We start from the raw sequence: 137278 nt of genomic DNA on the forward strand, positions 1-137278 counted from the left end.
TTTTCTTCCCAAAATAAAGAGATCCTGGAAAGAAAAAGGGAAAAGGAGAGGTGGATCAGGGATGGGTAACGGGATGAGGGAACTGGGAAGGTGTGAGTCAATCCAGGGAAAATCCTGCTCTCTCCGTGGGGTGGTGGTGACACCATCCATCCGTTCCCACTCTTCTCTGGGAATGGGCGAGGTTTGCGAAGGGGGAGCAGCAGATCAGGGAAAAGCAGAGCTGGGTTTTTTTGGGGTTTTTTTGCCATCCTGGAGCACTCCCAATCTCCCAAATCCTCACCCTGGGCAGCTCCCAGTCCTTAAAAACCCAGCCTGGGGTGCTCCCGGAGCTCCCAAGCCAGGGCTTCACCCCAAATCCCAGGAATTTCACGGGATCCAGCCTCACCTTCGGAGGAGGAACGAGCAGATTCCAGCAGCTCCCAGGGCAGGACATTCCCAGGATTTTGGGAATCACCCTTTGAAATTAAAAAAAAAAAAATGCAGCTTTTGCTTATTTTTATTTTTATCCCCCCTTTTTTTAATTTTTAATTTTAATTTTAATCTTAATTTTTTTTTCTTTTGGTGTGTGCTTAATTTATTCAAATAGTGGCAGTATAATTTATTTTCATAAATATATGAGAAAAGTTACTAAATGGTTAAAAAAAATAATAATAAAAAAACCAAACGGACTTTGCAGGCCAATCTTTCAGATTTAATGAAAAAAAATTAATAATAATAATATTAATAATGATGGGTTTTGATATGAACCACAAATGCACTTTTGGGTGTGTTTGGTTATTTTTTGGGGTGGGGAGCTGTGGGGTTTGTGTGTAAATATTGTATTTATAGGCATGTTTGGCCTCTTGTGGGGGATTTTAGGAACTGCTGGCGTGGAATTCCTGGATTTTGGGGGTTTTGGGGATTTTTGGGGTGTTTTTTTTCCTACAGGGTCAGCCAGGAAGAGCTGACTTGGTGTTTGTAAAACTCATTTTTAGCGTCGATTTTTGGGGGTTTTTTTGGGGTTGTTTGGGATTTTATTTTTTTGCTGTGGGGGGGGAAGGGAAGAGAGAAAGGGTTTGAAATAAAAACCTTGGAAATTGTTGGATGTTCTTTGTGGTGAATTCTGAGTCCTTGAGCCCCTCCAGGTCCCTTTTGCCCCTTTTTTGGGGCGTCCTGTGACCCCAAAACTCATCGGGGAGCTCTGGGTGCCCCCATGGCTGCTCCCAATACCCAGAAATAAATTTGGGGCATTTCTGGGTGCCCCCCTGGTGCTCCTGGTACCCCAAAATCCATCAGGGAGCTCTGGGTGCCCCCAGTACCCCTATGGATATCAGGGTGCTCTGGTTCCTGCATCCCTGTGGGGTGGGCTGAGACCCCAAGGGCTGGAGAAGCCCAAATCCCCCTGTGCCCCCCAAATCCCCCTCCTGCCCCCCCAAATCCCCTCCCCAGCCCCTTCCCCGTTTCCGTCTCCCCAAATCCCCCTCGGGCCGTGCAGATCAAAGGCAGCGGAGTGACACAATTGGGAATGGGGTGGATTTGGGGTCTCAGGGATGAGGCTGAGGCCGATTTGGGGTCCCTTTGGAGGTTTAGGGTCACCGGAGTGGGGAATGACGTGGATTTGGGATCCCCAGGATTGGGATGGGGGCAGGGTTGGGGTCCCCGGGATTGGGAATGGGGCAGAATTGGGATCCCCAGGATTGGGAATAGGGCAGATTTGGGGTCCCCAGGATTGGGAATGAGGCGGATTTGGGGTCCCCGGGATTGGGAATAGGGCAGATTTGGGGTCCCCGGGATGGGAATGGGGCGGATTTGGGGTCCCCGGGATGGGAATGGGGCGGATTTGGGGTCCCCACAGCCCGAGGAGGCTTTGGGGTGGTGCCTTCCCGGGAACGCTCCGGGAATTCGGGACCCCGGGCTGCGCCCACGGCCTGAGGAGCCCGTGGGGACCCGGGCACCCCCTGGCTGCCCCCGGGCCGCCCCGAAAAAGCCGCTTTTGTCCGGCCGCCCCCGAGCGGGGCTGGCAGGGCCCAGCGGGGCCGCGGGTTATTTTTACCTCCTCATTAGCATCAGAAAGCGGCGCGGCCCCGGACAAAGGGCGCTTTCTTCCCGCTCCGCCTGCCCGCGACCCCCGCCCCGATGCCGCGGGTGCTGCTCCCCCCGGGACCCCCGAGAGCAGCCCCGGCGCCCGCGGGGTCAGCGAGGGGGGCGGCTGCTGGTGGTGCCCACCCTGAGGAAAAAATTGGAAAAAATCCCGTTGGGTAGCGGGGTATTGCTCCCTGCCCTTAAATCCCAACCCGAAATCCCACCCCAAAATCCCACCCCAAAATTCCGTGCCTAAATCCCATGCACAAATCCCATCCGCAAATCCCACCCTTGGCCAGCTCTGCCCCAGCCACGGGGCCGGGACTGGCCCGGGGGGGCTTTGGGGTGTCCGAACCCCCAGTTTGGGTCTGGGGAATGGGCGCGCTGCCCCTCCTCGGCCCCATGTGCTGCGGGGAGTGTGGGAACGAGGGAAACTGAGGCACGGGTTGGGATCAATCCAAAGGAAACTGAGGCACGGGGTGGGGAGGGAACGAGGGAAACTGAGGCACGGCACGGGACCAGTCCAAGGGAAACTGAGGCACGGCACGGGACCAGGCCGATGCAGCCGGGGCCGTGCCCGGGGATGGGAGGGCGCGGTGCCTGCTGTCCCCGCTGTCCCCGCTGTCCCGCTGCCCCCGCTGTCCCGCTGTCCCCGCTGTCCCCGCTGTCCCCGCTGCCCCCGCTGTCCCCGCTCTCCCCGCTGTCCGGGCCGGGCGCTGGCAGTGCCCCAGGGTCAGCGCTGGGCTGGGCTGGCACCAGCTCCGAGCTAACATTTACCCAGCCCCGAGGGCTTGGCTGCCACCCCGGGAAAGGACAGGCCAGGGGCCACCAACCCAGCCTGGGGGGGACAGACAGTGACTCGGCCACCGCCACAGTGCCAGCCCTGCGCTGGGCACGGCCAGGGAGAGCCACAGCGCCTGGGACATGGGGAGAGGGAGGGAGGGATTGGGGATGGATGGATGATGGATGGATGGATGGATGGATGGATGGATGGATGGATGGATGGATGGATGGATGGATGGATGGATGGATGGATGGATGGATGGATGGATGGATGGATGGATGGATGGATGGATGGATGGATGGATGGATGGATGGATGGATGGATGGATGATGGATGGATGGATGATGGATGGATGGATGGATGGATGGATGGATGGATGGATGTGATGGATGGATGGATGGATGGATGGAGGGATGGATGAAGGGATGGATGGAGGGAGGGATGGAGGGATGGATGGATGGATGGATGATGGATGGATGGATGATGGATGATGGATGGATGGATGGAGGGATAGATGGATGGATGGATGGAGGAGGAGGGAAGCCGCGGGCTGGGGCTGGCAGGGTCCCGGGGGGGCGGCTGGAGGGGCGGGAGGGGAGGGCGGCGGGGGGTCCGGGTGGGGCCGGGGGCCCCCTCCCGCCGCCGCTCACATGACGCCGCTCCCGGGATGCGCCGGGCGGCGCCGGGCGTGGGCGGCGGCGGCGGCGGCGAGAGGCGGCGGCAGCGGGACCGCACCGGGGCGCGCCGGCTCCGCCACCGGCTCCGCCACCGGCACCGACAGCAGCACCGGCAGCGGCACCGGCCCATGGCCCGCGGCCGGACCGCCGCGCCCGCCCCCTGAGCGGCCCCATGGAGCAGGTAGGATCGGGACCGGGATAAGGAGCGGGAGCGGGAGCGGGACCGGGAGCGGGAGCGGGAGCGGGAGCGGGAGCGGGAGCGGAGCCGCCGCGGCGGGGACCGGGCGGGTCCAGCACCCACGGGCGCGGCGCCGTTCCGGGGGCCCGGCACCCCCGAGGACCCCACCTGCCGCCGCTGCGCTCCCCACCTGCTGCTCCCTGCCCCACCCACCTTCTCCCGGCCCCCGGCCCCCCCCGCCCTCTCCCCGCTGAGCCCCGCCGCAGCATCGCCCACCGGGACCCTCGGTAGCACCGGCCTGAGACCCCCGCGCCCCCGTGCGCCTCCCCCAGCCCAGGTGTGCCGCGGGACCCTGTCCCTGTCCCTGCTCTGCCACCGCCCCCTGCCACAGCCCGGGGCGGGTCCCGCCCGCGGTGTGGGGAGGGGGTTTCTGCTCGGGGAACGGGCTGGAGCCGCCGTGGGTGTGCAAAAACCCCGGGGGGGTCCTTTGCTCTGCCTCCCCATCCCGTTATTCACCGGCCAACGCCTCCGGCCCCCGTCCCGCTCCGGCCGGGCTGTGCTGCCCCTCCTCGCCGCCCACCCGGGCCTGGGGGTCTCTCGGGCCCCCCGTGCCGTGGCTCTGCCTGGACAGGAGGCTCTCTGGGGTAGGGTCACCGCCTTCCGAGCATGCCCCCCTAATTTTGGGGTTCAGCTCCCTCCCCACAGCCCCCGGGGCTCTGCCTCGTGTTCTCCCCGCCTCCCCCATGGCTCCGGCTCAGCCCAGATCCCAGCGCAGATTTGATGCCTCGTGGGTGCCCCGCGCCCCCCGACCCCCGGAAGGGCCGGAGGGGCTGGGGCAGCGCCGGGGACCCGCGCGGAGCCGCGGCAGCGGGCACGGCACGTCCCCGGCACGCAGCGAGCCCTGGCCGCACGTTGGGGGCCGCGTGCTGCAAAATCCACCCCCCCTCCCCGAGCCGCGGCGGGGGGGGGAGCCCCGGGGGTGCCACAGCGCGGCCGTGTCACCCGCCCGCCATCAGCACCCCCACCCCACAGCCCGGGCCCCCCATGGCCCCCGCCCCCGGCAAAGCCACCGCGGGGACATCGCGGGGACATCGCGGGGCGCAGCATCCCCCCGGGGGCGCCCGGGTCCCCGCTGCCGGCTGCGTTCTCCCCGCTGGAAAAATCCCCTCTTCCCACATCCAGCTGCAATGCAGAGGAGCTCCCGAGCCGCCCGCACGCCTTCCCCGCCGCCCTGATTGGCGGCGACGCCTCTGGAAGGGGCCGTGGTAATTTTAGGCCGCGAGCGGCAGCAGGTTGGCATGTGCCCGCCGGCCCCGGGCGCGGCCGGGAGGCTCCGGAGCGGCACCCGCGGCCCACGGCAGCCGGGGATGCTGCGCAGCGCTCGGGGAGCCCCAAATCGCGGCAGGATCGCGGCCCCTCCCCGATGTGCGATGAGCACGTAAGTCCTGGCGGCCCCCCCGCCGCCCCGCCCGGCCTGGCGCTGCCTCGCTGCCGGGATCCCCGGCTTGCGCCGACCGCCCCGAGCCCCCCGGGCCTCGCCGTTGTTTATCCCGACGGCCCCGCTGGCGGGCAGGGGAGGAGGGGCGGGGGCCGCAACCCTTTCGTCTGGCCGCCCGCTCAAAATGGCTTCGGCTGCTGCCGCGGCCAGGGAACGGGAGCTGCCGGCTGGAAGCGCCTGCCTGGAGCCGGGAGGGCGCTGGGGGGGCACCCGGAGAGACCCCACCCCAGAGGGGCACCCCCGGCCCCCCGTGGGCAGCGCGGGTCACTCTGCGCGCCCCGCCCCAATCCGCTGCCCCCCCAGCTCCTCCCCGCGCCCCGCTTTTGCTTTTCTTCATTTTAATTCCCGGGATTAGGTTAAAACGCATCTTCCATCCAGGCTGGATTCCCCTCTCGCTGCCTTTGTCTGCGGCGCGGAAGCGGCTCCGCAGGGAGCGGCGGGCGGGGGGCTGCTGCTCCCCTCCTGCTCCCCCAGACCCGCTCCTGCTCCCCTAGATCCGCTCCTGCTCCCCCAGATCCGCTCCTGCTCCCCTGGACCCGCTTCTGCTCCCCTAAATCCGCTCCTGCTCCCCCAAATCCGCTCCTGCTCCCCTAAATCCGCTCCTGCTCCCCCAAATCCGCTCCTGCTCCCCCAGATCCGCTCCCGTGGCCGCCGGGATTTGGGGTGGGGGGTCGAGCAGCGATGGATCTGCCCCCCAAGGGGGTGGGCAGCGAGCGGGGGCGGCCGCCCGGCAGCCGGAGGGAGGCAGGACGGTGATGTTCGGGTGGATGGTCACGGAATGGGGCGTGGGGAGCCCTGGCGGGTGTGAGCCGCTGTCCCACCCCGCCCGTGGGGACACAGGGGCGCGGTGTCCCCGGGGGGCTGCGGGTGCGGCTCGGGAGACAAAGAATGGGAATTCCTTGGAGCGGGGAGGGAGCAACTGGGGCATGGTGGCACCCGCGCCTTGGGGACACCTGTGGGGAAGGTGCCCAGGGGCGGGGACGGGTCTGGGGGCTCTCCTGGAGCCCCCCGGCTGTGCACCCCAGGATGGGGCTCAGCCCCCGCCGTGTCCTTGTCCCTGACCCCGTGTCAGGGTCAGTCCCTGCCCCTGCAGGGTGAGGGGCCAGCTCAGGTTGTGTCACCTCCTGGGTGGCACTGGGGACACCAAGAGGGGACTCGGAGCGCAGGGATCCACAGCTGGGTCCTGCCTGGGATTGTCACAGGCCGGACGTGGCCGTGTGCCCCCTCGAGGGGGACACGGCAGGAGGGACCCCAGGAGTGGCGCTGCCCCAGGGGACGGGAGCGGGTGGTGCAGCTGGAGCAGGTCTCTGCCGCTCCCACGGCCTGTCCTCTGCGGAGGGACAGACGGACGGACGTTGGTCAGGCTGGCCCGCGGTGCCAAACCCAGCCCGAGGGGACATTTCCTGGAAAGTCCCTCTGGAGAGCGGCCAGCGGGATGGAGCCGGCCGGGATGGGCACAGCTGCGTGGCCGGGCAGGCAGAGGGAGCCGCTGGCACATCCCGCCCGGCACACCCCAGGGAGCAGACAGCGGGCAGGGAGGTGTCCCATGCAGGGTCTGGTGACACTGGGACCCCTGTGGGTCCTGGGCGTGCCGCAGCTGGGGGCTGGGGGGGTCTGGCTGTGCCTTGTGGGGAGCAAACTCCCGTCACTCCCATCCCGCTGTTTGTCCCCTCCTGGCTCCCAAGGCCAGGCAGGGGACAGCAGCGGCGGCAGTGACCCCGTGGGTCCCCTCAGTGCTGGCACCCCCATTTCCAGAGGGAAAAACCTCCCCATCCCACCCCTGGGTGCTGTGGGTGGGAAAAACCCCTCCATCCCACCCCTGGGTGCTGTGGGTGGCACCAGGGTGCCACCACCCCCGTCCCTCCCCGTTTCCTGGATGTCCCTGGTGGTCCCACCCCTGTGTTTCCCTGGGTGTCCCTTCCCTGCTCCTGTCCCCGGTGTCCCCTGCCAATCCCGGCTGGAGTGACAGAAGCGGGAGCTGCCACCCCTGAGCGGGTCCGGCCCCCGTGGCCCCGCTCCAGCCCCGAATTCCGGCGGCTCGGGCGTTTATTTGTTCTGGGGGCGCCGCGCCTGCCCCGCAGCCCGCAGGAAGTTGTTGTTGACACAGGAGTTTCTTAATGGTGTCACGGAAAACTCGCGCTTGGCAGCCGCGGTGTCGCGGGCTGGCATTCCCAGGAATGCTGCATGGCACGGGCTGGCATTCCCAGGATCGCAGGGTGGCACGGGCTGGCATTCCCAGGAATGCTGCGTGGCACGGGCTGGCATTCCCGGGAATGCTGCATGGCACGGGCTGGCATTCCCAGGAATGCTGCGTGGCACGGGCTGGCATCCCCGAGGGCAAACCTGGGATGCAGGCAGGGCAACGCCCGCTCACTCGGGACACGGGCGTGGCTTGGGGCTGGCAGTGACGCGGGGACATCGACGCGGGGACATTGCGCGGAGGTGCCGGAGCCCTTGGCACCGTGCCAGCCGCAGGATCGGGGTGATGCATCCCCCTGGAATTCTGGGGTGCTCTGGGGGGTTATTCCAGCCCCCACCTTTGTCCCACACGTGGAGCTGTGTCCCTTTCGGGGACAGAGAGGGGACAATGACACCTGCCGGCAGCGGAGGAGCCATCTCGGGGTGCTGTGGGGGGGTGATCCCGCTGTGCCCTGCCCTGAGCCCCTCCCTGGGCTCATCTGGCCCTGGCCGGGCCCTGCTGGCTCCAGCCCTGTCCCTGTGGTGGCTCTGTCCCCTGCTGCCGTGTCCCTGTGTCCCCAGGGGTTGTGGCCACCATTCCTCCCGGTTTTCTTCTCCTCCTCCCACTTTCCTGTCACACGTGGCTCTGTTTCCCTCCCGAAATTGCCCCTCACACCACCCCAGGGCTGGTGCTGGGTCCTGGCTGTGCCAGCTGGTGCCACAGGTGACTCAGGGCTCGTGTCATGGCATTGATGTCACCTCCTGCCACTGCGGAGCCTTTCAGGTGCCGTTTGCACCCCAAAATTCGGCTGTGGGATTTGTTTCCTCAGCAGTTTCTCCAGCTGGTTTTGGGATGCTCTGCTGTGTCCAGGCCAGGCCCTGCTGGCTGTCCCCTTCCCAGCTGTCCCCATGCTGGCTGTCCCCATCCCTCGGTCTGCCAGGGCAGGCTCTGTCTGTCCGTCTGTCCAGCTGTTTCCCGCCCTCGCTGTTTCCTTTCCCTGCAGCTCTGTGTCAGCCTTTGTCCGTCTGTCGGCCCCGACCCGGCTGTTTCCGTCCCCAGGTCTGCCTGTGCCAGTCCCTGTCACTCCTGTCCCTCTGTCCTGGCGTTTCCTGTCCGTGTGTCCGGCAGTGCCCGGCCTTGGCCTCGCCTGGCTGCTGCTTGTCCGGCTTTCCCTGCCCTGCCTCTCCTGGCGTCCCGTGCCAGCTCCCCTGTGCCCGTCCTGCTCAGCTCACGGTCCCTGTCCCTCTGTCCTGGCTGCTCCTGGCCTGGGTGACACATCGCTGTCCCCACCCCCATCCCTGGGTGTCCCCTGCCCATTTCCGGGTGTCCCACTCCTGTCCCGGCCCCCGTGGGCCCTGTCCTGGTCCCTGGGTGTCCCTGTTCCTGGGGGGTCCCTTGCCCATCCCGGTCCCATCCCAGTGCCAGTGCCCGTTCTGCTGTCCCGGTGCCGGTTCCCTTGTCCCGGTGCCGGTTCCCGTTCCCACCCCGGTGCCGGTTCCAGCTGTCCCGGTGCCGGTTCCCTTGTCCCGGGGCCGGTTCCCTTGTCCCACCCCGGTGCCGGTTCCAGCTGTCCCGGTGCCGGTTCCCTTGTCCCGGTGCCGGTTCCCGTTCCCACCCCAGTGCCGGTTCCAGCTGTCCCGGTGCCGGTTCCCTTGTTTCCCTTGTCCCGGTGCCGGTTCCCGTTCCCACCGCGCCGTCCCGGTGCCGTGCCGGTCCCTCCCGCCGGGCGGGCCGTACCGTACCGAGCCGCCCCGCGCCCCGCCCGCCGCCGCGGGCGCCCGGAAGAGGCGGAGCCGCGACCGGGGCCGGGGCCGCCGCCGGCCCAGCCCGAGCCGAGCCGAGCCGAGCCGGACCGCGCCGTGCGGGGCCGCGCCGGGCCGAACGCAGCGGGAGCGCGCCGCGCGGGGCCGCAGCGGGCGGGCAGCGCCGTGCGGGGCCGGGCCGAGCCGAGCCGTGCGGAGCCGGGCCGGGCCGAGCCGAGCCCGCCCGCCGCGCCCCGATGAATGGGATCGCCTTCTGCCTGGTCGGGATCCCGCCGTCCGCCCCCGCGGTGAGCGACACCGGCGGCACCGGGGACGCGGCAGTGGGGACTGGGAGCGGCGCCGGGGGGTACTGGGCGGACTGGGAGGGTGTTGGCTCTGCGGAGCGCGGTCTGGGAGGAACTGGGGGATACTGGGCGGACTGGGGAGGGAGTAGGCTCGGGGAAATGGGGTCTGGGAGGAAATGGAGGTACCGACCGAGCTGTAGGTCTGGGGGAATAGGGACTGGGGGAGCTGGGAGGTACTGGGAGAGTGTGGGATGGCGCCGAGGTCTGGCAGCGCGGCCGGGTGTTGGGTGATGCCCCTCGGGGACTGGACCGGGACCGAGCCGGGTCTCCGGGGCTGGGCTGTGGGTCAGGGCCAGCGGGACCGAGGGTGTCCGGCCACCCACGCCATGCCACAGGCGCTGGTGGCCGCGGTGGCCTGTCCCCTGCCACAGCGGCGTCGTGGCAGGGCGGAGGGGCTGCGGCGCCGGGATCCGGCCCCGGGGCCGAGGGGGAGACCCGGGAAGGAGCTGCCCCTTCCCGGGACGGACCCACGGACACCCACGCACTTCCTCCGAAACTCCCGGCCGGGCTGGCTCCGTGCGGCTCCGGCGGATCCATCCCCGCCAGCGCTCGCCTTGGGCAGGCAGCAACCCCCAGCGTGCCAGGAGCTCCTGGAGGACAAATCCAACCCCCCCAGCCCCGAGCAGCCCCCCGAGATTTGCTGGCCCGCGGGTGGGCATCGGCATCGCCCGGCGCCGCTGCCCGCAGGGCGATTCCCGTCTCCCGGTGGTGCCAAGGAAGACCAGCCCAGCCCTGGCCAAATCCCCATTTCCTGCCCGTTTTATGCCAAATCCCGGCGAAACCTTGGCGTGGGGATGAGGACAGCGCTGGGGGACGTGGGGCGGGGGTCTGGTGGCCGTGGGGACCCCGCGCTGTCGGACTGGCACATCCTGGCCCCAGAGCTGGATTTGTACCCCAGTTCCTGGTTTTTTGATCTCGGCTTCTTCAGCCCCGGCCATGGGGGAATTAACCGGCCTGAAAGGGTTAATTGGGGTGTGCGGAGCGGCCCGGGGATGAGGAGCTGCTGAGCATTAATCATGGCTCCTCCTGGACCCGTCCCTGCTTACCCCGTACCGCTGAGCGCCGGCGCTCGGAATTTTGGGATGGGGGTGGGGGTGTGTGTGTGAGAGTCTTGGAATCGCCTCTTCTGCTGCGTTTTGGGGTGAAATGTGCCCTCCTGGGGGGCGGCACCTGGAGCAGGGCTGGAGTCGCTGATTTGTGGGGATTTGGGGCGCTGGGGGATTTGGGGCGCTGGGGGATTTGGGGTGACTTTGAAGGGGTTCATTACCCACCACGTGTGGGGATGAAGGCTCTTTGCCATCCTCCCGTGAGGATTCAGTGCTGCGCCAGCAGAAATCCTGCCTGGCAGCTGCCCCCAGGGCTGCGTGGCAGGGACGACGTCCCACTGTCCCCAAAGCCCCTTCATGGCTCCTGCCCCCGAACCCTTTTTGCTGTCTCTGCTTCACAAATTGAATTTCTTCACGCCTTTTCCCGCCCCCCCTCCTTTCTCTCTGAACCCTGAACTTGAAAGACAGGAAAAGCCTGTGCTCGGGGCTGCTGCCGCAATCCCGCCTCGCCAGCGCGAAACCTGGCACGGGCACCGGGCTGGGCCACGCGGTGCCACCCCGGGGTCCCGCCGGTCACCCCGGGCTTGTGGCAGCCCTGGCTGCCGGGCTCTGACCTCTGTGGTTTAACCTTGGCGTGTCCCGTGTCACCGCTGGCACCCGGCCCCGCGGGGGGAGCAGGGGTGATGGGCGACCCCAAACGCGACCTGGGGCTGGCAGCGCTGCCCGGTGCCATCAACCAGGGTCAGCTGCCAGGCCGGGTCTTATCTGGGGCTTGGGGACTGTGGGTTTGGGGAGTTTGGGTTCAGGGATTCTGGGTTTGGGGACTTTGGGTTCGGGGACTGTGGGCTTGGGGACTTTGGCATGGGGGGACAGCTCGTGGGGGATGCTGAGTGTGGGACCAGCTCCAAACTGGAATTTGGAGCCTCTTCCCAGTTCACGTGGAGCCACTCACTGGGAGAAAGCATGCGGGGATGAGGGGGGCTGTCCTGGGAAGCTGCCGAGCCCCGGGATGGCCTTTTATTCTCATTAAAAGGGAAAAAAGCAGGATTAGGTTTCAAGTCGGTGCTGTCCCATTAATAAACCAAGTTTGTCTTCGGCAAGGCAGCAAGACCTGATTTAAAAAGGAATGGAGATAGATGACCTATTTTAAGCTCTCAAGTTGGAAAATATCGACCTGGCTGCCTCCAGCCTGCCAGCGGCGGGGCCGGCTGTGCCAGCTGGGCCACAACGCGCTCCCAAAACCCTCCTGGATACCCCTAAACCTGCCTGGCTCTCCCAAACCCTCTTGGATCTCCCAGAACCCTCCTGGCCAACCCAAAACCCTCCTGGCTCTCCCAAAACCCACCTGGTTCTCCCAAAACCCTCCTAGCTATCTCAAAACCTGCCTGGTTCTCCCAAAACCCACCTGGCTCTCCCAAAACACTCCTGGCCAACCCAAAACCCTCCTGGCTCTCCCAAAACCCACCTGGCTTTCCCAAAACACTCCTGGCCAACCCAAAACCCTCCTGGCTCTCCCAAAACCCGCCCAGCTCAGGATGCCCCAGGTGGCTCCTTCAAAGGCGCCGCCGACCTCCTGCCTGGAGCTCCTGGAGCGGTCGCCTCCTTTCTCCCCAGGAGTTCATTAAGGCCTCGCTAATTGGCAGCCCGGCACACCTCGGCGTGGCGCAAGAGCGGCGGCGGCGCGGTCGGGCAGCTCGGTGCCACTGCGGCCACGCCGGGATCGGTCACATCAGGGTTTGGGGAGGGGTTTTTGGGGTGGTTTCAGGGGTGGGGCTGTTGGGGTGTGGGGTCGGCCCCAAGCCTTGGGGGATGAGGCTGGAGCTGGGCTGGCCTTGGGGAAAATGCAGTGAGTCGTCCCAAAATGACCAAAATGAGGCAGTGGTGACCAGGGGGATGGCCCTGGTGGCCGCAGGAATGGGACCTGGTGGCCATGGGGTGAAGCCTGGTGACAATGGAGATGGCCCTGGTGTCTGTGGGGTGGCTCTGGTGACCATGGGGATGGAGCCTGGTAGCCATGGGGATGGTCTTGGTGGCCATGGGGATGGCTCTGGTGACCTCAGGGACAGCCCTGGCGGCCGTGGGGATGGACCCTGCTCTTGCCCAGCAGAACCCCTTTTCCAAACGCAGCAGGAAGGATTTGGGATTCCAGGAGCCATCCCCGGCTAGGGAGCCGGTTCCTGCCACAGCCCGGAGCCACCGGCTCGTGTCCCCTTCAGTGACCAGCCAGGTCCCCATCGCCCCTCTGGTCACCCACCGCTGGTGGCACCCCCGACCTGTCCCCGCACACCCCGGGGTGCCCACGGTGACCGTGCCCCCCCCGCCATCCCCCGAGGGCAACAGAGGGTCCCTTGATGGGGCCGAGCGCGTGGGGCAGCCCCGGGGCGGGTGGGACGGAGCCCGGTGGCTCCGGGGGACAATCGGGCCATTGTCACACATCGTTGTGGCACAGAGTGGCTCTTTCTGTGCGCGCCAGGCGGGGGCCAGGCTGCGGTGCCAGCGCTTTCAGGGCCAAGCGTGGTCCCCAGCGGGGCTGGCGGTGACTGGTGTGGCAGCAGGGGCAGGACATCGATGTCCCCGGCCGGGGAGGGGACGCGGACTGGACGTTCGGCCGATGGACACGTGTGGGATGAGGAAAAATGTTGGGCTGCTCCTAATCGCAGGAGAACGCTGCTGGGGCGCTGCTGGAGCTCGGTGTCCCCAAAGCCGTGTCCCCAGAGCCATCTCCTGTCCACGCTGTGGGCCGGGGAAGCTCAGGACCCCTTTCGGCTCCTGATTTCCACCACCCAGCGAGGGCTGTGTGGTTGTGCTCACTCCCAGACCCTCAGGCGTCACCCCAAGGGTGTCCCTCACATCTCTGGGGGGCTCATGGGGGGTTCCCCCCCCAGGCCCCCCATCCCTGAAGGGGGCAGGGGCTGGAGGGAGCTGCAGCCTCCCCCTGACCTCCGTGGGTCGGGTTTTCCACGCAAGGTGCCTCTGGAGCCGCCGGAGGAAATGGCTCATTGTTAGCCCGGCTGAAAAAAACAGAGACCCAAAAACCGGCCCTAATGAGGCCAGCTTCTATTTGAGGGTTTGCATGGGAAAAACAGGAAACGGAATCCTGTTACTTTTCTAGGGCCCGCTGCCGATAACGCCGCTTGTAGCATGGGGCAGAGGAGGAGGAGGAGCTGGCGATGAAGGCAGCCCCAGCATGGCCTTGGTGGTCCCGCTTCCTCCTGGGCTGGGAGGTGCAAACTCCTCCTTGGAGCGGCTCTGGCTCCGTGGTCGCGTCTTTGTGCTGACTCTGGAGTGTCCCCAGCCTTGTCCCTGCCTCGGGGCTGCCGGCACTGGGTTGGGGACAGTCCAGGAGGGACAAGGAGATGGGATGGGGGCACGGACAGAGCACGGCGCTGGGGAGAGGCTGTCGCTGCCTAAAGTGTCCCCAAAGCTGGCCCTGGCTGTCCTGGGATGTGTCCTGTGCATGTCCCACAGCCCCGTGGCTCTGTCCCCTGTCCCCACCACCCGTGGGATTCAGGATGGGACAGAGCCACGTCCTGTGGTGGAGATGTGACAGGGATGATCCACGGGCACGGTGTCATTTCAACGCGGTGACATTGGCCGGTGACACCTGCAGGGCTGCTCGCGGGGACAATCCAACAACTGCAGCCCAGGAATGCCACCAGGGGTGCCAGCAGCCATGGGGACCAGCAGGGACAGAGCCGCGTGGCCAGAGAGCCACAATGGGCACCACGAGGGGCCGGGAAAGGGAATGAGGCTCTGGGGTTCCCAAATTTCTCTGGATGTGGCTGCAGGGACCCCCTGTCCGGGCGAGCTGGAGCTGCTGCTTCCAGATGTGTCAGGAATGAGATCCCTGCGGGTCCGGGGGTGGCATCCCGGGGCGACAGCGCCAGGAGGGAGCTGGGTTTGGTGACAGGACAGAGCCAGCTGGGGGGGAAGGAAGGAAGGAAGGAAGGAAGGAAGGAAGGAAGGAAGGAAGGAAGGAAGGAAGGAAGGAAGGAAGGAAGGAAGGAAGGAAGGAAGGAAGGAAGGAAGGAAGGAAGGAAGGAAGGAAGGAAGGAAGGAAGGAAGGAAGGAAGGAAGGATTCCTTCCCCACGTTAACACCCAGGAATGTCACAGGGGTGTTTGGTGGCTTCTCCTCGGCTCTGGTGTCACCTGGGCAGCGTCACCACGCCGCTCCCAGCTGCTCTGGGGATGACGGGGATGTGGATGTGGGTCCTTGACTGCTGTGGGGTGGGATTTGGGAGCAGGGCAGTGCTGCAGCGTGCCAGCACCCCCCTGAAATCCCCGCTGAGCTGCAAAGCTCCTCAGCCCCGGTTCGAGTTAAAGAGAATTAAAATGCTTTCTCCCGCCGATCCCTAATCCGGGAGGGACGCCCGGATGCTCCCGGCGTGGTCACCTGTCCCCAGCCCCGTTCTGCTGTCACTTCACCCCCTCCCCGGTCCAGGTCCCGCTGCCGGGGCATCCCCGCCCTGCCCGGCTCCTGCCTGCAGGGCAGCATCGATCTCGGCTCTTTTTGGGGTGCGGCCCCCCCAAACGCTGCCTGGAACCCGGGGAGGGCGTGTGGGACCCCCGACCCCCTTCCCCATCGCAGCTTTGCCATAAAAGGGCTGGAAATGGGTTATTGTCTCAGCAGGGCTTTCTCCTCCTCCCAAATCCTATTAAAACCTCATTTTTCTGACCCTAATCTCAGCTGGCCCTTCTGGGGGGTGGATTAGCGGCTGTGTCCCCCCCCGGCCCTGCTGGGTCCGTGCGGGAGGAGCGCGGCCGGAGGGGGGCGGCTGTGTCGCCGCGGTGGTGGCAGCGCTGCCTGGCGCTGGCGCTGTCGCTGTGTCCCTGTCCCTGCCCAAAGGGTGACGTTATCCCCGCCGCGTGCCAGGGCGATGGCGCCGCTGGCAGGGACAGCTGGTGACATGTCCCCAGCTGGGAGCAGCGGCTGCAGCCCGGCGATGTCACCGCGCTCGGGGCGGGCTGGGGTCGGTCCAGGAGCAGCAGGGGTGGGACAGGGGGGTGGCATCGGGGTCAGATGTGGGCATCCCTCAATGCAGGGAGCAGGGCCGTGTGTCCCCCCGGCAGCGTGTCCCCTGTCTATGTGTCCCCTGTCTGTGTGTCCCCTGTCTGTGTGTCCCCAGGGCCGTGTGTCCCCCTGTCCGTGTGTCCGCTGTCCGTGTCCCTGTGCATGCCGGGAGCTCCCTTTGCAGCGTATTTAGGACACTCCTGTGCAAACGGAACGTTCTGGAAGGCGTCCAGGCCGCTCGCATTCCTCGGGGTGGAATCTGCCCCCGCCAGCGCCGCCTGACCTTTCCCGCTTTGGGCTGCGGGAACAATCGCAGGGACCGTCCCCTGGCTGTCCCCCCGCCAGGGCTCGGGGACCCCTCCCCAGGCCCCTCCGGGCTGCGAGGCAGCTCAGCGCCACCACGAGGGGCTGAGGGCGGTGACAGGGTGGCACCCGTTGTCCCCAGCTGTCCCGGGAGCCCCGGGTGTCTGCAGCCCCCCGTTCCCGGCTGGATTTCCCCCCTGAGCCGGGAAGTGAAGCCCCCGGGGCTGTTCGCACCCTCAGCCCGGTCTGGCTGCTCCAGCCGGGCGGCTCTGCGAGCTGGGACACGCCAGAGCCTGTCCCGGGCTGGGGCGAGGCCACCGGGGTGGCCCCGGGCACAGGACCCTGGTGACAGCGGGCTGGCTCAGGGACAGACCTCGGGCACAGGACCGTGGTGACACCGGGCTGGCTCCGGGACAGACCCCGGGTGACACCGGGGTGGCCCCGGGGTGCTGCTAGCAGGGTTTGGCTCCCTCGTGTCCCCATCCCGGTTTGTCATGTCTGACGGTGCGCCGGGTGTGCAGAGGGGTCCCTGGGGACACTCTGGGTCCTTGGGGACACTTTGGGTCCTTTGGGACTTTGGGGACACGGCTGCCACCAGGCCATGCCACCCAGCCGGCCTCAGGGCAGGTGCTGGAGCTGTTTTGGGGCACATCTGCATCACCTGCAGGGGACACTGGGGACATTCCGGCCACCACAGCGTGTCCCCGTGTCCCTGCACTCCGTGTCCCCGTGTTCCGTGTCCCCGCGTTCCGTGTCCCCGTGTCCCTGCATTCCGTGTCCCCGTGTCCCCGCACTCCGTGTCCCCGCATTCCGTGTCCCCGTGTCCCCGCACTCTGTGTCCCCTCGCTGGTGCCCACCTGGGGGGTGTGTGCCATCCCCCTGGCCGGGCGGGGACAGCCGGGGGTGCCCGGCTGGGGCCGCGGGGCTGCAATGCCAGCAATGCGCGGCATTTCCCGGCGTGGCCTCCAGCACGGCAGGAATGCGGCCGGGACCCCCTCGAGCGGGGACAGGGATGGGCAGCCCAGGGGACGCTGCCGGGCTCCCCGAGGTGCCGCTCTTTTCCTAAATGCTCCCAAATTTTGGCTGCCGCGGGGTGGGGTGGTGTCGCTGTGCCTGGGGGGCAACAGGGGGCCCGCCACGCCAGGGTATCCCCCAAAACGAGAGGTGGGGCTGGGGATGCTCTTGGTTTAATTCCGGCTGGGAATTGTCCTTGGGGCTTTTTTAAAAATTTTAGAATTGGTTTTATTTTTTTAATTAAAAATTATTTTAATTTTTTTAATATGTATTTTAAATTTTTTTTTGTCTCCTTTTTGCCGCAGGCACTGAGAGGGCCGTGAGGCGCTGTGCGTGTCTCTGGGGGGATGTTTATATTTTTGGCCTGCACGGGGCTGTTTTGGTCTCCCAGGGGGATTTTGGTCCTCGGGGTGCAGGACACGTGTTCCCCCCACCCCCCAATGCCAGGGGGGACAGAGCTGGGGACACAGAGGGGACCTGGGATGCCCCGCAGCTCCCCCAGCTCTCCCCGCTGGGGACAGAGGGTGACAGCTCGCTCCGTGTCCCCGGCATCGCCCGGTGCCCTGCGGAAAGGAAGGAAGGAAGGGGCCGGGAGGAGGGAGAGGAGGAAGCGGGGAGGGTGGGATGCTGCCCGGGGTGATGGAGGAAGAAGGGGGCGGATTGAAAGAAAAAATAAAAAAGGGAAAAAAATTTGAAGGGACAAAAAAGGAAAGGGAAAAAATGAAAGGGGAAATATAGAAGGAAAATAAAAAGAAGAAGAAAAAAGGGAAAGTCCTGGCAAAGTGACACCGGGGCTGAGGGCGGGGGTCTGGCTGGGGGCGGTGGGCTGGGCACTGATCCCTGCCAGCAGCTGGAGCTGTGGCTGCCCGCAGCCGGGACTGTGGCTGCCCGCCCTCCCCGCGTCCATCCTTCCATCCCTCCCTCCCTCTTTCCATCCCTCCCTCCCTCGCTCGCTTCATCCGGGGGCCGGGGGTGGCTGTGCCTGCGTGGGGGCTCTGTCGCTCGGGGGGGCTGAGCGAGCGAGCGAGCGCCGATGCGAGCGTGAGGCGGCTCCTGCGGCCGCCAGCTCCGGGAGGCGCCGCGGCCGCCCCCATGGGGGTCCCGACCCCGGGCTGAGGCCCCCGAGCGCCGTTGGGATGGTGCAGGAGAGCGCGGCCGGGGCGGCGCGGGGGTCGCGGCGGGCGCTGCGGGGTCGCTGCCGGCCGCCCCCGGCCCCCAGCCCCAAGCGGCTGTGGAGCGTGGAGCGCTCCGGGAGGGGCTGGCGCCTGGAGCGGCCCGTGGGGGTGGATTGCAGCTCCCCCGAGCCCCGCTGCATCTGGCTGAGCAGCCTGCGCCGCCACGCCGCCGCCGCCGAGCCCCGGGCGGGCCCCGGGCCCGGGCTGAGAACCGAGCGGTGCCGCCGGGTGAGAGCCGGGGACGGGGGCAGGGTTTGGGAGGGTGGCGAGGGGTCTCGGGGGGGTGGGTGTCTGTCACAGCGCCCCGGTGGCGGTGTGTCCCCTTGGTCCCCTCCTGTGCCCGCTCAGGGCTGGGGCAGCTCCGGCTCCCGGGTCCTGCTCCTGCAGCGCCGTGTCCGGGCTGGGGACAGGTGCTGAGCCCGGGTGGGGACAGCGCCCCTTTGTTGGGCAGGAGGGGGGCGCTGGCAGGAGGGACATGGCCCCGCTGTGTCCCCACGGGGGGGGCTCGGTGTCGGGGGGACAGGGGCTTGGTGACACCTGTGCTGGGGGGTGGAGGGGCTCACAGGGATTGGGGTGACCCGGCTGGGGGTCTGGGTGTCACAGGATGATCAAGGGGGTGCCCCATCCCCGCAGCGCTCATGGGAGGCGGATTTGGGAACGCTGGGATGAGGACACAGCTGGGGGAACGCGGCAGGAGCCGCCAGGGCGAGGCTAAAATCGAACCAGAAATTTGGGAGGAGGGACAGGGCTCTGAGGACAAACGGCTGAGGTGACAAACTGTCTGGAGGAGCTGGAGCATCTCAGCCAGCACTGGGTGGCTGCCCAAGGCCACAACCGCAGGCTTCAAAACACAAAATCCTCCAAATCCAAGTGGTGGAGAGAGAAACTGAGGCACAGCAGCCGGGCAGGACGGTCACCTCACAGCAGGGGACACGTCCCCGAGCTGGAGCCGCCCGCACGGCCCTGATACGGGGACAGGTCCCCGTCCCCGCGGGCCGTTGGTGTCGGCAGCCCTCGCTGCGGCCGGGCCTGTCCGTGCCGGTTACCATCAGCGGGGCACATTCAGCTGTCAGCTTAAAAATAATCCGGCGAGCCGGGGCCGGCACAAAGGAGGGCGCAGATGGAGCCGGGCGCCGCCGGGATGGGGTCCCCGGGAGCGGGGGCGCCTGTTGCCAGCGGGGTTGGGGTCATCCCCTGGGATTCGGCGGGGCGGGGCGGGGCTGTGCTGCTGGCAGGGGGGTTTTGCGGGTTTCCCGTGGTGGTTCTGTGTGGTTTTGGGGGCAGCCGATTTTTGGAGGGGTCAGGGCGGTGGCAGAGGTGTGTGCTCAGCACAGGGGCCCCGTTCCCAGGGGGACGAGACCCCCGGGTCTGTGCAGGACGTGCTGCACAGGGGGCACAGCCCGGCCCTGCTGTCTGATCTCGCCACCGGCAGCGAAAAGGCCCACTCAGCACAGGCGCACACAAAGGCTTTTTGTGCCTTGTCCCTTTGTGTCCCTTGTCCCCGTCCCCTCCCATCCATCGCTTCCACCCAGACAGCCCCTGAATTTTAACGCCCTCATCCCAGCAGGGGCTGACTCCTGCAGCGGGGAAGGAGCCAGGATCCCTGTGGATCCCTGTGGATCCCTGTGGATCCCTGCCTGGATCCCTGCCTGGATCCCTGCCTCTCCCTCCTGCTCCCACATTCCCAATTCCCCCGGTTTTGGCGGAGCTGAGTGGTGCCAGGACATCAGCTCTGCTCCCCTCAGCCCTGGAGCTGCTCCCACCCCAGCCAGATGTGCTGCCAGATGTGCAGCCGCGGGGAGCAGCACTGGCCCTCACCGGGGCTGTGCTGAGCCCTCCCAGACCCATCCATCCCGAACTCCAGGCTCCTGGAACTCAGAACCCCGGAGTTCATCCCAGGCGTTGGCACTCCGGCTGCGGCTCCAAGCTCCTCGGTGCCAGGGGAGGTGCCCGTGGCTGCTGTGGCTGTGCCACGGCCACATTCCCTCTCCCAGCACTGGCACCGGGAGCTGTGGGATGGAGCCACATCCCCTTGGCACTGCTCTGGGCAGTGTGCCCTGCCAGGTCCCTGCCCCGTTTTTGGAAACCTCACTGGTCCCACCCCCTCCCAGGAGGCTCTTTCCGGCTTTGCCCGAGGTGGCATCGGGGACCTTTTATCCCCAAGTGCCACATCCCGTCCCCTCATCTCCCCTCCTGGGTCCCGTCCAGACCCCCAGGCACAGCTCATTTATTTTGATTTCCTTTCCATTCATCTCCTTCCCAAAGGCCCCACAGGAGGAGCCGGGGTGGGGGGGCTGGAATTCGCTGGTGGAGGGCTGGGATTAGGGATGGGGGGGATTAGGAATGGAGCAGCTTTTTGGGCAGAGCTCAGCCCCATCTCGGCGCTCAGGAGCACATGGGGGTGACACCTTGTCCTTGTCCCTGCAGCCGACGCCGGGCCGGAGAGATGGGGCGTCCCCGAACGCCAACGCGCCCCCGGAGGGGGGGTCCTTCCCCTGGGTGGGGCCCAGGACGGTGGCGCTGCGCAAGAGCCCCCAGGGCGGCTTCGGCTTCACCCTGCGCCACTTCATCGTGTACCCTCCGGAGTCGACCGTGCACTCGGCCAAGGTAGGGCTGGGATCCATCCTGGGAATGCTGCCGTGGGAATTGTTGGGTGCGGGATGAGGGCTGGGGGTAGGCGGGGGGGTGAGGAGTGCAGTGTCCATCGCCTGCTCTGTTGGGATTCCTGGTGAGCACCCCCCCTGTGGGCATCTCACCATGGGATGGAGGGGCCATGGGGCTGCTGGAGCTGCTGGAAGATGAGCTCTGGGCAAGCAGCATCTCTGGAGACATCCTGGAGACTTTTGGGATATGGGCTTGTTTGTGGGAATGGAGAGGATCCCTCAGCTCCCAACAACGTCTGCAGCATCGCTGGGAACAGCAGGAAGAGGCACCTCGGAGCCCCCGGGGCCACCCAGGGCTGGCAGATTTTTGGTTCCCACTTTCCTGACTGTTGGTGGGGATTTTCCAACTGGCTCTGCCCTGGGATCTGTGTTTTGGTCACCCCTGGGAGGACACGGCCCTGGCTTGGCACCTCTGAGCCCCAATCTGGGCAGTGCCTTTCCCCTCGAGGACGGAGAGATCCCATGGAGCCGCCCAGCAGCAGCTTCCAGCGTGGATGGAGAGCCCTCCACAGCCCGAGGCATGAACCAGCTCTGAACCCCTGGAATTCTGGAATTCGGAACCCCCTTCTCTTCCCATTTCCTGTGGATGACGAGAGAGGATAATCTGGGATCTGTGTGATCCCACACATCCCTTTCCCTGCTCCAGGCCGGGCAGATCCCTGGACCATCCCATCACCCCTGGAGCTCCACAGCTGCCCCACGGGCCCGGCTGCCCCACGGCCCGGGCGCTGGCAGACAGGGAAGTGCCGTGGGAAGTGAGTCACAGGGCGGGGAGAACCGACTCGCCGGAATCCCTGCTCGCCATCCTCCGGCACCTCCGGCTTTTCCCAGGCTCCTCACTCTGCCTCTCCAACCCCTTCCTGCCTTCCTGCGCCCGGAGCGCGGCCCCGTCCCCGCCAGCGTGACTCTGCCGGCGAGATTTTGTCATGGGAACGGCCTGAAGCTCCTCCAAACCCGCTCCCACCTCTCCTCTGCCTTCCAAAGATTGCTCCTGCCCCGCCGGGCACCGGGCTGAGCCCTGCCCGGGCGGCAGCACCCGGGGCCGCGTGGGACGGAGCCGGATCAGCGCCGGGAGCTGGAGATGCTCTTGGAAAGAGGCTGGGAATAGCTCCCGGCCGCAGCGCCGGCGGGGCAGGGCGCGGCGGGGCTGGCTCAGCAGCAGAGCAGCCGCGGGGGCCGGCACCCCGCCAGCTCCGGGGGCTGAGTTTCGGCGGCCTGACTCAGCGGGGAGGGGACCGGGAGCCGCGCTCACCGCGCTCGCCGCGCTCATCGCCCTGGCAGCGGGGCCGCCGGGATGGCCCCGGGGCCGGGAAGGGCTCTGGGGTGCCACAGGGCGAGGACGGGCAGGGAGGGGCTGGTCCGTGCCCGCAGGGGCTCTCGGTGGCCCCACGCTCTCGCTGTGGCCGTGGAATGTGGCTGTTCCTTGGGCACCTGCAGCGGTGCCGCATGCTGGCTGCTCCTTGTCGCCGGCAATGTCGCACACTGGGGCCCTCCTGGCACCCTGGGGGGACCTGGCACCTTGGGGACACCAGGGCTGTGTCCCCACCGGCTGGGGGCTGTGGCCAGGCCAGCCGGGCATGGAAAATGAGAATTGCCCTTCCAGGTGCCCAGACCCCTCCCTGGAGGGACGTGAGACCCACCCTGTGCCCCAGCCCAACCTGGCACCCCTGCCCGGGCAGCGCGGCTCTGCTGAGGCTCCCCACGGGGGGTTTGGGTTAAAAGGGCAGGGATTTGGCACAATTCCCACCCCACGGCACAGATCAGAGCCCCGGCAGCCCCCGCCGTGTGCCGGGAGGCTGCAGGGATGGGCAGGGATGAGGATTCATGCAGGGTGGGATGGATCCCTCCCCTGGAACCCCACGGCAGGGGTTGGGCTCTCCTGGCCGGGCTCGGCGGCCCGGTGTGAAGGGTCGGATGCCACCCTGGGGCTGGCAGGGCCCCTTCCCGCTCCCCTGCCCCAAACCCGGCCCCAGACCGGCAGCTGGGTGCGGGGGGCTGCGCGGGTCGGGCGGATCCGGTGTCAGGCGGTAATTTTAGCCGGGGGCGGCGGAGGGCAGAGGGACGGGGCTGCCACCCCCCTGTCCCCTCCCGGTCCCCTCGTCACGGCCCCGCCACCAAATCAATGCTTTTCTCTTTTTGTTTTTGGCAGGAGGAGGAGAATGGGAACCGAGCAGGTGAGCACTGGCATGGGGACCCGGGGACAGCGGCACGGGGCGGCACAGGGCGGCACAGGGTGGCACAGGGGAGAGGGGGTGATGCGGCTGTCACTGGTCGCAGTGGGTATGCTGTTGTCACCGCAGCCCTAAATACCAGCTGGCGGTGAAGCCACGCGGGGCTTTGGTGGCAGCTTGGTGGCCCTTGGCACCGGCGATGGCTCGGTGTCCCCAACCCCCGGGAGCTTTGCGGGATGTCACACCCGGCGGGCCTGCGGCGTGTCCAGCACCGGCCCCGGGCGAGCGCGGGGTGTTTGGGGACAGGGACACGGCACCGCTGTCCCCTCCCAGAGGCTCAGGGTGACGTGAGCGAATGTGAAGGTGTCAGAACGGATCGGCGCTGGCGCGGTGACGCGGCGCCGGGGCCGCGCTGCCCGGGCAGCCGGTGCGGGCAGAGCTGGCACCGGTCACCCCGCGGGGCTGGGCGGCCCCGACCCCCCTCCAGGGGGGATTTGGGATCCCCGGTGGGCACCGCGCCCGCCCGGCAGCGCCCGGTGGCTTCAGCTCTCCGGGGTGTTGGGGCTGGGGATCTGGGGGAGGACAGGAGGTGGCTCCCCGGCCGCGGGAGGGTGCTGGCTGTGGTGGCAGCTCCCTGACACGCTGTCCCCGCGGAGCAGGTCCCCCCCGGAGCCGCCTGGAGCCCATGGACACGATCTTCGTGAAGAACGTGCGGGAGGACGGGCCGGCGCACCAGGCGGGGCTGCGCACGGGTGAGCGGGGACGCGGAGCCGGGGGCGGCTCCGACTGCTCGCGGGATCCCGGGAATGCTCCGCCTCCTCAGCCGGGGAATTTCTTGCTTATTCTGCTCTTTTTCTGGTGTTCCTGCCCCTTTCTGCCCCTTCTCTCTGGTTCTGAGAGCGCTCTGCTCGCTCTGGTGCTGGGGTGCTCAGAGCAGCCTTGGGGTCCTCGGGGGTTCTCCTGGGTCTGGGGTCCCCCTTTGCTGCCTTTGCCACGCGGGGTCTGGCAGGGATCTGCTCAAACCTTGCCCTGGGTGACCGTGGGGACATCCAGGTGCCAGCACTCCCTCGTGGTGACACTGTCCCCTTCCCGGGCTCTGCAGGTGACCGGCTGGTCAAGGTGAACGGGGAGAGCATCATCGGGAAAACCTACTCCCAGGTGATCGCCCTGATCCAGAACAGGTGAGTGCCCTTCCTGGAGGGGAGGTGACAGCGTGGGGACACGTCACAGCAGGCTCTGTCCCTCTGGGTGTCACTGGGATGACAGGGGCCCTGAGGTGCTTGGGTGACCAGGGACAGGCAGCAAGGTGCTGTCACCATCGCCTGGGGACAGGGACATTCATCTCGTGGGGGATCCAGACAGGTGTGAGCTTGGGGACAGGTGACACTGACCCCTCTGTCCCCTGTCCCACAGTGACAAAGTGCTGGAGCTCTCCATCATGCCCAAGGACGAGGACATCCTTCAGCTGGTGAGTTTGCTGGGCAGGTGTCTTGGGGACACTTGGGGACAGGGCTCCACCAGCACGCCTGGAGGAGCGATGGGTGCAGAACTGGGGGTGCTGGGGCAGGAACAGGGGGATGGGCCCTGTGGTTTTGGGGGAGCACACCCAGACACAGCTGGAGGATCAATTGTCTCAGGTTTCAGGGTCTGGCTTATCCTTGGATCCCCCTAAGTGTCTCTGCCATGGGTGTGACAGTGGCCCTGGCAGGGTGGCCTGAATTTGGGGCTCCTCCTGATGCCTGTCCCATCCCAACTTGGATATTTGGTGTTTTTTTGAGTCACTCACTGCTTGTCCCCAGCCTGGGGGCCCCTTCCCGTAGGGCTGGGAGGTTTTACAGGGGGGTCCCCACCCTGCGCCTGCTCTGGGCTCTAGGAATCCCCTGGTGCAGGGTCAGGGGCACGTGAAAAGTGAGCTGGGCCAGCCGGGATGGCCGTGAGCCGGGATGGCCGTGAGCCGGGTATTTTAGGAAGGAGGGGAGGGGACAACAGAAGGGCTGCGGCTGCTGTCAGCGCTGCTCGGAGCTGGGGGAACCCCGTGGGAAAGCAGGATGGGTGTGGGGGGGCTGCATCCAGCCCAGCTGTGACCCCACGGGAGGCTTGCTCAGGAATTGGGGGATGCAGAGAGCGTCCCTACGGCGGCAATGTGGAGGATTGTGACGCTGTCCCCCCTCCCTGACCCGTGTCCCCCCCTCCCCAGGCCTATTCCCAGGACGCCTACCTGAAGGGCAACGAGCCGTACTCCGGGGGTGCTCAGAGCATCCCCGAGCCCCCTCCCATCTGCTACCCACGGAAAACGTACCCCTTCCAGGCCCGGGGTGCCGAGCCCGCCCCGGGCCAGCCGCCGGACCCCCGCGCCCCCCGCTCGGCCACCACCGGTCCCTCGTCCCCGCTGGGCGCCAGCGCCCCGGGCGGCAGCCCCGCGCACCGCTCCGAGGGAGCCGCAGCCCGGGGGTCCCCCTGCGCTCCACAGCACCCCACGGGCACCCCGGCTCCTTCTCCCGCCCCGCCTGCCCCGCCAGCGCCACATCCTCCGTGCCCGACCGCTACGGGCTGTCCCCCGCCACCGCCTCCTGCTACGGCGTCCCCAAGCACCTCCCGGAGCACCGGACTCACTGCGGCTTCAAGGAGGGCACCGGGCGGCCGCCCGGGACGTGTCGGGCGCTGCCCAGCGTGTGCCCGGCCGCCAGGAGTGCCAGCAGGCGCTGTCCGCTGGTACTGCAGCCAGGAGCCGCGGCGCAGCGCCTGGAGGAGCGGCGGCACGCCATGCCCCGCTACGCAGCGTGTCCCACGACCGCCTGGGCGGCTCCGGGCCCCGCGGCCCCGCGGGCTGGCCCCACAGCGCCTCGCACGACACCCTGCTGCAGCCCAGCCGCGAGGCCTGGGCCCCCCCGCGCCCGCTCCGACCACTACCTGGGCAGGTACGGCCGCTCCATGGAGGCGCTGGAGCCGGCGCGCTGCTGGCGTCGCACCTGGACCGCTCCGCGTGGCCCCGAGAGGCTCTGCCGGGCCGCTGTCGCTGCCACCGCCACGGCCGGGCAGCCCGTCCCGCCCGGCTCCTTCGCTGCTTCCTCCTCCTCCTCCTCCTCATCGCGGGACCCCGTGCAGAAGCACCCGTCGCAACCCAACCTGCCGGCGCGGATGACTTCGGGCTACATCGGCTACCGCAGCTACAGCCCGTCCTTCCAGCGCCGCACTGGGCTGCTGCACGCCCTGTCCTGCCGTGACCCCGCCTTCGGGGGGCTGCCCACCTTCAGCATCGCGCAGCGGGCCGTGGCCCCGCTCCGGGACAGCGTGGTCAGCCCCGCCAGTCCCCCGCGGCCGCCCCGGCCGTGCCACGCGCCCGGGAGCCGCGCGGCGGGCGGCAGCGGTCCGAGCAGCCGGAGGAGCGCCGCGAGGAGGTGGTGCTGCGGCAGAAGCCGCCCACGGGCCGCAAGGTGCCCGCGCCACTGCGGCAGATGAACTTTGTGTTCCCCGAGGGGGTGAAGGAGACGGACATTTGTGACCCCGCCGGGGCCGCGGGCAGAGGGGACAGGCCGGGGAGTGAGCGGCCGGGCCGGCGAGTGGCTCCCCTGGCGGCCCCCGAGGACTCGCTGGCATCCATCCCCTTCATTGGTGAGTGCGGGGGCTCGCTGGTCACCTCCGGGAAGGGATTTAGGAGGTTCCGTGCCAGGGGGACTCTGGTTTGGGGGTCAGGGGCCCAGAGCATCCATCCAGAGTGGAGATGGGAAGGGCCAGCAGCGCCCTAAATGCCTGGCACCCCAGTGTCCCATGCCCCACAGTGTCCTGCACCCCTCTGGATTTTCTGTCCCAGGCAGGCCTGGGTTTGGTGATGTGGTGCCAGAGTTTGGGTTTGAGCACCATGACCCCTCCCTCTTGTCCTGCACCCCCTGCCCAGCTGCTGGTGCCCCTTACTGTGTGAACTGGAGCCCTGCACATTCCTGTGCCACTCCGAGGTGGGGACAGGGCTGTCCCTGTTCCTGTCTCACCTGGGAGCTCCCTGCCCAGACCCAGCTGGGTTTGGGAAGCCACAGCTCTGCCCTGTCACTGGATGGAACGGGGAGAGAGGGGATGGAGTGGGGATGGGGGTCTCAGCATTGCTGTGGATGAGGGTCCGGGTGCCCCATCAGCTCCTGGGGGTGGCAGCGTGTCCCAGCCCAGCCCTGACACCGCGGGGGGGTCCCAGCAGGGCCTTCCCCTGCCCCACCCACCCTCCCCCAACACTGCCCACCCCCCTCACAGACGAACCCACCAGCCCCAGCATCGACCTGAAGGCCAAGCACGTCCCGGCCTCCTCGGTGGTGTCCAGCGCCATGAACTCGGCACCTGCCATGGCCACCAGCCCTGCGTCGCGCCACCTTCGCCTTTGCCCTGTCCCGGCACTACTCCCAGGACTGCAGTAAGTGCTGGGCAGGGGGAACGGCCCTGGGAGCCTCGGAGGGGAGCAGCCCCCGTCCCAGAGCCCTGCCCGGCGCCCCCGGGCTGAGCAGGGCGGGTTTGCCCCCTCCCCACCGCAGGCAGCATCAAGGCCGGCCGCCGCTCCTCCTACCTGCTGGCCATCACCACCGAGCGCTCCAAGTCCTGCGACGACGGTCTGAACACATTTCGGGACGAGGGGAAGATCCTAAGGTAGGGCTGGAGCCCCCTCCCTCTCCCGCCGCCCCCCGGCTCCCACCCCTCCCGCTGACGGGGGCTCTCTCCCTGCAGGAGGATGCCCAGCCGGGTCCCCAGCCTCCGCATGCTGAGGAGCTTCTTCACCGACGGGGTGAGTGCCGCGCTGGGGGCTGCCCTAAAACAACGGGGGGTTCCCTGGTGGAGCAGAGGGTGCCCATGGCCTCACCCCAACGCCTCCCTCCGGCCCCTCGCAGTCTCTGGACAGCCTGGGCACGTCGGAAGACGCCCGTTCCAAAAGACACTCAACCTCCGACCTCTCGGACGTGCCGTTCAGCGCCGTGAGGAAGGAGGGCTGGCTCCACTGCAAGCAGATCCTCACCAAAAAGGGGAAGGTAGGCGGGGTGTGCCCCCAGCCCGGAGCCCCGTGGCCCCGCGGGCCGCTCCCTGAGGCCGGCGCTCCATCCCTTCTCCCCGCAGAAGGTCGGGGGAGGCATCCGGCAGTGGAAGCGCGTCTTCGCCGTGCTGCGCACCCACTCGCTGTACCTGTGCAAGGACAGGCGGGAGGCGGTGACCTGCGCCCCGGCCCCAGGTGAGGAGGAGCCGCCGATCAGCATCCAAGCGTGCCTGGTGGACATCTCCTACAGCGAGACCAAGAGGAAGCACGTCTTCCGCCTGACGACCGCTGACTTCTGTGAATATCTCTTTCAGGCAGAGGATCGGGAAGACATGCTGGCCTGGATCAAAGTCATCAGGGAGAACAGCAAGGCTGAGGGCGAGGTGAGAGCCACATGGGGCTCCCGGCTGCCTCTGGCTCTCCCGGCACTAACCGCCTCGGCTCTCTCCAGCTCTTTGCCTTGTGCTGCTTCCCCAGGCCACGGCCAGGCCCGTGCCGTGCTCCCAGGGGTGCGTGGGGGCTCGTGGCTCCCAAGAAGAGCGTGGCCCCGTGGCCTCAGTGGGACAGGGTGCGCGGGACGCACGGCAGAGGGGCCGTGGCTCTGCAGGCAGGGCTGGTGCCACATCCGCCGTGTCGGTGTTTGGTTGCGCGGTGGCAGAGGAGCCTGCGTGGCTCTGCCGAGGTCTGGTGTGGCTCTGCCAGGGTGTGGCCTGGCTTTGGTGAGGTGCCATGTGGCTGTGCCAGGGTGCGACATGGCTGTGCCATGGTGTGACGTGGCTGTGCCATGGTGTGCCATGGCTGTGCCATGGTGTGACGTGCTGTGCCATGGTGTGACGTGGCTGTGCCATGGTGTGACGTGCTGTGCCACGGTGTGAAGTGGCTGTGCCACGGTGTGACATGGCTGTGCCATGGTGTGACGTGGCTGTGCCATGGTGTGACGTGGCTGTGCCAGGGTGTGACGTGCTGTGCCATAGTGTGACGTGGCTGTGCCACGGTGTGAAGTGGCTGTGCCACGGTGTGCCATGGCTGTGCCATGGTGTGGCGGCTGTGCCATGGTGTGACGTGGCTGTGCCATGGTGTGACGTGCTGTGCCACGGTGTGAAGTGGCTGTGCCACGGTGTGACATGGCTGTGCCATGGTGTGACGTGGCTGTGCCATGGTGTGACGTGGCTGTGCCAGGGTGTGACGTGCTGTGCCATAGTGTGACGTGGCTGTGCCACGGTGTGAAGTGGCTGTGCCACGGTGTGCCATGGCTGTGCCATGGTGTGACGTGCTGTGCCATGGTGTGACGTGGCTGTGCCATGGTGTGACGTGCTGTGCCATGGTGTGACGTGGCTCTGCCAGGGTGTGGTGCGTCCCTGCCGCAGTGTGATGTGGCTGGGCCATGGTTTGACATGTCCCTGCCGCAGTGTGATGTGGCTGAGCCATGGTTTGACATGTCCCTGCTGTGGTTTGATGTGGCTGTGCCATGGTGGGACCTGTCCCTGACACGGTGTGGCCTATCCATGCCATGGTTTGATGTGACTCTGTTTGTGGAGAGACACCCAAGCACAGTGCCCGTGTGGTGCTGCCGAGGCTGAGCCCTCCCTGGGCAGCCGTGGCTGTGCGAGGTTGCTCGGGTGTGAGATGGGCAGAGCTGCCCCAGGGCCGCTCTGGCTCCAGCGGTGGATCCGTGGGACGGCCGTGCCAGTGCTGGGCCAGCTGCAGTGTTGTGGTGTCACGGTGACTCAATGACTCGGTTTGGTGGCTGTGGTCGCACTGGGCTTGTGGCAGGCTCCGGCCCTGGAGGGCATGTTGAGCTCGGAGCGGTGTCTGGCTGTCTGTGGCACAGCCCTGTGCCCGAGGGCGCAGGGGGCTCGGCGGGGGCGGTGCTGCGCATCAGAACCGGATGGATGGTGCTGCTGGGTTGGATGGTGCTCCAAGGTTGGAACCGGCCAGTGCTGCTGGTTAGAACCAGACAGTGCTGCTGGGTCGGAACTGGATGGTGCTGCTGTGTCGGACCCAGATGGTTCTCCAAGGGTTGGACCTGGATGGTGCTGCAGGGTCAGAACTGGATGGTGCTGCTGTGTTGGACCCAGATGGTTCTCCAAGGGTCAGAACTGGATGGTGCTGCTGGGTTAGGACTGGATGGTGCTGCAGGGTCAGAACTGGATGGTGCTGCAGGGTCAGAACTGGATGGTGCTGCTGGGTCAGAACCGGTGCTCCAAGGTTGGAAGTGTGTAGTTGTCTGGGCAAACACGGCGCTGCATCCTGCGGGGATGGCTCGGTGCCCGTGGAGGCTGTGCAGTGCAGGCAGAGGTGTGCATGGTCGGCGCGGGCCAGCGGAGCTGTGCGTGCCGTGGAAGGACACACCTGTGTCCAGCTCGGACCCCGCTCCGTGGCCTGGAGCGATGGACAGCAGCAGGGCTGTCCCAGGGCAGCGGGGACCTGGTGCTGCCCTTGCCTGGTGCCACCTGGCCCTGCCCGGTGCCCGGCACAGCGTGGACTTGCCCAGGGGTGTCCGGTGGACGCGCTGCTCAAGCTCTCCCTTCCCCTCTTCTCTCTGCCTCCCCAGGACCCCGGTTTTGCCAGCCAAGCCCTTATCAGCAAGAAGTTAAACGACTACCGGAAAGTGAGGTACGGACCAGGGTGGTGGGCACCGAGACCCCCGGGCGCTGGTCACCCTCGTGTGACGGTGACGGAACAAAGCTGGCGGCTGCCTGGATGGGGCAGTGATGGAAGAGCCGCCCGTGCCCGGCGCGGCCTGGGGTCAGCCAGAGCGGCACCTAGCACTTGTAACAAGGGCTGGAGCAGCCCGGTGCTGCCCAGGCTCCCTGCAGGATGCCGGGAAGCCTGGGAGTGGTGCTGGCAATGCTCACTGGGAGGTTTTGTGCCTGGCCGTGCCCCACCTGAGCCCTCCTCGCTCTCCCTGCAGCCCTGCGGGCACCAAGCCCGACTCGTCACCCAAGGGCCCTCGTGGGCTGGGGATCCGAGCCGAGTTCCTGAAGCAGACGGGAACCAGCGCGCCCCGGTCCCCCCGGCAGGATGCAGCTGTCACGAAAGGTATGTGGGACACCCCAAAACGACAAACCCGGGGTGCCCTGTGCCCCCCAGGGTTGCTGTGGTGCTTATCCCCATAGGGCTGCTCTTCCCATTTACCCCAAGTGATCCTGTGGGTTTTTCCCCCCATCCCAGATGAAAGCAGCTCCCAAAAAGCCCCGTGGGGCATCAACATCATGAAGAAGAACAAGAAATCTGCCCCGCGTGCCTTCGGCGTCAGGCTGGAGGATTGTCAGCCTGCCCCAGACAACAAGGTAGGGCCGTGCCACCACCGCCAGCCCTCGGGGATTCTGCACAGGCCTGGCACGCCCTGAGCCCATCGCTGTCCCTGCAGAACGTGCCCCTGATCGTGGAAGCGTGCTGCAGGGTGGTGGAGGACCGGGGGCTGGAGTACATGGGCATCTACCGCGTGCCCGGCAACAACGCGGTGGTGTCCAGCCTGCAGGAGCAGCTCAACAAGGGAGCCACCGAGATCAACCTGCAGGACGAGGTGAGGGCAGGGCAGATGACTGTCCCCATGCCTGGCCCCATCCCGCTCCCCATCCCCATCATGCCTCTGGAATGCTCTCCTGGTCTGTGTCATCATCCCTGTCCTTGTTATCATCCATGTTCCTGTCATCATCTCTGTCCCCATCATCATCTCTGTCCCCATCAACATCCTCGTCCCCACTATCCCTGTCCTCATCATGCCTGCCCCCATCATCATCCCTGTCCTTGTTATCATCCATGTTCCTGTCATCACCCCTGTCCCCATCAACATCCTTGTCCCCGTCATCATCCTGTCCCATCATCCCTGTCTCTGGCATCATCCTTATCCCCATCATTATCATTCTTTCTGTCATCATCCCTGTGCCCATTATCCCTGTCCTGTCAGTGTCATCCCTGTCCCCATCATCATCCCTGTCCCCATTGTCCCTGTCCCCATCATTCCTGTCCCGTTATCCCTGTCCCCACCATCCCTGTCCCCATTGTCCCTGTCCCCATCATTCCTATCCCACCATCCCTGTCCCCACCATCCCTGTCCCCATCATCCCTGTCCCCATCATTCCTGTCCCCATTGTCCCTGTCCCCACCATCCCTGTCCCCATCATTCCTGTCCCCCATTGTCCCTGTCCCCATTGTCCCTGTCCCCACCATCCCTGTCCCCATTGTCCCTGTCCCACCATCCCTATCCCACCATTCCTGTCCCCACCATCCCTGTCCCCATCATTCCTGTCCCCATTGTCCCTGTCCCCACCATCCCTGTCCCCATTGTCCCTGTCCCCATCATTCCTATCCCACCATTCCTGTCCCCACCATCCCTGTCCCCATCATTCCTGTCCCCATTGTCCCTGTCCCCACCATCCCTGTCCCCATTGTCCCTGTCCCCATCATTCCTATCCCACCATTCCTGTCCCCACCATCCCTGTCCCCATCATTCCTGTCCCCATTGTCCCTGTCCCCATCATTCCTATCCCACCATTCCTGTCCCCACCATCCCTGTCCCCATCATTCCTGTCCCCATCATTCCTGTCCCCACCATCCCTGTCCCCATTGTCCCTGTCCCCTCCAGCCCCGTTTGCATCCCCTGGAGTGGTGGCGCCGCCTAGCGGTCGCTGCCAGCACTGCCGGTGACATCCTGGTGACACTCCTGTCGCCGGGGCTGTGCCTGGTTTGGGGACTTCATCCCGCTGTCCCCTCGATGTCCCTGGCTGTCCCTCTGAGCAGCCTCTTCTGTCCCCCGCAGCGGTGGCAGGACCTGAACGTCATCAGCAGCCTCCTGAAATCCTTCTTCCGAAAGCTGCCTGAGCCCCTCTTCACCGACGGTGAGTCCCTGTCCCCTGGGGCCACCAGAGCCCCAGACTCCATCCCCTGTGTTGGGGACAGGACCCCAGACCCAGTGACACAGCCAGCCATGGCGGGGGACAATACAGGCCCCCTTTCACCAAGGTTGCTTGTCCTTGTCCCTCCTTACCCTGCAGTGGGACCAGCACTGAGACCCTTCCCCAGTATCTCCAGCGGGTTCATCCGGGGGTCCCTTACTCTGGGGAGGTGGTGGCCTGTCCCCTCCACCCTGCTGTGACACCCTCATGTGCCACTTTCAGATAAATACAACGACTTTATCGAAGCCAACCGGATCGAAGATGCCAGCGAGAGGATGAGGACACTGCGGAAGCTGGTAGGGACACGGGACAGGGGCTGGGGACACCGCCCTGGAGCCCCCCTTGGGTGGGGACAGGGGCAGACGGGTGACCCAATGCATCCCCACAGATCCGGGACCTGCCAGGCCACTACTACGAGACCCTCAAATTCCTGGTGGGTCACCTGAAGACGATCGCTGACCACTCGGAGAAGAACAAGGTACGGACCCCCCCCCGGCCCGGGAATCTCCCGCCCCACCTGGAGCCCCCCGGCCCAGGCTGGGCTGCAGCTCTGAGCCGGCTCTGGGCGCAGATGGAGCCCCGGAACCTGGCGCTGGTGTTCGGCCCCACGCTGGTGCGAACGTCCGAGGACAACATGACCGACATGGTGACGCACATGCCCGACCGCTACAAGATCGTGGAGACCCTCATCCAGCACGTGAGTGGCACCCCTGGGCGGGCAGGGGGATGGGATCTGCCCCCCAAAATGGGGATAGAGCTCCTGACCCCTCTCCTGTCTCTCCCACAGTCAGACTGGTTCTTCAGTGACAAGGAGGACAAGGGTGAGAAGGTGAGTCCTGTCCCCACCCAGGGGGTCTCGCTGTGCCTCAGGGGGGGTGCAGACCCCCAGCTGGGAGCTGGGGGGCTCTGGGCAGTGCCCTGATCCCTGTTTTGCCCCCTCAGACCCCTGTGGATGAGAAGGAGGCTCAGTCTGTGCCCAACATCGAGTACCTGCTGCCCAACATCGGCAGGACCGGGGCGCCTGGCGATGCTGCAGGTGAGGGCTGGCACCTGTGACATTGTCCCCTGCACTCCTGGCACACCAAAGTGCCCCTCCCGACCCTCTGTGCCCCCCTGCCCACACCCGTGGGCAACCAGCCCAGCTTGCCATGGCCAGCCTGCGTGTGCTGGATGGGACATCCCGTCTCCCTCCTCTCCAGAACTGGGAACAGCCCCCGGGGATGCCCGTGGAGCCCCCTGCCCGCCCTGTCCCACCCCCCTTCTCTCCGGTGGCCACTCCTTGTCCCTCGGGGCAGCGCCCACCCCGCGGGACCCCCGCCCCTGCCCGCACTGCCACACCTGGAGATGGGAGCCTTTGACTGATTTCTTACGTTCTTTCCTTGAACTTCTCTGTGCTGTCCTCTTCCTCCTCCTCCTCCTCTTCCTCCTCCAGTGGATCTCCTCGAGAGCTAGAGCGGGTACAGTCTGATCCCGGGTGCATTGCTCTCACACTAACCCTCGGGGGGCGCGAGAGAGGGGGAGCAGGGGGACACCGGGAGGGGAGGGGACACTGTCCTGCCTGGCACTGTCCCCAGCGTCCCCAACACCAGCAGGGGAGCCCCAGATCCTTCTCACTCTGCTTCTCCTTGGCCAGTGCCTGTGGTGGCACCCCGCTGCAGGGATGGGTGTGGGGTGTCCCAGAGCCCTCAGATTGTGGGGTGTGGGGGTCCCAAAGCCCGGGGAGGGTCAGCACCCCCTTTGTGCCTCCCCCTCTCTCGTTGTCAGCACTGCTAACCCCGTCCTGGGCATGCGGGGCGGGAGAGGGGTCTGTGTCCTGTCCCTGTCCTTCACACGGTGGCAGCAGGGCCAGGGCTGCCTGTCCTCTCTGTGTCCGCTCTGTGTCCCCTCTGTGTCCCCTCTTTACCCCGTAACCCCGCGGCCTGTCCCAGCCCCTCTCTGAGGCTGGCTGTGGCACAGAGCCACCTCCCCACCCTCCGTCCCGGCGATGCGGCGGTGGCAGTGCCCTGTCCCTGTCCCTGTCCTGTCCCTGTCCCTGTCCCTGTCCCTGTCCCTGTCCCTGTCCCCTCTGTGCCCCATGGCTGTGGGAGGGTTGGGTTCCCACCACGGGGGTCCCGGCTGTGTGTCCCGGCCGTGTGTGCCTGCGTGTGTCCCCCTTGTCCCCACTCCTCGCCCTGGGTGAGGCGAGCGATGCCAGGGACCCCCCGTGACCACCGGAGCCGCTCCCGGCACGTCCAGCCGGTGTGACAGCCCCAGCATGTCCCTGTCCCGGTTTGGGAGCATGGAGCAGTGTCCCCACAGACACCCCAGACCCTCCCCAGCACATTCCCCCCGCCGGGACCCCTCTGACCCCCCTCTCCCCTCTGCTTTCCAGGCTCCACCCGCAGCGGCTCTGCCAAACCGAAGGTGAGCGGGGTCCCGGGCTGGGGCTGGCAGGGTGGGCACGCGGGGATGGGGACACTCTGCCTGTCCCTGTCCGTGTCACTGCCACCCCTGACCCCGCTGTCCCCGCGCTCCCAGGGCACGTGGCCGTCGCGCAAAGCGCCGCCGCACCGGGAGCTCCTCGCCATCCCCTTCGTCTCGGCCGCCGCCCGCAAGAGGAAGAAGAGGAGAGAGGCCGAGGGCGTTGGGAGCAGCACCGACGACGACGCGGAGCGCAGGGACGGCCCGGGCCGGCAGCAGGAGCAGGAGGGCCCCGCGGTGACTCCCGGCAAAGCGCCCCGCGGCACCAGCACCGAGCCGGCCGGGGCGGGCGGGAATGCTCCGCCCGAGCCCGCGGGCAGCGGCTCGAAGCCCGCCCCGGACGCCCGCTCCATCGTGTCCGGCTACTCCACGCTGTCCACCATGGACCGCAGCCTGTGCTCCGAGGTGCACTTCGGTGGCCGGGAGCCGCGGCGAGGAGGCGGATGACGAGCGCAGCGAAGCTCAGCCACATGGAGACGGACACGGAGAGCCGCGAGGGAGCGCGGCCGCGGCCGGGCCAGGCCGGGCTGGGGGCGGGCGACGAGGACAAGCCGCCCCGGGCCGCCCCTCCTTCAACTTCGCACCGCCTGATCCAGTGCGACACGCTGGCCGCAGGAAGCTGGCCAGGCCGCGGGACGCGGGCGCGGCGGCCGGGCGGTGACGAGCAGGGCTGGGTGGCCCCGGGCGGGCGACGCTGCGGGAGCAGCTCCGGCAGCACCTGCGGGGCTCCGCCCGATGACACGGGGGGCGGCTGCGCCGGGCGCACTCCCGAGACCCGCCGCAAGAAGAGCAGCTGGCGCCGGCACACGGTGGTGGTGCCCGGCGGCCTCAAGGACCTCAACTTCAACGAGTGGAAGGAGCCGCGGGGACTCGAGGGGACGCCGGGACCCTGTCGCGACAAGGACTCGGGGCTCAGCAGCCTGGAGTCCACCAAAGCCCGCCCGCCGCGCCCGCCCGGCCCCGCCTGGCGCTGCGCTGGCCCGGCACGGCCGCCAGGAGCCCCCCGGGCAGCCCCGGCCCCCCGGCGCCCCTGCGCTTCCCGCAGTGTCTGTGACCCCCCCGGCCCGGGCGTGTTTAATTTAAGGACTGTCCCTTGTCCCCTATTTAATTGTGCTCCGGACCAGCTGCTGGTGTTATTTAACAGGCCCCGGTGGCCCCGCGCCATGGGGGGACAAAGCCAGCTCGTCCCCCCGCTTTGGGGACCAGCGGCAGTGCTACGACACGGTGCCCCAGCCCCCGGGCGGTGCCATGAGGCGGGGGGGGCTCACGGGGACTGTCCCCAGTGGTGGCGCTGCTGTCCCCAGCTGCGGCAGAGCGAAGTGCGGGCACTTCCCTGGGCACTGCTGCGGCTGCTCCGGCCGGGACCTGCCCGGGCTGGGGACACTGGGGACCCTGGGGACCTCGGTGTCACAGACCCCTTGTTGAGGGACCCTGGGGACCTTGTCAGAAACCTGCTGGGGACCCTGGGGGTCTCGGTGTCGCAGACCCTTGGGGACCCTGGGGACATCAGGGTCAGTGACCCCTGCCCTGGGGGACCATTGGGACATCGGGGTCAGTGACCCCTGCCCTGGTGACCTCGATGACAGACCCCTGCCCTGGGGACCCTGGGGGCTCCCCATGCCCTGAGGGCCTTGGGGGTCCCATCCCAGAGACCCCCCCATGTGCTGGGGTCCCTTGGGGACCTCAGCGCTGTCACCCTCACCTGGGGGGGCTCTGCTGAGCGGGGGGCGCCGGGGAGGGGGTGGCACTGAGGGGGACACCGGCGGCGGGGGGGACACTGCCACCCTTTACCCCCCGCGAGCCCTGTGCCCCCCAGGCACGTCCTGGGATGTCCCTGTCCCCTCCCGTCGCTGTCCCCTTCCTGCCCCCAGGCCAGAAGCACTTTAGGAAGGGAGTTTGGGGACCCCGGCCTGGCCACGCGGGGACACAAGTGCCACCACCTCGGTGGCCTGGTGTCACACCCTGTCACCGTCTCTCCGTGTCGTTCTCATACGTTATGCAAATATTTGCTGTAAAGTCGATGGTTTTTCTTTTCTTTTTGATTTTTTGGGTTTTTGTTGTTCGTTTCCCCCTGTAAATACCGGCCCTGCCCGTGTAACATATCCCAAAGGATTTATATGGATTTTTTAAGAAGTTTTGCTCAGCGGAAAGGCCAGCCCCGAGCAGGGGACGTGCTGGACCAGTGGTGACTTTTTAAAACCCTCCTGCATGTCCCCCCCAAACCCCTTCCCACCCCCATTCCCGGCCCGGTCAGGATCTGCAAAACTGCAAAAAAAGCCCCAAACCAACCCAAAAAATCCCCCCTGCTTTGCCCCCCCACCTCCATTCTATATATTGGAAATAAACTGGTTATTCAAGGTTTTGTTGGTATTAATTCCCTTTTTTTTTTGGCAGGCAGGGACCTCAAGTTCCTGGTGCTGGGAATTTTTATTCCTGGGTTTATCCATGGGAGGATAAATCTCATTTTCTCTGAGCCTGTGGGGAGGAAATAACAGAATTGGGGATGCCCCATCCCCATCAAAATTCTCAGTTTTCAATTTATCAGATTTCTCAATTTCTCAAATTTCTCAATTCCCAATTTCTCAAAATTCAGGGAGAGGGGGTAAAAATGAGCGAAAAAATCGCCAGAAAAAGACAAAAAAAGAGAAAAAAAAAAAAAAAAAGGTAATTTTATTAAAGCCAGACACTCTGATAGAAAAGAAAAATTATAAAGGGAAAAAGGAAAATAATAAAAAGCAACCCTTTTTTCACGGGAATTACAACGGTCACACACAACTACCCATGGCATCCACGGTGACACGGGGGACACAGCGCGGGGGTGGCACAGGGTGGGGGCGTCCCCTCCCTCCCCTGCCCCGCTTTTCCCCTGTGAGAGGCTTTTTTTTTAATGTTTTTCTTCTTTTTTTTCCTTTTTTTTTTCCTCCATTTTCTACTCTTTTTTGTACTTTTTGTTCCTTTTATTTCCTTTTTAAAACAGTTCACGAGAAAATTCATGCGGAAGAGAGAGAGAGAGAGACACACGACGGCGTAGAAACCCCAAAACAGCCTCTAAGGAGAACCAGAAATTCCTTGTTTTTCCTTTTTTTTTGGCATTTTTTTTTGCTTTTTCTTCTCAGTTTGTCCTTTTTATTTGTCCTTTTCAGAGTCGTAGCCTTTTTTGTTTGTTTGTTTTGAAACAACATCCAGACGAGTAAAGCGGGGAGCGCATGCAGCGGGCGCCTCCGACACATGCACGATGCAGGCAGCGCTTGGGTTTGGGCTTTTTTTGTCATTTTTACACATTTTCCTCTTTTTTTTTAAAAATCATTTTTTAAATATTTTTTTCCTGGTCTGAACCAGAATCGAGTTGTTTTGTTGTTGATTTTGATTTTTTTTTGGTGTTTCTTTTGTTGTTGTTTTCTTGCTTCAGCGAGGGATTTGCACGATGCCATGAAGGGGACGGACGCACACGCACGCGGGGACATCACGCTCACGGGGACACCAGCCGGAAAAGGGGACACTGGGGGGGGGTTGGGGACAGCTTGGGACCTGCCACCCCCTCACCCGGCGCTGCCACCCTCTGGTTTGTCACTGTCACCTCCCTGCTCTGAGCCAGCGGCACCGAGCGGGGAGGGGTGGCTTGGGGACAAAGTGGGGCTGGGAAAAGGGACAACCCCCCCCCAAAATCGGTGACAGCTTGGGGACACTAAGGTGGGGACACCGTGGTGGGGACACTGAGGACAGCCCCCTCCAGTGTCATTTTTGTCATGGAGGGTGGCAATTGTCACCTCCTCACGTGGGTGTCCCAACAGAGGCGGCACTTGTCACCCCCCCCATGACATTTTTGAGGGTGTCCACAAGGGGGCGGCACTTGTCACCCCCTCCCCGTCGTTTTTGAGGGTGTCATTTTGGGGTGGCACTTGTCACCCACGCCACGTATGTGTCCCCAAAGAGGTGTCAATTGTCACCCCCATGACATTTCTCTGGGGTGTCCCCATGGAGGATGGCAATTGTCACCTCCTCATGTAGACGTCCCAATGGAGGTGGCACTTGTCACCCTCCCATGACATTTTTGAGGATGTCCACGAGGGGGCGGCACTTGTCACCGCCTCATGTAATTTCTGCGCGTGTCACCACAAGGGTGGCGATTGTCACCCCCCATGACATTTTTGAGGGTGTCATAAAGGAGGATGGCATTGTCACCTCCATCTGGGCGTCCCCAAGGGGGTGGCATTGTCACCTCCTATGTGGGTGTCCCCAAGGGGGTGGCATTGTCACTTCCATCTGGGTGTCCCCAAGGGGGTGGCATTGTCACCTCCAGCCAGCAGAGCTCAGGAGCTGTCACCGCGCTCCCCCTGGGGTGACACAAGGTGACAGGAGGTGACACCGCGGGACAGGGGAGGGGACAGCGCCAGGCGCCACCACCTGCTCGGCCCCGGGAGCTGCGGCTTTGCTACAGAGAATTTACTTTGGTACCGAGAACAGAAATTAATTAAAAACGAAATGAATTCCAAACGCGTCAGTGACTGCTATTGCTGCTGGCACTGGGGGCGGGCGGGGGTCCCCAGGGCCACCAGGGGACACCTGGGGACCCCCGGGGACAGGGACAGAGGGCGAGGACTCAGCGCGAGGGCGACGAAGCCGCTCTGTGAACCACGAGGAGCTCTAAACCTAAGCAGGGATTTTAAATCCACCCCCTAAATAATACCGGACGTGATTTATTTATTTCTCTTCTTTTTCCTTTTTTTTTAAGGTTTTTTTTTTTTAGGTTTTTTTCCCCTCTTTAAATATTTATATATAGATTTATATTACGTATATTATATATATATAATATGTAAATATATTTTTTAAAACAATATAAAATGTTAAGACACTTCACTTAAATGTAAAGAGTTGCTTTTTTTGCAATCCAAAGAAATTGCATCATGATTTTTTTTTTCATTTTTTTTCCTTTCTTTTTTTTGGTCTTTTTTTTTTGGTTTTTTGTTCTTTTTTGTGTGTGTTTTCTCTTTGTTATTCAAAAAAAGGCTCTCGTTTCTTCTGTACAAAAATGATCGAGATAAAAAAAATCAAAAAAACAAAACAAAAAATCAGAGGAGGGGGGAAAAGGAAGAAAAAAGGAATTGAAATTTAAAAAAACCCAAAAATAATCAACCCAAGGACGAAACAGAGAATGGAAGGAGTGATTGGATCTTGTGCTGCACACACAGAGCACACGCACACACACACCTGGGCACACCTGGGCACACCTGGGGTACATATGGTACACCTGGCTGCACCTGGAGTGCACCTGGGCACAGCTGGATACACCTGGGGCACACCTGGGCACACCTGGACACAGCTGGGTACACCTGGGGCACACCTGGGCACAGCCCAGTGCGCCTGGAACCACCTGTGGAGCACCTGGGCCCACCTGGAGTACACCTGGGCACACATGGGGCCCACCTGGAGCACACCTGGCCACAGCTGGCTGCACCTGGAGCACACCTGGGCACAGGTGTGTACAGCTAGGACACACCTGGGGCATACCTGGGCACACCCGGAGTGTACCTGAGTACACCTGGAGCCCACCTGGGCACACCTGGGGTGTACCTGTGGCACACCTGGGCACACCCGGAGTGTACCTGAGCACACCTGGAGCCCACCTGGGCACACCTGGGGTGTACCTGTGGCACACCTGGGCACACCTGACCCAGCCACGCTGCAGGGAGGCGGCCACGGGCGCCCCGCCCTCTCCCCCCAGGCCAGGCAGGGCCGGGGCTGCTCCCCCGGGGCTTCGGGCCCCTGTCCCGCCCGCCCGTCCCCACCGGGAGCGGCCAGAGCCGCGGCCGAGCGCCCCCAGCCCCGGCATCACCGCACCCCGCTCGGTGCCGGACCCCTCCCCAATTCACACCCGCGCCCTGCGGCCCCTGCGGCACTCCCGGGGCCCCCCCGGTCCCCCTCGAGGGGACGCGGCGGTGACGGCGGCGGTGACAGCGGCGCGGGATGTCCCCGAGCCCCGCGGGGTCCCCGAGCCCTCGGCCCCGCCGGCCGCCCACCGGCGAGCCCTGGCCGGAGCTGGCCTCTCCTCCTGCGGGGACAGCGCCGCCGCTCCCGGGGCGCTCGGGGGCCGCTCCGGGGGTCGCTCCGGGGGTCGCTCCGGGGGCCGCTCCGGGGGTCGCTCCGGGGGTCGCTCCGGGGGTGTCCTCGGCCGCCGCTGCTTGCCGGTTTTCCGCGCGGTGGGAGCTGGAAGCTGCTCCTGGCTGGACGCTGGTGGGGGGAAGCTCTGAGAGCTCTTAAATAAACAAAAAAAACCAAAAAAAAACCAAAAAAGGAGGGGAGGGAAAAGGGGAGAAAAAGAGAGGGGGGACCAAACCAACAGCGATCCAAAGGGGAGGAGAAAAAAAGGAGAAAAGGAGGAAAAAAAAGAGAGAGAGAGAAACAGAAAGTGGCTGGTTGGCCATGGCGGAGCGGGAGGGGACACAGAGGTCGGGCCGAGGCGCGGCACAGGCGAGACAACAAAAGTTCGTTTGGCGGAGCGGAGGCGACAAAAACATGGATCAAACAGAAAGAGGAGGGGACACAGGTGGCGGATTCCCTCCAGAGCGCCTCAAGGAGAAGCCAAGTCCCAGGGAGGAAGAGGAGCCCGAGGAAGAGAGGAGGAGCCCCCCGGAGCAGGAGAGCGGCCGGGCGGAGCTGGCAGGGGCGCTCAGAATGAGATGGAGGAGTTCCTGGCCCCAAAGGAAGTCAATACGGGGATGGATGTTCTGCCAGCTGCGGGTTTTTCTGAGGGGGAGGTCTCACTGGCCTCTTTAGATGGTCTAGTGGCCTGGAAAGAAAAGCAAGATTCAAGGAGGACGAGGAGGAGGAGAAAGGGGTGGAAAGTCTGAAGAAAAATAAAGAAAAAGCTAAAAAAAAAAAAAAAAAAAGACGAAAGAAAGGAATAAAAAAAGAGGAAAAAACCAACAAAAACAAGGACAGGAGAAACCCAAGAACAACCGAGAAGCAAAGGGAGCTCGTTCAGAAGCAGCACTGAGTCAGGCCTGAGGTCAAGCAGCTGGAAAAGGGCCACCACAAAGAGCGCGACAAGAGCGGGTCCCACGCGTCACTGCACGGGCAGGGGACGGCCCCGAGAGGAAAGGACGGACGGACGGACAGACGGGCACGCGGACACACAGGCACACACAGCCGGGGGCACAGGGGACACGGGGGAGGCACAGGGGGGACAAGAAGGGCAGCGTTAGAGCGGGCACAGCCCCCGGGGCAGCGCCCGAGGGCGGCCGTGCCCACCCTGTCCCTGTCCCTGTCCCTGTCCCCGCCGTGCCAGGGGCCACGGGCACAGCCCGACCCCGCTCGGGAGGGACACCGGGAATCCCCCAGGGATGGGGAGAGGGATTTGGGGTCCTCCAGCCCCGCCTCACCCCTACTGAGGGGCTGGGCTGCAGGAGAGAGGGGCGGACACCCCCAAATCCTGCACGGGGACAGAAGTGACAGAAAAGCCCCGCTGAGGCCACCCCAGCGAGGGCCGTGGGGACAGAGGTGTCGCCAAGGCGGTGACATCGAACAGCCGGGGCTGTGCTGCTGGGTGACCCCCAGGGGAGGGGACCTGGTGGCCTCACAGGGCCAGGAGATGCTTCCAGGCCCCTCAGGTTGGTCGGGTGTCCAGTCCAAGGGGAATCCAGAGGGAATCGCCTGCCCCTCCCTGATTCCATGGGGTGGGACAATCCCGCACACCACAGGGGACACTCAGGGACACCTCGAGCTTGAAAAACTTCAAGAAAACCCCCAAAACCTCCAAAAACCTCCAAAAACCTCAAAAACCCTCGAAAAAACTCTGCCCTGGGGAGGTTTTTCCACTGGGAAGGGAGCAGCCGAGGTGGGGTTTTGACCCTTTTTGCCAGCAGGTGCCCGTTTTGCTCATTCCACATTTTTTCCCCCCCAAACCCTGCTGCGAGGAGCTGGGAAATCCTTTGGTTTGTCTGGTGGGTCTGACAGATGCACGGAGAAGAGCAGGATTGGGTTTATTGCACGGTTTGGGGGCGGAGAAGGGCTCAAGACACAGAGCAGGGGCAGAGCTGGGGTCAGGGTGAACCCGCCCGTGGTGCTGCTGCCCAGCCAAGGGGAAAGGGGCGCTGGGAGGGGGGGACAGGCCAGCAGGGAGGCGGGGAGGCCACCCAAGCGGCCGTGATCCCCTGGCCTGTGGCCCGGGCCAGCTGGGAATGCACGGCCAGCGCTGGGGTGACAGCAGGGACAGAGGGGGGACCCCGGAGCTGCCCCCGGGGTGGGTTGGGAGGGGTCAGTGCTGGCTGCTGGGGATGCTCCATGGCACCCCAAACGCTTCTCTCCCAGCTGCTGTGGCCCGCTCACCCTGTCCCCACAGTGCCACCACCCCGCCTGGGACCCCCAAGCTGCTTCTGGGGGGGCACGGGGGGGTCCCGGCTCCCCAGAACCTCCCCGGGCACGGAATCCCCATCCCCACGTGGCCCTGCCGCACTCATCAGCGCGGCCGAGGAGGCGGCGCTGTCCCCTGGGGTGAGGGGACAACCTGGGGCTCAGCCACTCCCTCAGGGTGACACCCAGGGCTGGGGACAAACCCTTCAGCCTCCCCCCACGGCGAGGACGAGTTTGTGACTCTCTCGTGTCCTAGGGCGGGCACAGAGTGTGACAAGAGCCCCTCCCGCGCCGCCACCACCGCGTCCCTTTGTCCCCAACCCTGCTGGGCTCAGCCGAAGCCAAGAAGGCACCAAGGACGAGAGGATGCAGTCCCAGAACTCATCCCCGGCTCCGGTGTGCCCGGTTCGGGTGTGCCCGGCTCGGGTGTGCCCGGCTCGGACCGTGCCCGGCTCGGGCCATGTCCAGCTCGGGTGTGCCCGGTTCGGGTGTGCCCGGCTCGGACCGTGCCCGGCTCGGGCCGTGCCCCCGGCAGTGCCAGGGCGGCGGGCAGCCCCGGGGCGGCTCTAGGGGTGGAGTACCTGCTGCTGGCCCTGGATCCGCATGTACTCCATGCGCTGCTTGATGTGCTTGCCCTTGTCGGGGCTGCCCTGCTGGCCCTGCTTCAGCCGCGACGCCGGATTCACCACCTTCATGGCCGGGATGGAGACGCCACCGCTCTGCCGGGACACAAAACCCAGGGGGAAAGGGTTAAAATCGGCCGGCGGAGCCCTGGCCGGCACCGCTGGGCGCCCGGAGCTGCGCCGCCCCTGCCAGCACAGCCCGAGGGGACAAGGCCGGGCCACGACCGGGTCACCGGCTCGCCCTGAGCTCCGAACCCCGCCGGGACTTACCGGGAGGCACCCGGGAGGGAGTTTGGGGAGACACGGCAAACACCGGGACACCGAGGGCGGGACAGGACAGCCCGCGGGGCCGAGAGAGGGGGAAAGAGGCGGCGGCAGGCAGAAGCAGATTCCAGGTGGGAACGGCGGCAGTGGGAGTACAGAGGAGTTTATTTACTGTGCACAGGTGAGGATACATAGACGGCAGTGCCACACCCCCCCGTGTCCCCTCCCGTGCCAGGGTCCCCTCCTGCCTGCCCTGTTCCAGCCCAGGTTGGGGAATCCCTGGCTCAGGTGCAGCCCTGGCATCCTCCCGGGGGGAACACGGGGGATTCCCGCACCCCGCAGCACGAGGAAATCATCAAAGGATGGAATTTCCTCAGCTGGAAGGGACCCACGAGGATCAGAGTCCAAATCCCAGCCCTGGTGAGCCCCACAAGTGCCTGTGCCACGCCATCCCCAGCATTCCAGCGCTGGGAATCTTCCCCGGAATGTGACACCAGCCCCTCCCTGCCCTACCCCGCCTTAGGACTGACCCTTCACAGCCTCTCCCGCCTCACCCTGAGCCTGGCTTTGCCCCAGCCCCAGCCACAAATCCATCCCACAGCTCCACTTCCCCTTTCCCGGGAAAAAAAATACTGGGAGAAATTGCAGCTTCAGCCCTGTTCACCCAGCGAGAGCCCCCCGAGGAGGGAGAGAACAGCTCCAAATGGAAAAGGAGATTTATTCCCCAGCGCTGGCTGTTAATAAAGGAGCAGGTTGTCGTTGCAGAGGAGCTCAGGGCATTTTTCCCCTCCCTGTTTTTTTCTCAGATATTCAGCTGGATTCCAGCAGAAAGCAATTTGGGATGGCTTCAGGGAGCTCGTGCTGTGCTTTAATTAGGAGAAACATCTGCCAGGCTCCGGTTGCTGCTCGTTAGGAGAGGGATTTTATGGAAAATGGTGAAACTGAGAGCGGTGCTTCTGCACCAGCCCTGGCCAACCCCGTGGGATGCTCTTGGACCCCGTGGGATGCTCATAGACCCCATGGGATGCTCATAGACCCTGTGGGACACTCGTGGATCCCGTGGGATGCTCTTGGACCCCGTGGGATGCTCCTGGATCCCGTGGGATGCTCTTTGACCCTGTGGGATACTCGTGGATCCCGTGGGATGCCCATCCTGGACCTGGTGCTCCAAAATCCTGCCAGGGCAGAAGAAACCACCTCATCCAGGATCTAATTTCAGGATGGAATCATCCAGCACCACTCGGCACTGTCTCCCTTCCAGCTCCTGCCTCGCTCACTCCTGCCCTTCCCAAAGCCCTCCAAGTGTCAGGGAGAAGAGGAAGATTCTCCAGCTCGGCTCTGCCTGGAGGTGGAGTCACAGAGAGGGAGCAGGCAGAGGAAGAGACATCAGAGTGAATCCAGGGCAGAGCAGGGCACGGGGGAGAAGAGAAAATGAACCTGGGGAGTGCCGAGGGGCAGCTGCGGCTTGGGGAGCAGCGCTGGCTTGGTCCTGCTCGGAAAGGGGCTCTTGGCAGCGCCTTCCTTGGCCTGGCTGAGGTCCAGCGCGGTGTCACCGTCGCAGCCTCCGTGCCCGAGGTCCCCCAGGCTCCTCCCGGCGTCCTCGCATCCCGGCGCGTCCTTGGGAAACGCGAATTCCACGGCGGGGTGGCTGCTGATCTCGCTGATGGTCATTTCCAGCTCGCGGATGGTTTCCTCCAGGCTGTCCAGCCTCTGGTAGGTGTCCTCGTAAATCTCCTTTTTGCTCGGGGCCGCCGGGTTCAAGTGGCCTCTGCAGAGCCCCTCCGACGCTTTCCCCGCCGCTCCGGGGTCGGCCCCGGCAGCCGGAGCCCCTCCGTCCCAGCCCGGCGGTGCCGCGGCGTGGCTGGACCGGGCCGGGATCCGCTCCAGGGGCGGCTGCTCCGCCCGGGAAGGTCCCGCTGCCCTCGGGGCGGGGTCCCTGCCCGCGGGAACCCCGGGATGTGCCCCCGGACGGGCCGGCGGGCTCTCCTCCCTCCATGCGGCCTTGGCAGCCCCAGCGGAGTGTCCAGGAGCGAGCCTGGCTCCCCTTTGGGAGTCCCCATGGCCGGCGGGAATTGGGGGAATGATCCCGGCACCCACGGAGGGGAGGGCGGCCTCCGCAGCTCCGGCACCTTCCCCGCGGCTCCGAGGAGGCTGCGCAGCCTCGGCACTCTGGGGACAAGCCTTGTCACCGCCTCCTGGCCTGCCGGCAGCGTCCAGAGCCGCGTCCCCTCTTTGTCCCCCATTTTATCCCTCGGGAAAGGCGGGGCTGCCGAGGGAAGCGCCCGGGATGCGCTGCCGGGGGGCTGCGGGGCCGGAGGGGGTTCCTGGGCCAGCGGGGACTGTGGGGAGCTGCCAGGAGCCGCCGCACGGCCTCTCCTTGTCCCCTCGGGCGGCAGCTGCCCTGCTGCTGCTGCTGCGCTGCCCAGCGCCACCCACAGCTCTGGCTCGGCTTCGGGGCTCGGCGGCTCCGATACCCACTCGGTGAGCACGATCTGGGGCAGGGAGAACGCCCTGCTGGCCGGGGCTGCCGGCGCCAGCGGCTCCTAGGTAGAGAATTCAGACAGGTTAGGGGCCAGGCGGCAGCGGGGTTTGCCTGGGAGGCACCACGGGGTGCCACAAACTCCTGGACTCTCCCCACACCAGCACTTCTGGGCACTGGGAGTTCCAGGTGGGAGTTTGAGAAGGGAGGGAGGCTCAGCTCCCTCCGGCCCATCCCATACATCCCAGTGGGATTCACGGCATGGACAGGGGCTGGAGGGGATTGCTCAGCTCCCTCCTCCAGCCCTGACATCCCACAGGGATCCACAGCATGGACAGGGGATGGAAAGGGGTGTTCAATTCCCTCCTGTCCAGCCCTGACACCCCACAGGGACCCAGAGCACGGACAGGGAATGGAAGGGGATGTTCAGCTCCCTTCTCCAGCCCTGACATCCCAGTGGGACCCACAGCATGGACACGAGCTGGAAAGGGATGTACAATTCCCTCCTGCCCACCCCACACATCCACCAGGACTCACGGCACTGGTAGGGAATGGAGGGGAAGCTCAGTTCCCTCCTGTCCAACCCTGACATCCCATTGGAGCAAAAAACTTCGAATCAAAAACCAAGCACCGGGCTCTGCTCCAACCCTTCCCTTTCCGTGCCCTCGGGGCGGGGTCTCCCCTGCACCGCCCGCCCCCGGTGCCGTGAGAGCGGCGGGCGCCGCCCGTGCCGTGCCCGGTGCGGTGCGGGGGTGCCCGGGAGCCGCGGCCGCGGGTTAGTGCTGGCTCCGGTGCCGTGTCAGTGCCGGGAGCGAGGCGGTGAGGACAGAAGGTGGTGATTAGTCGGTTAAATCAGAGAAAAGCAGCAGAAGTGAGCTGAGAGGAGGCAGAGGAGGAAGGTGAGAGCGCAGCCCGTGGAGCCGTTACCTTCCGTCCTTCGGCTGCCACCGCGGCTCCGAGGGGCCACGGCTCGGAGTGGCCCGGGGACGCGGCCTCGAGGGGGTCACAGCGGGGCACGGGGAGGAAAGGGGAGGCTGAGCTCCGCTGAAACACCTGGGGAGTCAAACACGGCCGTTGGAGCGAGGGAGGGGTGACCTGGGCCTGCAGCAGGGTCACGGCCTGAGCGGGGCTCGCAGCAGCTGGGGTGCTGGCAGCTGGCAGGGACAGAGGCAGCGCTGTCCCCTGTGCTGCTGGCAGGGCCACTTGTCCCCTGTGCTGCTGGCAGGGCCACCGTCCCCTGGCCAGCAGTGTCACCGTCCTCTGGCCAGCAGAGTCCCTGGTCCATTCTGGCAGCATCACTGGTCCAGTTCCCCTGCCTGCAGCATCATCACCTGTCCCCTGTGTCATCGCCTGTCCCACACCTGCACCACGCCCAGTTCTCCTCCCTCCTGCAGGAAAACCAACCAAAAGGCCATCCAAGGAAAACCGTCCAAGGAAAAACCCTGTCCCCACTGGAGCACCTGAACGGTGCTCAAACCCAGGTGAGTCTGGCTTAAATCCCAGGGTGGGAGGGAAGTGCAGAAGGAGCACCCAGGTGTGCATCACCCAGCTGTGCATCACCCAGCTGTGACACACCTGTCCCCGGCAGTGCCACCGCTCTGTCCCTGCGGACCTGGGCAGATCAGGGACCCCGGCGCGGTGCCGGTGCCATCACAACTCCGACCCCCCCCACCCCGAGCTGTCCCCCGAGCAGAAGGGCGGGGCGGTGTCACCTGCGGGGCGGTGTCACCTGCGGGGCGGTGTCACCTGCGGGCGGGGTCCCGGGGTCCCGCCCCCCTCCCGCGCTCACCTCCAGCTCGGCGATGATCCGGTCCTCGTCGTCGTCGTCCTTGACGGCCGAGGCGATGATGGGCGGGGTGGAGGCGGGCCGGACCACCTCGGACACCGCCCGCCTCAGCTTCACCTGCGGCTTCGGCGTCTCCAGCTCCTCCGACTCCGCCTTCTGCCGGGGGGAGCGGGGCCGTGAGGGCCGGGGGCACCGGGGGGCACCGGGGGGCACCGGGAGGCACCGGGAGGCACAGGGGGACACGGAGGGACACCGGAAGGGGTCGCGCTGCCCATCCCAGCCCAGCCACCATCCTCACCTTCATAAAGCCGGGCTCCTTCTTGCTGGTGACGATGACCTCGCCGCTGCGGGTCGTGGTCAGCCCGTGCGACGAGGGGAAGCTCCGGCGGGGCGGGGGAGGCGGCGGCGACTTGGAGGGTTTCTCGGTGCGGTACCGCGGCACCGTCAGCTCGTCTGGGCACAAAGGGAGCTCTGAGGGGCCCTGCCCCTCTCCTCCAACCCCCCCGCCTCGCAGACAGCACCGCGCACCCCCAGCCTCGCCTCTGGAGGTGCCCCCGTCCCTCCCCACCCCGTACCTGAGCCCCGGCGGCCGTTGGGGTCCCCTTTGCCCCCCGATTTGGGGGTGTGCTGTGGCTTGGAGGGTTTGTGCTCGGGCGTGGAGGCGGCGCTGCCGCTGCCCGGGGTTTGTTTGTGCTTGGCTGCGAATTCCAGGTCGGGGATGGCCTTCATGAGCTCGGCCTGCGTCTCCTCCAGGAGCCGGTTGATGTCCTTGGCGCTGTACTGGGTCAGCGCCGCCCGCTTCTCCTCCCAGTCCCGCTCGGCCGCCTGCGGACACAGAGCCGGCTCCAGCCCCGTCCCTGGCGGGCAGGACGCGACCCCAGAGCCCCGTGACACCCCCTGACCCGCTGCGAGGAGCTGGGGGCGGATTTTTACCCCAGTTCCCAAATTTCACAGAATTACCAGGTTGGGAGAGACCTTCAAGATCATCGAGTTCAGCCCAGCCCCAACACCTCAACCAAACCCTGGCACCCAGTGCCACAACCGGGCTTTGTTAAACACACCCAGGGATGGGGACTCCACCACCTCCCCGGGCAGAACATTCCAGAACTTTATCACCTTCCTGTAAAAAACTTTTTCCTGATATCCAACCCAAATTTCCCTCGGTGCAGCTCGAGGCTGCGTGCTCTGGTTCTGTCAGTTCCTGGAGAAGGAGCCCAGCCCCAGGTGAGCACAGGCACCTCTCAGGAGCTGTGGAGGGTGATGAGGGCACCCCCGAGTCTCCTTCTCTCCAGGCTGAGCACCCCCAGCCCTCATGCGACCCCTCTGCAGCAGAGGGGCTGCCAGCGCTCCTCCACCAAGGAGCACCATTCCCATTTTCACCTTCCCAGAGCCTCCTGAGGAGCCCCCCGAGCTGACGCCCCCCGGCTGGGCCCTCACCTCCACGGACACCACTTTGTCCGCGCTCTTCTTGCTGGGGGTCTCGGGCCCCGTCTGCGTCTTGGCGGGCACCATCTCCGGGGCTCGTGAGGGGTTATTGCTCTTGCCAGGATGGCTCTGGGGCTGGGGGGCGAAGCCCAGGGGCTCGGGGGTGCCCGTCAGGTGGTGCAGGCTCACGGGAGGGCTGGTGGGCATCTCCAGCTCCAGCCCTTTGCTGAAATCCGCCTCCGGGGCCACCTTCTTGGGCGACTGGCTCAGGCTGCTGGGCGAGCTCCACACGCCCTCGTCCACTTGTCTAGGGCAGAGCGGAGGCACTGAGGGGCCGAGGGGCACGGCGAGGGCACAAAATCCCCATTTCCTCAAGGCTGAGGTGCCCTGGGCATGGCGTGGTGCTGGTTTGGGGGGCCTGCCCACTCTCTTGAGCTCGGCAGGACATGGGATCCCTCCAAACCCTTCCCCTGCTCCAGATCCGGCTGGAGCCGCCCTTGGGATTGAGGATTTACTCGGGATGAGGGCGCTGCAGGATCCTACAGGCTCGTTTCCCTGGGAAACCGGGCTAGAGCAGAGCCTGGGGCCATCCCGAGGGAGGGCGGCCGGCCGGGAGCCGTCCCTAATGGGATCCTAATGGGATCGAGCAGGTGAAATCCACCCCGCAGCGGCTCCGGGAGAGGATTTTTCTCTGGCTGAGGATTTTTTCCACCACAGAACAGCGCCCTGCTCCTCGGGAAAGAGGTTTCTGCTCAGGCCAAGGGCTGTGTGTCTGTCCTGATGTAAAATCTGCTTTATTCCCAAGGAAAAATGAAGTTTGTGTCAAAAGAGGGGGTCCCACACACACCTGGAAAGGGCTGAGGGTGTTTTGGGGGTCCTTCAGCAGAAAAATGAGGCTTTTGCCAAAAAGGGTTCCCACCCACTCCTGGAGAGGACCGTGAGGGTGTTTTTGGGGTGCTTTAGCAGAAAAAGGAGGCTTTTATGAAAAGAGGGGGGCCCTGGAAAGGACTGAGGGTATTTTTGGGGTCCTTTTTTTGGGGTCCTTCAGCAGAAAAATGATAATTTTGTGCACAGCCCTCAGATGCCCTCCCGCCCCGAGAGTTTGGGATGCGCGGAGAGGAGGCGGCGCAGTGGGGACAAAGGGACACCGAGGGGTGGCCGCGCCCTCGGGGCTCACCTGCGGATCTGGGCCAGGCTGTCGGTGACGGTCTTGCAGCGCTTGAGGAGCCCGTCCAGGCGGTTGGGCTCCTCCTTGAGGAACTTGACGGCCTCCACCTCCACCCGCAGCACCACCCGCATCTTGCTCTGCAGGCTGGGGAACTGGGCTGCCAGGGGACACCTCTGTCACCCCTGTGTCCCTCCCGGTGCCCAGCTGGCACCGCCAGGGCAGCCAGGACCGCGTGCCGTGGGTGTCCTGCCAGGTGGGGCGGGGTGGATCCAGGGAAGGTCTGGACTGATGGTCCAGCCCTGCTCCAGCCACCCGAGTTTAGGGTGGAGGTGTCCCCTCCACAGCTGTGGGCACTGCGTGTGGCACTGATGGGTACCTGCGAGGGCAGGGGACCACCCTGGCAGGGCAAACCCACAGATCCGGGGCAGGGAGAACCTGGAGAATCCCAGGGCAAAACACAAATCTAGGAAATCCTGGAGAATCCCAGGGGAAAACACAAATCCAGGAAAACTTGGATCATCCCAAGTGCAAACACAGATCCAGGAGATCCTGGAGCATCCCCAGGCAGGGATGGAGCAGGGAAATGCCAGAAGGTTCCGTTTGCCCCCCCAGCCCCTCCTCACCCTTCAGGTCCGTCAGGGTCTCCCCCAGCTGCTTGAGCACCACGGCCTTTTCCTCCAGCTCCTGCGCCGGGATCAGCCGGTGGTTGTGGGCCAGATCCTTCTGGATCTTCTCCACAGACTTCTCCAGGTCGCTGGGAGGGCAGGAGGAGGGCAGGGGGTCACTGGGGGGTCACTGGGGGGTCACTGCTGGGTCAGGAGGGTGGAGAGCCCCGAGGGCAGCAGCGGGAGAGGGGAACACTGGGCTGGGGACCCCCCCTCACTTGGGGATGTGGTCACCGGGCTGGGGATCTCTCCTTATTCTGGGCTGGGGACCCCTCCTCACTCAGGGATGTGGTCACAGAGCTGGGACCCCTCCTCACGCTGGGCTGGGGACCCCTCCTCACTCAGGGATGTGGTCACTTTGTGGGGACGCTCCTCATGCAGGGCTGGGACCCCCTGATTTGGGGACGTGGTTGCTTCATGGGGACCCCCCATCTCGGTGCCACGCCCTGGGCAGCGCAGAGCTGCTCTGTGCCCCTGTCCGTGTCTCCCGGGCTCACTTGAGCTGCTGGGTGATGAGCTCCTCCTCGTTGAGGTAGCGCAGCCGCTCCTCCTCCACCAAGCTGCGCTGGCGCTGCAGAGGGTCCTCGTGCTTGCGCATCGTGTCCGTCACCCGCACGCTCAGCTCCGTCTCCGTGCGCCGCAGCAGCGACTTCACCGTCTCCTGGTTCTGCAGCTGCGGGGAGGAGGAGGAGGAGGAGCAGGAGGAGGGGTCAGGCTGGGAGAGACCCCCAAGAGGGGAAACGGGTCCGATGAGGGAGCAGCCCTGAGCTGGGCGTGGGGAGGGATCCCTGGGGTTGGATTTGGAAAAGATCCCTGGGGTTGGATTTGGAAAAGATCACTGGAGTTGGATGCAGGAAGGATCCCTGGGCTTGGATTTGGGAAGGATCCCTGGGCTTGGAATGGGAGGGGATTCCTGAGCACAGATTTGGAAGGGATCCCCGAGTTTGGATTCAGGGATGATCCCTGAGTTTGGATTCAGGGAGGATCCCCAGGCTCATCTCCAGGACGGGTCCCCAAGCTCTCCCACACCAGCCCCAGTGCACAAAGGGGATTTTCCCGTCCCAGCCCAGTAAGAGCTGGCTCCGATTCGGGGTCTCCCCTCCCCAGGCGCCCACCTGCAGCTTCTTGAGCTGCTGCAGCTGGTTGCGGAGGTCGCTGGCGTTCTGCTGCAGGTCGTGCAGGTGCAGCTGCATGTGCAGGCGGGTGATGGCCGTGGGCTGCCCCGCCGGGGTGCTGGTGGCCGAGGGCGGTGGCGGCGCAGGCACCGGGGTGCCCATGCCACTGCGGCTGGTGGCTGGGGGGGCAAGCAGAGGCTGCTGAGGGGTTTTGGTGCCCGGTTCTTTTCTTTCCCCACCCAATCCTACAGCTCTGGTGGTGTCCAAAATTTCCCCATCCATGCTAAGCCCACCCTGAGGCCACCCCAGGGCAGCATGGGGGGGTCCCATTGGTTGCCAGTGATGCCTCAGGATTTTAGCTTTTATATTTTTCAAATCCTGTACTGCTTTAGGGAATAATTCTGAAACTCCACGGCCAGTTGGCTGCTGCTCTCCTGTTTTATTCAGACAAGCAATTCCTCTCCAGGCCTATAGCTCAAGGACACCTCACTAACTCAGGCCCCAAAAATATTTTAAAAAGCGAATTGGGGGGGGAACAAAACTGGGAGTAAATTGCTTCATTACCTGAATGTGTAATTGGAGGATTAACCCAAATGACATCAATTAATATCAATTAATTGATACATAAATGGACCAAACTTATAATTGTCTGAAAAACTCGTGGCCATCATGCATTTTGGGTGTAGCCCCTTGGGGAGGCTTTGTCTGCCCTTAACGTACCTGGAGGCCCTTCATTAAATAGATTCACTCTTATTCTCTTAATTCTGGCTTTAGGTAAGCCCAAAAAAGGCATCACCAGCACCTGAGGGGGGGCTGCAGAGCCCACCCTGGGACACCCGCGGGTGCTGCAGGGCCGGGGGTCACTCACACGCTGATGGAGGGGTCCCGCCGTTGGTGGCCTCTGTCTTCTCGCTGAAACCAAAGAGAGGAGGGGGCTGAGTGTGGGCGGGGTTGGTGTCCCTGGGAGGGGGACAAGGACAGACCCCCCAGGAGGGACATCCCTGCCCCCGGGGTCCCAGAGCTGCCCTCACCTGGGGGTCTCGGCCTCGGAGCCGCGGAGCAGCGCGCTCTGCACCAGCCCCGTCAGGCTGGCGATCTGCTTCTCCATGGCCTCCATGCGCTCCCTGCGCCGGGAAAGGGACAGGGACGGGTCACGGGCCGTGTCTGCCACCACGGCCACCCCGCGGCGCTCCTGGCCCTGCTCACAGCCCGGGGCTTGGGGACACGGCTGCCACCAGCTGCAGCCACGCTCCTCATTCCCTGTCTGTGCTCGCATCCAGCCCTCTCCTGGTGCCCGATTCCCCATCCCGGCACTGCGGTGGGGACGGGGCAGCGCCTTCCTCTGCCCCTCCTCCTCCTCCCCCTCCGGTCCATACAAAATCCCCCTGTAGCAAAGCTCAAACCCACCGGGGATCCCAAATCCAAAGGCAACGCAAAACCTGGAACATCCCGGGTACAAACACAAGTCCAAGAAAACCGGGAGCATCCCAGGTGCCAATACCCCAATCCGGGAGATCCTGGAATATCCCAGGTGCAAACACAAACCCAGGACCACCTGGAATATCCCAGGTGCAAACACAACCTGGAGCATCCCAGGTGTAAACACAAATCCAGAACAAGGCGGAGCACCCCAGGTGCAGACACACCACCCCTCCTCTCACCTGGTCTCCGTGTCCTTGGCCGGTCCGGGCGATCCGAAGCCCGAGAGCGGCCGCTCTGCGGGGCCGGGGAACAGCTCGGGGGGCCCGGACGAGCTGGGGTTGCGCGTTTTGCCCACGGGGCTGTCCATGAAGACAGAGGAGCAGGAATCCTTGCGGAAGGACTGACGGACGGGCGAGGACCGGCTGGGCGGGCCCGAGTAGGGGCTGTGCGGGCTCTGCCCGGGCTCCACCATCTTCTGCGGGACGAGGGCGGCATGCGGAAGCCCAGCCCGGGGCCGTACGTGTCGCTGTAGATGGGCGCGTTGGGCTTGTACAAACTGTCCTCCAGCTCCGTCTGCAGTGCGGCCGCCGAGTAGGTGCTGAGTGACCGCACCGAGCCCCGCTTGTAGAGCCCCCCCGAGTAGCCAAAGGGGTCCCCCATGCCCGCCAGTGACTGCGTGGAGGTGATGCTGAGCCGGCCCTCGTGCACCATCCCGTAGGGATCCGCGTAGAGCCCCTCGTTCTTCACCAGCACCACGTTCTTGCCCGCCAGGTCCTCGTCGGGTTTGACGTCGCGGCGCTCCAGGATGGCGCTGGGGCTGGGGGACACGCCCTGGGCAGGGGGCAGGCTGGACAGGCGCTCGCTGTGGTGCACGGGGCTGCCCGCATAGGAGGGCGGGCGGCCGCCGCTGTAGGACATGCGGGAGCGCGACGGCGACGAGGACTGCAGCACAGGCGGCGGGGAGCCCGAGGCCAGGTGGGAGGCCGGAGAGATGTTGTTGAGCCGGCGGGTGGGAGAGGATTCCCGGGAGGTGTAGACCATGTCCCGCTGTGGAATGGGGCAGGGGTCAGCACTGAGTGAGCCCCACCCTGCTGGGCCCTCTGCCCCACCAAGGACTGGTGATTCTGTGATTCTGGGGTTCTGTGATTCTGTGGTTCTGTGATTCTGTGGTTCTGTGATTCCCAGCCAGCAGCGGGCTGATTTATCCTGATGATTTAGCCTGATGAGTTATCCCCATGATTTAATTCCCTACAAACCATATTTATGACCCACTGTCAGCCCCCACCCAGCGCTGGCAGCAGGCAGGATGAGTCCCAAGCACACACAATTCCCAATTCCCAATCTCTGCTGCTCTCTCTCCCTACTGCTCCCACTCCACCAGGCCCTGCCACCCCCCGGGCTGTCCCCGTGTCCCCTCTCACCCTCAGGTCGCCGTTGGTGATGTGTGAGGCTGGGAACGAGGCGTAGAGCGGCTCTTTCCGGTAGATTTTAATGATGCTCCTGTCCTGGATGTCTCTGGAAGCAGAGGCAGAGCCTGAACACCCGGGACAGACCCCCCAAAACCTCAGCACTGCACCCACCACCCCCTTTCGTCCTTCATCCCTGTCCTGGGTTGTAGGATATGAGCGTGTTCTATTATCTGTTAGAGGTGGGGCAGTTTGCCTGAGAACATTTTGATTTTAAAATTATAACAATCTGGAGGGAGGGGGTTGACATTTTCCATTCTAAGGGAACTCCTGCCTTCCTTAGCAGACATCTGATTTTTCAAACCAAGACAATCCCGCAGATTTCCCAGTTTGTGACGGATTTAAAGGACAGGAAACCAGCCCGGGGTGGGATTTGATCCCTCCCTGCTCACCGGACATCCTCCAGCTCGTAGAAGACGTTCCGGGACTCGTCCTTGATGAGGATGGCGGTGTTGGGGGACTTGAGCATGCCCATGGTGAGCTTCTGCGGGAACATGTGCACGATGAGGGCGTGCAGGGTGTCCATGCTGCTGATCTCATGCGTGATGTGCACCCGCCTTGTCTCGTCCCCAAACTGCAGGAACAGCACCCCTGGGAGCACAGGGGGCATGCCGGAGTCAGCTCTGACCGTGCCCCTTCTCCTCGGAGCTGACGGGGTCTTCCCAGCCAAAAAAAGGGTTGGGGGAGATCTGGCCACCCAACAGTGCCCTGGTGAAAGTGGGAGGCTCCAGAGAAATCAAAAAAATGGGTTGGGGAGTGTCTGGCCACCCAGCCTTGCCCTGGTGAGGGGAGGTGATCCTAGAGAGCTTTGGGGCACCCAAAAAAATGGGATGAGGAACTTCTGGCCAAGCGCAGCTTGGTCTGGACTTTTGGGCAGATGGAGACCAACCCCACCCTCCACCACGGGAGTTTTGGGGCCTCCAGGGGTACCTGGGGAGCGCAGCTTGGTCTGGCTGGCCGAGCGGGACAGGGGCAGGCTCTGCCGGAACCGGTTCATCCTGTTGAAGGCCAGCGGCAGCTCCGCCTCCGACATGGTCTCCAGGGACTCGGCCGAGGCGAAGGAGAGCTTGGCTTGGTCGGCCAGGCCAGGCTGGGAGCCCTGGGAGTGCCGGGAGCTCCTGGTCTGCAACGGGACAGGGACAGGGACAGGTCAGGGGGACGGGGATGGGCGGCCCAGCAGCCCTGGGTGAGGCTGGTCCCGCTGCTCCTCGGGAACGCAGTGCTGGATGGAGAGGCTGGTGTGAGCGGTGGGAGCGTGGGATGTCCTGGGATGGTAGGGGGACACAAAGGTCAGCGAGTCCAACCCCTGGGACACCCCCAAAAATCCCTCCCTGTGCCTGAGGGTGGGGCTGGGCCGCATTCAGGGGGCTCCATCCCAAACCCAGGGGGCTCCATCCCAAACCCAGGGGTGCTCCATCCCAAACCCAGGGGTGCTCCATCCCAAACCCAGGGATGCTCCATCCCACATTCCTGCCCCAGCTCAGGCCCTGACGCGTCTCACCCCACCACGCTGTGCCTGCTCCCTCTCCTGCTCCCAGCACAGACCCCATTCCCAATCCCACCCTGCTCCAGGTTAAGCCTTCCCAGCTCCATCCCGGCGCCTCCGGGCTCCCACACCGGCAAACCCCTGGAATTTAACCCCGCAGGAAGGAGCCGAGGCTGCCAGAGCCGAGCACTGGAATAACCTTGGCTGCTCCCGGAGGTTACACATCCATTACTCCACTCCCAGGAATCCTAAACGCCCGGATCCTTCTGGAAGCAAAGCACTGGGAAGGTTTATGGCTCTGGGAGCCTGGATGATTTCGTTTTCCAGGATCCCCATTTCACAGGAGCCTGCTGCCAGAAAGTTTGCACCACAGACATGGAAAATGTGCATTTTCCAATATCCCAAATATCCCCAAATATCCCCAAATATCCAAAAATATCCCCAAATATCCCCAAATATCCACAAATATCCACAAATATCTACAAATATCCACAAATATCTACAAATATCTACAAATATCCAAATATCCACAAATATCCACAAGTTTGTGGCCATTCCCAGCACTGCTGCCTGTTAATAACTCCAAAAACCCAAGCCTGGATTTTCCAGACACTTGTTGAAGGTTGGCAAACCCAACAGAGGGAACAAACAGCTCCCAGGGTGTGGAAAAGGCGGTGCTGGAAAGGGACAACAGCTCTATTTTAAGATGGGGGAAAAAAGGAAAAAAAAAAGAAAGAAATCAATATGAAATGATAACAGCCATCATCGCCATTTAAATGAGACATTAATTGGAAGATTTAATTAATCCTGTGAGGCGGGGTTTGGGAGGACTTGAAATGTTCTCGCCCATAGTTAATTGCTGGAAAATTGACTGCTGGGCTGGGTTGTTGTTGTTGGAGAACAAAGAGCCCTGGCAGAGCCTCGCAGCCAGGAAGGGATGCAGGGATGGAGGGGAACGTTCCCTGCTCCCATCCCTGGGGCTGTGGGATGCAGCTCTGACCCCTCGTGGGGATGGTTTTGGGGTGGAAAAGGTGGATTTTGGGGCTCCCTGCCCTCAAGGCTGTGGTTTCTGGGTGCCTGCTCTGGGTTCGGGGTGGTGCTGACCCAGATCCCAGCCTGGGATGGATCCTTATGGAAGCTCAGGGATGGGGCCAGCAGCTCCTGGTGGGGATGTGAGCCAGGGCTGCAGCTCTGCCTGGCTCTGCCTTCCTGGATCCTTCCCCTGTCCTGTTCCCGTTCTCTGGAATCTCACCTAAATCCATCCCTGCATCCATCCCTGCATCCATCCCTGCATCCATCCCTACATCCATCCCTACATCCATCCCCATCCCTACATCCATCCCTGCGTCCATCCCTGCATCCATCCCTGCATCCATCCCTACATCCATCCCTGCCTCCATCCCTACATCCATCCCTGCGTCCATCCCTGCATCCATCCCTACATCCATCCCTACATCCATCCCTGCGTCCATCCCTACATCCATCCCTGCGTCCATCCCTTCCCATCCCCACCCCCGGGGGTGACAGGGACCCCTTCCTTGTCCCAGGTGAGCCCAGCCCCCTCCCGGCCCTGCAGCCGCCCCCGGGCACCGAAGCTCCCCCGCTGTGGATAATTTATGGAATCAGTCAAACCACAGAAAAACCCAACCAAGCCAGGCGAGATGGGAGTTAATGGGTTTTTAGCCCGGAAGGGACCGTTCTGCCCTGATGCTCTGCACAATGTGCTGTCCCCACCCCCCAAAAGTGTCACCGGCACCGGGGCAGAGCCACCCCTGCCCCCCTTCCCTAAACTCAGGGCACTCCCGTGGGCACAGGACCATCCCAAATGGGCACAGAACCCCCAAGGTGCCAGGTGTGCCAGTTTGGATGTCCCCTGCCACCCCTGTCCCACCGGGGCCTGCAGGGGACATCTCCCAGCTGGGAAAGGCTCAGGATAAACCCCACACCGCACCCTAAAAAAGCCCAGCGTGGCCATAAAAACCTTGTGCCCCCTCATTTCTCCATCCTGCCCCACAGGTGACCCTTTTATCCACACCCAGACCCCTCCCCAGGGGCTTCTGCAGCCCCAGATTCCCCGAGACCGCCGAGAAAATTCCCTGCGGGATCCGAGCGCACCCGGGCGGTGGCAGGGCGGGAAGGGCTGGGAGGAGGGAGGGGACATCGCCCCCCTGCTCCTGTCCCCAGCTGGGAAATGACCCATTTCCTGCCGAGCCAGCCCCAGAGCGGCAATCCTGGAGCTGGATCCTGGAATTCCCGGCTGGTCCCCGTGGGAATTGCAGCGGGGACGCTTGGAGCGGGAGCGAGGGAGCGCAGCCACAACAAAAGCCGCTCAAGGCCGCGGGGAGGCTGCGCCGGGAAAAATGTGGAATTTCGGGGCAGAGGGGGCTGGGCAGAGGGCACCGAGCTCGGGATGCCCACGGCTTTGCCCGGGATTGAACCTGCTCGGATGAAACCCCCTGGGAGCCTCCCGAGCCGCGGGAATCCCGATGGAGCAAAGCTTGGACCCCCGGCAGTGCCCTGGCGGCGATGGTCCCGGGGAAACCCGACCCCCAAACCCCCTCTGGACAAGGAAATGGGAAGAATCCCGAATTCCGGCAGGGCCAGGAACGTCCCCATGCCCTCCCCCATCCCTGGGAGCTTTATATAAAAACGGTGGGATGGGGAATGGAGTTTTTTAAATGTCGATTTTTTTTTCCTTTTGTCTCCCCAGAGCTAAAAAAAGCCACAGTTAAGGGATTCTTTGAGCTCCTGAAAAGCCCCGATCATCCCTGCGGAAGCAGCTCCATTATCTCTGCCCGGAGATAAGGATGCTCCTCATTCCTGCCTCTCCTCATCCTCATCCTCATCCTCATCCTCCACACCCCTCTCCCACATCCCCCGGCCCAGCTGGGAGGGCGGAACGCTCGGAGAGGAGCGGGGAAGGATCAAAGGACCCAGCGGGTTTTTGGGAAGCCGTGAAAGGAGCGGGGTCACCCCTCGGGAGGGGGAAAAGCGGTGGAGCTGCGTGGATGGAGAGGGGCAGAGGGGTCAGGAGAGAGACAGAGGTGACAGGAGCAGCCCTGGACCTCCCACAGGTCACTTCAAAGCAGATCGGAGGGAAAAAAGCCGAGGGAAAAATGCGTGGGGAAGGAATCCTGCCCCGGCATGGAGCAGCTGCTCCCAACAGCACCCGGAGCGACCCCACAGCTGCAGATTTCCACCCTGCGACCCCGCCAAGGGCCTCGGGGAGGGGACACCGGGTTTGTCCCAGCCCCACAGGCTCCCAGGGCCCTCCCGAGGGAAAACCGGGTCCTGCCCGACCCCTCCGTCCATCCCACACACGAGGGGCTTCCAGGTCATGGCTGGTGACAGGGACAGCAGGAGGAGAAGCGGCTCCGTCCCCCTCTGACCCCCCCGGGACACTCAGAGCTCCAATTCCCGCCCCATCCCGAGCTCCGCACCCCCTCGCACCCCGAAACCGCCGAGACCAGCCCCAAAACAGACCTGGGATGGACAGACCCTCGCTGTCCCAGTGCCACCAGCGGCGCCTGTCCCCGAGCTCAGCCTCCCCTCCCCTCCCGTCACCGGGAGGAGCCTCCCGGGCTGGGCTGGGCAGCTCCGGGGTGGGGGCCGCGCCCTCCGGGAGCCCCCAGACCCCCCAGAATCGCCCCCCATGGGCACCGACGGTGCTCTGGAGCGCGGCCGGGCATGGCCCTGGCGGGGCCTGGCAGGTCCTGGCAGGTCCTGGAGGGTCCTGGCAGCTCCTTGCCCTCTGCTGCCCGTCTGCAGCTCCTCCGCAGGATGGGGATAAAGGCGAGGGAGCCCTGAAATCCCTGGAAAACAGCTGGCACAGCTGGCACGGCCCCGGGCATGGTTATTTACCGAGGCTCCGGCCCCTGGCTGGACACGGATCGTGATTAATCCCTGCTGATCCCCCCTCATCCTTAATCCTGGGGTCCCGCCCAGACCCCATCTGGTGCTGAGCCCTGGGATGGATCCGTGGGGCGGGATGGGATGGGAACTGTGGGATGGGATGGGATCCATGGGGTGGGGTCCGTGGGATGGGCATACCCGATTGGAATAGAACATCCCTGACCAGAACCCAGCATTCCCAATGGGAATAGAACATTCCTGACCCAGCATCCCTGACAAGAATTCCCAACTGGAATAGAACATTCCTGACCAGAACCCGGCTTTCCCAACTGGGATGCAGTGTCCACAAACAGACACGGGCATCCCTGAACAAAAACCAGCATCCCTGATGAGAAACTATAATTCCTAATTCGAATAGAGCATTCCTGACCAGAACCCAGAATTCCCAGCTGGAATACACCATCCCCAAGCAGGACCCAGCATTCCCAAGGGGAATTCAGCATCCCGAGCCTGGCTATCCTGCCCCAGGTCCCAGCTGCATCCCAGTGCCCGACATTCCCGGCTGTGGTGCCGCCCCGCTCGGACACCCGATCCCGGCCGGTGAAACCCAACCCCACCGCTCCGCCTTCTCCCTCAGCTGCGCCAGCCAGGAGCGATGGATTCCTCACGGGAAGGAATTCCAACATCCCAGCTCCTGCCGCTGGAGGCGGGGGAGCCGGGAGACGCCCAGCTGGGAAGAAAAATGGGAAAAACTGGAGGAAATTTGGGGCAGAACTGGAAGGAATGAGAGGCCCGGGGTGTTCCAAGCGCCATCCAAAGTGTTTTGGGAGGGAAAGGAGGGAAAATCGGAGGGAATTTGGGTAAAAGTGGCAGAAATGAGAGGCCTGAGGTGCTCTGAGCACCACCCAAAGGGTTTTTCCAAGAGTCTCCCCCATCCAAGGGGTTGTGGCCTCTCCAGCGCCGCCCTCCCTGCCCCCTGCCCTCTCCCCCCGCCCCCAAATTAAAATCGTTGCCGCTGCCGGCAGCAATAACTCATCCCACGTCTAATGCTGAACATTTTGTCAGGATTATCCCGATTAAGGCAGAATTAATCCCGATCTCAATGTTAACAGGATTAGCGTTCAAATCGGATTAGGGTTTTTAAACCGGACCCCTTGACTAAAGGAAGGGGCCGCCCCCTCCGGAGTGAGCGGGGCTCCCTGCCCTGGGATGGGCTCCGGGATGGACCATTCCCAACCGCTGATCCCGAGCCCAGAAACCCCCGACGCTCTGCGGGTGACAGCACCTGGGTGTCCCTGAGGTAAAGTCGCCCCTCTGTCCCTGCAAAGGGAGAGGGAAAAGGGGAAAAGGAAAAAGGAAAAGAAGGAAAAAGGAAAGCAAAAAGGAAAGGAAAAAGGAAAGGAAAAAGGCAAGGAAAAGGGAAAGGAAAAGGGAAAGGAAAAAGGGGGCTGCTCGTCCCCTCTCCTCGATTTTCCCGCTGGCAGCAGAGGCTCCGCGTGCTGATGAATATTTAAAAGCCTGGATCCTCTGCAGCCTCATGAATATTGAGGCTGCTTCTCGCCCCACACCTTCCCCAACCCCGTCCGTTCCCGCCGTGCCTCAGTTTCCCCGTTCCTGCGCTGAGGACGCCTCTCCCATTCCCAGCACGCTGATGGGGTGGGCGCCACGCCCGCCGGTGGCAGGGAGGTGGGATCAGGAGACCTTTAATCGCTTTTCCCACCCAACCCATCCACAAATATCGACAACCCCGGGATCGATGGGCAGCAACGGGCAGCATCTCCCGGCGATGCCGCAGAACCAGCGAGGACCCCAAAAACCACAGCTAGGAGGTCGGAGCAGCCTCGCCCCGCTGTTTACCCACCCCAAGTCCCCCTTCCCACCGGGAACAACCCACCGGGAACAACCCACCGGGAACAACCCACGGGGAACAACCCACGGGGAACAACCCCCCCGGCCCTCTGGAGCGCGGCCGAGCCGGGGATTACAGCAGCCCAGGACTCGCTGCCTGCTATTTGCTCATCTCCTGCGAGTAAATTCTCATCTCCTGCCTCTCACTGCGGCTGGCCGAGCGCCGCCGAGGTGGAAATGGCTTCCCGCGAGGAGGCGCGGGGCTCGCGGGAAGCCGCAGCCGCGGTCCCGAGGCCGGAGCGGGAGCGCGGCGCGGATAAAGGCGCTCCTGACTCTCGTTTTAAGGACAAACGCGTCCTTTGTGCGTCCCCCGCCGGTTTTGCCCTTCTGGATCTCTTACTCGGCTGCCTTTGATGTTCCTTTAAAGTCCCGGCTCCAAAGGAGCTCTGCCGAGCCTTTGGATCTTCCCGTTCCTCCGGGAATCCAAATTCCACCCCACCCCTCGCATCAGCGCGGCGGGAGCCCCCGGGCCTCTCCACTGAACTTCCCCGCGGGATTTTCCCCCCTTGGATGTGGCCCTGGATGTCCCAAAAACCCCGCGAGCCTTTGGGATGGCCCCGCCCGGGATTTTCGGGCAGGGAGGGTGGGAATGAGGGGATGGGAAAGTGCGGGGAGGATTGGGGTGTATTGGAGACAGACTGGGGTGTCCTGGAGAATCGGGGATGTCCCTGGAGCCTGGGGCTGGCAGCAGCGTGACAGTGGCACAGAGGTGACAGTGGCACAGGGGTGGCAGATCGATGGCACGCCCCGGGGGAAGGGTGCAAAAAACTCGGGAAAATATTTTAAAAGTGAGGATTCTTTGCCTTCCCTCCCCTCAAAGCGCCAGGAAGGTCCTAAAGTTCAGCCCTGTTTTATTTCTTAGTGGCAAAAAAATCGGGGAAAAAGATTAAAAACCTGAGGATTTCGCGCCTTCCCTGCCCTGGCAGCGCCGGGAATGCCCTGGGGGAGCCGGGGCCGGCTGAACCTCCCGGAGCCGCAGCTCCAGCCCCGTTTCACTCCGGGAATGAAAACTCGGGACAAATTTTCGTATCCCGAATTTCCCGGCCCCACATCCCCTGGGTTTTTTTGGTTGTTTTTTTTTTTTTTTTCACGGGAAGAGCGAATCCACCGGGCACAACGCGCCAAGGTCACCCGGCAAGGTGGCGACCTTGAAGGGCAGCCAGGGAGTCCCTGGGCGAGGAGGAGGAGGAGGAAGAGGAGGAGGAGGCTGGAAACGAGAGCAAGCCCTGTATCGCTGCTGGGAGCAGCCACTCCGAGCTTCTGATCCCATCCAGAACCAACCTTTTCCCATCCTTTTCCCAGAATTCTGTCTCAGAAATAACTCCAGAGCAGCAGGATTTGGCCGTGGGGTGAGCACGCGGAACGAGGCCTCACAGAACAACTCACGGCACACCCCAAACCCCAAAATTCCCCCTCACCACCTTCAGCTTCAGCTCAGCTGAGACCAAATAACTTCAGCTCAGGAATCCTCATCCAAAAAAATCCCACCCCGGGCTCCCACCCCCGTCCAGAGCCACAGCCAAGCACATGCATTTCAGAGAGAAAGCAGGAAAAATCCGAAATACTGACCTTAAAGCTCCAGTAGTTGGGTTGCTAACAACAAAGAAAAGATAAAACAGAAGAAAACACACACACACACACACACAAACAAAAAAATACCATTAAGATTCTTGGTTTGACTTTTGGTTTTTCTCGCTTTGAGAATCTCTGAGCCCGGATTTAAACCTGCTCTGGTTCCTGCCCCTCCCAAAGGGTCGCTGGAGTTTCAGGGAGCAAGCAGGGGGTGAGGATTGAAGCAAATTGGGGTGAAAAAGGAGGGAAAAGGGGTTGGCACAGCAGCCCAGCATGGCTACTGGTGTCACTGGTGTGCCCAGCCCCTCCTGGCACTGCCGCGGCGCTGGAAGTCACAACAATGTTCATTTTCCACGGGATTTTCCAGCCCTGCCCGGCTGTGCCCGCCCCCTCCCCGCGCTGGTGTCGCCGCTGTCACAGCGATGTGGCACCGCCGGTGACAGGAGCTGGCAGCGCTCCCGAGCTCCCCTTCCCGGGCTGCGCGTGGGATGGGACAGGATCCATGGGATGGGATCCATGGGATGGGATGGGATGGGATGGGATGGGATGGGATGGGATGGGATGGGATGGGATGGGATGGGATGGGATCCATGGGATGGGATCCATGGGATGGGATGGGATGGGATGGGATGGGATGGGATGGGATGGGATGGGATGGGATGGGATGGGATGGGATGGGATGGGAGCCTGGGGTCCCGGAGGGTGACGGGGGCAGCAGCACCACAGCCCCCACGGAGGAGTTCCAGAAGGGTTTGGGTGGGAAGGGGTTGAAAAGCATTTTTATTCCAGGAGGATCCTGATATTCCAGGCTGTTCCAGCCCCATCCAACCCCAGCAGCAGGGAAGGTGGATCCAGGGGTGAGGAGTGGGATTTAGGGACAAGGAATGGGATCCAGGGGTGGGATCCAGGGACAGGGAGTGGGATTTAGAGACAAGGAATGGGATCCAGGGACAAGGGGTGGGATCCAGGGACAAGGGGTGGAATCCAGGGATAAGGAATGGGATCCACCTGGCTGGAAGGAGAAATCACCGGGATAACGATGCATATCCTGACTTTTCCCTTCCCCAACTTTTCCCTCCCTCCCTCTCCTCACTTCTCTCTCGAGGACCCTCAGTAATTTTCCCTCTCCTGATATTGCTGATCCTATCTGCTGCCAGCGCCGGCTGTGAGTTTTATTTATTATTTTAGGATGACAGTGTGGATTTTATTTATTATTTCGGGATGACTGGACAAGCTCCTCACCAAGCCCATAAATCACAGCCAAATCCAGAATGTTCTGGCACCATTTGGGGTGGGCACTGTGAGCTGCGGGCACAGAGTGGCACAGCACCCATCCCTATCCCAGCTCAGAGGATCCATCTGGGAAAACCAAGGTTTTAACCCCATTTTTAAACCCTGTTGTAACAATTTAAAAGTTTAATAAGGGACAATAAGAGATAAAGACAATAAAGCAAAGATTGGCATTCAGGCAAGAACACATTTGCTATTTTGGAAACACTTTTATATATTTATATATATTTTAAAAACACTTCTTCTATATTTGTTTCTATTGTATTAGCTTGTTGCATATTTATTATATTATTATATATATTTTATGTATAAAATAATATATAATAAACAATATATATTTATAAAATATATATTTATATATTTATTGTATTTTATATTTTAAAATCTTTTTAAGTATTTTAAGTATTTTTAATATTTTTAAATGTTTAAAAGTGTTTAATATTTTCAGATATTTTAGTATTTGCAAAAAGCCAATATTACAACATGTACTATAACACAATATGTATGATGTTATAACACGTATCTGTACCTTTCCCTGGCAGCCCTGGGGATGTGGCGCTGCCCAGGGGGACAGGGACACGCTGCCCGTCCCCTGCCGGGCCCCAGGACCATCCAGGGCTGACAATCTGGCGCTGGTGGCAGCGCCAGGCAGGCCATGGCCAGCACCACGTGGCGCTTTGTGGCTCCATCTGTCCCCGCTGGCACTGCTGCCACCCCAGCGCCCGCCCAGCCCGTCCTCTGCCCACCCCAAAGGTCCCAAAATCACAGAGGGTGCAGCCCTGGAGGGGTCAGGCACAGACACATCCCTCAGGTGTTAATTTTTGTATTTTTTAGATTCTGTGCTGCTTTAGCGTGTGGGTCTGGACTCTATATTAGGTGATGCTGAGCTCTCTGCACAGAGCAGGGAGACAAAACAGTTCCTTCTCTAGCTGGGGGCCAAGGACAATTGACCCAAATCTCAGCCCAGGAGCACAAACACCCTGGGCTGGAGAGAGAAAAACAAGGATGGGACTGCATGGGCTACAGCTGGAATTGACAACAAACTGCAAGATGCAAATGGAGCAGAACTGATCAAAGTGAGAGACCTCATGACCATTTTGGGTTCATTTTGGAACCATTTTGGTTCACCTGGGGTGCAGCCCTGGCTGGGCTCTTGTGCTGCCCAAGGTGGATCCATGGAGGAGATCCTTTTAGTAAATCCCTGCTTTATTCTGTCACTCTGGCCTCTGCTCTAGGTCAGGCTGGATAAGGCCTCACCCCCAGCCCCCCCAAACCGGGGGACAGAGCGGGGACAGCCCCAGGGCAGTGTCCAGGTCCCTGTGATGCCTTGGGAAGGCTGAGCTGGAGCAGAGGCTGGATGGAATTACAGAATAAAGCAGGGATTTACTAAAAGGATCTCCTCAATGGATGCACCTTGGGCAGCGCAGGAGCCCAGCCAGGGCTGCACCCAAGATGAACCAAAAAGGTCCCAAAATGCACGAGCGGGCACGGGGTCTCTCACCTTGATCAGTTCTGCTCCATTTGCACCTTGCAGTTCATTGTCCAATTATGTCTTTGGGTTATGAACTCCCATCCTTCTTGGTGTTCTCTCTCCAGCCCAGGGTGTTTGTGCTCCTGGGCCTGAGATTTGGGTCAATTGTCCTTGGTCCCCAGCTGGAGCAGGAATTGTTTTGTCTCCCTGCTCTGTGCACAGAGCTCACCATCCCATAGCATGGAGCCCAGACCCACAGACTAAAGCAGCACAGAATCTGAAAAATACAAAAACAGAAACTGAGGCATCACCTGCCAGCCCCTTCCAGGCTGGATTTGCCCAAAGAGGGGGGGAGAGGAGAGGGCCGAGCTGGAATTAACATTTCGCTGGCTCTTCAAAAGCATCAAAGGGAGATAATGGGCCGGGAGAGGATTGGAAGCGACAGCCGCGTTCCGAGCCATAAAGCAGGCGGCTCCTTGCAGCAGCAGCCCAGCAAAAGGTGCGGGGAATTACAGAGGCTGTGATTTGTAATTACAATGAGAGTCATGTCCGCGGTGCTGCCAAACGAGGGAATAACGAGGAGCTCAGGGTCCCCAAAGCGCGGGGAGGAGGGCGGGGATGCTGCCGTGAGCCCTCGGAGGGACGGACACACAGACGAGGCAGCAAAGCAGGGCTGGAGTGATGTAATCGGGAATATTTGGGGAGTTAAGTTTCAAAAAATAAAATAAATTAAATGGTTGTGGTTGTCCCAGGAGGAGACGGGAGGTAAATGAAATGAAATCCAAGTGAGTCAGCGCCTTGACCGAGGGGGACTTCCCCTGAATGGCAATTAAATCACAAATCTGTTGGTGATTAACGAGGCACGACCGTGTCCCTCTCGAAAGGGCAGCAGCGGCAGCCGCCGCCCCGGCACGCTGCACTCCCAGGGAGGACAGAGGCAGCTTCATCGGCTTTTTAATTAACTCATTTCCAGGAGTTCCAGCTTCCGATCGAGTCCCCCCACCCTCAGGCACCGCGTCTTGACAAACAAGAATCTCCTTGAAAAATAACAGCCAAGTGAATTTAATCTGTTTCTGCTTATTAAAGTCTTTTGGGGTTTTTTTTGGTTTTGTTTGGGTTTTGGGTTTTTTTAAATGCTTTTCAGCGCCAGCGAAAGTGAATTAAAGTGGAAATAGCAGCATGACAAGACAGGGAGAAGAATGCAAACAGTGACCAGACAGAACGGGAGCTGCAGATTTTGTCACCTGAGGTGTCACAATTATTGCAGGCTCCTCTCAAGCGTGACCAGGGGAGGGGACACTGGGGACAGGATGGGATGCAGGAGGGCTGGGGCTCATCCCTGTCACACCTGGGCTCCTCAGGAGGCTCCCAGAGCCCACCACGAGGTTCTGCTGCTCCTCTTTCAGGCAGAGCCTTGGGCTCTGCTGCCCCTCCACCCAGAGAGGGCTCTGACGGCCATCGAGGTGACATCAGAGATGCCACCGCCGCCTGTCGCGGCGACTCAACATCAGGACTCCCCCACAGACCCCCCAGCTCCAACTTTCCCCTCCGGGCCCCTCCAGCTGCCCCCGCACCTCCTCCTCCCCGAGCCCATCAGCGCTAACTGCAGCCCTGAGCTCCTCCGCGGGCCCTGGCGACAGCGCAGGTGACACCGGAGCCCCAGGGGCGCCCTTCCCCCAGCTCCGGCTGCAGCCCCCTCCTCTCCCGGCGCGAGGAGGCGAATCCGCAGCGCGGGCTCGGAGCAGTGCATCAGGACGCGCTGAGCCGAGCAGCAGCCATGCTGGGGCTCCGCGATCTCCCTCCTGCAGCAGCCCTGGCCAAGGTCAGCCCCGTCCCCGCCGCAGGTGCCCCGGGGGCCGCATTCCGCTCTCCGCGCACCCGCACCAGCGGAGCGGGGGCTCGGATCCGTCGCTGCCCGACGCGGGAGCGCCCCAGAGCCCCGCAGCGGGGCCAGGGCGGCCCTGAGGCGGCGCCGCGGAGGTTTTGGGGCAGGGCAGGGCAGGGGGAGCTGGCAGGAGCTGGGCAGATCAGATGGCACGGTGGCCATGGCAACGGCACGGCGTAGGTGGACCAAACACAATAGGGACGCGCAAGGTAAAGCGGCTCCGCGCCCGCCGCGCCCGGCACCGCGTCCGACCCCGGCAGCGCCGGGGTGACCCCCCCGGCCCATCCGGCACCCCCAAACCCCGCAAAGAGGGATAAATCCTCGAGAAACGCCAAGGACAAGGGATGGGTCCCCTCGGGGGGGGGTCACGGCAGCCTGGGGGGTGGGTCCCCGGGGGGGTCGCGGCAGGGCGGGAGGGGGCGCTGAACACCCCCGTTCCCGGCAGAGATGGGGGTGAGGAAGACTCCGGCACGCAGCCGCCGCCGGAGCCCGCCCTGCCCTTCCTCTGTCCCCTCGCGAGCCCGGGGCTGGCGGAGCCGCAGGGACAGCGGAGCCTCCGCTCCGGCTGCTGCAGGGCTGGGGCGTCCCCTCCCCGAAAAGCCACTCCCGACACGGCGGCACCGGCTCGGCACCGGCCCCGGGGTCACGGGGAAAGGAGAGAAATTCGGGCTGGGAACGGCGGGAAACTTCAGGGCAGGGAGGGAGGGAGGGATGGACGGACAGATGGATGGATGGACGGATGGATGGATGGATGGATCCATGGATGGATAGATGGATGGACGGACGGACAGGCAGACAGATGGAGGGAGGGACGGATGGACACATTCACCCTGCCCGTGTGTGCCAGGGAGAGCAGGAACGCTCACAGCCCTTCCAGGGGGAGCACCGGGAGCCCGGCCGTGCCAAGGGGAGCATCCCCCCTCCAGTTCCTGCTGGGCACCTCCTGAGCATCTCCCTGCCCGACTGCCACAAACTCGTTCTGTCCCCCGGGGCTGCCATCGCTGTCCCGAGCCTGGTTTTCACCCACTTCCCGGGTAAAAAGACCACTTCCATAAAACCCCCCAAACAAGGAGAAGTGGGGTGCCCCGCGGAGTTCCACCTGACTCCAGAGCCCCCATTCCCAGCCAGCCCTGCTGGAACGAGCCAGGAATCGCTGGCGGGGGGTGGAATGAGGGAATCGATAGGGCCGGCTCCGGCTGCAGTCCCAGAGACACGCACACAGCGCTCGTGTTACTCCCGGCAGCCGCGGTCCTCCATTTCAGCGCTTCCCAGCGCCTCCCGTCACTCTCCATCTCTGGAGACCAAGATGACACCGCGGGGAGAGCCCCGAGGGACCCCGCGTCCCCTCAGCCCCCGCGCTGCCGCCTCCTGCGCCGCCTCAGCCGGCGCTCCCCGTCCCCACCGAGCGCCCCGGTGCCCCCGAACCTGCCCGTGCGGGGCACCCCCAGCCCAAGCGGGCGGCCTGAGGTGCCAGGGCCATGTGCCGCCTCTCGGAGGGGTTTGGAGGTGAGGTCAAACCTTTCCTGCCGCCGCAGGGCTCCTCTTTGGGCGCAGCCCGCGGGAAGGACGCTGGGCCAGGTGAGCTGTGGGTGACAGGAGCGCTGCGTGTCGCGGCCGCCATCTGCCCCGCTCCACTGCCCGAGGGGGGCACAGGGAACCGGTGTCCCCTCCCGGGCCACGGGTGACAACGCGGAGCGGCCCTGGGACAGCGCGGGGTGCGCAGGGGGGTGGCACGGGCACCGCCAGGGCTTTGCAGGACCCCCCCGTGCACCCCGAGGGGACAGGGGGAGCCCCCCGGCTGCGGCACCGAAGGGCAGCGCAGGGACGATGGCAGCCACAAAGTGCCACCCCCTCCCCGCCGCGACACCGGGAACGGGGGGACCCCCGGAGTGGGGGAGAGGGGGAGGCTGAGGGAAAGGGGGGCTGGAGGGAAGGGAGGAGGTCTGGGGAAGAGGGGGGCTGAAGGAAAGGGGACGCTGGAGAGGCTGCCCCCGGTCTGGGGCCGGCATAAGGACACCCTCGGCTGCCGCCGGGAACCGGGAGCCCGGGGTGGGGATTCTGGGGAAGGGGACACTGCGGTGGGCAGGAGCGACAGCAGGACAGCCGGGGCAGGGGAGATCGGCAGGGGAACCGCAGCAGCGGGTGGCGGACACCGGCTCCGTCACCGCCCGGAGGGATGCTGCCCCGCTCCATCCCGCGCCATCCCGCGCGTTCCCGCCCGGTACCTGCGGCAGGTGAGCGCTGCGGGTCGGGATCCGCAGCGCCGCTCGGCCCCGCTCGGCCCCGCTCGGCTCGGCTCGGCCCCGCTCGGCCCCGCTCGGCTCCCGCCGCCCCTCCCGCCGCCGGGCCCGCCCCGCCCGCCCGCGGCGCCGTCACCATGGCAACCGCGGCTCCGCCCCGCCCCCCCGCGCCGCCGGCAGGGGGCGCTGCGAGCGCGGGGGGCGGGGCCTGGGAGGCACGTGAGGGAATAACGGGGAAATAATTGGAAATAATAACGGGAAATAATAACGGGAAATAATAACAGGGAAATAATAACTGGGAATAATAACTGGGAATAATAACGGGGGAATAACGGGGGAATAATGGGGATGGGGACAGGGACAGGGAAATACAGGGATGGGGACAGGGATGGGGAAATACAGGGATATGGATGGGGACAGGGACAGGGATATGGACATGGATAGGGACAGGGATGTGGACACCGATAACACAGGGATACACTCATGGAAACACACATGGACACACACAGGGATGTGCACACAGGGATGTGCACATGGACGTGCACGGGGATTCGCACACAGCTGGATTCACAGCTGGATTCACAGCTGGATTCCCACACTCCATCAGCCCCCAGCACAGACCCCGCAGGCTGCCCCTGTGTCCGTGCTCTGCAGGACCGCCCTGCAGGACCCCGCTGCCACCTGCGCCCGGTGCCACCTGTGCCTGGTGCCACCTGTGCCCGGTGCCACCTGTGCCCGCTGCCACCCGTGTGCCCTGCACGGCCCTCACAGCCCAGAGCCGACGGCGCCATCAGGAAAGGCAGAGGATTCCCGGGAGCAACGGATTTTTGCCAGGCTGGAAGGGTTGTTGACATTTATGGAACGTCCCTCTTCACCTCTGGTGGTCCAAACTCCCTCAGATGTCTTTTCCCCCCCTTTTTCTTACTTCTCAATTTTTTTAAATTTTTTTTTTAAATCCAAATAAAACAGCAAAGCCTGGGATCTGAAATCCCTTCCAGGTTCCTCTGGAATATCAACGTGTTTTTCAAACATTCCAGGCAGGGCTGGATCCCAATGTCATTTAAAGGTTGGCACCTGATCTTCACAGGATTTCTGGATTCATGTTGTTATTTATTGCCTGCCAGGGAAATGATGGAAAAGAAGGGGGGAAAACGAAAAAAAATAGAGTTTGGTAGGATTTTGGGGTGTTTGGGTCGGGAATGAACTGCAACCAAGCCTAAAAATCCAGGTTGGGTTTGGGAATAAAGGAGATAATTCCCAAATCCAGATCATTCCTTCACCTATAAAAATCCTCAGTAGCTTATCAGACCTGAGCCAACCCCAGCTGGATTTTTTCCCTTTTTTTCTAGAACTGCTGCTTATTTAAAAAAAGGAAAGTCTTTAAATCCCTGTAATAATGGGGGAAAATCCCATTTATTTACCAGGAAGCAGAGCTCCGTGCCTGGACATGCCCCAAATATGGATTGTGACAGCAAAGCCACCATCAATTCTTGTCCCCTCCCCAAAATTTGGGGGTTTGGAGGCATTTGGGAGGCAGCAGCTCTGATGGTACCAGTTTTCCTGGCAAAGCTGGATTTCCTTCCAGCACGCCAGTTCTGGGAGTTTTGGGAATTTTGGGACCTTTGTCCCCTGGGGATTTTTGGGATGATTCGAGGTTTCCTGCCAGGGGTGCTCCAGGTTCTGCTGCCCAGGGGGAGGTGGGGATTTATTGCTGCCACCTCGGTGTCACTGGGGTGTCACCAGAGCCAGATCAGGGGTTTGGGGTCCCCAGAACACCCCAAAACAGGGTCAGGACGCCTCTCCTGAACAGTCCATCCCCAGGGCTCTGCTGCGCTCAGCAAAGGCCACCAGATGCTGGGGGGTTCTGCTCCCCACACCTCGTGGGTTCTGCTCCCCACACCTGGGACATTCTGCTCCCCACACCTCGTGGGTTCTGCTCCTCACCCCTGGGGGATTCTTCCCTCAGGGTTGGGGAATTCTCTCCCTCGCCCCTGTAAGATTCTCTTTCTCACCCCTGGAATATTCTCTTTCTCATCCCTAGAATATTCTCCTTCTAACACCTGGAATATTCTCTCTCTCACACCTGGAGAATCCTCTTCCTCACGCCGGTAGGATTCCCTTCCTCACCCCTGCAATATTCCCTCTCTCACCGCAGGAATATTCCCTTCCTCACCCCCGGAGGATGCTTCCCCATCATTGCCGCGCCCACCCCCCTTTTCATGCACACCCACGGCCCCCTCGCTCCCCTTCCCCTCCATCCAGCCCCTCCCAGCGCTCCCACCCCCAGTTCCGGGCCGTCGCCCTCACCTGGTCCCGCAGGCGCTCCTGCTGCCCGCGCAGCGCCAGGGCGTGCTGCGGGTACTTGCTCTTCAGGTGGTCCATGAAGGCGTCCCGCTTGCGCTCCATCTCCGTCTTCTGGAGGCCGGTGAGCGCCTCCAGGCTCTGGGCGGCGATCACGGTGTGCCGGCGCTCCGAGGTGTGCACCAGCCCCACGTTGGAGAAGCGCCGGGTGCCGTTGCCCAGGGTGCGGTACTCGCGCGGGTACTCGGCATCGTCCGCGGAGATCATGTGCGAGCTCGTCCTGTCGGGATCTGTGCGGGTCCGGGAGAGCACAGCGGCGTCAGGGAGGGACCCCGGCCGTGGGGCACGGGGGGGACAGTCCCTGGCCATGGGGCAGAGGGGGGCACAGTCCCCAGCCATGGGGAAGGGGGAAGGGACAGTCCCCTCCATGGGGCAGAGGTTGAAGGTTGGGATTTGGGGTTGGGGAGGGGGATTTCAGCAAGGAGTAATGGCAGAGCCTCGCTGGGAATGGGATCATCCCTCAGTGGGGTGCAGACAGTGGGATCATCCCTCAGTGGGGTGCCCAGAGTGGGATCAAGGGGATGCCCTGAGTGCGATCACCCTTTAGTGGGGTGCACACAGTGGGATCACCCTTCAGTGGGGTGCACACAGTGGGATCAGTGGGGTGCACACAGTGGGATCACCCCTCAGTGGGGAGCCCCGGGAAGGGGGTGGGTGCCGGGTTCATCCCCCTGCGGTGGCAGCGCTGTCGCCAGTCCCGGACACGCAGCAGAAGATGAGGGGACAGCGGGGATGGAGGGGCCGGGGGGTGCAGGGGCTGGGATCCCACCAAAGCCGCGATGGTCGGAGCGAAACGGGAATGAAACAGTGCTGGGTGACTGAAAACAGCACGGACGGGACACGGGACAGGGACACGGACACACGGGGGACACACGGGGACATGGACACGGCTCCGGAGCACGGACACACAGGGGCACACGGACACAGGACAGAGCGAAAAGAAAATGAAATCAGGCAGGGTGGGGGGAGGGTGGTGTGTGCGGGCACTGAGGAGGGGGGACAGGACCCCCATGTCCCCCCAGAGACCCCAGCGGGAGGCTCAGCGCCCGTACTGCAGCCACTGCTCACAGGGGCCAGCCCGGGATCTCCGGGATGCTCTGTCCCATCCCAAACCCTTCCCTGAGCTCAGCCCAGCGCTGTGCACCAAATCCGGGATTCCCGGATGCTCTCCCTTATCCCAGCCCCTTTCCGGAGCTCGGGAACACCAACCCCGGCATCTCTGGGATGCTCTGCCCCATCCCAGCCCTTCCCTGAGCTCAGCCCAGCCCGGGCGGGCAGGGGAGGGCGCGGGGGGACAGACAGAGGGTCCCAGGCGCAGAGAGGCGACAGGGACTTGTCCTTTCGCTAATAACTAGTTCAGAGCATGCTGGGATCTGCCTTCCAGGGAAGCTGCAGAGCCGATGGATGCCTGGAAGTCCCCGCACGCTGCCAGCGCCTGGCACAGCGTCGGTGCCCGCAGCTGGAGGCCACCCCGCAGCCCCCGGCCCCTGCCCAGCCCCGTGCCCCTGCGGGGCGGCTCCAGGACCCCAAAAAGCCACTTTGGGGGGGTCTCACGCCATCTGGGAGCCGCTGTCCCCAGCCTGGCCCGAGGCCACGGGGCTGGCTTTGCCACCCCTGGTGAATTTCGCAGCTCGTTCTGCGGGGCTCAGCCTCCCCCTCCTGCTCCCCTTTTAACCTTGAGCCATAATTCATCTAATTCATCTCCCACTTTTTCCCCCAGCTCCCGGTAAACAAATCACAGTGAGGGGTTTTTCCCCCTTTTTCCTTTCTTTGTTTTTTTTTTTTTCCTTTTCTCTCAATTATTTATCAGCCCGGCAGATCGGTTTGATATCAAACTGATAAGAAAGCGTTATCAGCGGGCCACGGCCGTGATTCCTCCGCTCAAGGTCGCACGAGCGGCTTTGTCACCAGCCCAGCGGGGACATCACGCGCTCACAAACGCCACGGGGACATCCCAAAGCCTTCCCTCCTCCAAAATCCACCAGTGCAGCTCCATCCCTCCCAGCTCTGTCACCGAATGTCACCTTGGCCGGGCTGTCCCCCCCTTTTCCCAGAAAACGGAGCTGGAATGTGGCAAGAGCTGAAGATCCCGTCCCTCCCTCGCTCTGCCCGGTCCCTGTGGCACTGGGCAGGTCACGGTGGCACCAGGGAGGTTACAGTGGCACCAGGGAGGTCACAGTGGCACTGGGGAGGTCACGGTGGCACCGGGGAGGTCACAGTGGCACCTCCACCACGCCAAACACCCCAGGGTCCCCTCTGCCATCAGAGGACCCTGATGGCCGAGGGACACGGGCAGGGCATCGCCCCGGGCTCCCAGCGGCTGCCGAATTCCAGCCCTGATGGGCAATCCCGCTGGAGCAGCTCGTCCTGACCCCCCCGGGACCCCCAGGAGCTGCCTGCCCCTCTCCCCGGTCCCGTCACAGCTCCACAACGTGCGGTCCTGACCGGGAAATGCAAATCCAAACTGGAAAACTCCTCCCTTGCCTTTGCCGCTCTCCCCAGCACCGGGTCCGCGACCCCAGAGCAGGAATTTGGGCAGGAGCCGCACCCAGCACCCGACACCCAGCGAGCCACAGCCTCGGAGCCCTTGAAAAGCTCTGGAGCACCCTCGGGAGCAGCCAGGAGGCTGCTCGGGATGGGGGATCGAACCCAGGGCCAGCCCCGCTGTGCTCCAAGTGCACCAAACCATCCCTGGGCAACGCCGTGTCCTGAGCGCCGCAGAACTCCCGGGTTCCTCCCGTCCCACGGGAATTCTGCGGCCGCGATGGGGATGAAAGCGAGCCCCCCAGCCGCAGCTGCAGCAGAAGGAGCTGCAGCTCCTCTCTCTCCCGGAGCCGGAGGGAGGTGCAGAGATGGGGATTTTTGGGGTGACAGAGGGAGTTTGTTCCCCGCCACCACCTCCCGGTCCGTGCTCCAGCCCCGCTGCAGCAGCGCCGGGCTGAGGCCGCGTTCGCAGCTCCTTCCCGGCCCCTCCCGCCCAGCGATCAGCATGCAGCGCCCCGCTCCCTAATTACACGCTCCGGGAGCGGAACGCGCCAGCTCCGCTCGCCCGCTCCGAGGCATGATCTGAACAGGGGCTGGGAGGAGCTGGAGCCCCGCAGGGGCTCTTCCAGTCCCCGATGCGCCGCATCCGCTGCCCGCTCCATCCCCGGGACGCGGGGCCAGAGATGATGAGGCGGCCCCGGCCCCGCAACATCGCAAATGTTCTGATCCGTGAGCCCAACCGGGGCCAGGGGAGGAAGAGTCGCCACAGCCACGTGCGCTGGCCTCGTGTCAGCGCTCCAGAGATGCCACCAGAGATGCCATCCAGAGGGGATGCCACCCGCAGCGGGCAGGGATGGTCCCGCAAGGAAACAGCCTGGGGGACTCGTCTGGGGAAATGAACCCAAAACCCCTCAGGGCCAGGCTGAAGGAAAGGCTGTTAACCCTTCCCTCCTGGAGATAATTCCACCTCAAATCCCCCACAAAGTTTTTTTCCCCTCCTCCCGCAGCAGTTCAGGAATGCAGCTGTACCCACACGGCCGCAGCAGATCCCTGGAAAGTGCTTCCCGAGGCTGCTTCCAAGTAGGTCACTGGGGTGGCAGAGCCTGCCCGGAGCCTGCCCGAGCTGCCCAGCCCAGCCCAGCCCATGGGGACACCGCTCCGGGCCCCGTCCCCGCACCGGGACCGTCCCCTCGCTTACCCGCGGGCGCAGCACGGCTCCCACGGCGGCCGGGCAGCGGCTCCGGGGGCACGGAGGGGGCAGCGCTCCGCTCGGCGGGGGCTGCGGGCGGCTCCTTGGCCGGGCGCAGGGCTCCCACCACGGCCAGGATGCCGCGGTAGATCCTGGCCAGCCCCTCTCCGAGCAGAGGGAGGTTGAGGGAACGCGGTTCTCTTTGCCGATTCATCCACCCATCGTCCCCACCTGCCAGCAGAGGTGTCACCCGTGCCGGGGCCGGAGCCCCGGGCTGCTAGCAGGGCACGGCCATCGCGTCCTTCCCGGGAAAACAGCGATACCGGAGAGACCGGTTTGGGTGGAAATCTTCAGGAACGGCGTTGGCAGGAGCTGCTGAGCGACAGGGCAGGGAAAGGCCCCCAGAAACCGGAGCGGCTGCGGGATCCGGCTGGGATCCCCACTTTAGCAGCGGCTCGGCGGGGTTTTATCATCCGGAGGAACGTCTCAAACCCAGTTTATTACTGCAGTCCCATAAATCTTCATGAGGCAGCGAAACCTCGCGCGGGTCGCGGCGAGCGATCAGCGGAGCGTGCAAAATCGCCCGAGAAAGCGCTCGCACAAAAAGGGGCGAGGGGAGGGGAAGCGGGGAGTGCATTTGGGGAGAGAGGCAGCCGGGAGGGTGGCAGCCCCTCGGAGCGATGCGGCTCCCCCGCGCCCGGCCATTATCGCGGCCGGAAGAGCGGGATGCTCCCGCTTCCTCCCGGAGGCTGCACTGCCGCACTGCCCGGCGCCCAGCGAGCCTGCCCGGCTCCCGGAGCCCTGCCCGGTGCTAACCCCTTCCGTGCCGCGCTGCCGGGGATGGGAGGAGGCGTGGGGAGAGGGGGGGGAGCTCCTGCGCCGCGCGGTTTAACTCGTGCGGTGCCGCAGAGCCGGCCCTGGAGATGCGCGCACTGACAGAGTCGGGCCTGTGGGAAATCAGGGAATTATGGAGTGGTTTGAGGTGGCAAAACCAGCCAGATCCCAGCTGTGCCATGGGCAGGGAGATTCCACCACACCAGGTGGCTCAGAGTCACCATCCAAGTCATTGTTGTCCCCGTCCCTGGCTCGGCCGCCGTGGTGTCCACTCATTTTGGGATGGTCAAGCGCCTTCCAGGACCCGTCCTGACACCCAAAAAGTGTTGGGAGCTGCCCAGATGCTCAAGTTCTCCAAGCAAACCCATTCCCAGGAGCAGGGACACGGCGCCTCTCCTGCCACCGCCATGTCCCCGACAGGGCCAGCCCTGGCCGGACCTGGCCACTTAAAGCGAATTCCCAGGGAATTCCAGCCCTGGGGCCGCAGGGGTGCCGGGAGCGGGGCGGACCCAGGATCCATCCCAGGACAGGAATGTGGAAGTGAGGGGACTTGAGGGTGTCCTGTCCCTCTCACAGCGACACAAGAGCGAAAGTTGGCGGCGACCGGGATGAAAATTCCCCGCCTCCCCTCGCTGCCGGGCTCAGGGAGAGGCCACCAAATCCCCTGGGAAGAGCCAGGTGACGCCAAGGCCACCCGCAGGGCACCGTGAGCACCCAGCAGGGGACAAACCTCCATGGAATGTTCCTCGGGATGCGGCAATTGTTCTCCCGCCTCATCCCCCCTTCCCAAGGATCCCTGCCGGGGCTCAGCGGGCTCCCCGCCGCGCCTTTCACTCCCAAATTCCAGTGGAACGGCGGAAAATCAAACATCCCCTGGCTCCACAAACACACGGCTCCACTGGGAACTTCCCAGACGGGACCCCACAGATCCCACTTGGCTTGGGCAGGGGCGCCGTGCCCGCTCACGGTGCCAGTCCGGAGTCTCCGCGTGAAATCCTGGGATCGTGCCCGTTCCCAGCCACGGGCGTCACCTTCTCCCTCAAATTCCCACCCCGGAGCTGCTCCGGGACACGGAGCTCGCCCGGAGGCTGCAGCTCGGAGGAGCTCAGCTGGCATCGCCCCGTGGCACTGCCCTGCCAGGCGGCTCCTTCCCGCGGATAAATCCTGCATGTCACTTGTCAGAACCCGGAGCGAAGGGAGAAATCCCATCTGGCCGGCCCTGGAAAAAGCAGCCGCCACTTTTTCCCACCTCGCCGGGTGTGATCGCGCCCACGCGCCCACATGGAGACGGGAGACGAGTTCACCTCCCAAAATCCCGGGGATCCAGTGCCAAGGGAAGGGCCGGCACACGGGGATGCTCGCTTGGGGCCGTGCAGCAAGGAGCAAGCCAAGGGAAAATGAGGGGCAGAGGGTGGGAAGGGCAAAATCCAGCTGGGAGAGCCGGGAAAATCTTCCCACTGTCCTTGGAAAGACAAGGAAAGATGAGGGGCAGCGGGAATGAGGGAAAGAGAAAATCCAGCTGGGAGAGCCGGGAAAATCTTCCTGCTGCCCCTGGCTCCGTGTCCGGCCGCTGGCTGGAGGCTGAGCCGGGGCATTCCTGGAGCATGGAGAACATCCCTGCCTGGGGCAGAGCCGCGAGGAGGAGGAGGACGGAGCCCTGCGTGCCCTGGCAAGGGTGGCATCCTCGGCTGGCAGGGCTGTGGTCGTGCCAGCAGCCTGGGGACGCGGGATAAAAATAAAGGCGAGGCGAGGCTGGCCAGCTCCTGGCGGCTCCCACAGAAGGAGCTTTGTGGTCTCGTCCCCACCCCCGCGGCACAGCCGGGACCTGGCAGCTGCCATGGGAATGGCCCGGGGACCTCCCTTGGCACAGGGAAACTGAGGCACGGAAGGGAGAGACACGGGTCTGGCTGCTGAGAGGGGAGGGGGGTCAAAGCCCGGGTGGGAGCAGGGGGAAAACATGGTCGGAATTGAAAAGATTTTCCCAGGATTTTGGGTCCTGGCAGGCTCCATGCGAGGCAGGCGAAGATGTGGGGCCGTGACTCAGCCGTGTCGGTTCCGTTGGGGAAGCAGAGCCAGCTCGCCCTGCCCCAGGCTGCTCCTGGGACACTGCCAGGGATCCAGGGGCAGCCCCAGCTGCTCTGGGAATTCCATCCCAGCCCCTCCCCACCCTCACGGGGAGGAATTCCTTCCCCAAATCCCATCCAAACTTCCATGACAGGAGGAACGGGAAGGAGCAGCAGAAGGGACTGTGACCCTCCAGCCTGGCCTGCGGCTGCCGGCAACTGCCAGGACAAGGCCCAGAGCCGGGCACGGGGCCCTTGGTGTCCCCAGTCCCTCTCCATGAGGGATGAATCCTCACAGGAAGCCAGGAGGGGAGGGGTCCAAGCGCAGCCCACGGTGTTTCCCGCCCTTTGCCCCACAAGGCTGGATCTCCAGAGGGCTCAATTCCACCAGGGAGCACTCGGGGAGGGGATTTTTCCTGGCTCAGGGGGTTTGGGACCACGGCAATCCCACAGCCAGCCCCATCCTTGGCACAGGAGATCCAACTCGCCCAAATCTTGGCTCTGCCACCCCCACGATGGGCTTGCAGTCCACCCCGGAGCTCAGCAGCTCCATCCGCAGCACCGAGCCACGATCCCGCACCCTCCAGGCAGGATTTGGGTGGCACTGCCCCTTTGGGTGACTCCTGCTGGCACCTGGGCACTGCCAGGCATGGGAGAGGCTGGGAAAGGCTGGGTGGGTGTCCCGGGGGGCGCTGGGGAGGCCAGGAATGCTCCCGGCGGGGGTGTGGAGAGCAGCCCCTATTTCTGGGCGCACAGGTAGCACGTTGGTGCTTGGTCACCGCCTGCCGTGCCAGCCCGGTTAGTCACAGCTCGTTAAAAATCAGAAAAGCTGGGAAAAAAATATCTCAGAGCCTCGGCTGAGGCCTCTGAGAGGCAGGAAAACGTGCTCAGGGATGGAAAACACGGGGTGAAATCCTGCAAGGATTCACTGTCAGCCCGAGCAGCCACGGGACAGGGACGCTGCGGGGACATGTGACACATCCGCCTGGCCGCAGGGCACGGTGACACCGAGCCGGTCCCTCGCAGGGTGGTGGCACATCCCACCTCGACACGCTGCGGGTGACACGAGGACAAGGCCAGCGCGCCGTGCCGCCCCTCGGCCCGCTGGGCACACCCTGCTGTCCCCTGCTGTCCCCTCCTGTCCCTTCCTGCCCTGCCGGGCACATCGGGGGTGCCGCCGCGTCCCCCCCGCCCGCCGCCTCCCACCAGCGGCAGCCAGAGCTGCCCAGGCAGCGGGGTTTAGTCAAGCAAAAGGAGGGCAGCAGCAGCTGCCTGCAGCCCTGCGCCTCCTCCTCCTCCTCCTCCTCCTCCTTCTCCCTTCAGAGCCGGGCACGGCACAGCCCACGCCATCTGTGCCCACCTGTGAGGGGCTGGGACTGTCCCCAGTCCCCCAGCCCACACCATCCATCAGCGGGTGGCGAGAGCCCACCTGTGCGGGACTGGGATCCCCAGCCCACCTGTGAGGGGCTGGGACTGTCCCCAGGCTGGGCCTTCTGTCCCTGCCTGGGGCAGGACCCATCTGTGAGGGGCTGGGACCACCATCCATAATTCCCGGGGCAGTGTCCAGCTCTGAGGGGCTGGGACATTGCCCAGGCCACTCCAGAGCCCCCTGTGAGGGTCTGCAACCACCCCAGGCCACTCCAGAGTCCCTTTTGAGGGTCTGGTGCCACCCCAGGCCACTCCAGAGCCCCCTGTGAGGGGCTGGGACCCTTCCCAGGCCACCCCAGAGCCCCCTGTGAGGGTCTGGTACCACCCCACCCACCCCATCCATCACTCCTAGGGCACAGCTCATCCCCGGAGCCTGCGGACCCTGCGCCCCCCCATCCCCACGTCCCCCCGGTCCATACCCACGAGCAGCGCTGGCAGCCGATAGTCCCCGGGCTCGCTGGCTCTGCCCGGCTCCCTCAGCCTGGCCGCGGCTCGGGGGGAAGCTCCAGGGGGCTGCTTTGCCCAGCGGGGCAGCATCGCGGGGGCAGCGGCAGGCGGCTCTGCGCGACAAACACACGCAGCTCATCGCATCTGCTTAACCCGGGCCGGGCACCGGCTAGGTGAGCATTTTGGCATTTCAAGCCGCGCTCCGGGCCCGGCAGGGTCGGCTCCGAGCAGCCGGGTCGGGCGGCGCTGGCTGCCGGTGCTAATTAAAAGCGGGGTGGGCTCGTTACCGAGCGAGGGGGGGGGTGGCACCGACCTGATCGCGCAGCTCTGACCTCGCAGGCGTGCGGCGGCTGTCACCTCGCATCCAGCGCCGCCACTGTCACCTCAAACCCAGCGCCGCCACCGCCAGCTCACACCCAGCACCGAGTCCTCCGCGCCGGAGAGCGGAGCCGCAGCGAGGCCGCGCTGCTGCCGAGCGCTCCCCGCTCCTGTCCCCGCGCTACCGAGGGGCTCTCAGGGCCGGCATTCCCCGCTCCAGCTGCTCCGCCAGCTCCCATCGCTTCCCCTCACATCCTGGCCCTGCCCTGGCTACTTTCCCCCGTTCCCGGTTTTGTCCCTCCGCTCGCTCCGCTGGGCGCGGACGGTTCTCGCTCTGTTTTCCGCCGTTCCGAGCTCCCTGCGGGTCCTCCGGGGATTTTTTTCCCCCCTCCTTCCCGTGGAAATGTCAGCGTGCCCCCTCAAACGCATCACATGGGCTGGGCAGTGCCAGCAGCCGGGCAGTGCCATCAGCGCCCGGATTGTCGCGCTGCCCTGGCCGTGTCCCTGCCGGCGACACCGCGGGGCTCTGCCCGAGCTGCCACCACCCCCAGGAGCCAGCCCCGAGGGTCCCGCGAGGCAGGATGTCCCTGATGGCGCCAAGCTGCCCACCCCTGGGCACCGACACCCCAAAATGTCCCCGCTGTGAGCCCGCAGCTGATCCCCCGGGGAGCTCGGGAAGGAATTCCAGCGGTTTTCTGGGTTTGTCCCCAGAGGTTTTCTGGGTTTGTCCCCAGCGGTTTTCTGGGTTTGTCCCCAGAGGTTTTCTGGGTTTGTCCCCAGGACACGGCGCTGGTCACTGCAGGCAGAGTCAGACTGCAACCTCCACGGACAGCACTGACCATTCCCAAAATTCCCAGGGTGAGGGGATGATCCCGAAGGAAGGAGGAGCGGTGAACACCTGAGGGGCACAGCCCGCTCCCTCCAAACCCATAAAACCATCCCTGCCCCCACATTTTGGGGGGTTTTCTCTCAGTGCCACCCCCAGGGATCCGGGGAGATGTTGCCCCAGCCAAAGGAACCCCAAACCCAACCTCAGCCCACCCCACAGGGCTGTGACCCCCCTCCCCAGGTGTATTTCAGTCCAAATGCTGATGTCGCAGGATTAAAAATCTTGGAATTTGGGATCAATAAGGCCGGAAAAGCCTTCCAAGCATCCCCCAGCGCTGATGTGTCACCGTGTCCCCAAGTGTCACCTCCACATGACCTTTAACCCTCTGCAGGGACGGTGACTCCACACCTTCCTGGGCAGCTCAGATGGCTCCAGGTGGGAAGAGCTGGGAATTCAGGATTGCTCACATCCCCTTGGATTTTCCCGATTTTTGACACGGGGGAAACTGAGGCATGGACCGGGCAGGGCCAGGAACGCTCCCGATTCCCGGCCCAGGGCAAGAAGGGAGAAACTCCAGAGCCCTGAGCTCCTCCTGGAGCCTCTCCAGGCTCCCCAGCAGCCGCAGCCGTGAGTCACAGCTGGCACAGGCGGCACTCACGACACCAGGAACCTTCCCAAAAAATTCCTTCTCCTCGCAGCTGAGCGCTCTGGGCCGGTTCCCGCACCCCACACGCCCCGCGGGGGATTTCCGCCCCTTCTCTCCCTCACTTTGGGGCCGAGGGAATCTTTCCCTGTTAATATCCAATATTATCCACGTGAGGTTGATTCCTGCCTGGAGGAGAGGCGGGAATTGCTCCAAAAATAAAGGGGACAAAAAGGTTGGATGCACAAATGGCGAGGAGAGATGACCAAGGACATGCAGCAGGGCAGGGACAGGGACAGGGACAGGGACAGGGACAGGGACAGGGACAGGGACAGGGACAGGGACAGGGACAGGGACAGGGACAGGGACAGAGCAGGGACAGCGACAAGGCCAGGACGTTTCTCAGGACCCGCAGCTCCAGGGAAGGCGCTCCCTGTCCCTGGAAGAACTCGGGAATAGCGGAGATGTTCCCGGGAAAACGCTGGCAGATAAACGCGACGAGGATTAATTGTCCTTCCCGCTGATCCCTGAAAACCCGGCTGGGAGGATGCGGTGACCTTTTAATTGTGATTGCGCTGCTGATGAGGGGTTAATGAGCTGCCACGTCTCTGTCACCCACTGTCCTCACTGTCCCCCATTCCACGGGGACTGGAGCTCCAATCAAACAAGGTTACAAAACAAGACTACGATTCATTTCCTCTTATTAAGACATAGACAGAAATATAAAAATTGTAAAAGAAGCTATTATATAAATGCCATTATGTACTATGCCATGGGATGGGGGAAGGAGCCGAGGCCAGCTCCAGCACCCAGGTTTATCCCGGGATAAATCCCAGCCAGCATCACCCGCGCCTGGTGCTGTGCACCAGCACAGGGACAGTCCCCAACAGGGTCCAGCTGTCCCCAGGGGAAGTGCCACCAATCCCTGCGCCCTGAAACCCCGCGGAAAGGAGGGAAACGCCCGGATTTAAATCCAACCCCCCTTTTCCCCCCACTTTGGGCTCTCCCAAGGCGGTGACTTCCCTGCGGCACAACCCTGAGCTGGCAGGGTGGTGACAAAGGTGTCACCCCACTGCTGGTGACACCGCTGGAGCTCCGGCGTGTCCAGGAGGCAACTCCCGGGGAAAAGCTGCTAAAAGCAGCTCCGACACGTCGGGGTGAGACATCCGCATTCACACCTGCGCTCCAGGACACGATTTCGCTCTCAGCAGCTCCTAGGGAGCCGCTGGATGCTCCGTTCATTCCGTTCCCGCTCCGTTCCCGCTCCGTTCCGCTCCGTTCCTCCCGGCCCATCCCTCGGGGAATCCCGGAGCTCCTCACGATGCCCTAAGTTTTAGATTTTATATTTTTCAGATACTGTGCTGCTTTACTCAGTGGGACAGTCACGGATCGGGGTTGGGATGGGGACAGTGGAACAGTCACGGATCGGGGTTGGGGTGGGAACACTGGGACAGTCACAGATCAGGAATGCGGGCCCCCTCCCGGAGCTGTCACAGACAGCGGGGCTTTGTGCCCTTGCCCAGTCTATAGAGCAATATTCACACAGGCGGTGCCCTCACAGTGGCACAGAGGGGCCTTTGTGTCACCAGCACGGCCACCAGAGATGGGGACAAACAGAGCCCTGGAGGGGGAGGATCGGGGATGGCACACAGGGACAGAGGGGCAGTGCCAGGTGAGGATGGATGTGCCCATTTTTGGATGGTGTTTCCAGGTGGGGACCGCTGTGCCCCATTCCCTTGGGCGGTGCCATGTCAGAGCCTGGTCAGGAAGCACTTCCCTAAATCCCCAAATCCCCAAATTCCTGCTCCTGGCACCACAGCCCCAATCCCTGCTCCAGGAAAAGCCGTGCCAGGAGCCGAGCTGTGCCCCCAGGCAGGGGTGGCAGCGCTGGAGGCTGTGGGGACAGTGACAGCGGCGCAGGCAGGACACACCAGACACAACCCCAACCCTCGAGGGGTCTCGAATGAGCAAAAACCCCTCTTCAGGCGGACAGAAAAACCTTTTTCACTCGGAAAGGAGGCTGCGAGTGCCGGTGAGGCATCGGATTGGGAGGAAACCGAGTTAAGCAGTGAAAAAACCCTTAAAGACCTCTTGGCACCGCGCAGCTCCGAGCCTTTCACAGCTGAAGGGCCCGGAAATGCAGCTCCTGATCAAACCCAGCCAAGTGACGGCTGCTGAGTTCTCAAATCACACCAAAAACTCCTCAAAGCCCGAGCAGAAGCAGCCGGAGGTGTGGCAGGGATGGCTCAGCCTGCTCGGATCCGCGGGCAACATCTGCCGAGCCTGGCATCGCCCTCGGCGCTGGCAGCGCCCGGCGCCGCTCCCAGGCGGGAGCTGCCAAGCGGTGCCAGGTGGGGCCGAGGGAATTTTGGCACCCGCGGGTCCCCTCCAGCCTCCCACGGCCCTCTCATCCCAAGCTGTTCCCGCAGCACCCTCTGGATCAGCCCGTGCATTTGGGGTTTTGCTCCCCAGCTGGTGGCGGAGCCCAGCCCCTCCTGGAGAAGCGAGAATTTGTTCCCCGGAGCCGAGCGGAGCCTGGCACAGCCTCCCGAGATGCAGCAACACCTCCGGGGCCCGGCTGGCGCCCGGCGCGCCCGGCGCCCACCGCCTGCACCCGGCGCCCTGGCACGGCCCCAAACCCCGCTGCTCCAGAACCTTTCCCCGTTTCCTTTGCTCACTTCGCTCAGAGCGGCCGCAGGATCGGGAGATGCGCCCCGTTCTGCCTTAAAATATCCTCAAATCCACCTGTGGGAGGGGGAAGGGGAAGGGACAAGTGCCAGGAGCGGCTGCGGCAGCCCTGGGAGCAGGGTCCGGGCCACATTTGGGGAGAGAGGAGAGGGAAAAGCCTCAGCAGGGGCAGCGCTGGGGTCTGGGGGCACAAATCCTCTCCTCGCGGAGCTTTGGGATCGTTGGAAGGATCCCAGGAAGGTTTGGGATGGAGGGAACCCTAAGGTTCACCTCCTGCCATGGTTGGGGACATCTCCCACCATCCCAGGCTGCTCCAGCCTGGCCTTGGACGCGTCCAGGGATGAAGCAGCCGCAGATTTTCTCCTCTTTTCGTGCAGGAAGATCCCAAAATGCCACAGGAGAGGTCTCAAACCTCCTGGCTGTGCCACTGCCAGGGTGTCCCTGCTTCCAGGGACAATCTGCAGGATGGAATAAATCCAGGGGGTCACTCCGAGCCCTGGGACCATCCCGCTCCAGGGATGCTGCTGGAGAGCCCCAACATACCTGGAAAAGCCTCGGCACCTCTGGGGGTTTGGAAATGGTTAAATCCAGAGGAAATAAATGGAATTTTTCAAGGCAGGTGAGGTTTGGATCTCCAGCTCCATCCCCTGGGGACGCCCCAGCAGCTCCCACCTCACCTGGGGACCTCTGCTCTTCCTCCCAAGGCAGCCCCGGGATTTCAATCACGTCCGGAGCTACTGCTGGTGCCAAAATCAGCCGTTAAATCAGCATTTCCCGACCTCTCCGTTTATATCCCTGCGCTCTTTACCCGTTTGGAAGCGGCAGGAGGGAGCGGTTTAAAGGCATCCGAGAGCAATTCTTAAATTAACGATTTGCAAATGGCTTAATTGAGGTCCTGGTCTGGCTCTTTGCAGCGGAGAGGTTCTGAATCATTGCTATTTGTTGGGTTTTATTGTGAATTTCAGGCCCTGGGCTCCGATAACAGCTTTAAAACCTCGCCTAGGGCCGGGAGCTGCGGCTTAAACTGGGCTGGGAGTTGTGGTTTAAACTGGGCACGGGCAGATGGGGGTGAGGCAACGGGAATTGGGGGAAAAATAGGAGAGGGAAGAAGGAAATGGGGGAGCTGGGGGATGCTCACAGCCCTCCTGGGGAATTTCTGTGGCTTTGTGTAAGGATTTTGCACTGATAAAAATAAAATTTGGGGTGTTTGGAGGGAGGGAAGCTCAGCCCTGTGGTTGGGGATGAGGGATCCCTGCTGAGAGTGGGGATTTGGGGTTTTAGGGGTGAAACAGGAGTTTGGACAGGGCTTGGAGCAGCTGGGATGGTGGCAGGCGGCCGTGCCTGGTGGGATTGAAGGTCCTTCCATCCCAAACCATTCCCTGATCCCGCAAAGATCCCAGAAAGATCCCAGAAAGATCCCAGAAAAGCCCATAAAGGTCCCATTCCCCACCAACACCGCAGATCCTGGGCGTGGGGCTGAGCCCTTTGGTTTTGCACCTTTCCCAAAATTCATCTCCCGGCAGGGCAGGAGAGGTGGAGGCACCTGGAGGGGATGAAAGGGACCAGGAAGGGACGGAAGGACAGGGAGGGGATGGAAGGGACCGGGAAATGCCGGAAGGAACTGGAAAGAGGCACCAGGAGGGGCTGGAGAGCATCGGGAAGGGATGGAAGAGACCGGGAAGGGCTGGAAGGAACCGGGAAGGGATGGAAGGAACCGGGAACAGCTGGAAGGCTCCGGGAGGAGCTGGAAGGCTCCAGGAGAGGATGGAAGGAACTGGGAATGGCTGGAAGGCTCCAGTAAGGGCTGGAAGCCCTCTCAGGCAGCCAAGGCCGCTCCTGTCTGCTCCAACTCCTCTGCCGGCGGGGGCTCTAATTGCGGCACATCAGACGGTAATTATAGGTGCAGTAATTATAGGTACAGCTCTGACGACGCTGCAGCCGTCAGGCGGCTCTGGCAGGAGCAGCCGCGGGGAGCCGGGGCCGCATCCTCTCCCCCCGCTCCCGGCTCTATTTTGGGGATCTCTCGGCGCTGCCCCGGCCCCCGGACACCTGCTCATCCCTCAGGGCGAGCGCCGGCCCCAGCCCGCTCTCCGGGATGGAAAAGCGGCTCCAGGCCGCGGATCCCGGGGAATTTCCACCGGGAATTGTTTCCACCAGGGAATTTTTACCGGGGAATTAATTTCACTGCACCCCGAGCTTCTCCTGGGGTGGATCACCTGTGGATGCACCCCGGAATTCCCAGGGGGAAGCGTCTGGAGCTTCTGCAGCGAGGCTGGCCAGGTGGCAACCGGGGCCAGCAGCCAGCGAGGGAACGGGGAGCTCAGACAGCTCCAGGGAGGAGGAGGAGGGTGAGGAGGATGGGGAGAAGGAGGAGGAAGAGAAGAATGAGCAGAAGGAGGATGAAGATGGTGAGGATAAGGGGGAGGATGAGGAGAATGCACAGGATGAGGAGGATGAGAATGGGGAGGATGAGGAGAATGCACAGGATGAGGAGGATGAGAATGAGGAGGATGAGGAGAAGGAGCATGAAGACAAGGTGGATGAAGATGAGGAGGATGAGGAGGATGAAGGTGCCACTGGTTGTGCCCCAGTTTTACAAGTGGGGGAGGAAGAAGCCCATGGGGGAGGAGCAATAATTGGATAATTGTAATTAAAAGGCAAACGGTGGCCCGGAACAGGAGAGGGCAGTGGGGACTGGGGGATGGGGACATTTCCCTGTCCCACGGGGTTGGGGACACACTTGCTCTGTCCCACGGGGTTGGGGACAATATTTTCCTTTCTCCCAGTGGGATGGGGACAATCCCTTCCCCGTCCCACTGGGATGGGGACAACCTGTCTCTACGGGATGGGGACACTTTCCTCTGTCCCACGGGTCCCTGTCCCCTGCTCTGGGACAGCTGTGGCCACCGCCCCTTCCCCTGGGAAGCCACGAGCATTCCCACCATTCCCACACAGAATTCCCGGCTCATCCCATCCCAGCTGCCTCCTGTCACCTTCAGCAGGACTTTGGTGACAAAACCCGGGGACGTTTGGGGACAAAAGCCACCTCCACCCCTCCCTGGCCGCTCCAGGGTTTTTCCGGGCCAGATGAAAGCGGCGCCGGTTTCCTCCAGGTGTTCACAACCCTCGGGAAGGGTCAGGAGGCGCTTTGGGGCCGGGAGACAAAACTCATTAATGTCCCCATTAGCGGTGGCCTCGCTGGCGCTGTCACCTCCGCCAGGACGCGGCGGCGCTTTCATCCCCCCAGACAGAGGCGGAAAAGCAGACGGGAGGCAGGGAAAATGTTCCAAAGGGTCGGGAAAATGTGTTTTTTTCCATAATTCTCGCTCCTGATCCCACATCAACGTCCTTTGGGATGTCACCCTGGCGCTTGTGACTCGGGAGGTGTCACCAAGGGTTTGTGGGGGAAGAGGGGTCGGGAGGGGATTTCCTGGTTGGAAAAGATTCCCCAAATCCCACAGATCCTACAAATTCTCTACCGTGCTTCCTTGTGCTGGGTTTGACACCTCCAGGAGCTGCGTGGTCCATTCAACCACTGGATCCCTAAGGACCGCCACTGAGTCCCACAAATGCATTGCCACTGAATCCCAAAAATCATTGCTGAATCCCAAAAAACCATCACCACTGAATCCCAAAGAATCACCACTGAGTCCCAAAAAAGTCACCACTGAATCTCAAGGAACCATTGGCACCGAATTCCAAGAAAACATCACCATTGAATCCCAAAGACCATCATCACTCAATCCCCCCAAAAATCACGATTGAATCCCCCCAAAAATTACAGTTGAATCCCAAAGAAGTAGCACCACTGAATTCCAAAATAAATCACTGTTGAATCCCAAAAAAAAGTAGCCACCGAATCCCAAAAACCGATCACCACTGAATCCCGAAAATAATCCCAAAAATAATCACAAAAATAATCACAAAAATAATGAAAAAAGGCAGAGCACCAAGGATCCTTTTAGGATCACCAGGATCCCTCCAGGAGCACCAGGAATCCTTTTAGCAACACCCAAAATCTCTCCATGATCACCAAGGTTCCTCCAGGACCACAAAACTCCACAAGTCCATCCTGTCCTCCGCCAAAAGTTTGGGAAGCGACACCTCGACCATGGATGCCAACCAAAATCCAGGCAGGAGACTCCTACAAACATCCCAAAATCTGGGCACGACCCTCTAAAACATCGCAAAAAATGGATGGGACCCTTTCAAACATCCCAAAATTTGGGCTCTGGGTGCTGCCCTCACCCACCACGGGCCCGGCTCTGGGGAGAGGGGCAGGGAAAGAGTGAAAATCATGGAATTGTGGGAAATCCAGGGAAAAGGGGAGGACGCTGTTGGCCCCCGGTACTGACCTGGAGACTTTAAACAAAGGGAACACAGTCCTGGCTTCTTCCCGCCCGCAATTCCATGGAGCCCTGGGTAGGGACAGCAAAGGAGGAGATTCATGAATTTGGGAAATTCCAGCTGGGAATTTTTTATTATTGTTGTTGTTGTTTGGTTTTTTTTTTTTTTTTTTTTCCGGGAATTCAGATAGGGGGAAAGAAATAAATTAATCAGAACAAGCGAAACACAGAGAAAAAACCCGAAATAAAAGAGTGGCAGGAAAGGGGTGACCAGGACAGGGCGAGAGGGGACACAGACTCCACAAAAATCCCTTTTTCTGCCAGGAATAGGGTGGGAAAGGGATCCACGACATTTCCTACACCCCAACCCCCCCCAGAGGATAAAAACCCGACCAAGCCCTTTTATCCCTATTTCCCCTGGATTTTTGGGGCGGTTTTGGGGGGATTTTGGAGGCTCCTAGCGACGGATCCTAAATCTGGGAAGGAATTTCACGGCCGCTGTGAGGAAATCATCTCCGAGGCATGAGAAAAACAGGGAAACAAAAAACCAATAAAAACCATGGAATGTGAGTGGAAAATCCTTCGGAAATTTGCTTCGTTCCTTTGTTTTGATAATTGAGGAGGGGATGAATTATTTATGCCGCATTTTGCAACCTGCCAGGAAAGCCTGTGGGAATCTCCTTCCTCTCCCTTGTGACACCTGAGAGGTGAAAATTTGGGAATTTTAGGGGGAAAAGAGAAAGGAGGAGGCCAAAGGTGGCTCCTTTGGTTTTCCAGGGAGAATGGAGCTCTCCAATCCTCTCCTCGGGATTTTGGAGGGAAGGGGAAGGTCGGGGGTGCTCTCAGCTTGGGTTCCCAGCTGGGATCGGGAATTCTCAACTGGGATCGTGAATTCCCAACTGGGATCGTGAATTCCCAGCTGGGATCCTGAATTTCCAGCTGGAATAATGAATTCCTGACTGGAATAATGAATTCCCAGCTGGAATTCCAAAGCCTGGGAATTCCCAAGCTTTGATCTCGGCCTCGCCTGCATGACCTCGGGGCTCGGACCTGCCCTGGGAACACCCAGGTTTCCCAAAGTTTGGATGGAAGGGAGATAAAAGCTGGGAAAAGCTCCCAATTTTCACTCTCCTGAGTTATTTTTTCCAGGGATGGGGCAGCCAGAAATTCCCTCAAATTCCAGGAATGTGACCCCATGGGGAATCCATCCTGCCCGAGCTCCCTGTGAGCACTGATTCCCAGTATTCTGCAGGGAATTTTATGGGATTTGGAGAGGAGGAGGAGCCCAGAGCCCACCTGAGACCCTCGGGGGTGGGGAGGGGGCTGTGTCACCTGGGGGCACAAAAGGGAGGCGGGGATGGATTTGGGAGATTCCCGGGGGAAGGAGCGGGGCTTGGCAGGGGAAGAACAGGAGGAGGAGGAGGGCAGGGAAGGCTCCATGGCGGTGTCCTTGAGAGTCCTTCGGAGGCTCTCGCGGCTCGGGAAGGGCTGAAAATCCCCGAGTGCTCCTGGATTCGATGGCCGGCACTGCGGGAAGGGACGGGGGGAGGGAGGGAGGGACGGAGCAGGAGCGGGGGAAGGAGGGGAAAGCGCCGCGCCCTGACAGGACCTGGGGACAGCGCCGCACCCTGACAGGACCTGGGGACAGCGCCGCACCCTGACAGGACCTGGGGATAGTGCTACACCCTGACAGGACCTGGGGACAGCGCTACACCCTGACAGGACCTGGGATAGTGCTACACCCTGACAGGACCTGGGGACAGCGCCGCACCCTGACAGGACCTGGGGACAGCGCTACACCCTGACAGGACCTGGGGATAGTGCTACACCCTGACAGGACCTGGGGACAGCGCCGCACCCTGACAGGACCTGGGGACAGCGCCGCACCCTGACAGGACCAGCTTGCAGGAATTCAGCTCCCACAGTTCCCAGTTTGGGGTGGGATTCAGCTCCCACAGTTCCCAGTTTGGGGTGGGATTCAGCTCCCACAGTTCCCAGTTTGGGACTGGGATTGAGCTCCCACAGTTCCCAGTTTGGGGCTGGGATTCAGCTCCCACAGTTCCCAGTCTGGGGCTGGGATTCAGCTCCCACAGTTCCCAGTTTGGGACTGGGATTCAGCTCCCACAGTTCCCAGTTTGGGGTGGGATTCAGCTCCCACAGTTCCCAGTTTGGGACTGGGATTCAGCTCCCACAGTTCCCAGTTTGGGACTGGGATTCAGCTCCCACAGTTCCCAGTCTGGGGCTGGGATTCAGCTCCCACAGTTCCCAGTTTGGGGTGGGATTCAGCTCCCACATTTCCCAGCTTTTTGCTGTTCCCGGATCACTGAACTCCTCCTCTGCCTCCGCAATCAGAACATTTCAGCAGCGAGAGAACAACACAAACAACTCCGAAGTGTTTTTGTCCCCCTCCTTTCCCTTCCCTTCCTTTTCCTCCCACCCTCTCCATCATCTGCTGGCGATGAATCTCCAAAAAAAAAAAAACAACTCTTTAAAAAATTGAGAAAAAACCCAAACCCCATCATTTGCACGGATTCTGAAAGTGGAAAGCGAGCGGGGGGAGGGATAAAATAAAAATAAAATAAAACCAGCTGACAGCAAAGTTTCATTGTCCCCGAGCTGTGATCAGGGAGGGCTCAGCCTGAAGAGCCCTCGAGTCCCACGGCACCTGCAGCTGGCACGGGGAGGGAGGGGAGGGAGGGGAAGGGAGGGGAAGGGAGGGCTCTCAGAGAGCTGAGAATCCTCCTGGGGACAGATTTGGGATGTCCCCAAAGCCTGGGAGGAATGGGGGTGCTGGCTGGCGAGGGCCAGAGCCCCGGTTTGGGGGTTTGGAATGGGAGAATCCCACAGAGTCTGGGGAAAGGGCCTCAGCTCTTCATCCTGGGGAGCTCGAGTTTTGTGGGATCGTGGAATATCATGGGATTATGGAATTTCATGGGGTCACGGAATGATTAGCGCTGCAAGGACCTGGAGGATCCTCTCATCCCAACCATTCAGGATCCTTTCATCCCAGCTGTGGCCATTCCCTCTCCTCCCGTCCCTTGGGATCACAGCCCAGCCCCTCTGGCTGTCGCCTCCCGTCAGGGACCTCAGAAGGCCCCTCCTGATCCCCCTTTCCTCCAGGACCAACATTCCCACTCCCTCAGGAGCTCCCGCCCCTTCCCAGGATCACTCCCACATCCTGTCACAGGGACGGGACAGGGACACGCCACCCCGGCCCTGTCCCCTCCCCGCCAGCCCCGGGCCCTCGCTGCCATGGGACGCGGCTGCCACGTGTCGCCGCTGTCCCCAGGGCATGGGGGATCGATGGCGACAATCGATGGCTCTAATTAAACCCTGCCCTGATGGCTCTGCCCCGCCGAGGTGGCCCCTGGGGACCGCGGGTGACACTCCGGAGCCAAGGGCACCCCGCTGCCATGGGAAGGGTGGGAATGGGGGAATTTTGGGGAATTTTGGGGAATTTTGGGGGAATTTTGGAGAGGGGAAGGGAAGGGAAGGGAAGGGAAGGGAAGGGAAGGGAAGGGAAGGGAAGGGAAGGGAAGGGAAGGGAAGGGAAGGGAAGGGAAGGGAAGGGAAGGGAAGGGAAGGGAAGGGAAGGGAAGGGAAGGGAAGGGAAGGGAAGGGAAGGGAAGGGAAGGGAAGGGACAATGTGAGGGGACAGAGGTGCCACCCTCACCAGGGTGTCCAGCCAGCATGGATCGGGTTCGTGCCCCGGGCTCACCCCTAGCCCAGCAGGGAGGTGTCTTTGTTCCCCTTTTCCTAAAGGCAAAGCCACATTTTGGGGGGAAATCCGCCGTTTTCCTGAGTGGGGGAGCAGAGCTGAGCCTGGCAGCGACACCCATGCCCCACCAGTGCCCCACAGCTCCCAGTCAGTGCAAGTCCCCAGCCAGGGCTGTCCCCACCCTCCCCTGTCCCAGGAGGGGCACCAGCACCCCCAGACCGTGACCAGGACATTCCATAAAAACAAACATTTCCAAAAAAAAGGGTGGGCATCCGTCCCTGCCCATCCCACCGTGCTGGAGGGGACAAAGCCCGCAGCTCCTTCTGCACAAAGCCACCAAAACCCGCTGTGGCCGCCCTGCCGCGGCCGGGGGCTCCTCAATGCCCTCCCGAGGGGTCCCAGTCCCTCCCAGCAGCTCCCAGTGGGGAGGAGGCTCCTGCCGGGGGCTCCGAGCCCTTCCCAGGGGCGGCTGAGCGTTGCCGGGGGCAGCCTGGTGGGAGATAATTAACGCGTTGGAAATGAATTCCTCATTAAAAGCCGGCAGCAGCCGCCGCTGGGGCTGGAACAGCCCCGGGCTGCACTGCCCTGAACGCCGGGTGGGTTTGGGGGGGACAGGAGGGGCCTTGAAGGGCCCCCCCGCCCCTTTTGCCAGCTCTGGGAAATCCGTGGGGCATCCAGAGGGGCTGGGGAGCACCTGCATCCCCAGAAGGTGGGGTTCGGGGGTACCTGCACCCCAAAGATGGGGACTGGGGAGCACCTGAATCCCCAGGATGGGAATTGGGAAGAACCTGCACCCCAAAGATGGGGACTGGGAAGCACCTGAACCCTCGGGATGGTGCCTGCACCCCCAAAAGGGGTGACTGGGGAGCACCCACACCCCCAGAACGCGGGGCTGGGGCTTTGGGGAACCCAGGCTCCGACTTTGGGGTCCCCGGGGAGGGTTGAACGCCGCTCCCGGTGCGAGACCCCTCCCCTGAGGTGTGACCCCCGTGTCACCCCTGGGGGCGCCGGGAAGGGGCGCAGCTCCCGAGGGCCCCGCCGCCCGTTCCGGCCGCGCTCCCGGCTCCCAGCCCAACTTCCCGGGGAGTTGGGTGCCCGCCGGGAGGGTGCCAGGCCGGGCGGGCACGGCGGCATCGCCACTCGCCAGCCCCGGTGCCACGGCGAGAACAAAGAGAGCGGAGGGGCGAGCGCGGAGCTGCCGGCGGCCAGCGCAGACAAAGGGACCCCCGCCCGTGTCGCTGTCACCTCGCGGGGCTGGCGCGGGGCAGGGCGGCGCCCGGACCCCGCGGAGGCTCCGCGAGCTCAGGGCTGGCCACCTCCGGAGTTATTTTAAGTTTCCCTCCGCGCCTCCTCCCCCCACGCCCCAGCTCAGCCCGGGATGCGCCAGATTTATTTATTTATATATTTTTTAATGATTTTTTTTTCCCCCCGTGCTGCGAGGATGCTGAAAATGTCGCCCCGGGGGCCACCCGGTGGCTCGCGCTGGCCTTTGTGTCTCGGCAGGGGCTGGCGAGGAGGAAAAGCGAACGCAGCAGGTGAGGGAGAGCCCGCGGCTCCCTCCACGCCCAGCTGGGAACAAACCCCGAGCCCGGCCTCTCCCAGCACGGCTCGGCCACCAAAACATCCCGGTTAAATCCCGACCAGGGCGGCTGGAGCTGCCATCGGCACAAACCCGCCCCCTCCGAGCACCCCCAGAGCCCGCAGCGCTCCCCATCTCCGGTGGGGCAACATCGCCCCCCAAAAAGCGGCCCCGCCAGCACCGACCCCACAACCGCGGCCCTGCTGTCCCCAGAGGGGCGGGGGGGTCACCGCGTCCCGGCGCTTGTCACACGCCCCTCCGGAGCGCCACAGCCCCGCCACAGCTGGGCGGCCACCAAAACTCCGGCAGCATTTTGTGCCCCCCTCACCCCACCCCGGGCATCACCGAGAAAAGCAGGGCTGGGGAGGAGGGAGGAAAGGGAGGCAAAAAAACCACACAAATAAAAAAAAAATACCTGCTACTTAAGAATGGATGCACATAGTGAGAGTGACATGCCTTGAGAGGGTGTATTCCCCATTGCTGCTCGCCGAGGCTGCTGCTGCGCTTTTGGGGTTTTTGGGGTGGCTTTTCCTCTATTTTTATTTTTCCTCCTCTCCTTTCCTGCGGGGAGAAGGGGCTTCAGGCCCGGCCGAGCTCGGCAGGAGCGGCGGCGGCGGCGGCGGGGAGTGGGCGCGGGGAGCGCGCCGGGAGCGTGCCCGGCTGCGCGTGGGAGAGCGCGCGGCCCCGCGAGGTACAAAAGGGAGCGAACGAACGAACGGCAAAAACACATTAGCTCATGATGGATCCGCGCGGGGAGGGGGGCACGGCTGCCCCCGGCCCCGCGCTGCCTCTTAAAGGCCTCTCTCTCCCTCTTAAAGGTTTTTTTTCCTGGTGTTGCTGTTTTTGGTTTTTTCCCTTTCTCCTCTGATTTGCCGGCAGCGCTGGCACGCGCGCGTCGCTGTCGCTGTCGCCGGGTGACAGCGGGGACCCGCGGGAGCGCGCACGGGGAGGGAGGGGGCGAGGGAGGGAGGGAGCGAGGGAGGAGCCGTCCCCGGAGGTTTGGGGTCGCCGCGGGGGTGAGGGGGGGAAGGGGACGTAGATGGTGGGGTCACCTGGGACAGCGCTTGGGCATGTCCCCAGTGAGGGAGGGGTGGCTTTTTGGGGGAAAAGAGGACGGATTTATGGTGTGAGCGCACCTGGGCAGGTGGGAGGGGCAGCGCGCGGCTGGCGCGGGGACAGGGCTGGGCCGGCTGCCCGCGGGTCCTGGCAACGGTGCACCGGGGACAGCGGGGGCCAGCCGGGACAGCGGTGACCGAGCGCCGTGGGGACACCCTGAGGGGGGCTCGGGCTCTGCCCGGCAGCGCCCACCACCATGGGGACACACCCAGTGTCACCCAGTGCCACTCACCGCGGCGGGGACACAGCCATGGGGGGCTCGGCCCTTGATGCCACCACCGTGGGGACACAGCCACTGTCACCCACCGCGGCGGGGACACAGCCATGAGGGACCCGGCCCCTGATGCCGCCGCGGTGGGACAGGCCACAGGGGGCTCAGCTCCGCCTGGCAGCGCCCATTGCCTTGGGAACACACCCAGTGCCACCCACCCAGTGGGGACCCGACCCTGGGGGTTCAGGGGGGCTCAGGGGGTGTCGAGGGGGGTGGGGAGGCTCACAGAGGAGCGGGGGGGAGGGGCGAGGTCGGGACAGGGTCAGGAGTCCCCCCGGAGCCCCCCCGCCCCCATGGCTGCATTAACGGCAGAGCCGCCCCCGGGGCTCCATTACGGGATCGTGCAGGGACCGGGGCCTTTTCCGGCCCAGCGCATCCCCATGGAGCCACGGCCAGCCGGGGGGGACCGGGGGGGACACGGGGGGGACACGGCGGGGGGGCATGGGGCTGGCACGGGGACAGCACCCGCTGCAACGTGTCCCCGTGTCCCTGCCCTGGGATGGGCACGGGCAGCTCCTCCTGTGATCCTGGGTGACCCCACAACCTCCCAGTGCCACCCCACAACCTCCCAGTGCCACCCCACAACCTCCCAGTGCCACCCCACAACCTCCCAGTGCCACCCCACAACCTCCCAGTGCCGCCCCACAACCTCCCAGTGCCACCCCACGACCTCCCAGTGCCGCCCCACAACCTCCCAGTGCCACCCCACAACCTCCCAGTGCCACCCCACAATCTCCCAGTGCCACCCCACGACCTCCCAGTGCCCCCCCACGACCTCCCAGTGCCACCCCACAACCTCCCAGTGCCACCCCACAACCTCCCAGTGCCACCCCACGACCTCCCAGCGCTGCCCCTGTCTTGGTGTGGAGATAAAATTCCACCCCCTGGCATTAAAAACCCCTCATCAACCCCAAATCCTGCTCTCCTGGAGGTGCCACCGGGGAATCTGGGGCCTCGTGGTGCCAGGGGCCGTCTTATGGGGCCATCCCCCACCCCATGGATCCATCCCACGGACCCATCCCGCATCCCGCACCCCACGGATCCATCCCCTATCCCAGGGACCCATCCCACACGCCCACCCCTCATCCCTGGGGCGGATCCCCTCCCCGGCTTTGGGCTGTCCCGGGGCTGATCCCGGATCTCTCCCTGGATCCAGCGGGATTCCGTCCCTGTGGAGGCAGCACTGGGCGGGAATCCCAAAACCAGGGCTGCCAAACGCTGCCAAGGAGCAGATTTGGGGCGTTTTGGTTTTTTTTGGGGTGCACACAGGGCAGGGAAGTGCCACTCGAACAGCGCTGGGACATTCCCAGCGCGACCAGTGCCACTGAGAGCCATCAACTGGGATTCCCGGGAATTCAGGGCTGCAGTGCTGTCCATCCCATCCCAAACCCACAACCAGGAGAGGATTTCTGGTGCCCAGGCTCAGCCCTCCTCTCCCTCCTCACCCTCCCTCTCCCGGGAGGAGTTTCCCGAGCCAATCCCGATCCTCTCCCGAGCTGTTCTCGCTGGGATTTTTGCCGCAGCTCCTCACGGATCCCTCCCACCGCCATCTGTCCCTCGGCAGCGGCTCCGTGTCCCCGCCGGGCCCGGCCCCGCGCCCCCGCTCCCGTTTTTACCGCTCCCAGTCACGCTCCGGCCCTCGCAGCCCATCCCGGGAATTCGCCTTTTCCAACACCAAATCCTCCTGGAACCCTGCAGGAATATTCCCTTCCCAATCCCCTAAATCTGCGGGGTCAGCCCCCAGCCCCGCTCCTCTGGGGTCCTGCCTGCAATGCTGGATCGGGAATGAGCCTTTTCCATCCTCATGTTCCCAAAATTCCTCATGTTCCTCAGTCATATCTCCAAAATTCCTCCAATTCCGTGCTCGTATTCCCAAAATCCACCTGGCATCCTGGGAAAAGAGAGGACATTTCCCTCGCAATCCCCTAAATTTGTGGTGTCACCACCCAACCACCGTCCTGGGAACCTTTGGGATGCTGTGGGGGTGACAGTGCCCCGCTGGTGGCAGTGCCCCGCTGGTGGCAGTGTCCCAGTGGTGGCAGTGCCCCGTGGCAGTGCCCCGGTGGTGGCAGTGTCCTAGTGGTGGCAGTGTCCCGGTGGTGGCAGTGCCCCGCTGGTGGCAGTGCCCCGGTGGTGGCAGTGCCCCCTGGTGGCAGTGTCCCAGTGGTGGCAGTGTCCCGGTGGTGGCAGTGCCCGGTGGTGGCAGTGCCCTGCTGGTGGCAGTGCCCCGCTGGTGGCAGTGCCCGGTGGTGGCAGTGCCCGGTGGTGGCAGTGCCCTGCTGGTGACAGCACCCCCGCGGTGGCAGTGCCCCGGTGGTGGCAGTGCCCTGCTGGTGGCAGTGCCCCGCTGGTGACAGCCCCCCGGCGGTGGCAGTGCTCCGCAGTGTCCCCTCCCTGTCCCCACCGCTCCCGCTGCTTCCCTGTGGGCAGCGGGAAGAGGGAAAATCTCCATGGCAACCGAGGACAGCCGGGACAAGGACCGGGAGCCGGAGCCTCAGCTTTGGGTCCCCTGAGCCGGGCACTGCCACTCCTCGGGGGGTGGCCTCGGCCTCGAATTCCCAAATTTCCTGGGAAATGGGGAATTTTTACCGCTTTTAACCCCCCGAGGAGGAGGATGGGATGGGAGTGGTCCCAGATTTCCAGGTCACATTCCTGGGCTGGGATAAGGGGAGGAATTATTCCTCAGCAGCCAAAATGCGGGATTTTCATCCCAAAATGTGGTGTGGGCAAGGAATTATTGGAGCACGATGTTGGGGGAAGAGGATGGACAGGAAAGGGGTGGAAAAAGGGGTCAGGAGGGTCAAATGTCCCGTTCCACCCTGGATTTGTCACCTCTCTGTGCTCCCTGTTACACTTTGATCCCTAAATCCCCGCAGAATTCCATGATTTCTGCTCCATGGGGTTTTGGCCATCCAGGGGTGGCCCCCAGAGTCTGAGAATTAATGGGGACAGATCCTGACCAGAAATGGAGACAGAGTTGGCCCGAAATAGGGACAAATCCTGGCCATTAATGGGGACAGAGCCGGGAAGGGACCCCAGCTGCTTTGGGATTCCTCCCGGCAGCCCTAAGAGGATTTTCCCGGGGGAAGGAGCAGCTTTGGGGGGGTGACCGAGATTTCCATGATCCCACAGGAAATCCTGCCCTGACCCCAAACTGGGGCTGGCCACGCTGGGCTCGATCCCTCCTTTCCTCTGCTCTCCAGGATTCCCCCAGGAACAGGTGGGAATTGTGGGATCATCCATGGAACAGATCCCCCAAAACCCCAAAACCCCTGAAATGGCCTCGGGATATTTTGGGAAAGGTCAAAAGGTTGGAAAGTGCACCAGGGACACCCCTGTGACAGCAGGGACAGCAACAAGGACATGGCAGGGACACGGGAATGGCTGCAATTCAGGGGTCACCCCCAGCCCCAGGGGTTTGGGGAGCAGTTGTTCCTGGAACATTCCAGGGGCTTCTCCAGATGCTCAGGAGGAAGAGTTTTATGGGAATAAAAGCGAATTTATCAGAAATTTATGGGAATTTAATGGGACTTGTATGGGAATAAAATTTCCCTTCTGTGGGAATTGTTGGTGCACGATGTAGGAGGAAGAGGATGGACAGGCAAGGGGTCAGGAGGGTCAAATGTCCCTTTCCACCCCTGGATTTGTCACCTTTTTGTGCTCCATGCGACACTTTCATCCCTAAATCCCCTCAGAATCCCATGATTTCCTGGGCATGGCTCCATGGGACATCTGGCCACTGCAGAGTTTGTCCCCAGAGTGTGGGGAGGGATGTCCCAGGAGGGATGAGGGAGGTGACAGCTCCTGGGGACAGGGAGAGAGGGGAAAACACCGTGGGCTTGTGGGATTTGTGCTGGGAGGAGGAGGAGGAGGAAGGGCAGCAGAGAGGAGAAAAAACATCCCGGGAAGAGCCACAGTCCCAGAGTGGGAACAAAACAGCGGGGACAGGGACAGGGACAGGGATGGGACAGGGATGGGACAGGGACAGGGATGGGACAGGGACAGGGACAGGGACAGGGACAGGGACAGGGACAGGGATGGGACAGGGATGGGACAGGGACAGGGACAGGGACAGGGACAGGGACAGGGACAGGGACAGGGATGGGACAGGGATGGGACAGGGACAGGGACAGGGACAGGGACAGGGACAGGGATGGGACAGGGATGGGGACAGGGATGGGACAGGGACAGGGACAGGGACAGGGACAGGGATGGGACAGGGATGGGACAGGGACAGGGACAGGGACAGGGACAGGGACGGCTCTGGAATTGTGGGAGACAGGAGCTAGATGGGGAAGAGAGAAGGGTTTGGGGGATTTTCCGTGCCCAGCCGAGGCGGGGATGTGCAGCTCGAGCCGCGCCGGGAGGAGGGAGCTGAGTCACGGCTCACACCTCGCTGCCGGAAAAAAGGGGAAAAATAGGAAAAAAAGGAGAAAAGAGGAGGATGGAGCGCTCGGGCGGGGATGGAGCGTTCCTCACCGCGGCTGAGGGCCCGGGCTGACACCGGGACACGGCGCTGAGGCCACCCCGGGTCACCCTGGGGACAGCGACAGAGCGGGACCCGCCACAGCCGCGGCTCGGAGCCCTCCCGGCCCTGGGATCCCTCCTGAATTTTGTGGGATTGGGGTTTTTTAAGGCACGTTTGGGCCCAGCTGCGGCCGGGAGCGGAGCAGAGCCCAGGGGGTGCTGAGGGTCCTTCCTGGAGCTCCCCAAAATTCCATCGTGGGAAGGAACCAGCTCCAGGCAGGATGTGGGAGAGCGCTGAGGACAAACGGAGGGCGCTGATCCCTCTGCTCGCGCTGAGTCACCAAGGCAAATTTCAGAAGGGTAAAAGAGGGGATGAAAAACCGGGGAAAAAAGGATGGAAGAGGAGAGATGAAGGCGGGAAGAGCCGGCCCCAGCCCCAGGAGAGCGGCGGAGCCGCGGCATCGCCCGGCGTTGCCATGGAGATGCAATTTGGAGCTCTGGTGCTCTTTGCGATCCTCGCTCCCCCCTCTCGGTTGAATTCCCGGGTTTTACTCCTGGTTTTTATTCTCGGTTTTTATTCCTGGATTTTATTCCTGGTTTTTATTCCTTGTTTTTATTCCATGTTCGCAGCCCAAGGGGACCGATCCGAGTTTTGGGTCCGGGGGTGGTCAGGGGCAGGTTTGGGGTGATCGAGATCCCCCTCTGGATCGCCCACCCTGGAGGGGCAATGTGGGGCCTGATGAGGATGTTCCAGGATTCTCCGGGATTTTCCCCTCTGGATTCTGTGCCCGAGGGTCCCTCCGGGTCCAGCTCCCGGCTCGTCCCAAGGGGATCCAGCGGCAAATTCTGGGATTGGGAATGGGGCGGGAGAGACCCTCCAGGGTCACCCCCCGTCACTTCCGGGGTGAAAGGCTCAATGGAATCCCGAAATCCTAGAATTATTCCCCTGGAAAAGCCCCACAAGACCCCCGAGCCCGACACTTTCCTGGTCCCGTGTCCCCAAGTGCCACATCCTGAGCATTCCCAGAAATTCTCCCTGCCCCACTGCCCTTCCAGCGCCCTCCAGGGCAGGAATTATCCCTTAAATCCGACCTGAAACTCCTCCAAGGAAAAATTCCCAAAGTTTTTTGGGAATTCCTGGAGCAGTCGGGCTGACATTGCCACCGTGTGGGGACAGGGAGGCAGCGCCGGGGAGCGGCAAAGTCCCAAATTCGGATTATTTTAGGGTAAAATAACCCCGGGATGATCCCTGGGATGGGATTTTATGGGTTTTTATGTCCCTTTCAACAAGAACAGATGGGCTCTTCCACAGGATTCCATATTTTTTCCCCAAAAGAGCGACTTTTCACCAGGATTCCCGTATTTCCCCTAAAATGAGAGGCCTTTCCATACGATTTCGGGTTTTCCCTCAAAAGGAAGGGAATTTCCACTGAATTCCCTGGTTTTCCCCAAAAAAGAGGGGCATTTCCACGGCATTTCCATATTTTCCCCCTAAAGTGAGACACCTTTTCCCCGCTCAAAAGGAGGGGCCTTTCCACAGGATTTCCAGCTTTTTCCCCAAAAAGAGAATCTTCCCACAGGATTCCCCTGTGTCATCCCAAAAGGAAAATGGGGAATTCAGCCAAGTCCAGGAATTTTGGGATGAATCTCCACTCCCTGAGCATTCCCAGGCAGAGGCGTTCGTCACCGCTCCCTTTTTTTTTGTACCCAATCCATTGGTTTTTGGGATCGAAACCTTTCCAAGGCTTCCCATCCCAAGGGAATCCGTGATCCTTTTAGGGCCGAGTCTCTCCAAATAGGATTTTCCCTTTCTTATCCCCAAACCCCCCATTTTGGACAACAAAACCCCTCCCCCCTCCCTTCCTGCTCTTCCCAAATTCCCGAAAACTCCAACTTTGCATTTCTGAGCACTCCGGGGTGGGGCCGGGGTCGCTTTGGGGTCAGTGGGGTCACCGCGGGTCACCGAGCAGCTGCTCCGCTCTCAACCCCCTGGAAAATCCCGGGAATTCGGGAGGATCCATTCACGTCCCGAATAAACTCCTCAATCACTGGAAATACTAGGGAAAAGGTAAAAAAAAAACCCCAAAATAAAAATGGGATTTTCCCACCCTTTTAGGGTTTGGTAGCACCAAAGTTGCTGCGGTTTCAAAACGTCCCAAGGGGGTTTAAAATTTATTTTTAAATTTATCCCAAATCTTTCTGTTTTACGCCGAAGTTTTCTATTTTACCCCAAATATTTTTAGGGATATTTTTTTGCTTCCCGCAAGGAAAGGGAGTGGATAAAACCGTTCCCTGTAAGAGGAATAATTCAATTGGGATGGGACTAATTAATTTCTAATCCCATTTTTGGGGGTTTTCCTGGAAAGTCCGTGTATGTCCAGGATTTCTCCCCCTTTTTTGTCCCAAATCTCCCATTCCCCCCTCGAGGGTGGGAAGGGAATGCTGGCACCCCTGGATTTGGGGCAATTTCCATGAATTTCCTCTTTCCTGGGATCCAAATGGCTAAGGGGGGAATTTCCCAGGTGAGGATTATCCCGGGAATATTTCATGGATTTTCTTGTGGCCTGGGAGGGTTAGGACTGTGTGAATACAGAAATGCATAAATATATATATAAATAAATACATATAAAAATAAATAATGTATAAAAGCATAAGTGTGTATATAAAATAAATTACATATTAAAATTTAAAATAAATAAAAATAAATTACATACAAATATATAAACTTATATATAAATATATAAGCAAATATACAAATACAGAAGTGCAGAAACACCCAGACGCACACATCAATAAATACTCAACTAAATGCATAAATAAACACAAATACTTGGATATTCCAATATTCGGATATTCTGATATTTGGATATTCTGATATTTGGATATTCTGATATTTTGATATTCAGATATTCCAATATTTCGATATTCAGATATTTGAATGTTCCAGTATTTTGATATTCCAATATTCTGACATTCAGACATTTGGATTTTGGATATTCAGATATTCCAATATTCCCATATTCAGATACTGCGATATTCAGATATTGGGATATTTGGGTATTCAGATATTCCAATATTCGAATATTCCCATATTCAGATATTGGGATATTCCAATACAGACACTTCCAGGTTTTCTGGCCGAGCTCATTCCCCCAAAAAATCCACCCCAGGGATCCCTCAGTGGGATCCTGGAAGATCCCAATACTTGGCCATTCCCATCTCCAGGCCTAAAAAACCCCTAAAACAGTAAAAAACCCAAAAGAGTAAAAAACCCCAGCCAAGAGTGAACTGTGCATTGATAACGGGAGGTGCAGGGGATATGGAGCGGACCTGGGGCAGCAACACTGGGAATTGAGATAAAATCAGTTTATTTGATATTAAAATGAGTTTATTTGGGATAAAAACGAGTTTATTTGGGATTAAAATGAGTTTATTTGGGATAAAAATGAGTTTATTCGGGAAGCACCTCCTGCCTGTGCCCTGCCCACTGCAATATAAATAGAATACATGAATTAAAAATAAATATGTTTATAAATAGAAAGCATTTCCATGTCCCAAACCGCGTCCCTACAGACACACCCCGCATGGAATCCCGAGTGGAATTTCACCCTTTTCCCAAAAAATCCCCTCCTGGCGCTCCCAGATTTCCTGGGAAATGACGTCTCCACTCATCCTCCAGCCCCCTTCCGCTCGGGGGGCTCCGGCTGCTCCCCCAGATTCCCCCTCGGGAGTTTGGGGAGAATTCCCCGGGATTTGGGGTTTTCCCAGAGCCTTTCGGGATCCCCTGGGAGGGGCAGCATTCCCGAATTTTCCTCCCCGCTCCGCTCCTCCCTCCCGGCCGAGCTCAGCCCAAAGGTAAAATGGCTCTGGCTCGGTGTGGAAAAGGGAATTTAACCCCAGGATTCCCAGAAAAGCTCCAGCGCCGCTGAAAATTTCGGGAATTTTTCATTTTGGTGGCCCCCAACCCCCTTTTCCCGAACAAAGAAGGATTTGGGGGTTTTTGTTGAAAAATTCCCTTCAGGAAATTCTCTCCTGTGCTAAACCAGGGGGGAAATGTGGGGGATTGGGGTGGAAAATAGGGATTTTTTTGGAGCAGGGGAGCACCCATGGGTGCCGGAAAAAGGGGGAGATCCATCCCACAGGGATCCCTTTGGGATCAGCGGGAAAAGCGATCAGGTGATCCCCGCTCGCGGATTGGAGATATTTGATTGTTTTTAAATTTTCTTTTTTTACATGCTCGCTCAGGAATGCGCTTCCTCCTCCTCCTCTTTTCCTCCTCCTCCTCTTTTCCTCCTCCTCCTCCTCCTCCTCTGGGATCGTTGCTAATTTGGGATCTCTCGTGCTCCAACAAATCATTATCATCAAATTTCAGATTAAAATTAAAAAAAAAAACAAACCCAAACAACCCAAAAAAAGCCCAGAAGGAGAAGAACAAACCCAACTTTTCATGCGGGAGACAAAAAAGGGGCTGGGGAGGGAGCGGAGCCGCCGCTTCCCTGCCCCCAGGAAGGTTTCCCTGGGAACAGTTTCCCCAAAATTCGCCTCCTGAGCAGGAGCTCAGACCCCGCTCCAGCGGCCTCAGGTTCAGAGGGACCCGCCACAATGGAGCCCAGCGCTTAAAATTGGAATTTTTTTATTATTTTTTCCCATTTCCCCCCCTTTTGCAAAGAGGAATCTGCAGCCAGGGGTTGTTGTAGGGTTTTTTGTTTGGGTTTCTCTTCTTTTCGGGATTTTTTTATGGTTTTCTTTTTTTTTTTTTTTTTTTTGGAAAGCACCGCGGGAGAGTTGCTAAACACCGAAGGAACCTTGGGATTTAAAGTTGGAAATAAAGTTTAGCAGCTCCGAGGTGTGCGAGAGAATTCCCTTTTTTTCCCTCTATTATTTCCCATTTTAAAAATTTATTTTCCCCTCCCTAATTTTCTTTTTTCTTTTTTTTTTTTTTTTTTTTTTTTTGGTATTTTTTTCCTATTTTTATTTTCCTTTTTTTTCTCTTATTTTTCTCGTTATTTTTTTCCTTTTTTTTCTTTTTACCTTTTTTTTTTTCCTTTTAACAAAGAATTCGAATGGAAAAGAAAAAAGACACGAGGTGAATAAAGACGATGTGCGAGTAAAAAAAAAGGGGAAAAAAAGAATACAACTCTCTCCTAACTCTCTTTTCCTCCACCGCTGTTACTGCGGACGCCAGCTAATAAATACAATTCATTAGCAATTAATTAATAAGCTGCAGGATGAATTGTGGCCGAGGCGATGACTTCGAACAAGCCGCCTAGAAGGAACATTTTTCACGCTTTATTAAAAATATTCCTCCACACACCCATCCCAGAGGAATCCACATTTGGGAAGGCGCAGCGACCTCTTCAACCAACCCAAAAAACCATCGAAAAATCCATTTAAACCGCGGAAACAAAGCGGAGGCGCCCGCGCTGCCGCCACCTCGGAACCTCGGTGATTTGGGGTTTTTATTTGGGGTTTTTCGAGGGGGGAACAGCGGTGCGGGGGGCTCCCCATTGTGTGCGCGGGGTTTGGGGAGGGGGCGCGGGGGAAATTTGGGGTTTGGGGACACCCGATGGAGCCGGGGGCGTTCCCGGGGGTGTCCCCGGAGGGAACGCGGGACCCCCCCGCGCCCCCGAGCTTTGTCTGCTCCGGCTCTCGGTTGATTTACACCGATCCCCCCAAAAAAGGGATTATTTGGGAGGCGGAGGTGGGTGCGGGGCCGGCCCGGGCGATGAGAGATGTTTGACTTCTTGATTTTTTTCTCTTTTTTTTCCTCGCCGGGGAGGGGGCAGACGAGGGGCCGAGCCCCGGAGCAGGAATTGGGTGTTCGGGAGATGTTGCCAAGCCTCGACCGGAGCGTTTGAAAGCGAGATCGGATTTTTTGGGATTTTTGGGGTTTTTTTCCCCTCTTTTCCTTGGTTTTTTTTCACCTCCCCTCCCCCTCTGGCCCCTCTCCGGAGGGATGTGTGTGATCAGCGAGTGGAAACACAAATGTCCTGATTTTCCTGATTTTCCCAGCCCCTCTTTGAAAGGGACAAAGTGAAAAAAAAAAAAAAGCAAAAAACAAGCTCGCAAAAATGTTCCTGACCTGCGAGGGGACCTTGGGGATCGTTCCGGCCACCATGGACTACAACGTGCAAGCCCGGCCGGGCCATTTCCACGCCGGCTACCAACAGATCGAAGGCATCAGCTTGGGCTACTTACAGATCAACGGCACCCAGATGTTCGCGCTGGCCCAGGTGCTCAGCGACCTGTTCAAGGACATCCCCAGGACCACCATCAGCAAGAAGATGGAAACCTTAAAGATCAAGAGCCGCCGTTGCGACCTGGCCGAGCTGCGGACCCTCAAGGCCATCAACTCGGTGCCCACGCGCGCCGTGAAGTGCTCGCTCATCTCCAAGGCGGACCTGGAGGCTCTCTGCACCTCCTGCAAGAGCCTCCGCCGGAGGAAGAGGAGGAGGAAGAGCAGGAGAAGGGAGCAGCTGCTGCTGCCGGGCCCCGGGGAGTTCTTCCCCTGCCCGCGGCCCCCGCCCTGCCGCGCCGGCGGCTGCTGCGGTGCCCCCGGCCGGGCCGTGCCGCCCCCCGGCCCGCAGCAGCTCCAGCCCGCCCGGGGGGGCTCTTTGGGGGTCCTGGCCGGCTCCCCCGGGACCGGGCGCTGCTGGGCCCCGCGGCCGCGCAGCCCTGCGCGCTGCCGGTGCCCGCGGGCCGGCACCGGCGGGACCCGGGCTGGCCCCGGGGGCTCCTCCCGCACGGAGCGGGGCCCGCGGCCGCCAGGAAGGGCCGGTGCCGCGGCTTCCCCTCCTCCAAGCGCCAGGGAACCTCCGCCGGCTACTCCAGCGACTCGGACTCCAGCCTGGACTTCGCCGCGTCCAGCCCCGCCACCTCCAGCGACTCCTCGGAGGAGGAGGAGGAAGAGGAGGAGGAGGAGGAGGAAGGGGACAGCTCGTGCAGCAGCGACGAGGGCAGCTCCTCGGAGTCGGAGAGCAGCTCGCTGTGCAGCGGGGACTCGGTGCAGAGCACGCGGTACCGGCAGGCGGCCCTGCCCCGCTTCCAGCCCCCCCGGGAGCCGCTCGGGGAGGAGCGGCCGGCGGAGCCCCCCCCGAGCAAAGCGCTGCGCCCCGACTCCGAGCTCCTCTTCCTCTCTCAGCACCTCTGGGCCCGCACCCTGCGGGCGTCAACTTTGGAAAGTTTGAGCGCGGCCGCAGCGCCGGGGGCTCAGCCGGGGCTGTACGCAAGGCACGAGGCCTCCCCTGCCTCCTCCTCCTCCTCCTCCTCCTCCTCCTCTTCCTCCTCCTCCTCGCCCCCTCCCTCCCCGAGCAGCAGTATCCCTGGGGGGGCCCCCCCACAAAAGGAGCGCGGCTTTGGGGACGCCAGAGGGAAGGATTTACACAAAGATGCCTCGAACAAAAGCTCCTCGTCAGAGCGGCCCAGCGGAGCCTCCCCGGGGCCGGCGCCCTCCTCCGAGCCGACCCCGGAGCTGCGGGCGAGCCCCGCTGCCCTCGGCGAGCCCCGGCCGGAGCATTTCGACCGCTTGATCCGCCAGTCCAAGCTGTGGTGCTACGCCAAGGGATTCAACTTGGACGGGAAAGGTTTGCGGCACGGCCGGGGCAGCCCAGAGCCCTGGAGGGGAGCGGAGCTGCACTTCCAACCCCGCGGAGGAACCGAGAGCCCCGCGGCGCTGCGGGGCCGCCAGGACGGCAACGCCAAACGGCGGCGCCTGGCCAGGGTCACCGAGAGGCAGCGCGGCCCCTCCAAAGCCAGGCCACCAAAAACTCCCCGGAGGAATTCCAGGAAGGGAAACGCTCCCTGCAAAGCCAGCCCGCCTCGGAATTCCTTCAGCCTGATGGGCAACTTCCCCTGCACGCCCTCGCTGGTGGTGGGCGAGGACGGGGATCTGTGCCCGGCCTCGTCGCTGGGTGGCAAAAACTCCTGGGCTCTGTCCAAGACGCACCCGCTGTGGCGGTGGCATCTGGGGGGCAGCGCCATCCCCGTGCCCCCCAGCCTCAAATTCCGCGGCTGCGCCAGCCTGGAGGATCCCTGAGCAGCGCAGGAAAAATTCCAGGATCGCGGGAGGTGCCCGGGATGGGAGCGGGGTCACCCCAGCCCCGCGTGGGGAAGGGGCTGCCCGGAGGAGCCGCGCGGGGATTTGGGGCTGGTTTGGGGCAATTTGGAGCTGATTTGGAGCTGATTTCGGCTCGACTTGGGGCGGATTTGGGTCTGATTTGGGGCCTATTTGGACCTGATTTGTGTCCGATTTGGAACTGATACGGAGCTGGTTTGGGTCCGACTTGCGTCTCATTTGGGGCTGATTTTGGCCTGATTTCGGGAGCATTTGGGCCCGATTTGGGGCCAATTTGGAGCTGATTGGGGTCGATTTGGGGCCGCGTGCGCTGCGGGATGTTGGGTTTGGGAGGCGTTTTAGGGTGAGGTTAAAGCGCGCGATGGAACCCAAATAATTTCCAAAAAACTCCGCGCGCCGCTGGAAACGAGGGGGGTGAATCCCAGGAAAGGGATTTAGGGATGAAACGGCTGCTGGGAGAACTGGGAATGGGCTGGGAAGGAGCTCCCGCCGCCCTGGCCTCCAGACCCTACTCCAAAAAAAAGTCCCAAACCCCAGACCTCATTTCTCCTTTTTCCTCCATAAAAATTGGATTAAAACAATAAAAATCCCATGCAGGAAAGGGAAAATTTCCCGTTCCTTTCAGGGCCGAATGGATCCCGGGGAAAAATTAGAAAATCCTTAAAATCCCAGTTTTCCAGCGGGGTTTTCTTGGTGGAGGGGCAGGGAGGAAACGCCAACTTTAAAAAAATCGGGAATTTCGGGAGGTTGGGAGAAAGCGGGAGAGGTGGAGAGGGGGTGACTTGAAGTTGTTCCATAGAAATCTAAAGAATCTTTTTAAAAAGTGGTGGTAAAGGGCAAAAAAAGTGAGGAATTTGTGGGATAATCATCCCTGGAAAAGGTTTGAATCCCGGGAAAAAATCCGGGAAAATCGGGAATGAAAAGATTTGATCCTCGCTGGAATTTCCCTCCCTCCCCTGCTTGAACTTTTCCAAACCTTTGGGAATTCCCGATGGGATTTCCAGCTCATCAAGGCCCCCAAATCTCTGCTTTGGGAACTTAAAAAACCCCCCAAAATCAAAGCTATTTTGCCGTTCTTTTTTTTTTTTTTTTTTTTTTTTCTTTGGCTATTCTTTTTTTCAGGAGAAAAAAAATTCCCGTCTCTCTCCGGGGGTCCCGCTTGGAAAATTCTTACTTTTCTCTGCAAAATTTAGGCCCGAAAACAAAAAACAAAACAAAAAAAATTTCAAAATTAAAAATCGCTGCGAGGGAAAAGGGAAGGATTTAAAGAAAATCTTCACACGCGGCCTGCTGGGTTTATTCCTATTTTTAATTTCATTTTTAAATTCCATCAGCGCCTCAAAAAATGAGGAAAATAAGGGGGAAAGGGATTTTAAAGGCCGGGAATGTTTGGGATCTGCTGGGAGCCGTTTTCTCTGGAAGTGGCGAATTGGTGCTAAAAGCGGTGTTTGTTTGATTTGGGTTTTTAATGGTTTTTTGGGGTTAAATCGGGTTTTTTTTTGGTTGTTTATTTCGCCCCCTCCCGCTGAGCAGAGTAGCGGGAAATTCCCTCGGCAAAATTGGGATTTTCGAGCAGTTATTCCCCCCAAAAATCCCCCAAACAACCCGAAAACGTGGCGAGAAAAGCGGATTTTAGGGGAGGTTTTCCATGGAATTCCCATGGAATTCCGGGTGGGGTTAAAAATGTATTTTCTTTAAAAAAAAAAAAGGAATTTAAAATAATTTGAGGGTGGTGAGGGTGGGGTTGGAAAAAAATCCCGGGATGCGCGCTGGGAATGAATATTTATATTTATATTTATAATCCTATAAAATCATAGAAATATATATTACAAATTATATAAATATATTAAGAATCTTATATGAGTATAAATATAAATATATAAATATAAATATTTAAATCCAGCAACCTCCAGACCCCGCAGCTCCCCCCAAAGAAACTCAGGAATATTTTTCCAAGGGATAAAATCACCTCGGGAATTGAGGGGGAAGTGGCCCAGATTTTTATCCCGGTATATACGGCTAAAAATTCACTTTTTCTATTAAAAATTCACATTTTGGGCAGTGATTTTGTTAATTTCTCTGTTCATGCATGGGGTTGGGATGTAAATAATTGTGAATATTTGTGAATATTTGTAAATATTCTGTAAATCTCAATAAATTCTCTGTAAATGTTCTGTAAATATCTGGGGGCCTGAGAAAAAAAAATCAAAATACCTCAAATTTTTCATTAAAAAGGCATCTGGAGCAGCAGAATTGCCCAAACAATAATCATTAAAATAAGAATTATCATCCTGATGTTAATTATGGTAATTCTTGCTTTGGTTTTGAGGTGTTTAAGGGAATTTAAGCTACCAAAGAATAAAAAAATAAACTTTAAATAAGAGATAGAGTGAGGGGAATGGAGTGGCAGTGGAAATAAACAGAATAAAAGAAATATAAATTTAAAAATAAAAGAAAATACAGTTTTTGGCCTGGAGTCGCTTGGTTTGGGGTGAAAATCAGCAAATCTGGGGTGGTGTGGGGGTGAAATTTCACTTCCAGGAGAGCCAAAGGGAGGGGAATTTTCATTAAGTGGGAGAAAGGAGCAAAAATTTGATTTTTTTGGGTCATAAAATCCATTCTTGTTTTCATTTTTGGTCGGGGTCAGAAGAAAGCAAAACAAAGATGGGGAAAATAATGGAAAACCCCAACTTTGCTCCTCTGGAGTGGAAATTCCTATTCCTTTGGGGTAAAAAAATCTCATTCCTTTGGATTAAAAATTCCCATGTTTGAATCAAAATTCTGGGTTAAAATTTTTATTTTTTTGTTATTAAAAATTCCCCTTTTTTGAGGGAATTCCCAGCTCCAGTCTGGGATGCAGGGAGGGATTGGGATGAGCTGGGGATTGATGGTCCCAAAGGGATGAGATGCAGGAATGATCATCCCGAAGGGATGAGCTGTGGGAATGGGAATCTGGATTGAGCTGGGGAATGATGATCCCAAGGGCAAGAGCTGCAGGATCCCATTGGGGTGAGGTCCAGGATGGGAATCCCATTGGGATGCGGTGGGGAATGGGAATCCGGCATGAGGTGTGGGAATGATGATCCCAGAAGGACGAGCTGCAGGGGATGATGATCCTCATGGGATGAGCTGCAGGATCCCATTGGGGTGAGGTCCAGGATGGGAATCCCACTGGAATGCAGTGGGGAATGGAAATCCGGGATGAGCTGTAGGATGAGGATCCCACTGGGACTGTGGGATGGGGATCCCACTGGAATGCAGTGGGGAATGGGAATCCTGGGTGAGCTGTGGAATGATGATCCCAAGGGGATGAACTGCAGGATCCCAGTGGGATCAGCTGCAGGATGGGGATCCCACTGGATGAGGTGTAGGAGCAGCTCGGTCTCCTGGGGTTATTCCCAGTTCCGGGAGGTTCCTCCCTTCCCCTGCAGGCACCGGAGAACACCGAGGGACGCCGTCCCAGTGCCCCGGGGGGCTGTGGGGACACCTGAGCTGCTTGCGCCCTCCGCAGGGCTCCCTCCCACCGCCCGCCCGGCGCGATTTTGGGGGAAAAAAGGGCATTTTTAAGCTTCTCCCAGCAGAGGTCCCTGGCTGCCTGCCCAGTGGTGGTCCCTGGATCCCGGGGGAATCCTCCCGCCCGAGGGACTGGAATGGAATTCCCGGGGGAATTTCTAATTCCCCATAAATTAGAATTTATCCTCAAAATTTATTCCCAAGAAAAAGAGGAATGCAGCCAGGAAACTGCTCCTGGGTTTTCTTCTGGGTCCAAGGCAAGGGGAGTTTCCTGGGATATCCCAAAGGTGTTGGGACACAGATTTTGGGATCTGCAGGTGCAATCCCAAACAGAAATTTTCCCAATATTTCAGGATCATTCCACTACACTCATTCCCTGAAGGTGTAATCCCATAAATAAATATTCAAAATATTTCAGGATAATTTCTCTCTACTCATTTCCTGCAGGTGCAGCCCCATAAATAAACATTCCCTGCCCCGGGATTCAGGGATTTGCCACTTCACATCCTTTATTTGGGAAGGAAATGAAAGAAATAAATTTATTTGTTTTAAAATTTGGCGAAGACACCTGAGGTTACTGAAGTGACAGAACCCTCACAGGGGGAAACGCCCCCACCCCAACACCACAACTCAGCAGCAGAAAAGGAGAAAACGCCCCCAAAACCCCCAAATCCATCCTGGCAGAGCGGACCCTTGACAGATCCCTTTAAGCCGAGTTTTGGTGCTGCTAATCTCAGTTTCAGTTTCAGGTCCCGTCGCTATTTTGGTGTCGCCGCTGTCACCAAGGCAGGGCGGAGCGGAGGAAGGGGAGAGCGGGGGTTTGTCTAAATTAGGAAATCACCCCAAAAATCTACAGAGCAGATTTTTGAGCAACTGCTCCACACCCTGCTCGGGACTGATGGTTTTAATTTATCCACTAATTAAATTAATGTGAAGCTTAATTAGAGCTGGTTTTAGCCCCTCTGGGGAACCCTCAAATCCATCCCAAACCCCTTCACACCCATTTTGGGAAGTTTCATCAAAATTTCCCATTCCTGGGACTCGCAAAGCCCCAGAATATGTTTCAGCCTCAGGACGGATGTGAGTCAGGGCTGAGCTGATGGGTGTCACTCATTAGTTACTCGTTAATGACTCATTAGTTTGTTCTGATCCATGCTGGAGCAGTGCCGGTGACTTCTTCCACATAATTTTGGGGGGAACCTCGAAGATGCCAGAATTTGATTGCTTTTTGTCTACCAAGGGCCTAGGTGTGATTAATTGATTAATTAATTAATTAATCAATTAATCACTCAGCAATGATTAATTCCTGGGTCACAGCCCCAAAATTCCCAATGAGCAACTGGGGGGTGTGGGAAATTCCAACTCATCCGAAACCTGTCCCACCTTGTCCCCACCCTGTCCCCTCCTGCTGGTCCCTCAGGGCTTTGGGCAGGCTATGAGTTGGGAATTTTCTGGATCTCAGGAACTGAAGGATCCTGGATGGTTTGGGTGGGACGGGACCTGAAATTCCCTCCAGTGGCAACCCCGCTATGGCAGGGCCACCCCTCCATGTCCCAGGAAGGCCCAAACCTTGTCACACCTGGCCTGGGACACTTCCAGGGATGGGGCAGCCACAGCTGCTTTTGGAATTCCATCCCAGCCAGGAATTCCTGCCCAAAATTCCATCCATCCCTGCCCTGTGGCAGTGGAAGCCATTCCCTGGGTCCTGTCCCTCCATCCCTGTCTCCTGTCCCCTCTCCAGCTCTCCTGGAGCTCCTTGAGGCTCTGGAAAGGCTCTGGGGTGTCCCTGGAGCTTCTCCTTGCCAGGCTGGAGAATCCCAAATCTCCAACTTGTCCTGAGAGAGGAGGGATGGAATCCATGGATGGATGGATGGATGGAGGGATGGATGGATGGATGGATGGAGGGATGGATGGATGGATGGATGGATGGATGGATGGATGGATGGATGGATGGATGGAGGGATGGATGGATGGATGGATGGATGGAGGGATGGAGGGATGGATGGATGGAGGGATGGATGGATGGAGGGATGGAGGGATGGATGGATGGATGGATGGATGGATGGATGGATGGATGGATGGATGGATGGATGGATGGATGGATGATGGATGGATGGATGGAGGGATGGATGGATGGATGGATGGATGGATGGATGGATGGATGGATGGATGGATGGATGGATGGATGGAGGGATGGATGGATGGATGGATGGATGGATGGATGGAGGGATGGAGGGATGGATGGATGGAGGGATGGAGGGATGGGATGGAGGGATGGATGGATGGTGGATGGATGGATGGATGGATGGATGATGGATGGATGGATGGATGGATGGAGGGATGGAGGGATGGAGGGATGGATGGATGGATGGATGGAGGGATGGAGGGATGGATGGATGGATGGAGGGATGGAGGGATGGAGGGATGGATGGAGGGATGGATGGATGGATGATGGATGGATGGATGGATGGATGGATGGATGGATGGAGGGATGGAGGGATGGATGGAGGGATGGAGGGATGGAGGGATGGAGGGATGGATGGAGGGATGGATGGATGGATGGATGGATGGATGGATGGATGGATGGATGGATGGATGGATGGATGGATGGATGGATAGATGGAGGGATGGAGGGATGGATGGCTGAGGATCCAGATGTGCCCCTTGGAGGTTCCCCTGTGTCCCTCCACTGCCCAGGGCGCTCCGCTCTCCCCTCTCCCTCCCCTCCTCCCTTCCCCACTCCCCCTCTCCCCACTCCCCGCCCCGTTTCCTGCGCCCCCGCAGCCCCGGGCCGGATACGGCTCCGAGCCCGAGGGGCCGTGGGCGCTTCCTGCCCGCCCCCGCCCCCGCCCCCGCCCCCGCCCCCGCGCCGGGCCCGCCCCGTGCACAGCGAGCACCGGGCACCGGGCACCGGGCGCAGGGCACAGGGCACAGGGCACAGGGCACCGGGGACCGAGCACTGGGCAGTGGGCACTGGGCAGTGGACACTGGGGACTGGACACCAGGCAGGAGGTGTTGGCACCAGCTACTGGGTACTGGCCACAGCACAGTGGACAGAGTGGTCACTGGGCATTGGGCGCTGGGCAAGAGGCGGCAGACATTGGGCACTGGAATTTAAATGGGATGTATTGGAATTGAATTTCCATTAAATGGGAATTTAATCCTTTCAAAGTTCAAGTCCAAGGATCTCCACGGACAAGGGAAGGGAGGAAATCCCGAATCTGATCCCGGGACAATCCCAAATCTCTGGGATACAAAGGCTAGAATTCCTTAAACACAAAAGATAAAAGGAAAAGGGGCAAAAGGGGGGAAAAAAAGGGGGGAAATCCTTGGAAAAAAGGGAGTTCAGGCTGAGTGAATTCCTGCCCCTGCATGGATTTTCAGGGATTGTGATAAAGGGAAAATCGTGGGTGGAATGGTTGAGGGGTGCTCAAAATGGTCAAAAAATCAGAATTTTGGGGTTTGGGTTGAAAGAAATCGCAGGATGGGCCAGGCTGAGATTCCAGAGGATTTTGGGATGAGGAAAAGGAGGCTCAGGATGTTATTTATGTTGGAAGTGTTAAAAGTATAGAATATTCAGAGCAGGAAGGATGATCAGAATGGTGGGAAAACCCTAAAAATCCTCAGGAATTGTGGCTGATTTGGGATTGCAGTGTTTGGGGGAGAATGTTGTGCAGGGAATCCCTCCCAAAACTCTCCAGGAGTGCAAGGGGTGGGGGCATAACAGAGCCCCAGAAAATAAATATTCTCAATATTTAGGATCTTTTCACTCATTCCGAGCAGGTGTAATCCCCTAAAAAATATTCCCAGTAGTTGAAGATCCTTTCTCTTCACTCATTCCCTTCTCACACAATCCCATAAATAAATATTCCCGATATTCCAGGATCATTTCCCTGCTTTCCCGCTGATTCCCACCACTCCTCCTGCCTCTCACAAACCCCCCCAAGGGCGGAAGGAACATTTTTCCTCCTTCCCAAGGTGCCAAGGGGTTAAATCCCTTTTCCAGAGGAGTCTCGGGCCAGGACAGCCGGTGGCGCTGGCGGAGCCGGGATCCGGGAATTTCGGGATAATGGGATTTACGGAGCGCTGCCGGCTCATCCCTGCGGAGCACTCCATCGGGAACGCATCCTCAGCGCGATGCCAGCCGGGCACAGGAGGCTGGAGGGGGAAAAACCCCCAAAATCCTCATCCCAAAGCGTTGGGGAATGGTTCAAAAAATCGCAAAATATCCAAAATATCACCCTCGCGCAAACCCGCCCGCCCGGCCGCGCCGAGATCCGTGAACCGCAAATTTTACCGGAGCGCGCGGGCGGCGACGCCATGATTGTACCGGGGAGGGGGGGGACGGGGACACGGGGACAAACTGGGGGGGACTGGGACAAACTGGGGGGATGGGGGCGAACCGGGGGGGACGGGGACAAGCGGTGGGACCGGGATAAACGGGGGGGATGGGAATAAACGGGGGGGACGGGAATAAACGGGAGGGCGACGAGCAGAAGAGGAGGACAAGCAGAAAGGGGGGGGGGACCTGCGTGGTGCGGGGCCACATCCGCCACCCCCCGCTGTCCCCGTGCTGTCCCCCGGTCCCTTCATCAGCGCCTCGCCCCGCCCGCTCTTGTGGCTTCTCGCTGTCCCCGCTGTCCCCCCCGGCGGTCCCGCCGGGAGAGGCGGGGAGGGGGCAGCACGGAGGAGGAGGAGGAGGAGGAGGAGGAGGAGCGCGCAGAGGGAGGCGGGGGGGCAGGAAACCCTCCTGGAAGTATGAAGGAGATGGTGGGAGGCTGCTGTGTGTGTTCCGACGAGCGCGGCTGGGCGGAGAACCCGCTCGTCTACTGCGACGGCCACGGCTGCAATGTGGCCGTGCACCAAGGTGAGCCCGGCACGGCCCCCCCGAGCCCCTCCCCGAGCCCCCCGAAACCCCCCGGGGACGGGGCGGGGTGAGGATGGGGGCGGTGGCGGCGGCGGCGGGGGGGGGCGCGCTTTGTTTTAGCGCTATTGTTCCAAATAACGGTGTCGCCACCGAGGTGGCGCGGCCGCGGACGGGGGGACACGGTGGGGACACGGCGGGGGACGAGCTGGGGCAGCCGCAGAGCCCCCCGGGGGTGGCGAGCGGGGGGATTTCTCCGGTGCCCCCCCGGTTTAGCGGGGAGGGGACGGGGGGTTAGAGGCGCTGCCGCCCCCGGCCCGGCCCGGGGTGCCGGGGGGGCCGCGGGGAAGAACCGGAGGGGGCGGCGGGGCCCGGAGCTGCCTCCTGCGAGGGTAGGGAGGGAGGAAGGCAGCCTCCCTCCTCCTCCGCCTCCGCCTCCTCCGCCCGCTGCTCCCGGCGACACGGGCGATTTGCATTTTAAATGACTCCGAGCCCGCCCCCAGCGCACGGTAGCGGGCTCGGAAAGTTTGTCCTCGGCTCGGTGAAAATAACAAATCCGGATTAAAATCGGTATTCGAGGCAGCGGAGGAGTGGCGATCCCTGCTCTGTTTGTTTGGAATGCGCCCAGGGTTCCGGGCTGCTCGGGCCGCGCTGTTTTCCCGGCTGATGTTATCCCGTTCCTGTCCCGACTGTTGTTCTATCCCATCAATTTCCCGGCTGTTGATATCCCATCCTTGTCCCGGTTGTTGTTTTACACTGTCAATATCCCAGTTGTTGTTTTATCCCATCAATTTCCCAGTTGTTGTTTGCCCATCCCTGTCCCGGTTGTTGTTTTACACTGTCAATATCCCAGTTGTTGTTTTATCCCATCAATTTCCCAGTTGTTGTTTGACCATCCCTGTCCCGGTTGTTGTTTTTATCCCGTTCCCATCCCGATGCATCTCCAGCTCCCCCTGCTCGCTCTCGTCCCTTCCCTGTGCTCGCTTCTGGTTCTGGGTGTCCGTGGGTCCGGCTCTGTCCGTGGGTCCAGCCCTGTCCCTGTCCCTGTGTCCAGCTCTGTCCCTGTCCTTGTGTCCATCCCTGTCCCTGTGTCCAGCCCTGTCTGTGATCCTGTGTCCAGAACAGCTCCAGAGGGTCAGGAACGGTTTTTAAGGGTCAGGAACAGTTTAAGAGAGGCAAGAGCTGTTCCAGAGTCTCAGGAAGAGTTTTGGATTTTCCAAACCAGATCCAGAGGGGCAGGAACAGGTTCAGATTTTCAAGAACAGTTCCGGAGCATCAGGAACAGTTTTGGATTCTCAAGAAGAGTTTTAGAAGCACAGGAGAAGTTCCAGACGGTCAGGAGCAGTTTTTAAGGGTCAGGAGCAGTTTCAGATTTCCAAGAACTGTTCTAGAGCATCAGGAAGAGTTTGGGATTTTCAAAACTAGATCCAGAGGGTCAAGAAGAGTTTTGGATTTTCAAGAAAAGTTTCAGAAGTGCAGAAGCAGCTCCAGAGGGTCAGGAACAGTTTCAGATTTTCAAGAAGAGTTCCAGAGGCACAGGAAGAATTTCAGGGGGTCAGGAACAGTTTTTAGGGGTCAGGAGCAGTTCCAGAGTGTTGGGTTGAGTTCCGAATTTTCAATAACAGCTTTTAAGGGTCAGGAACAGTATCAGATTTTCAAAAACAAGTTTCAGAACATCAGGAAGAGTTTCAGATTTTCAAGAAAAGTTTCAGATTTTCAGGAAGAGTTTCAGAGGTGCAGGAGCAGCTCCAGAGGGTCAGGAAAAGTCTCTGAGCCTGGTTTGAGTCTCAGTCTGTGCCTGTGGGAAGTTCAAGGAGTTTATTTGGGGTTTTTGGGGGCCCTGCAGGATGTGGCGTTTCCCCTTTTGGAGCCCGGCCCAGCCCCTGTGGCTTTGGGGAGGTTTTTATTCCCCAAATAACTCAAACCCCAAAAAGGAACCCTGGGGGCTCATCCTGCATGGGCAAAAAAACCCCCAAAAAACCCCAAAGGAAATAAACAGGGAAAGCATGGAGAAAAATAGGGAGAAATAGAGGAAAACCCCAGGGAAAACAGGAAAAAAACCCAGGAATTAAACAGGGAAAACACAGAGAATAACAGGGAAGAAAACAGGAAATAAACAGGGAGAAAAAAGAGGAGAAAACAGGGAAAACCAGGGAAAATGGTAAAAACAGGGAAAAAGCAGGGGAAAATGGGGAAATCAGGGGAAAATTAGGTAAAACTGGGAAAAAAAGTGGGAAGTAAACAGGGAGAGTGAAATTCCCGGGAAGCCCCGGGTCCATCTTTAGTCCAGGCTGAGAGCCAAGAACGAGCTCAGCTAGAGCCAGTGGGGGCTGCCAGGGGAAAACAGGGAAAAACACGGGAAAAATGCAGAATATGAGCTGAAAATAGAAATTATTAATGTCCTTAACTCCTTTATAGAGCTCTTGTTTTCCATCAGATAGTTCCATGAATATCCTGAAATTTTAATGAAAAATTGTGTCCCAAAGAGGAGAAAATCCCCAAAACAAGGGGGGAAAAAAGTAAAAAATGAGCAGAAAATACAATTTATAAATGCTCTTAATCCTGTTTGGGGGCCTCCATTTACCACTCATTGTTTCCTCAATATTTTACATTTTTATTTTATTTTATTTTGTTTATTTTGCTTTGATTTTTTCCCCCACAATTTCTTGGTGCTGATCCTATTTTTCTCCCTGATTTTCCTCCTGTTTATTTCCAGCCTGCTCCAAACATTTTTAAACCCCCAAGAAATCAGAAATAAATGGATTTAAAATGGTTTAATTTGGGCTTTTTCTGCCTTTTCCCCCAGCTTGTTATGGAATTGTCCAGGTTCCCACCGGCCCCTGGTTCTGCCGGAAATGCGAATCCCAGGAAAGAGCCGCCCGGGTGGTGAGTAGGGAAAAATCATGGATGGGGTTCTCCAAGGTCTTTGGGTTTGGGGCCTTTTTTAACAATTCAAAAACCTCCAAAAAAGAAATCACAGGGGAGATTTTTCTACACCAGATTTTGGGGTACCCCAAAAACAACCCCACACCTTCTCAGCCTGGATTTGGGGTGGCACCAAACCCAACCATGAACCTACAACCAAATCTTCCCCCAAAACTGGAGGGAAAAAACCTCGTGAGAGGCGGAAGGAAGGAGCAGAGAGAGATAAAAACTCAATTTCTTTTTTACTCTGAGTCGCTGCTTTCGGTTTTACTCCTCAACCACAGCCCTTAAAACCAGCCCTAAAAAGCCCTAAAAGCAAAACTTTGCCCTAGGCATTTAAATCCATTTTACAGGGCTTTTTTGAGGTGTTTTTCCCCCAAAACCTCTTCAGTCCTTATCCCCACAGCCCTGTTCTGGCAGCTGCTCCTTTTTGGGGCAGAATCAGGGATTTTCTGGTCCTAAACCTGGAATTAAGTGGATGAATTTTGAATTTTATTGATTAATTTTTATTAAATTTGAATTTTGTAGATTAAATTTGAATTTTATAGATTAAATTCTATTTAATTTGAATTTTATTGATGAAATTTGCATTTATGGGATTAAATGTCAATTTTATTGATGAATTTTCAATTTTATCAATTGAATTTTATTAAATTTGGAATTTATTGATTAAATTTGGATTGAAATTCAAGTTTTATTGATTAAATTTTATTTTTATCCATGAAATTTGAACTTTATTAATAAAATTTCAATGTCATCAATTAAACCTAATTAAACGTGACAGAATCTGAATCTCATAGCTGAAATCGTACAAATTTTATTTATTGAATTTAAATTCTATCAATAACAGCTGATGAAATTTGAATTTTATTGATGAGATTGGGTGAATTTGGTGTTTTTTCTCCCTTCCAGAGGTGCGAGCTGTGTCCCCACAAGGACGGAGCCCTGAAGCGCACAGACAACGGGGGTGAGCCATGGAATTCCCACTTGGAAAATCCCGAAATCCACCCTTCCCCTTTGCCCATAAAATTCCCTTTTGGGAGCCTCCACCAAAAGCGTTTTTTTTTTCCCTGCCTGAGCTTGGACTGGAGTCAAAATGAGCCCAAAATTGTGGGATTTTGGGGTTGATCCCACAGGAATTTCCCAATCTGTGGGATCACGGTGGGATCCAGGCTCCATCCCAGAGGATTTTCCACGTGGGATTTTCCTGCGGATTTTTGGGGATGGAATTTTTTGGGATAAAGGTTTTTTTGGGATGGAGGTTTTTTAGGCACAGAAGCTTTTGAGGATGGAGATTTTTTTGGGGAGGAAGATTTTTTGGGGGGGGAATAGAGGCTATTTTGGCATGGAACTTTTTTTAGGATGGAGGTTTTTTTGCAACAGAGATGTTTTTTGACGTGTAGTTTTTTTGGCATGGGGTTTTTTGGGACAGAAGATTTTTTTGGCATCTAACATTTTTTTGGGGATTCCTGGACTGAATTCCCGTTTTCCCTTCCTTTTGCAGGCTGGGCCCATGTGGTGTGTGCCCTGTACATCCCCGAGGTGCAGTTTGCCAACGTGCTCACCATGGAGCCCATCGTGCTCCAGTACGTCCCCCACGACCGCTTCAACAAGGTGAAATCTGGAATTTCGGGATTTCGGGATCATCCCGTCCCCCCATGGCTCCTTCCCAGATTATCCCGACCCCACAGCTCCTCAGATTCCATTAAAAACCAAGGAAATCCCTGGATTTGCCAGGAAATTTTTGGTCTTCCCCATCTGTCTTCCCCGAATGGAATTTGAGGAATTTCTTCATGGAACGATGGGAACTAGTTGGATCCATGGAATTCTGTGTTGGATCCTTCATATTTTTGGGGGAGAAAATGGGAATTTCAGGAATTTCTTGGTGGGACGACTTGAGCCAACTGAATCTATGGAATTCTGTGTTGGATCCTCCATATTTGGATGGGTTTTGGGGGAGAAAATGGGAATTTGAGGAATTTCATGGTGGAACAACTGGAACCAACTGAATCCATGGAATTCCATGTTGGTTCTGATGAGACGGTTGGGATTTCGGGGGAAAAAGGAGAAGTTTTGTGTATCCCACTGGGGAATATCCTGGAATTTTCGTGGAAATCCCTCAAAATTTCCTCAATACCCCAGAAATTCCTTCACAGGAGTGGAAGGTGGGGAATGTGGGGCTGGACCTCGCCGAGCTCCAAAACCCCGCTCGACCCAACACATTCCATGAGATTTGGGAATCCCTGGAGGCTTTTCCTCTTGGGAAAAATGGCTTTTACCACTTTTTTTTCCCCAATCCCAGACCTGCTACATCTGCGAGGAGCAAGGGCGGGAGAGCAAGGCGGCCTCGGGGGCCTGCATGGCCTGCAACCGCCACGGCTGCCGCCAGGCCTTCCACGTCACCTGGTGAGATTCCCGGGAATTCGCCTCTGGAATGTGCCCTCAGCCGCTCTGCCCTGCCCTGGCTCTGGGGTCTCGTTCCCTGCGGGTTCTGGGGTTTGGGGTTGATCTCTCCACAACGTTATTTAGGCCTGGAATTGCCCCTTCATCCTCCTCACCCAGGAGGCTTTTCCGGGTTTTTCCAGGGAGTTCCAGAAGTTTGGGAATTCCATTGGAACCTGTGGAATCTGATGGATTTTCCTGGGTTTTTTTTTTGTTTTCCTGCTTTTTTCATTTTTTTTCCATCCATTTTCCTGCTGCTTTTCTCCGGGTTTTCCCTGTTTTCCTACCAATTTTCCCATTTTTTCCCTTCTTTCCCACCAATTTTCCTGGATTTTCCCTGTTTTTCTCGGGATCAGTGCACAGATGGCCGGGCTCCTGTGTGAGGAGGAGGTGCTGGAGGTCGACAACGTCAAATACTGTGGCTACTGCAAATACCACTTTAACAAAATGGTGAGATCCAGGAATTCCAGGGATTTCAGGAATTCCCAATTATTTAGAGAACTTTCATTTATTCAGGGAATTTCATTTCTTTTCGGGAATTTCATTTATTGAGGGCATTTTTTATTTATTTAGAGAATTTTTTATTTATTTTGGAAATGTTCATGTATTTCAGGAATTTTTATTTTATTTGGTGGATTTTATTTATTTAGGGAATTTTAATTTATTTTTCTTCTCCTTTTGTCTCTTTTCTTCCCCTTTTCCATCTTCTTCCTGCTTTTCCTTCTTTTTTTCCCCTTTCCCTCTTTCCCCTTTTCCCCTCTTTTTTCCTTTTTTCCTCTTTTTTCCCATTTTTCCATCTTTTCTTTCCCCTTTTCCCTCTTTCTTCCCCTTGTCCCTTTTTGTCCCTTTTCCCTCATTTTTCCCCCTTTCCCTCTGTTTTTGTTCCTGTTTCCCCTCTTTCCTTTCCCCTTTTCTCTCTGTTTTTTTCCTGTTTCCCCCCTTTTTCCCCCATTTCCCTCCCGTTTTCCCCCAGAAGACCTCGCGCCATTCCGGGAGCAGCTCCTTCCTCCCGGGCAGGAGGAGCCGCTCGGCATCCCCAGCCCAGGAAAAGCACCTGTCCCACCACGAGCGGCCAAAAAAAGTGAGAAAATCCCCAAAACTCCCAAAGCTCCCAAAATTCCCCAAGGTCACAGGATTTGTTTATGGGATCAGGTGCTGGAAAACTACGGGATTTCTTTATGGGATCTGCCACTGCAAAACAACAGGAATATGGATTTATTTAGACTTCCTTATGGGATCTGCCACTGGAGAACTGTGGGAATTTATTTGGATTTTTTTAACGGGATCTTTGCTGGAAAACAATGGGACTAGGGATTTGTTTATGGGATCTGCTCCTGGAAAACTGCTCGAATGGGGATTTTTTAAAATTTCTTTATGGGATCTGATGCTGCCCTTCCCAGTGTTGGGAATTCCGGCATTCCAGAGTTTCTGGTTTTTTTTCCAGAGCCGCAAGGACAAGGAGAGGCCGAAGCAGAAGCACAAAAAGCGGCCGGAGTCCCCCAGCAGCCTCCCCCCAGCACCCGTGGCCGTGGCTGCCGAGAAGGTACTGGGGCTGTGGGATGGGAAAATCCACTGGGAAACTGGGAAAGGGCAGGAAAATCCACCCAGGAAATCCAGACAAGAAAATGGGAAAGGGCGGGAAAATCCATCCAGGATATCCAGCCAAAAAAGCTGGGAAAAGAGCAGGAAAATCCACGCAGAAAATTGGGAAAAAGGGCATGAAAATCCACCCAGAAAACTGGGAAAAGGGCATTCTCACCACGCCATTCCCCAGGTCCCTTTCCCCTTCCCTTCCCAAGGAAAAATCAGGATGATTTCTCCTGCTGAGCCCATAAATCCAGGAGGGTTTAATTCCCACATCTGGTGCTGGCAGGAGAAAATCCCAATTCTTTCTCCCCGGAATTCCCCTGTTCCCATCCCTTCAAATTCCAGGCACATCTGGCGCCTGCAGCTGTTGGGGAATTAAATCCAGGGATGGATTCGGATCCCACGATTTATCCCAAGGAGGGCTCGGCCAGGGTCAAGGATGTCAGGAAGGTCCCGCATTTTGGGCCATCCCATAATTACAGGAATATTTTTAATTTTGGTTGTAATGTTACCTAAAAGTGGTGAATTTGGAGCCCTCAGCTCTGGATTTGAAGGGATTTGGGATTTGAGGGATCAGGGTTTGGGTTCATCCCTCTCTCGCCCCTTCTGAATTCCCAAAATTCTCCCTCTCATCCCGAAGTCCTGGATCTCCTGGCATTTGCCCAGGTTCTTCGCCTGCCTGTCTCCCCTGGAGAGAATTCCTCAGCTGGAATTTGGGAACATCTGGTGCTGCTCCAACCCCTGGGAATATTCCCAGCCGGAGCTTTGGGATGGCTGCAGGGATCCCAAGGAATCTCCTGTCCCATCCCGAGGATGAGGAAATTCCGCCAGGGAATGTCTGATCCCACCCCATTCCCAAGGAAATCCCCCAGGTGGGATGGGAGTGGTGGGAGCAGCACACCTGAGGCAGGAATTTCCATCTGAAATCCCAGATGGAACTAGGAGGTTTCCAAAATCCAGAGGTTTTTGGAGCTGGAGACTCCACTCCCTTCCTCCTTTAATCCCCTGTGGTTCCCTGGGATGAGCTCAATCCCTGGGATGGAATTCCCAGTGCCGCCGAGCAGCAGGAAATGTTCCAGAGTCACTTTTGTGCCGGGAGTGACCCAAGCTGACCAGCCCTGGGTGGACAGAGGGGGCAATTACTGCTGCAGAGGGGGAAAATCGTGAAAATTGGGAAATTCGGGAAAAACAAGAAAATCAGGAAAATGGGGAAAAAAGGAGCCCCAGCTGCAGCCAGCTCTGGTCCCTGGCATCACCCCTGTGTCTGTCCCCTCCCAGGGCTCTGGTGGCCACCATGAGGCCACCAAGGAGAGCTCGGAGGTGGCCAGGGCAGAGGCCAAGGGCAGGAAATCCTCGAGCCACAGCAGCAGCCACAAGGGGAAGAAGACAGGAAGCGGGAAAAGCTCCGGAGGCTTTGGATCTGCCCCAGCTGGGGGAACCTTCCAGACGACCGGTGAGGGGCAGGAGGAGGAGGAGGGGGGGGGGAGGGAGAGGGAGGAAGGAGGAAGGAGGGGGATGGAGGAGGAAGAGAAGAAGGAGGTGGGAGAGGAGAGGGATGAAGGAGAAGGAAGAGGAGAGGGAAGAGGAAGGAGGACGAAGAGGAGAGCAGGAGGAGAAAGGAGAAAGAGGAAAGGGATGAAGGAGGAGGAAGAGGAGAGGGAGGAAGAGGGAACGGATGAAGGAGAAAAAGAGAGGGATGAAGGAGGAGGAAGAGGGAACGGATGAAGGAGAAAAAGAGAGGGATGAAGGAGGAGGAAGAGGAGAAGGAGGAGGGAGAGGACGGAGAAGAAAGGAGAAAGAGGGGAGGGAGGAAGAGGGGAGGGATGGAAAAAAGGAGAAGGATGGAGGAGGAAGAAGAAGAGAGGAAGGAGGAAGAGGAAGGAGGAGGAGAAAGGAGAAAGAGGAGAGGGATGAAGGAGGAGGAAGAGGAGAGTGATGACTTAAAAGAGGCAAGGAATGAAAGAGAAAAGCAGAGCGATGAAGGAGGAGGAGGAGGAGGAGAGCGATGAAGCCCTGCCCTGCCCCTCGGGCTGACCCTGTGTGTCCCCAGGCTCCTCCTGTGGCCTGCCTGGCTCCCAGGACTTCGCGCCCTTCCCCAAGCTGGAGCAGGAGGACGAGAAGTTCCGCAAGGCCGCCAGCTCCAGCTCCTCCTCGCACTGCTCGCCACTCTCCGAGGGCCCCAAGGCCGATGTCTTCGAGCAGAAGGTCATCTTCTCCGGCTTCGGCTCCATCATGCGCTTCTCCACCTCGGCCGTGGGCCAGCCGCGAGCCCGCGACGCCTCCCCCGTGGACTACAAAGCCTCCAGCACCCTCGGTGGCCCTGCGGGTGGCACGGGTGGCACGGCTGGCGCCGCTGGGAGCGGCCACAAGCGGTTGCCGTCGCTGGGCGCCGAGGAGGGAGAGGTGCTCAAGGAGAAGAAGCACAAGGGCAGCAAGAAAAACAAGCATGGCCCTGGCAGGCCCAAGGCGGGCAAAAGCAAAGAGGTTTTGGGGGCCCAGCTGGCTGGATCCACCTCCACCTCCTCCTCTCCCTTTTCCGGGGGATCCCTCGTCAGCTCCAGTGTCGGGAATTCTTCCCGGAGCTTCAGCCACCCCGGGAGTGTTCCCAGCCTCAGCATGGAGTCGCCACTGCTGGGCTCAGGTGGGTCCCCTCTTGAGGGATTCAGGTGTGCTCAGATCCCTTTTCCAGCCTTTTCCAGAATTTTCCAGCACATTTAGCCATGTCCAGACCTGCCTGCACAGGGTTCTGTTCCCTGAATCCATAAAAATCCACATCCCCTTCCTTCACCCTGGAATCTCCCCTGGATCAGCTTCCCAAAAGTTGAGGAATCTCCTCTCCCTTGGGAGAGGCAGGATGAGAAGGAATCTCCTCTCCCTTTGGAAAGGCAGGATAAGATGGAATCTCTCCCTTGGGAGAGGCAGGATCAGAAGGAATCTCCCTTGGGAGAAGCAGGATCAGAAAGAATCTTCTCTCCCTTGGGAGAAGCAGGACCAGAAGGGATCTCTCCCTGGGGATTAGCGGGATAAATTGGAATCTCTGTCCCGCAGGGATCTACACGAGCAACAAGGACCCGATCCCGCTAGGCGCGGCGCTGCGGGCGGTGTGCAGCACGCCGCTGCCCTCGGGGCTGCTCCCGCACCAGGGCGGCGCCGCCCTGCCCCAGCTCAGCCGCTCGCCCTTCGCCAGCTCCCTGCCCGCCTCCTCCTCCGCCGGCTCCACCACGCAGGTGAGGCCCGGGACTGGGGACACGCGGGAATGGGGACAGTCGGGATTGGGGACAATGGGGACTGGGGACAGTTGGGGCAGGGAACAGTTGGGAATGGGGAGAGTCGGGAATGGAGAGAATCGGGAATGGGGAGAGTCGGGAATGGGGACAGCTGGGACAGGGAACGGTCAGGAATGGGGAGAGTTGGGACAGGGAATAATTGGGAATGGGGACAGTTGGGAATGGGGACACTCAGGATTGGTAAATTTGGGATTGGGAGTAGTCGGGATTGGGGACAGTCAGGACAAGGAACACTCAGGAATGGGAACACTTGGGATTGGGAAAACTCAAGAATGGGAACAGTTGGGACAGGGAACACTCAGGATTGGGAGCACTTCCACCGGGAAGAGCAATTGGATCCACACCATTCCCAGGGCTCCTGGCTCCCAGCCAGCACTGGGAATGTGCCAAGCCTCTCACCAGACTTCCAGGAGATATTTTTAATGCGGGAGCCGGGAAGAGCTGCAATAATGAGGATATTTCCCTGCTTCCCGTGCAGGTGTTTTCCCTGGCGGGTTCCACCTTCAGCCTCCCTTCCTCGCACATTTTCGGGAGCCCACTGACATCTGGGCTGTCCCTGAACCCCCTCCTGAGCCAGCCGGAGAGCAGCCGGGCAGGTACGTGAGCTCCCAGGTATGTCCGGGTTGGCATTCCCGAGGGCTCTCCTGCCAGGACAGGACAGGAGGCCACCGCTGCATTCCTGGCTTTTCCAGCTGCTGTCCCTAGGGGTGACAGCCAGGGCTGCCATGGGGGGACAGGGACGACGTGTTTGCCAGCAGCACCTCGGGAGTGTCCCTGGAAAATGGGTGTCCCTGGATCATGGGTGCCCCTGGAAAATGGGTGTCCCTGGAGAATGAATGTCCATGGATAATGAGTGTCTCTGGAAAATGGGTGTCCCTGGATCATGAGTGTCCCTGGATGATAACGGCTGTCCCAGGATAATTGGATGTCCCTAGATAATGAGTGGCCCTGGATGATTGATGGGTGGCCCTGGAGAACTGGGTGGCCCTGGAGAATGGATATCCCTGGAGAAAGGATATCTCTGGAAAATGAATGTCCCTGGAGAATTGGGTGTTCCTGGGGCATGGGTGCCCATGGTTTGGGTTGGGAGGGACCTTAAAGATGGGCAGGGATACCTTCCATTACCCCAGGGTGCTCCAAGCTGGCCTGGCACACTTCCAGGGATGGATCAGTCACAGTTTCTCTGGGAATTCTATCCCAGCCCCTCCCCACCCTCACCGGGAGGAATTCCTTCCCAAAACCCCATCTATCCCTGCCCTATCCCAGTTTAAACCCATTCCCTGTGTCCTGTCCGTCCCTCCCTTGTCCCAAGCCCCTCTCCAGCTCTCCTGGAGCCAATTCCAGCACTGGAAGCTGCTCCAGGATCTTGCACTGGGAGATTCCAGCCACATCCAGGAATTATGGATATAACATGGATTATTCTTGCCTGGAAGAGTGTCCCAGTAGGACATTCCCAAGGGGATGAGGGAGCCAGGATCCCCTGGCCCTGTCTGGAGGAGCTGCCCAGCCCCAGCTGGGTTTGTTCATTCCCAGCAGCAGCAGGAAATCCCTATTCTGGGCATCCCACTGGGAATCCCGGCATTCCCTGCAGGAGATTCCCGGGATTCCTGCACGTGGGAATGTGTGGGGAAGGAGAGGAAGGGCAGGGAGGCAGCTGGGCTTGGAGCCACCACATCTGACAGGGCCCAGGGAGAGGGGAGTGAACATTCCAGGGATGGGAAGACAAATACGGGATTTATCCTGGATTACCCTTGGAATGGCAGATATCCTGCACATGTGCACAGCAGCCCCATCCCAGATTTCCTGGGGCACAGGGATGGCTCTGGAGGAAGGTTCTGGATGCCAAAGCTGAGCTGGGCACTGCTGAGGGCACAGCTCAGATCCTGGGGGCAGTTTTGGGATCTTCCCAAGAAGGACATGGAGGGGCTGAAGCGTGGCCAGGGAAGGGTTTGGAGTGCGAGGAGTGGATGAGGGAGCTGGGAATGTTTATCCTGGAGAAAAGGAGGATCAGGAGAGACCTTCTGGATCTCCACAAGTCCCTGACAGGAGGAGACAGCCAGGGGTGTTGGGGTCTGCTCCCAGGGAATGGGGACAGGAGGAGAGGGAATGGCCTCAGGATGGGCCAGGGGAGGTTTGGGTGGGATATTGGGGAAATTTCCTCATGGAAAGGATGGTCAGGCACTGGAACAAGTCCCCATCCCTGGAAGTGTTCCAAACCGCGTGGATGTGGCACGGCTGAACGGGAATAGGGTTTTCCAACCCTAACCATTCCATTATTCCCTTGAAGCTCCTTAGGGAGCGTCTGGAAACCTCCAGGAATCCGAGTTGGCTCTGGGGGAAGGACCCTCAATCCCGGCTGACCTTAAAGCTCTGCTCCAACCTGATTCTGTCACTCCCTGGAGACTGACAGCCGATCCCCTGGGACTGCCGGATCCAGCCGAGGCCGGGGGGCCGGGGGCAGGGCCTGGCACGGGATTTGTCCCTCCCTCCCTGCGGCCCCATTCCCCGGCGGCTCCGGCAAAGCCGGCTCCAGGCTTTGCAGAGCTCCGCCTGGCCGGGCGCAGAGCGGGGCCGGGGTGACCTTGCCGGGGTGACCGTCCCGACCGTGCCGAGGTGCCAGGCGGCGCCAGCGGCTCCTCCCCGGGGGAGGCGCCGGCGGGGCCGCCTTGCGCAGCGCGGGGCCGGCGCTGCTCGGTGCGGTGCTGCCCGGTCCCGTTCGGTGCTGCCCGGGGCTGCTCGGTGAGGCTTGGTACCGGTGCTGCTCGGTGCGGGTCGGTGCGGTTCGGTGCGGTTCCGTACTTCCCGAGACTCCTGGGTTCTGGCGCCGCGCGGTACCACCCGGTGCCCCCTAGCGGGCACTGACCGGGCACACACCGAACACTCACCGGGCACCGGGCGCCGCTGACCCCGGGCCCTCTGTCCCTGTCCCCGCGCAGAGCCCGACTTGGAGGATTGCGGCTTCGGCTGCCGAGGGACGTCCCCGCAGGAGAGCCTGTCCTCCATGTGAGTGTCCCTGGGGACAGTGAGGGGACACCATGGGGACAGCGGGGAAAGGGCACAGCCTGGGGGGGACTGAAACAGCTCCTGCCCCACTCCTTGCAGTGTGGGGTGGGATGGGATGGCATGGCATGGCATGGCATGGCATGGCATGGCATGGCATGGCATGGCATGGCATGGCATGGCATGGCATGGCATGGCATGGCATGGGAGGACCCGGGGGGCTGCGGCCACTTGGGGCCAGGAAGAGGAGCGATGGGAGCAGGGAATGGAACAGGAATGGAGCGGGAATACAATTGGAATGGAGCAGGGATGGAGCCGGGAGAGGAGCAGGGGCCCCCTGACGCCCCCGGCCCCCCCAGGTCCCCCATCAGCAGTCTGCCGACCCTCTTCGACCAGACCGTGTCATGCAGCAGCAGCGGGCAGCTGGACAATGTCCCGCAGGCCACCCCCAACATCGAGCAGCTCCTGGAGAAGCAGGGCAATGGCGAGGCCGGGGTGAACAGTGAGTGCGGCTGGGTTGCAGCGGGGCGGCTCCCGGGGCTCTCAGGGTGAGAGCTGCTGGGATTTTGGGATTCTGCCCGCGGGCAGCGGAGCCGGGCGGCGACAAAGCCCCAGTGTGTGCCAGGGGGAGGAGCAGTAGCAGCGCTGTGGGGCCAGTTCCTCCCGCTCTGGGATTTGATTGTGAATCCTGTGATCCCCTTTCCTTCCTTTCCCACCCCCCCCATTTTTTCCCGGCCACCCTCGGTCCCCCCGCAGTTGTGGAGATGCTGAAGGCACTGCACTCGCTGCAGAAGGAGAACCAGCGGCTGCAGGAGCAGATCATGACGCTGACGGCCAAGAAGGAGCGGCTGCAGCTGCTCAATGTCCAGCTGTCCGTCCCCTTCCCCGTGGTCACCAGCAGCAACGGCCCGGGCAGCCAGGCCCAGTACATCCTGCCTGCCAACGGTGAGGGCACTGGGGCTGAGGGCACTGGGGGACTGAGGGCACCCAGGGATGTGTCCCTGTGCCCCGGGGGTGGCCGAGGGGTCACAGCAGGCGGGATCTGTCCCACGGCCACCTTACGGTCCAGCCCTGACTCTGCTGCCTCGCCCCTCTCCCCTCCCAGTCTGCGGTGGTGACTCCCTGAGCATCAGCAAGAGCCCCCCGTGCAAGAACAGCTTCGGCATCGAGAACTCGCTCTCCACGTCCTCCGAGGTACAGCGGCCCCTGCGGCCACCGGCGGCCGGGCAGGGCCTCGGGCAGGGGCAGCGCAGCAGCCCCAGGGCTCGGTAGCCAGCTGGTAAACCCTGCTAGCCCAGGCTCAGAGATCAGGCTCTCCATGCAGCGGGTAGAGTAGCTGAGAGCTGGAGCGCCAGGTGAGAGCGCTTCCAGGTGATCCTGGACATCCAGCAGGGCTCTGGGACCCCTCTGAGTTCTGGGATCCCTCGCACTCAAGCGACCCGAGCTCCTCACTTCCCACCTCGAGCTGCCCCGGGGCAGCCGCCTCAGCCCGATGCTCTGTGTCCGTTTCTCCCCCAGGACCCTCACTCGGGCTGTCCCAGCAGGAGCAGCTCCTCCCTGTCCTTCCACAGCACCCCCCCGCCCCTGCCCATGCTGCAGCCCAGCCCCGCCTCGCTGCCCCTGCCCGGGGCGCAGCAGGTGAACGGCCTGGCCAGGGCGGCGGGCGGGGGGCTGGCCGGAGCCTCGGGGGGCAGCCACGGCCTCTCGGCGGTGCCTATGGTGGACGGCCTGCTGGGCAGCCTGGCCGGAGCCCAGCAGATGCCGCTCAACGGGATCCTGGGGAGCCTGAACGGAGCGCAGCCCGCCCCGCCTCCGAGCGCGGCCCCGGCCCTGCAGCTCTCCACCAGCCTGAGCAGGTGAGGACGGGAGGCACTGCCCTCTGCAGCCCAGCTCGACTCCAGGGAGGGAGGGAGAGGTTCTGGCCGCTCTGGAGAGCTGTCCCCAAGCCAGGCTTGGGGAGCCTGGCTTAGTGCTCAGTGTTCACCAGCCATTGTGTCCGTAGGGAGGGGACCAGCAGGAATTTTAGCAGCCATTAAATTGGACCCGTGGTCCTTCACAAGCTGCATAATTATCCGTGTATCCCTGGTGAATTTACCTGCAGCTTGTTCCCGCAGAGAGCTGGAGAGCTCAGCCAAGGCGTTTCCCAGCTCTTGCCAAATGTGCTTCTCACAAATACGATCCTCCCTCACTCCTGCACCTGGGATGCTGCTGGGCATGGAAGGAAATCTTTTCAGCTGCTGTGTCTCTCTGTGTTCCCACAGTGTGGCCAGCCTGAGCCCCCTGACGGAGCAGCAGCGGCACGTCCTGCAGCAGCACGAGCAGCAGCTGCAGCAGCTGCAGCAGCTCCTGACTTCCCAGCCACTTAACCCGGTAAGGGACAGAGGGGAGGGGAGGCTGGTGGTGCTGGGAAAAGCTCAGAGCAGAGAGGAAAATCTGAAATTAAAACCGGAGGTTCCGTCTTGTCCTCGAATCCTCTGAGCCTTTTGAGGCTGAACCCACCGTGGGCTGGGTGAGGGAATTCAGAGCTGGTTTGGGAATTTAGGATGAGGAAGCATCCCAAATGCCGAGGATCAAAGCTCCAGGCTGGGGGTGTGGCAGCTCCCAGGGAGGGGAGGTGGTATTTGGACTCTTTTTGTACCAAAGGAAAGAAGTTTAATTTGAGTTTAGTCTGAGTTTGCCACATCCTGAGGGGGTGAGAAGGCAGGAGCTCCGGGAAATCGGGAAGAGGAAACTGGGAGACCCGTTCCCCCCTGGAGATGCATCCCAGGATGCAAATCCTGCTGGATCCCAGGCTGGCCCTGGGCTCCCAGGTGTCCTGGGCCAACAGGAGAGGCAGAACGTGCCAAGGACCCTGCTGGGGATTAGAGAGAGATAAAACCTGAATTGTTTCAATCCCAGGCAGCTCAGCTGTGTCTGGGCACGTCCACACAGAGAGCTGGAGGTGCCCAGGGGGTTCCACAGCTGGCTCAGGGGTTTGGGGTCACCGAAAGGCCCCCAAAAGGTGTCTGCTCTGGGGTTCTTGGCTCCCTGCCCACACTCCCTGTCCCGGGAATGGAGATGGAGAGGTGGCAACAGGTCCCTGAGGTGGCAAACAGGTCCTGAGATGGCAAACCCCAGCCCATGGCCTTGCAGAGACCTTGGTGCTGTCCCCTCCCTGCCTGGGGTGACACGGGAGTGCCACCAGCTCTATCACCAGGGCTAGGCTCTGCTCATTCCACCCAGGAGCCCAGCCTGCTGCTCTGGATGCATTTCTGGGTCAGGCTATTTTTATATCCCGGGAAAAGCCAATTTCCGAGGGCAGCTGATGTCACTGTGTCCAGCTGCCGCGAGGGTCGATGGTTGCCATAGTGATTCCTGCAGTTTTCCTGGATTTCAGGGAGGTTTTCCTGGATTTCAGGGCGTCCCTTGGGATGCAGGTGAGCTCTGAGCCTGCTTCCCCCGGGTCCCGCTCACCTGGAATTCAGAGACAGTTTGGGATTTTGGGATGGTGGATTCCACAGATTTGAAATTGCTGCATTGATGGGTTGGAACTGTGGGGGATTTGTGTCAGAGCACTCTGTCCCCACTGTGTCCTCTCTGTCCCCACTCTAGCCCTGCTCTGTCCCCATTCTGTCCCCACTCTGTCCCCGCACTGTCCCTGCTCTGAGCCGTGTCCCGGCCGTTCCCGCAGGAGCAGCAGGCGCTGGTGTTCCAGATGATGCAGCAGATCCAGCAAAAGCGGGAGCTGCAGCGGCTGCAGATGTCGGGCTCGTCCCAGCTGTCCCTGCTGGCCGCCACCTCGGCCCCGCTGCACCCCAGCCCCAGCGCGCTGCTGACCTCGGCCGCGCCCAGCGGGGGCTCCCTGCTGGCCTCGCTGTCCCCGCAGCAGCTGAACCCCGGCGGGGCCCTGCTGGCCCCCCAGGCCACCCCCCCGCTGGGCTCGGGGCCGGCCATGGCCCCCAACCCCTTCCTGAGCCTGCAGCCCGACGGCAGCACCCCAAAAGGAACGGTGGGTACGGGGCTGGCATGGGCCGGGGCTGGGACAGGCTGGGACAGGGCAGGGACAGGGCAGGGACAGCGTGGGGACAGTCTAGGGACAGCCCCGGGGACAGCCTGGGAACAGCTGGGGAAGGATGCAATTCCTTCCTCCTCCAGTCCCTGACCCTCAACCCCTGTCCCTCAATCCCTGTCCCCCGATCCCTGTCCCCCAATCCCCGTCCCCCCAGTCCATGTCCCCTCTGATCCAGCATGTCCCTGTTTGTCCCCACAGCCCCTGGGTGACAAGGGCGCTCCCCTGGCGCAGGACAAGGGCTAGGAGCCCCCCGGCCCCGAGACCGCAGCCAATCCTCTCCCGGGGACCACGGCTTCCCCGCGGCACCGGCAGAGCCGGTGCTCCCAGGAGCGGCCCAGGAGGAGCCTGGGGAGCCACAGTGGCAGATGCCAGCGCCCCAATGCCACCAGGAGTGAAGGTGGGGTCACCTGTCCCCTGCTCCATGTGCCAGAGGGGACTCCAGTAGATCTTGCCAGGAGCGTGGGGAGCGCCCACAGTACCAGAGACCCCCCAGAGCCTCGGGGAAGGACGTGGTGGCACCTAGAGGTGCCCAAGAATGGGACTCTCAATGTGGAACTGCCAGGGAAGGACATGGTGGCGCCTGGAGGTGTCCAAGGATGTGGCCCTGGATGTGGCAGTGCTGGAGAAGGGACATGGTGGCACCTGGCAATGTCCCAAGAGCCAACACTGGATGTTGCACTGCTGGGCAAGGATGTGATGTCACCTGGTGGTGTCCAAGGATGTGGCCCTGGATGTGGCACTGCCAGGGGAGGACGTGGTGGCCGTACCCAGGTGGGGACGTCCAGAAGAATTCCCAAGCTGAGGTTTCCCTGCTTTTCCCACTGGGCTTTGCTCCAGCTGGAGGATGATCCAACCTGGAAGGACAGATGGATGAGGATGGACAGAGGTGGGCAGGAGGTGGCACCACCTGGGAGGACGTTGTCACCTGTGCCAGCTGCCGGAGGGGAGGGGCTGTCCTTCCCACCCAGAATTCCCAAAGAAGGCCGATGTCTCAGCTGGGGCCACAGCCAGAATTGTCCAAGGTCAGGAGCTCCTGGACCTGGGAGAGGAATAC

General features: G+C 60.9%; 4 protein-coding genes across 5 annotated transcripts in view; 3 read left to right on the forward strand and 1 right to left on the reverse strand.

The window, feature by feature from the left end:
- The first annotated feature begins 9326 nt into the window (after nt 1–9326).
- ARHGAP23 (Rho GTPase activating protein 23) lies at nt 9327–36288 on the forward strand. The gene is given in 38 exon segments (XM_030966454.1): nt 9327–9427; nt 20462–20641; nt 22847–22871; nt 23528–23620; nt 23971–24049; nt 24282–24336; nt 25066–25296; nt 25298–25326; nt 25364–25510; nt 25543–25571; nt 25574–25609; nt 25612–25635; nt 25638–25755; nt 25757–26138; nt 26177–26480; nt 27108–27216; nt 27218–27264; nt 27383–27494; nt 27573–27630; nt 27734–27871; nt 27957–28256; nt 30428–30489; nt 30788–30915; nt 31048–31166; nt 31247–31402; nt 32639–32717; nt 32997–33070; nt 33163–33252; nt 33346–33471; nt 33562–33603; nt 33717–33810; nt 35146–35177; nt 35292–35645; nt 35647–35694; nt 35696–35840; nt 35843–35996; nt 35998–36201; nt 36234–36288. Coding segments are annotated over 38 exon segments (4509 nt in total). The 5' UTR covers nt 9327–9376.
- A 5061-nt stretch (nt 36289–41349) lies between these two features.
- On the reverse strand, nt 41350–97374 carry SRCIN1 (SRC kinase signaling inhibitor 1). The gene is given in 20 exon segments (XM_030966465.1): nt 41350–42021; nt 44165–44302; nt 48739–48891; nt 49034–49188; nt 49311–49560; nt 50173–50467; nt 51338–51485; nt 51952–52082; nt 52491–52666; nt 53109–53287; nt 53977–54020; nt 54140–54232; nt 54770–55013; nt 55016–55577; nt 55952–56045; nt 56389–56587; nt 56927–57119; nt 64812–64835; nt 74008–74291; nt 97084–97374. Coding segments are annotated over 20 exon segments (3756 nt in total). The 5' UTR covers nt 97358–97374; the 3' UTR covers nt 41350–41901.
- A 10136-nt stretch (nt 97375–107510) lies between these two features.
- EPOP (elongin BC and polycomb repressive complex 2 associated protein) lies at nt 107511–111622 on the forward strand. The gene is made up of 3 exons (XM_030966060.1): nt 107511–107926; nt 108261–109030; nt 109069–111622. Exons 2-3 carry the CDS (start codon nt 108553–108555, stop codon nt 110514–110516), a joined length of 1926 nt encoding a protein of 641 aa, XP_030821920.1. The 5' UTR covers nt 107511–107926; nt 108261–108552; the 3' UTR covers nt 110517–111622.
- A 7199-nt stretch (nt 111623–118821) lies between these two features.
- MLLT6 (MLLT6, PHD finger containing) overlaps nt 118822–137278 on the forward strand; it is a 20052-nt gene continuing 1595 nt past the window's right edge. The window contains exons 1-20 of one of the 2 annotated variants that reach the window (XM_030966450.1): nt 118822–118935; nt 121739–121818; nt 122770–122824; nt 123362–123471; nt 124160–124263; nt 124656–124749; nt 125273–125380; nt 125744–125842; nt 127165–127339; nt 127937–128527; nt 128935–129113; nt 129652–129769; nt 132110–132176; nt 132533–132675; nt 132930–133118; nt 133279–133367; nt 133692–134029; nt 134435–134543; nt 135844–136161; nt 136423–137278. The exon at nt 136423–137278 is cut by the window's right edge and continues 1595 nt beyond it. In XM_030966450.1, coding sequence (XP_030822310.1) covers nt 118827–118935; nt 121739–121818; nt 122770–122824; nt 123362–123471; nt 124160–124263; nt 124656–124749; nt 125273–125380; nt 125744–125842; nt 127165–127339; nt 127937–128527; nt 128935–129113; nt 129652–129769; nt 132110–132176; nt 132533–132675; nt 132930–133118; nt 133279–133367; nt 133692–134029; nt 134435–134543; nt 135844–136161; nt 136423–136467 — 3120 coding nt within the window. In that variant the 5' untranslated portion in view covers nt 118822–118826 and the 3' untranslated portion in view covers nt 136468–137278. The remainder of the gene's footprint in view (nt 118936–121738; nt 121819–122769; nt 122825–123361; nt 123472–124159; nt 124264–124655; nt 124750–125272; nt 125381–125743; nt 125843–127164; nt 127340–127936; nt 128528–128934; nt 129114–129651; nt 129770–132109; nt 132177–132532; nt 132676–132929; nt 133119–133278; nt 133368–133691; nt 134030–134434; nt 134544–135843; nt 136162–136422) is intronic. The other variant, XM_030966451.1, reaches the window with a different exon arrangement.

This window comes from Camarhynchus parvulus, chromosome 27 (genome assembly GCF_901933205.1).
Source record: "Camarhynchus parvulus chromosome 27, STF_HiC, whole genome shotgun sequence".
In the NCBI taxonomy this organism is placed as follows: domain Eukaryota; kingdom Metazoa; phylum Chordata; class Aves; order Passeriformes; family Thraupidae; genus Camarhynchus; species Camarhynchus parvulus.

Bases quoted from the DNA above. Each gene is read 5' to 3' on its own strand.
- EPOP (XM_030966060.1), top strand. From the start codon at position 108,553: ATGTTCCTGACCTGCGAGGGGACCTTGGGGATCGTTCCGGCCACCATG. The intron at 109,031-109,068 runs GTGCCCCCGGCC...CCCGGCCCGCAG, and splicing joins CCGCGCCGGCGGCTGCTGCG to CAGCTCCAGCCCGCCCGGGG.